The following is a 144,179-nucleotide window of genomic DNA, read 5'->3' on the forward strand; positions in this document are numbered from 1 at the left end:
ATACACCAAATATAGTTGACCTATGGCATATAGTATTAATTTAGATAAAAAGACCAAAACTCAAAAACTTAACTGTGACCATTGAACCATGAAAATGAGGTCAAGGTCACATGACATTTGTCCACTAGACATGTACACCTTACAATCATTCCATACAACAAATATAGTAGACTTGTTGCATTTAGTATGAGAAAAACACACCAAAACACAAAAACTTAACTATAACCACTGAACCATGAAGATGAGGTCAATGTCAGATGACACCTGCCAGTTGGACATGTACACCTTACCGTGAGTCCTTCCATACACCGAATATACAAGCCCTATTGCTTATAGTATCTGAGATATGGACTTGACCACCAAAACTTAACCTTGTTCACTGGTCCAATCCTCGACCTCATTTCATGGTCCATGAAATGAGGTCGAGGTCAAGTGAAAACTGTCTGACAGACATGAGGACCTTGCAAGGTACGCACATATCAAATATAGTTTTCCTATTACTCATAATAAGAGAGAATTCAACATTACAAAACATCTGAACTTTTTTTTCAAGTGGTCACTGAACCATGAAAATGAGGTCAAGGACATTGGTCATGTGACTGACGGAAACTTGTCTTCGTAACATGAAGCATCTATATACAAAGTATGAAGCATCCAAGTCTTCCACCTTCTAAAATATAAAGCTTTTAAGAAGTGAGCTAACGCCGTCGCCGCCGCCGGATCACTGTCCCTATGTCAAGCTTTATGCAACAAAAGTTGCATGCAGGCTCGACAAAAACGATAATTTTAAAAACAGAAGTTCCAACTAATGATGTCAACCTCTTATTAAAAGGTTAAGACAGTTTTTGCCATCAATTTGTTTTTAAGAATCATACAGTTTCTTCGTATATTTGTAAAGCAAAGTTCGGTCCTACGAGAAATCGTTCAAATGTATAATACATTATCAACTGATTTACCATAGATAGAATGTGTAAAGTGATATTCAAAAAGCGGTAGCAATCTTAAAACTAATCCGAAAGGTTCCAAGTTTAATGTGTGTTGTTTTCATATCTAAAGCATTGATTTGAGACGAAAATAAAAACAATTTTTTTTTTGCATTTTTTGAGATTTCAAAAAACACATATCTTCCCAATAATTTGAAAAATCATTATTTCAACCAATTAGCTACATCATAAACATACCTTGATTATCATATTGAATATTTTAAAACAAATTTGAAATTTAATTTAGTGTTTAGAAAATTATGTGTCGATTTTTTTTCAACTTTCCGCAAAACTAATTTGCACCCTTTGATCATTTACACGGAATTTAGATACTTTCCGACAAGTTTTGATTTTCATTATCACATGTGCATGCATTGCAAATGAAACCTTTTTAAAATAGTGTATCTCATTTTGTTTTATATCAAATACTTTTTGATAAATTTTATTTCAAAGTCGTGTATCGTTTCTTTTGTTGACTAGTACATATTATTGGCTTTACAAATATTTTATTACTATTGACAGTGCTTGAATTTTAGTGTTAAAAATTTCATTTTTGAAAAAACATATAAAAATAGTGGTAGGTATAGGCTATATATTCATATTTTTATACCAGTATTTAAAAAAATAAATATTTATCACTAAAAATAGACAGACCGTGTTCAATGACTTTCAGGTTCATACACTGATAAAGTCATTTGAGACCCTCATTTGAGATAGTCACATATGTATGGAAGGTTATCTCTGAAAAACGTAACAATGTGAAGACATTTATTTACAATAAATACTAATAGCAATAACATTGGTGGATTTTTTACTTGAAAATATACATTGCCAAAAGTTTCATTGAAAGTCAATATGAAAATGGCGGACATTCGTCGATGTATCTGGAAACACATTTTGCTTCTTCAAGTATTTCAACATTGCATTCATTAGTTATTCTCAAAATAATCAACATTTAAGTAGCATCATTTATTGGCTAATTCATACCATCCATACCCTTTTAAACCAGAGTTCTTCCACGTTTGAGTGTCTCTTTGTCTTAGCAAACATTTTAGAAACTAACATTATGAAGTTTAACGTATGCTTACACGGCGACAAGATATTTTAATGAGCGTTTTTTATTGTGCAATTTGAAGATTAGATGTTACAAATTATTTCTACATTAATAATTTCCTATTTCACACACTTACTTGTAAATTTTCTGCAATTGGAATGAAGTGGGAAACACAAATTTAACTATCCGCCATTTTACTTTGTTTTCAGATAAAATTTCTATGGGTGTTCTCTATCACGTCCGCGTTATTGAGATAAATGAAGCACCTGCAGCTATCGTTGTCATTATTCAATTTTGACGTAGTAGTAGCAAGTAACCAAGATGCCAAGCCCAAGTAGAAGAAGTTCCCGATCTAGGTCCAGGAGCAGGAGCAAATCTCCAAAGAGAAGTCCAGCAAAGAAGGCCAGAAAGACACCAAAGAAACCAAGAGCAGCGGGAGGAGCCAAGAAGCCAACTACTTTATCTATGATTGTTGCTGCCATTACAGCAATGAAGAACAGGAAAGGGTCCTCAGTCCAAGCCATTAGGAAGTACATCCTGGCTAACAACAAAGGTATCAACACATCACACCTTGGATCTGCAATGAAGTTGGCTTTTGCAAAGGGATTGAAATCTGGTGTTTTAGTCAGACCCAAAACATCCGCTGGTGCTTCTGGAGCAACTGGTAGCTTCCGAGTTGGAAAAGCACCTGCTTCTCCCAAAAAGGCAAAGAAAGCAAAGTCTCCAAAGAAGAAGAGTTCCAAGAAATCAAAGAATAAATCTAACAATGCTAAGGCCAAGAAGTCACCAAAAAAGAAAGCTGCAGTTAAAAAGTCAACAAAATCAAAGGCCAAGAAGCCAAAGTCTCCAAAGAAAAAGAAGGCTGCAAAGAAACCAGCAAGAAAGTCTCCAAAGAAGAAGGCTAGAAAATCACCAAAGAAGAAGGCCGCCAAGAAGACAAAGAAATAGACCCGATTAGCAGAAGTAACTGCATAATCCAAAGGCCCTTTTCAGGGCCACCCACATATTTCAAAAAGAATCTTAGATTTTTGTATCGGTTCAAACGTAATAATCCAACCCCCTTGTTACTTTTATATTAAAGTAACTGATAATCTTTACTAAATTTCCTTTACAATAAAAAGTTTTTACTTCTAGGTTTACTATAAACAGGTGAAGGTTTCTACTTGCTGGGTTGTCTATCCAGTTTTATGAGTACCCATGGATATAAAAGCCAGCGACCCCCTGTGGTTTACCTAAAATCTCTAGATGTCTTGGAGTGGCGTAGCAAGGTTTGAATCGATGTGGATGCGAAATTGTCGCCTAGTGGGGCGAGAAAACACAAAAATTTATGCAAAAAACTTTTCGGACATTTTCCGGGAATCCCTGTATATGTATAGTCTTAGTACTCCCCTAGAATCCGATACTGGCTAGATTTTTGTTGAATTTCAAAATACCCACCAATATATTTATTTCTAACAATGTTATTGTTTTCTCGAAACTACCATCATTCAAAAATATTTCGCACCCAATCTTTTATATGTTGACATCACAAAAACAACGACACTGTATTAGGAAATTCGAAATAAATAGCAAATAATATTTTTACCAGTGGCTATTTTGCTAGAACCGGAAAATTCAGAAATATGCTATTTTGACATATCAGCCGTCAAAATAGCCGTGACATTGTTCTAGAAATTGCTATTTTATATCGGCTTTGTCAATATAGTGCCAATCATTTGTAGTTTACTGTCAGATCTTGCCTTTTTTGTCTTTTTTAATTCATGTGTGGGCCGTCATGTGTGAAGTGGTATCAAAGACATATTCATTTGCCTCTGGTGATACTAAATTTCAATGCTTATGGAGAGTGTTTCAACTGGAAACATTTTCTGCCACTTTTACCAACACTATAAAAACTTTGTGGTGCTATGTTTATGAGCTCATATATGTATATGTGTGTTATACAAAGAAATACTATGTGTAACTAAACACCAAAAATAAGTTGGAAGCTTTTGTCTTCTTTTCATGAAGCCCAAGTAACTAAAAGTTACCTTTTTTATAATTTGGACATGCACACCTCGCATGTGCTTGGGGAAATGATCCTTCTTCCACCCCTTGAAGGCTTCTTAATATTCGTGCGAGTTTGTTTTGTAGTACTGAAATATTTTTTATCTGATTTTAATTTGTCCTTCTCTTAACAACTTGATGATACGATATTAAACAACCAGGATTTAATCCACCATTTTCTACATAAGAAAATGCCTGTAACTAGTCAGGAATATGACAGTAGTTATCCATTCATAATGTGTTTGAGCTTTGGGTTTCGGCACTTGATTACGAACTTTCCGTTTGCATTTTCCTAGCAGTTCGGTATTTTTGTTATTTTACTTTTTTTAGTTTATAAAATTATTCTTTACCCGTATGAATTGTTGAAATAGATATATATTTCACCTTAATGTATCATAAGGTCCCCACTATGGTTACCTAAACTACACAAAACAAGAGGCTCTCAAGAGCCTGAATCGCTCACCTTAATTTTTTTGGTTAAATCTCTCATCAATGATTATTTTGGCTTTTCAATTTATTTAAATGTTCTTTGAATCGTCCTATTTTCTTCAAAAGCAAAAAAAAATCATTTTCTCCTATGTTCTATTTTAGCCATAGGAGCTATGTTTCTTGACATACAAGGAAATAAAATATAAAATTTATACTAGATACTCTGAAACTCATTTAGCCTAATTTTGGCTGAAATTGATACAGCAGTTTCAGAGGAGAAGATATTTTTAAGTAAGTCAACATGATGAACAAATTGTGAAAAAAGTCTTTAAAGGGCAATAACTCATTAAGGGGTCAATTGACAATTTTGGTCAAATTGACTTATTTGTAGATCTTACTTTGCTTAACATTTTTGCTATTAACAGTTTATCTGTATCTATAATAATATTCAAGATAATAACCAAAAACTGCAAAATTTCCTTAAAATCATCAATTCAGGGGCATTATAAGGGGGGGGGGGGGGGGGGATAGGACCTTTATCGGGACTCCGGGATCGGGTGTGTTTAAGCTCGGGATTTCGGGATTGACCCTTTCGGGATCCGGGAATTCTTGTTTCGAATTTCGGGACGTCGGGATTTGCTGTATTTAAATTCGGGACCTCGGGATTTCGGTTTTTTAAACCCGGGATTTCGGGATCAGGACCCCTCCTATCCCCCCTCATTATACCTGCAAAACCAGTTACCCGATTCGGCTGAAAATTTCAGGACAGGTAGACCTTGACCTAATTAATACTTTAACTTCAGTCTTATGTTCTCTAAATGCTGGAGTTTTTGAGATATAAGCCAAAAACTGCATTTTAACCTGTGTTCTATTTTTAGCCATGACGGCCATGTAATGACGAAATAGAAAATGAAACACAAACTTTATTTTATACACCCTACTAATCATTCAGTTGAAGTTTGGTTGAATTTGGTTGAGTAGTTTTAGAGGAGAAGATTTTTTAAAGTTGGCAAATATGATGGACAAATTGTGAAAAAATTGTCATTAAAGGACAATAACCCCTTTAGGGGTCAATTGACAATTTTGGTCATGTTAACTTATTTGTAGATCTTACTTTGCTGATCATTTTTGCTGTTTACAGTTTATCTTTATCTATAATAATATTCAAGATAATGACCAAAAACTGCAAAATTTCCTTAAAATTACCAATTAAGTGGCAGCAACCCAACAATGGGTTGTTTGATTCATCTGAAAATTTCACGACTGATAGATCTTGACCTTATGAACATTTTTACCAAATATAAGATTTGCTCTAAATGCTTTCGTTTTTGAGATATAAGCCAAAAACTGCATTTGACCTCTATGTTCTATTTTTAGCAATGGCGACCATGTTTGTTGATAGATCAAAACTTCGGATGCTTTTAACAAGTTCCTAAGTGAAATATACCACCAAAGAGCTTATAATAATCTTTTGTAATAAAATATATGAAAATTGAAATTAACTATAAACGGAGTGTAAAAATTTCTTTGGATGTTTTAGAGAAATTACGTGCTTTTGGTGGTCCTTCTGATTCTGTTGACAGTTTCGACTTTTCTACTCTTTACATACACTTCCACACATTCTTGTCAAACAAACGTTTTCCTATTTAATTAGATGGTCGTTTGGTTAATCTGAATGCAAATATATTTGCTGCAACTCATTTAAAGCCTTCTTCCCTGATGAGAAATGTAAATATGATAGATATATGTACTGTCGGTGTGATGAGATGATTAAAGCTGTTAATTTTCTCCTTGGTAATATTTATGTTCGTTTCCTAGGGGCACTAATTGTGCCCTTCTAATAGCAGAATTGTGTTTGTACTGTTATGAAACACAGTTTGTGACCAATTATACGGATTAAAGAAAAGAGGGACGAAAGATACCAAAGGGACAGTCAAACTCATAAATCTAAAATAAACTGACAACGCCATGGCTAAAAATGAAAGACAGACAAACAATAGTGCACATGACACAACATAGAAAACTTAGAAATTAAGCTGCTAGTTTTCTCATTTGAATTATTTCACATTTTCATTGCGGGGTCTTCTATAGCTGACCATGTGGTATGGGTTTTGCTCATTGTTGAAGGCCATGTGGTGACCAAGTTATCTAATTGGCATTCATTCTACATCTTCTTTTATTATATTTACTTCTAATTGTAATAAGTGTAACATAATGGATTTCCCTAGTCAGGGACTTTCTTTACTATAGTTTAGAATGTCATTGCCCTAGTAAAGCAGGAAGTATTGATACTTCCAAAGCACCTTATTTCCCTCTGATCTGGTTATGTTTTGCTGTATCTTTAGTTTTTACATGTGCAGTGTTACAGGTTGCATTTCTGTGAATATTGACAATGCATTTTCCCATAGGAACTCCCTTTAAAACTAAAACTGTACAACTTTTACTATAAAGTTTTGATATCCTAGAATGGAATGTTCATATGCACTATTTTTTTCAAAGGTCAAAATATAGGGCTGTGCAGCATATTTTTAACATTAATATGTCGCGAACTTTTAAGAGTTTAAACTTGCACTAAATTTCTTAACTACCCCTACCTCGACTGTAGGGTTACCACAGATTTCAATATTAACAATATTCACATTGATATTTACTGATGACATTCCAAAGTTATGTATTTATGATACGCAACCTACAGATAAGAACTGGGGACCAGTATGCAAACAAAATTGATTGTCTTTGAATATTCTTTCTCTCCAAAAGAGGTGTGGTTTAAGAAACAGCTGTACAGTCTTTTCATTGCTCCCTTGGTATCTTCTGCCTCATGTTTCTTCATTTTTATTACTGTTCTATAAGATATTAAATGATGACTTGCATTTTTACCCCCTATGTTCTTTTTAGCAATGACAGCCACACTGGTTGATTCTGCAATTTATAATATTATCAACAGGCACAATTTTACCACAAATCTTTGGATTAGATACATTAAGGATTGTTCGGACCAAGTTAAGTTGAAGTATTATTTTTGAAGTTTATGTCCCCAAGTGATGGAAACAGCTCAAATGGCCTATAAAACCCGATGATAGTGGCAAACAAAATATGACTGTATAAATGGCCTATAAAACCAGATGAGAGTGGCAAACAAAATATGACTGTATAAATGGCCTATAAAACCAGATGAGAGTGGCAAACAAAATATGACTGTATAAATGGCCTATAAAACAAGATGAGAGTGGCAAACAAAATATGACTGTATAAATGGCCTATAAAACCAGATGAGAGTGGCAAACAAAATATGACTGTATAAATGGCCTATAAAACTAGATGCGAGTGGCAAACAAAATATGACTGTATAAATGGCCTACAAGAGTGCACACACTGAAATGTCTCGCCTTCTTTTTACTTATCATTGATATTATGTTGAAAGTCCTAAATATAAAGCTTTATTACAACTGTCACATAAACCATGCAAGGCAGACATGTACAGCTAACAATTCTTCCCAACAACAAATATAGTTGACCTATTGCTTATAGTTTAACAAAAACAGACGAAAACACAAAAAACTTTACACAGAGCAATGAACCGTGAAAATGAGGTCAAGGTCTGATGAGGTCAAATAAAACCTGCGCGACTGACATATAGATCATAAAATATTTCCATACACCAAATAAAGTTGACATATTGCATATAGTAAAAGAAAAAAAGACCAAAACTCAAAAACTTAACTTTGACCATTCAACCATGAAAATGAGGTCAAGGTCAGATGACACCTGCCAGCTAAACATGTACACCTTACAATCATTTCATACACCAAATATAGTAGACCTATTGCATACAGAATAAGAAAAACAGACCAATACACAAAAACTTAACTATAACCACTGAACCATGAAAATGAGGTCAAGGTCAGATGACACCTGCAAGTTGGACATGTACACCTTACAATGCTTCCATACACCGAATATACTAGACCTACTGCTTATAGTATCTGAGATATGGACTTGACCACCAAAACTTAACCTTTGTTCACTGATCCATGAAATGAGGTCGAGGTCAAGTGAAAACTGTCTGATGGGTATGAGGACCTTGCAAGGTGTGCACATATTAAATATACTTATCCTATTACTGATAATAAGAGAGAATTTAACATTACAAAAAATCTTAACTTTTTTTTCAAGGAGTCACTGAACCATGACAATGGGGTCAAGGATGTGTCAAGTCAAGTCATGTGACTGACGGAAACTTCGTAACATGAGGCATCCACATACAAAGTATGAAGCATCCAGGTCTTCTACCTTCTAAAATATTAAGCTTTTAAGAAGTGAGCTAACACTGACGCCCCCCGCCGGATCACTATCCCTAAGTCGAGCTTTCGGACAATAAAACCAGATGAGAGTGGCGAACAAAATGAACAGATAAATATGCAAATGGACAAGATTGTTTTATACCTCTTCATAATGGGGTAACAAAAATAAATAAGAAACAGCTTCAACAATTTATTGTCAACTTAAAATAAATATTGATCAACTCTGGCTTCTTGCGATCACATTAAAATAACAATATGAAGAATCACAATACTGTAATTGTATAGAACTGTACATAGAAATGAGATATTGTAAATTCACAAAATACTGCCAGATTTTTATCGAATAGTGCAACTGAATAAGTATCACAAAAATAAAAACTCGCATTCTTTTATCTCATACTAAAACTGTATGCAGATTTTCCTTTACATATTGCAATAATAAATCTGGCATTTAAGTCCACTCTAAAATTTGCAGGAAAAAAAATGCAAGCAATATTTTCTGAATCTACAGTAGATGTGAAGCAATGAAATCAAATTATAACATATACTACACAATTCCTCAGAGCAGTTATGATAGCAAAATTTGAAGAAAATTATTTGAACAGAGCTAGGATTTTTCATTTTCTTCAATATAGCACTAACAAATTTAAGGTTATTTTTCTTCAGCTTAATCTAATTGCTGAAGACAATATTTCCCTTTCTAAAAACAATTTCTCCTAAAATGTTTTTTTTTTAAATACGTCTGAAAAGTTTTTCTTACAATTCATGATGCCAGACTTTTGTGCATGTAATTTCTGATTGGTAAATTAATTGTAAATTTAGCATAAAATCTTGGAAACCAAGCTTTTCACGATGTGTTTTTTTAAAGAGAAGTTTCCATGAATCAAAGACCTGTTTGCTTACAACATTGTTAGATTAATAATAATCTTCATTACATAAAAATAAACAATCAAAAAAAAAAAATTACATAATTATAGACATACAATGACTAATTCAAAAATATAGTTATCCTAATCATTCTTGTAATGCTTTTTTTCTACATTCATTTCAAAATAAATTTTGAAATTTCTGAGATTCATCATTTATAATTTCATTATTGTATAATTTCACCGTCAATATTGCAGAAATGACACATAATAAATTTGAAAATGTTTTATTCCAACACTCATACACACTCACACGTGATATATCAACAGAGATTTCAGAATCTACATTATGATTTTCAATTCCATGAATAAATTTTGAAAATATTTTATTCAAACACATATACACACTCAAACATCAGTAGAGATTTCAGAATCCAGATTATGAAATATTTCATTTAAACGAAGAAATAAACCCAATCATAATAATAATAGTCAAGGGGAGATAACTTTTTGAATTTTTCTTGCAAAAGTGATGAGGATCTGGTTGGAGTTTACAGAAAAGAGAAAAAGTGCAGAAAGAAATAAAAAAAATCTAGAGAAAAATAGACAAAAAAATAAAATAAAGAATAATCACCAAAATAAATATAGAATAGAGAAAAATGGTCTAAAGGGTTATAACACCCCCCCCCCACCCCCCCCCCCCCTCAGACCCACTGTCATCCCATAACAAACAAATGATGCATTAGTTGAAGATACAAAGCAAGAACCAATAGACCTCTTTGAACTGGTCAGTAAAGGATTACTTGCAGTTTAACCAGGAATGTGGTAATTTCCTGCTAAAACTGTTTTATGAGACTTGGTCCAATTGAACCCCACCCCACCCCACCCCCCAAAAAACAACCCAAAAAACATAAATAAACAAGAAACTTTTACATCACTGGATAAATTAAAGATAAGTCGACTTATTAAAGAACCAGATGCTCCGCAGGGCGCAGCTTTATACGACCGCAGAGGTTGAACCCTGAACGGTTGGGGCAAGTATGGACACAACATTCAAGCTGGATTCCGCTCTAAATTTGGATTGTGATTAAATAGTTGACACAGCATAGGTTTTTGACACAGAATGAATGTATTCTAATGAACTTAAAATTTTAGTTTTCTCTTAGAGCAATTCACTATGCTGTTGATTATTAATCTTCTCAAAAAAATGTTTGAAGAAATTTTCTTTTTATTTATGAAATTTCAAATGAGAAAAATTGAACCCAATTTTTTTAATCACATCCCCCTTTCCCTTATTCCAAAACTAATCTCAATTAAAATTTCTAATGGAGTTTGCAACAATAACTACTCATTTAAATACATCATAATATATTAAGATGTAAAAAAAACTGCTTGTTATCACTGAATGGTAAAGATTATTTTAATTTATCAGTTGGTAGTAAAAAGTGAATATACATTGTATATTGTATATAACAAAGATTTAAGTTGATTCTGGACAAAGAAAGATAACTCCAATTAAAAAATATTCTTGCTATTGCACAATATTGTGAAATTAGATATTTCTTGTTGATTCTGGACAAAGAAAGATAACTCCAATTAAAAAAAATCTTGCTATTGCACAATATTGTGAAATTAAATATTTCTTGCAAACTATTCTGGACAAAGAAAGATAACTCTAATTAAAAAAAAATTTGCTATTTCACAATATTGTGCAATTAAATATTTCTTGCCATTGGGCAATACTGTGCAATTGAAAAGACTTGCTATTGCACAATACTTAATATAATAATTTTAGATCCTGATTTGGACCAACTTGAAAACTGGGCCCATAATCAAAAATCTAAGAACAGGTTTGGATTCAGCATATCAAAGAACCCCAAGATTTCAATTTTTGTTAAAATCAAACTAAGTTTCATTTTGGACCCTTTGGACTTTAATGTAGACCAATTTGAAAACAGGACCAAAAATGAAGAATCTACATACACAGTTAGATTTGGCATATCAAAGAACCCCATATATTCAATTTTTGATGAAATCAAACAAAGTTTAATTTTGGACCCCGATTTGGACCAACTTGAAAACGGGGCCAATAATCAAGAATCTAAGTACATTTTTAGATTCAGCATATCAAAGAACCCAACCGATTCATTTTTTGTCAAAATCAAACTAAGTTTAATTTTGGACCCTTTGGACCTAAATGTAAACCAATTTGAAAACGGGACCAAAAGTTAAGAATTTAAATAGACAGTTAGATTCAGCATATCAAAGAACCCCAATTATTCAATTTTGATGAAATCAAACAAAGTTTAATTTTGGACCCTTTGGGCCCCTTATTTCTAAACTGTTGGGACCAAATCTCCCAAAATCAATACCAACCTTCCTTTTATGGTCATAAACCTTGTATTAAAATTTCATAGATTTCTATTTACTTATACTAACGTTATGGTGCAAAAACCAAGAAAAATGCTTATTTGGGCCCTTTTTTGGCCCCTAATTCCTAAACTGTTGAAACCAAAACTCCCAAAATCAATCCCAACCTTTCTTTTGTGGTCATAAACCTTGTGTCAAAATTTCATAGATTTCTATTAGCTTAAACTAAAGTTATAGTGCGAAAACCAAGAAAATGCTTATTTGGGCCCTTTTTGGCCCCTTATTCCTAAAATGTTGGGACCAAAACTCCCAAAATCAATACCAACCTTCCTTTTGTGGTCATAAACCTTGTGTTAAAATTTCATAGATTTCTATTCACTTTTACTAAAGTTAGAGTGCGAAAACTAAAAGTATTCGGACGACGACGACGACGACGACGACGACGACGACGCCAGTATGATAGCAATATACGACGAAAATTTTTTCAAAATTTGCGGTCGTATAAAAATATAATAAGAACATTTAACTTTTCATGAAGTTTGGCATTGATTTTTTTAAAGCCAAAATAACCAAGACAAGGAAGAACAACAGAAACAAATATATATTTAAATAAAAAACATTGAGGGTGAATGTACAAGAGACAACAAAAATCAAAATTAGAAGATTTATCTAACTTTAACAGGCCTAAACTCATGTACAATGTAATGCAGAGAAATATTTAGGATATTCATTCCCATTGCATGTATGCATCATTGTCAATTCCCCGCATTTAACAATAACCCTTGGATACAACCATCATACATATTCATTAACTGATGTGGATAAAATTAATTGTATGCCCATTTGTTTATATTGATATACACTGTAGTGTTAAAGGGGCACTAGCTGTCAAATTCATGGTCACAGATTTGACTCAAATTCTCATATTTGATTTATAACAATGTAAAACATTTATCCTAACTACCAAAAGTCCAAAAGAAACAGTTTACAGAGTATGGGGTAGAGAATATGTAGGTTCGTTTCGTGTGAATTTTAGTCCAGACGCCATCTAATTAACTATTGATTTGACCTCAAATGACCATATAAGCGATGTAAACATAATAAAGATATGAATAGATTAAACCAACACGTGCAATAAGATTTTTATAGGTCTGTTTGATTTTATTTTCTAGATTAAACATATATGTTTCTCATTGTTTTTAACCGTATAAGAATGGTTTTATATGGATCGAATAAGTAATCAAATTATTTACCGTAGTTTCACTTTCATTGTTGACATTCTTTTTTTCTTTTAAATAACCAGTACACGTACAATGCATGGGCTGTCAATCTCTAGCTAGGGGTTAAACTGAAGTTCACATGAATACGGATTTAATGAGGTCGACTGATTCACTTGCAAGTGAATTAGCAAATATCAATGTTTCTTCGCTTAATTTGATAACATTGAACTATTTTGGCTGCTAAAAGCGAATTATTATTTCACTATTTCACTTTCATTATTGATTTAACAAAAAAAATCTTACTTTAGATTTTTTATATATCTCGTAGCTAGTACCCCTTTAACAATTCAATAAATAAATGCATATTGATAGCACATTAAAGTTTATAATATATAATTAATGACCCAAGATTGTGTTATTACTTTAAATTTACCAGTAGGCATAATTTTGTTTGTTAAAATATATTATCAGTTATCAAAATTTAATTTAATGCCTATAGTCCACCTTATACAATCATTTGTAGACTTTTAACAGTTATTTTGATATAAACAAATGAAACAGGACTTTATTTACAAACAGGGCTTTATTTAAAGCAGACATAAATAAATAAAATAAATTATATTTCAAGCTTGATACATACATATAATACATGTTAAGAAATAAATGATCATAATAACAAAAGGAAACTTAAACACAGTACATTTCTGAACAGGCAACTGAGAAGTTTTTTGTAGAATAACTTACTGTTGCATTTCTGTACAGGCTAAAAAGTCTGTAGCATAACAGATAATTGCATTTTTGAACAATCAATTAGCAAGTCTTTGTAGCAATAGAGATTGTAGACGAAATAAAATTGAAATGAATGTATCTTAAGAACACTATAATCTTTTGGCAGAATCAAGAATCTATTGTCTTATATTGCACATTTATACTAGGCTATCCAGATTCACAAACACCTTTGATTGAATACAGACTAGGTACTGTTCAAACATAATAGAAAAAAAGTCATTAACTCAGTTTTCACGCCTAGTGGCAGCCCTGGCAGCCTAGGCTGGTAAAATTGCTCTTGGGCTTGTAAAAATCAGACCTACAGGCCAACAAAATCTAACTTAAATTTTTCAAAAATTGAGCTGTGGGCCTGTAGATTTAGCAGTTCAGCGTGAAGACATTATTAACACAAGAAGAACTACTACTAACACATTATTGTTCATGAGATACCAATTCTTTGTGGATTTAATTGTTAAGGCGAAACATTGATTTGAATGTTCCACATAGTAAAGCTTCTATAAGCTCTTGCGAGACTTAAGCCAAGCCAAAAATACATATTTTATAAAAAGATTAGCACTTGACGTGTACATGTTCTTCAATTATACAGTTGTAAGTAGGTTTAGAGTCAAACATAGAACTCAAACTTTACAACAACACTAGTGTCGACATTGAACCCTTTAACATTCATTGATAACTGTCAAATACATGAGGGTCTGGATGGCGGTTCTTCAATTCTGTATTCCTTAGTTTTTTAAAACTAATTTTTCTCTATTCTTTACAATTTTTGTCCATCATTCTCTATTGTTTACATTTAAGGACCCCATTATTCGCTTGTCTTTATTTTTTTAGCACCTTTTTCTCTATTCTTTCTATCTTTTGCCCTTTATGTTGCAATAGTTGGCCCCTGATTCTGTTTTCTATCCCACCCAGCCCCTCACACATGCAGTTGTGATCACTGCAATATGTTTATGATTAGGCACCACCCAGACCCTCACACTTGCAGTTGTGATCACTGCAATCATGTTTATGATTAAGCATTTGATAATATAACTCAGAATACTATAGATCCTCAAATTGCTAAATGCTCCCACAAAAAAGTCCACATTCAACATTTTCAAACAATAAACACAAAATAATATTACAAAACCAGTAAATTCTTAATTAAATTTCACCGGTTTACCAATATATTTTTCACATCGAAAATACAAAAATATGGAAAAATACAGTCAACCCGCATTAAAAGGACATTAATTTAAATACAATCGAAACAAATTTGTCAAAGACACACAGTATTTGGGACATCATGTGACTAATAATGCACTTAGTAGACATGTATTCAGTAAAGAGCAATGGATTGTAAACATCTCCATGGTGTGTATAATATATGGGTATTTAGGAAATAATCCTTATTGAAATGTTTCTGTAATTTTGTAGAGAAAATATGGCTACTAGGAAAAGAAAAATTAAATATGTAGAGTAAGCTGAAAACTATTGGGATTCAGTATAAAACAGGCATTTATTTTCAGTTGAAAGTGGGACCTAGACTCTACTGAATGCTAGAAAATTTTATGAACCTACCCTATTGAGTGAATGGATGGATATGCTTTTATGTTTTAATGAGTTGATCAATTAACATGTAAACATAATTTTCAAACCAATTAAGAAAAAAGAATCTTTCCTTGATTTCACTTTAAAAAAATTGTCTTTAAATATAATTTTACACACAAAGTAAAATTAACCTTTGAAAAAAAATATACAAACAATGAAAAGGGTATTGCAAATTTCAGAGAATCCAAGAAGTCGCAATTCAATATGTTACATTTAAAAATTCCTAATATGATAGCTAAAAAAAAAGTAACCAAAAAAAAAAGTAATGGCAAAAGAAACAGGTATCAAATGAAAATGTTTTCTCTATCTCAGATACTCAGAATCATACTGTCATATGAGAAAAAAAATCCCACTAGCCAGTTTTAATAATGATAAAAGATAAATATAACTATGTTTTTGTGGTAGGGGGGGGACTGTTCACAATATTTGTGGTCAAACATCAGATTTCTTAATGAAAAGATAAAAAGCTTTTATAAAAGACTTTGTTTCACTTGATGTAAGATGTGACATACTTAGTCATTATAAAGTGGGTTGACTGTATTCAATCTATAATCTCACACATACAATTAAGATATTATTACAAAAATAAGTCTAAGCACCAGAAATAAAAGTAAAACAGGAGAATACATAAACCGATAATGCAAATAAAAATCAGATGCATCACTCCTCAATTAGACATCTAGAAAGCTAGATGATTCATTTAATGTGGTACCTAACAACACTACTAACTCTGTAAAATCAGTTTAACGTTTTAATTATGTTGTGTTGTTAAGGGAATATTAAGCTTCTCAATGATCAAAATTAGATTTGTCAAACTGCTATATAACCAGTGTAATTTTTCTGACAAAACAGTTGGTTCAAAATTTTTGAAACTTTTATATTTTTGTTAAAGGGTCAAAGTAAATACTTAGTCAAAATTTATGAAAAATAAACGAGCCAAATTAATTTTAGTGAAAGTGTTGGGTACCACCTTAATAGAATTCAACCTGTAAATTTTACTTCTTTTAATAGCATTCCTTTGCACATGCTGACAATAAAAAATCAGTATTATCATTATATATACCTATGCAATTCCTCACAAACATATTCTACACTTAAAACATGTTCAATCAGGTGTGTGATGTTACAGTTAAAAGTGTACATAATTTGGATTTATAGAGGCAGAATTTTATTTTTTAATTCTTTTTTATTTCTGATCATGAACCTGTTGATATTTTTTAATTTAAATTTGCTGTAATAAAACTTAAGAAATCATTTGAAATTAAGGACAACATATATCTATTAGCTGTGTAACTGTAGCTTTCATGTCCTTATGATATTTTTTACAATTTGCTGACCATTCATTGATTCTCCTTTAGGCACCATAGTAAACACTAAGGACCTAAGAGGTACTATTCCTAAGCTACATATCTATTTGCATTGTTCCGATTCCTTGTCTGAGTTTGGTCGTTCTTTAGGTCTGCAAGTTAAAATCAGCTTGACAAAATTTGATACTGTAAATTCAGAAATTATTGCGTGCATTTATTATTGCGATTTTGTCAATTTAGACTTAAATGCGAATTTAATTTTTACGATTTTGAGAAAAATCATGTTAAATTCATATAAAATATTTCAAAATGCGAGTTTAAATTATTGCGTTTACAAGTCAGTCGAATTTTTCGCAATAATAAAAACCTGGCCACAGACCACAATTAATTTCTCTATTAGTTCTTTATAACTTTTTGTCTCATTGAAAAAATGGCACTTGATATTTTTGTCAAATGTTTTGTGTATGTAATGTATAGTACTAGTCCAAAAACATATCCAAAATTCAGAAAGATTGCTCTGATGTAACTTACAAATTTAGCCAGTACACATCCATACCCCTATGGACAAGTCAAGAGATGTTCCGAAAAATGTAAATATTACATTTTTGCACTTGACCTAATCACTCTTTCCATATTAAAATCAGTTAAAATACCTTCAACAAAAAGTTATTTTACCTCTCTTCTTTCATTTCCACCCCATAAAAACTAACAAATGAATAAAAAAGGCAAAGAAAAAAAATTAAGAAAAAATACACTAAATTAAGGGGAACTATATTCGTGAACAATGAAAAGCGGGGTCATTAATTGTGGTCTTGGGCCACCTCGCATTAATTTCTGAATTTACAGTATTTGATTTTCATTTTATTGGCCTCAACCATTACTGAAGAGATATTGATTCTCAAGATGCACAAAATTGAGACTTAAATATTATTTCACATGTACAAATTTTCAGTTTTATTCCCAAATCATAACTAAAGTTGTTTTTCTTTCAAAATTGAGAGAGATAAACAAAGTTTGAACAGAAACTGACAATATAAAAGAGATAAAACATATTATTTTCTTGCATCAATAGCACTTGCACATACAGAACTATTTATCAAAGAAATAGCTATGTAAATTACACTTTGAAATTCTATCACAGACACATTAAACAAGTTTGATTGACACATGCTACATACAACAAATCTTATTGCACAAAAATTAAAAAATACATCCTAACCCAGTTGGACTACCAAGTTTCAATAACTTTTAAAACATTTCAATGGTGTTCAATTTTTCTTGCTATTTTATTAAAAAAATTATCCATTATTTAAATTAAATAAGCGACTTGTTTTCAACTTTTAATTGCAAAACAATTCTGGCATGCAATCCCAAGAATGGTCACTCTTAAAATCTTTAAAACAGATAAGAGGAAACATTAATTGTATACAATGCAAAGAAATAAAAGCTAATTATGTCCATTCACTTCCTTGAAAGACACTGATCTGTATGTCAGGTCAGTACTACCTGTACGAGTGTGAGAACTTCTTCCTTGTTTCCCTGTCTTTAACATTGAATCTTTATGGGAGTTTGGTGCTGATCCTTTGGGAAAGGTAAACTTCTTTTTAAAGGGAGAAACAATGAATATGTCACCTCTGTTAACACTTTCCTCAGAGAGTGATATAAAATCGTCATAATGCGTGTCTGAACCATTAAACGACCCCGATCTGAGTCCACGTGCACAAACATTGGATGTTTTGGTAGGATTACATATAGTTCCTGTCTTGATTGTCTTCTTTGGGATACAACCGTTTGTTTTGGCGTGACCGTTGTACAAATCTTTTTTATCATGGCCTGTATGAGAACTTAAAGACACTTTTTGGTCAGGTCCTTTTGGTTTTAGCTGTTCTTGCTTGTCACTGGCAAAATAGCTCCATAGTCCAGCACTACTTGAAGATCGATTCAGGGATTTCGTTTTTGTTTGTTCACCTTCTTCTGGGGAAGATTCTCTTGAACTGGTACCAAAGAGAAGACCAGCACTATTGATACCAGTTTTGTTATGAGAGACTTTCATTTCACCTGTCAAAGATGTTGATGAACCATTTATCTTTTGTTTCTTTCTCTTTCTTTTCTTTGCCTAAATTAAAAAAAACCTTTTAACTCAATAATAATGCAGATATACAATGAAATAACAATTTATTGTTTAAATATTCAAGGAATTAAAATATTGAAAATATATAGTTGCTTACTTCTGCCTCATTTGGCCGTTACTCTTGAAGAGTTGTCTCATTGGCAATCATACCACATCATCTAATTTTTATATGAAAATATTTTTGAAATTTCATGTTGTTTTAATTCAAACATGTGAAAGAAGTGGTGATGCCCCTAACACATGAATGATGTTTACATAAACCAAAGTGTTTGATGGAAATGCAACAAACACGTAAGTTTTTTACTGTATAGTGCATGTGAATTGACACATATGACAGACATTAGATTTTAATATGTTGAATACTATAAAAATAAAAGGAATTGAATGCAAGTTTGTGTAGTGCAATGTTGTTATCCAATTTTCAAAGAGCCCTGGATTGAAATATTTCATTGAGAAAAATAATTTCTTTAGTAAAGTTCGTTATAAATGTATTTTTTTTTATCATATAGTATACTGAATTATGAAACCTATAACCTCTTGGATAAATACCTGTACCCCTTCTAGTTTACTACTGATGGGTACAATCTTATCCTAGGTGTTAGTCTTGACATGTCAGTAAAATTTTAAATGTCATAGTACATGTAACTTTAAATAAGGAATTCATATGAATAATAATTATTGAAGGGTTGCTCATTCTGTACCACAACAAACAGTAGCTCAGAAGTAATCTTATTATTCATTTCACAGGAAACAAATTGTAATGTCCTATTTTTTCACAGAAAAATACAAACAATAATGATCAGATTATGGAACTGAATGACAATGGATTGTATGGTACTATCATGGTTACTACGAAAATAAGATGTTTGTGTAAAAAATGATTGAAAGGTAAAACTACCAGGGATTTTGCTTCTGCATGTGTAACTAGAGGCTCTAAAGAGTCTGTGTCACTCACCTTAACTTCAACAATGACCACTATTACATATAAATCACCATTAAAGAAGGATAACTCTATTAAGAATTTTAAAATTACTATTTCAGTCATGTTGACATATTTTTAGAAATTTTCCTGCTAATGATTTTTCTATAAAAGTTCCAATTCATCTATAAATAATAAGCAAAATTGCAAAAAATAAAGTGAAAATAATCATCATGATCATTAAAGGACAATAACTTTAATTACCAATTGACTGAAAATTTCAGCAGTGATGGCTTATTTGTAGATCTTGTAATGCTGATCATTTCTGCTTTTTAAAGTTTCTATCTACATGATCTATCTATCACAGATTTTAAGATAAATGGCAACAATGCAAACAATTGTCATCTTCGATAAGGTGTTGACTGATGATTTAGGTCATGTTTACTTAAGGGGGCTCGCGGGTCTAAATCAAATTTTTTATTTAATATAGGATTTCTCTATATTTTTCTATAAATTAACTTTATCTTATACCTAATGGAAAAATGAAATAAAAAAATGGGGTCACCGTGCATTTACGCTCACAATCTGCTTTCGGAAAAAGCATACATTTTTGTAAATGTCCTTTTTTTCTGTTGAACTAATAGGAGAAATATTGGTAATATCGAAACAAAAAAAGAACTAAATTACAGAAATTGGTTAAATTTCACAATAATTCAGTTTATGAACAGCCTATTCGAAAACAACAATAAAAAATATAGGTCACGGATGAGTTGAAAAAGACATTTCATTTTTAGAGCAAAAAAATTGCATTTTTGCACCAAAGGGAGATAATTTGGTGCCTTTTCAATGATATCTAAATGTTAAAAGTCACCTGGGGCCAACATGTATTGATTTTTTTGAAAAATTCTTGTACCATAAGATAAAGTAACAACTACTAAAGGTAAATAATAAAATTTGTAAAGAAAAATGAATGTTTGATTTTTTTCTTAAAATCATATACCCGCGAGCCTCCTTAACTATTTGTAGACCTTGTCTTTATGGTCTTGTTGAACTTTTTTGCAATGTAAACTTTCTATTATATATTTTTTTAGATAACTGGAAAAAAATACAAAAAATGATGTAACTGTCTGTAAAGGGCAATAAATCTTCTAGGAAGTCCTCCCACAATTCTAATGTCAACGTTTCTATCTACAGAGATTTTCAAGATAACAGACAAAAATTACATTCTGTCCCTATGTTCTTTTATATTTAACCTTGTTGTATGATCTTTGTAAAAGTTAATGGACGACAACAACAGACAATGAACATCAAGTGATGGCAAAAGCTGAAAAATGCCAGGATAAACATACATACCATCCCAACTTTCACACTGACGGGATGTTATTATATCCTAGAGTATATAGTCTTGAAATGTCAGTGAAATTTATAATGTTGAAGTTTATATGTAAGAAATAAATATTCTGTTTTAATTCTAATAAGTTATAATTTTATTTTCAATCCCATATTAGAAAGAATCTTTAAGTAAAAAAGAGCTTTGCAGAACATTTGGGAGCTTGTTCAATCAAAAAATATGTGTGGATAATTGATTATGAATTAAAAATATTTAAAAAATATTTCTAATTCATTTTTTCGAGACGCTAATGTTTAAGAGTATTGGCAGGTCCTGAATAACCTGGTAAATAGAATAAAACCACTAATTCATAGCACCATTGCTTCTATATTAAACTCTGTAATTTCCAGCATTATTGGCTACTAAGTTTAAATATTGTGACATTCGTTTCATGACAAAACTATACCTTATCCTGACATGTGCTGAAAAATCAACATACTTTAAGTTGCATATTAGTGTGTATGGGTTCTAGTAGTTTGGTAGTACAAAATAGGGTCTTTTAATCTGAGCAAATGTGCACTCCTACTATAACTACCTATATTTCTTTTTTTAATTTTAAAGAAACTTTTAACAAAGGTTCTACATGGATTCTTTGTCCTTAAGCTTTCATTTGGGACCAAAACTACCCAAATATTTTACTTATTGAGAAAGTGATAGCTATGAATATGTACATAGCAACTATTTTGTTTGAATTGTGTTCTTCTTTCTCAACAGGCCCAAATTAGTGGTTTTATGACAAAATATTATTTCTTGGATATGCTTTGGTTTTTTTTTTTGTTTTTTTTTTTTTGGGGGGGGGGGGTCTTAATTATTAATTAAGATAATAGCTCTATCAACTATGACTAATATACTTCATATTAATCATGATATCCCAGTTATCTGTAGATGAGTATAACACAGGAAAATCTCTGCTAAATTTATATTGCTGTGACATAATTTTCTAGATGTATTATCCTGCAAAAATATTCTATATTTCCTACTATAAGTCTGTTCATTTGATGTTTACCAATGAAATATAGGACTTAAAAAAATATGTACTGGACTTTATTGTATGTATCTTATATTCAATTTTACTTACATGCAGATGGTGCACTGAGGTCCCACCGGGATCTATATCTGATGAATAATTCCCAGAATTCACTGGAAAATAACATAATGTTACATCAAAAATACTGACAAGAAAATTGAAGGGAGCTCACATCAATAGATATAAACAATTTACAAAAAAAACATGCAAATTGGTAAAAGCAGTTTTGAGTTAATGTCCAACGGGCAGACGGACAAAGGTATATCATCATACAACCAGTAAACAGGTGTATAAAAGCATGATAAAGGGATATCAAAATAATTCTATAACATAATTAACATGAATTCTACCTCCTACTGTCTCCAATTCATAATGTTTATTTACAGTCAGTGGTACAACTTGTACAAGTTATTTTTAATTACTTGAAGAAGTAATATTAATATACTTATATAAGTAAATTTATAGGATACTTATACAAGTTAATTTTATTTACTTGTAGAGGTAAAAAAAAAATTGCTAAGCTATGTCCCTTAGACATTCAGATTTTTTTTCTTGTAGAAGTAAAAAGTCATCCTATCTTCTTTTATTGAATTCTTATGATTTCTTTGCTCTTATAGAATTTTAAATTATCTGCCCTTTACAGATGTCTTTACTAATAATTTAAGTAAAATTTCATGGACAATGAAAATCCCATTTGTCTGTTATCTTCAGAACACTACTTATTAACATGCCCCCAAGGAGCAATTTTTGAAGGCCTTGCGCAAAAACTTAAGATCTTTGCACAATCAGTTTCTTTGTTGAATTAATGAGATGAAACATTGAACTCTAATAAAAAAATCAAAATACAATCAACAAACAAAAAACTATATCTTCACTTTTTATGGTCCTCTTACATAATGTAGATTCACTGTTGTATTTTTGTATGGCAGGTCCTATAGAATCCACTTTATCATGGTCACATCCAGAGAAAGAGTTTCTTCTACGGATATGTTTAAGATTAGACGTGGTTCCCATCTCTTGGATTTCCCGTGGAACTTTAGTGGATTTCTTCTTCATCAGAATCAAAACGATGACACACAATACGATCACCGTCACAATGTATCTAAATTCTCTGTCCTGTACCTACAGAAAAAATAATTCAATTATATCAGATTGTTTACAGGTGAATGTCTAGATATTTTTATAACAATATAGATGGAATATTTGATTTAACTTCTAATATAAAAAAGAAGATGTGGTATGATTGCCAATGAGACAACTATCCACAAAAGACCAAAATGACACAAACATTAACAACTATAGGTCACTGTACGGCCTTCAACAATGAGCAAAGCCCATACCACATAGTCAGCTTTTAAAGGCCCTGATAAGACAATGTAAAACAATTCAAAAGAGAAAACTATTGGCCTTATTTATGTAAAAAAATTAACGAAAAACATATATCTCTGTTACTGTATTTAGAAAATATAGCATGCACATTTCAAAGCAAATTATTTTCAGTAGGGATAAAAATGTGAGATTAATCATTGTGATTTCAGATAAATCTTACTACTTATATATATGTATCAGATATCAGAGCACATGGTTTTTCACTGAGTTGCAATAATAACCTGTAATAATTTCTGAATTCATTTTTAAACAGCAAAATTTTTGTAAGGGAAGTTTACAAGTTGTTAAAGATGATGCTGGTCATTAGGCAAGCATTTAAAAAAAATCAAGTAATACTGGTTCATATTTGGCTAGAATACAATATTTTAAAGGTGAAATCAGGGTTGAGTTCAATACTGTAGCTGCTTTCAATATTTTTAAAGTAGCAACTAGGCTATAGCTACACGTTCAATATTTGAAATCTATGAGGCATTATGCAGCCGCTAAAATATTGAAAGCAGCCCAGAAAACTTATGTATCAAATATGGAAGTTATTTTTATACTTAAGCATTTTTGTTGTTGTATGTTATAAGAATTGAAAGTATATTGTAGTGTAAAATAATTTCCATAACACTTATTCAAACTTTTGTAATCCATAAAGTATTGTTATCTGTTATCTGTTCATTTCTGTTATTTTAACAGCAATTGATTGCAATATAGTTATGAAAGAAAAACATTGTGTTGAGTGTAATATATAAAATTTACTAGAAATTTTTCAGGAAAAATCTAACCTGTTGATTAAGGTTCTCTATATTTTCTGTAAAACGAATGACAAGCTCTGTTAAATTCTGTACTGTTGTTTCTAAAACATCAATTTTCTGCTTCTGAATAAGACTCTGTAATAAAAAAAATATAATAAAAGTAATGTTCTTATCTTTTTAAACAGTTCAACGTGTAACTCTTCAGTAATAGCATAAAAAAACAGCAACAAGAATATTTCAATATTTCAGTTTATTTTTCAGTAGAAAATAGTTTGTCACAAGTTTTCAACACCCATTGCATCTTCCCAAGCTTCTCTATATTCATCATGTACATGTAATGTATATACAAATCAAAAAAGTTTTTTTACACCAAAATATGCAAATTTATTTCTTAAGTGAATGACAACAATTTGCATGTTTTTTTTATGTAATAGCATCCAAAATCTACTGTTAACTGGAAATTTAATTTATTGAAATATATATTCTTAATATAAATTTGTTAACGTAACTATGAAATTTTGAGATTATATTTGGTTGAGAATTTTAATTACATTTTCAGGATTTATCTCCAATGGATAAAATTATAATCAATGTTTACATTGCAGAAAATATTTTTTTTGATAAAAAGTAATAAAAGGTTTTAATTTTCTTTATTTCCTTAAAATTCATAATAATTTTACCCCTAAAATCTACTATTTTTCCTTATGAGAAAGTGATAAAATGTTGCATTTCTATAAAGTTCATTAATTATTTTAAGCAGTCAAATACTTATAAAAACACCTATTGTTATTTATATATAAACATCTATTGAAATATTTTTGTTTGCGTTCAAGGAAAAGGTAAAATATAAAATGTTGGCATTCGAGGAAGACACCATATAATTTACAGCTAATCTTGGAAATGTAGAAAATAATTTAAAAAATTCTATGTAAAACAAAGTTTATCAATTTATAAAACAATGACAGGAATAAATAAAACAGGAATAGGAAAGACTAGTTATTCTACAAGGATTTTCCAGATAAAAAAATCTATATTCCCTCATTCTCTTCTCATATGTACCCAATGTTTTACCTGTGGGCTATAGATCACAATTTTAGTCCGACATTTGTTACACTTCTGAAAAAAATTATCCAAAATTTCATGTTGAAGGTTTTCTTGACAAATAGTTCATAGAAAACAAGGGCTTATTAGAGATTTTTCTATGGTTAGCTACAATTTAATTCATATTTTCCCCTTATGCAGGTAAGGCAAAGTGAAAAATTTACCAATATATATATACTCATTCATAATGATTCATTGGATACCAATTTAAATGGATTTTTTGGTTCAGGCCTAGAGAACCATGAATTTAAAATTTTGAACGAATTCCACTTTTCTTTAAGGTTTTAGGCAGTCTTTAAAACAAGTTATTTAAAGAAACCCACGAAAATAAATGAATCCACAGTAAGCCTACAAACAAATCAGAAACATGATAGATGTTTTGATAAAAAATACCTTGTGTTGTCATCAATTTTTGTCTGATGGTTACTTGACTCTTTATTGAAAGGATACATTTTCCACAAAGTGTACAAAGGGTGTAATATTATAATTAATACACAAACTCTTGATCAAAGAGAAGTACAATTATGCTAATTAGTTGTTTATAAAAAACAAGTATGTGTCCCAAATACACGGATGCCCCACTTGCACTATCATTTTCTATGTTCAGTGGACCGTCAAATTCGGGTAAAAACTGTAATTTAGCATTAAAATTAGAAAGATCATATCATAGGGAACACGTGTACTAAGTTTCACGTTGATTGATATTTAACTTCATCAAAAACTTCCTTGACCAAAAACTTTTACCTGAAGTGGGACAAACAGACGTTTGTTTACCTGTATTTCAATGGCTTTTGTAACATTTTTTATCCCTCCCACTGTTTTGTTAAACACATGTTTGTTTACCTGTATTTCAATGGCTTTTGTAACATTTGTTATTTCTCCCACTGTTTTGTTAAACACATGTTGTTTGATCATGTCTTCTGTCTGCTTTTTAAACTTCTGACTCATTTCTTCCAAAAATCTGCATCAGAAATAATTTGTTTATCAACATACAATAAATCTACATAAGAAATAATTTGATTGTCAATATCCAATATACATGATATGTGTGACAAAATGCTAAAAAATTGAATGATGTGGAAAAACCTTTTTTTAGAGAATTACTCAGTACTTTTTACCTATAAATTTTAAATTAAATGTAATTTCATCAAGGAATGACTTAATATTTTTTGGTCTATTTGAAATAACATCAAAGATGTGGTGCACACTGAACAAAAGAGGGACGAAAGACACCAAAGGGACAGTCAAACTCGTAAATCTAAAACAAACTGACAACGCCATGGCTAAAAATTAAAAAGACAAACAGAAAAACAATAGTACACATGACACAACATAGAAAACTAAAGAATAAACAACACGAACCCCACCAAAAACTAGGGGTGATCTCAGGTGCTCCGGAAGGGTAAGCAGATCCTGCTCCACATGCGGCACCCGTCGTGTTGCTTATGTGATTACAAATCCCGTAAATAGGCTTATTCAGTAGGTCAAATTCAATCTGCATGCAAAATAGTTATTTCGAATAGACAGAAATTTTTTACAGTAGCGGGTTGTTTAGTGTGCACCACATTTTTTATGTTATTTGGAATAGACAGAAAAAATATTACAGTCATTTCTTAGAATTTAATTCTAAATTTCAGAGAGAATTTAATTCTAAATTCAGTTGTAAACCATGAAAAAAACCTTAAATTATGTCAATGAGCTGATTAACAAAACAATGTCAGCCAATCAGAAGACGCGTTACATTCAAAATTAAATTATCGATAGATAAATATATTTCACTTTAAGTAACAATTATTTATTTAAAAGGTATATTAAAGTCAATCCTCTTCAGTGTACATAATTAAATGTTTTTGTCTGTGAAGATACATTTTTTCTGTTTTCCTTTTTTCGTTGGTTACTGGAACTTTATTTCTTGAAGATTCAAGAACAATTTTTTAGGTGCCAAATACCAATTAGGCCACACCAATTTGATTCCTTGTTCGACGGACCCGCCCGCACCTATTTTTTTCAAAACGGATTTTTTTTATTTTTATTATATTCCCGCTTCCCGCATCCGGAAATGAAATCATGTCCATTTCCCGCACCGTTTTTTTTGTAAATATTATATTTAGATCTCAACATTTGTTTTTTAAAATCACAGTCTAGCCTTTATATAACGATTTTAAACCTATCAGCACCCAAAAACACTGTAAATATCTGCGAGAATATTTGTTTCAGCATGAAACCAATTTATTCCACGCGGGAGTGCTCCATTATAAATAGAAATACCAATACAGAACAAAACGTTGGTTTCTTTCCCCCTAACTTATATTCCCTATAAAAAAAATGTTCGTTGTTAAAATAATGTACAAATAACTTCTGAAGGATTTGCCTTCAACTGCAATTATAATGTATGGTGACGGTCATACCCACTGCAGGTTTGTGCACCTGTCCTGCTGTCGTTCAGCAGTTATCGTTTGTTGATGTCGTTCATTGGTATTTTCCCGTTTGGAAATATAATTTAGATCGTTGATTTTCCTGTTCGAATTGTGTACAATACTAAGTTGTGGTCCCTTATAGCTTGCTGGTTGGTCTTGATCAAAGCACTGTGTAAAAGGCCGTAATTTGACCTATGTTTGTTATTATCAGGTTGGGACCAACCCTCCCTCAGACAAGGGCCTTGAAGGGGTCATTTTACCATGTTTACTGTGCAGTCTGTTATAGAAAAGAAAATAGAAATACTTAGGATCCGTACAGTGCTACTATACAAAACCTTTGACAACTTAGAATTTTTTACTCAAAAAGAGGAGAAATACATTATATTTTAAACAACTTTTCTAAAAGAGGGATGGGTCCACTTATTTTGAATAATATTAAACTGTTAAAGTAAATGTGTTAACATGGTTAAAGTCCAGGAATATTACATAATTCTTGGACATGTTTTGACCATTTAATACCAAATATTATAGTTCTTTGGGAAAATATAAGCCCTTTTGTACTTTAAGTCAAATTAAGTGTTTTTACAAAAAGAATATATTATAACTTTAATATTTTGACCCCTCATAATAGGGATATTCATAACATTAAGGGGTTGTTCTGAACCTGATTATGACTTGGATGGAGCATTGTCTCATTGTCAGTCACACATACATAGACCAGATTTAATTATTCAATTATTTCTTGTTGAACAGGGAAAAAATGCTTCATAAATTAAAGAAATGTCAAGGTACAAGTGATAAATCAAGTTTTAATATAGTCAAAACCTACTATTTTATGTTTACAAAAAAAAATTATAATCGCTCGCCTTTACTTTTTAAGCTTCGCCTCAAAAATTTGCAAATTAAATATTTTTTTATTAAAATTTTCAAATCGCTCGCTCGCCCCAATTTATGGAGTCCAAAAATCCGTAGAACAAGAAATTAAATTGGTGTGGCCTTAGTATAATGTTTATCATACCTACTTTTTTTACAGATTGAAAAATGGGTTCAAAAGAATCCTTAAACTCCTATATAATTGTCTGACACCTATAAGATTCCATCAAAATGATAATAAAGTAAATACCGTGGATTCATAATAATTCGTTGGATACCAATTTTCGTGGACTTCGTCGGTACAGGGAAACCACAAATTTAAATGTTTAACGAATTGCAAATTTGCTGTATATTTAAATGTAGACTTTTGGAAAACCTGGAAATCAAATATCCATGACAATGCAAGTTTTCCTCAATCCACGAAAATTGGTAACCATGAAAATTAATGAATCCACAGTAAATGATTTATCTCTGACATTACAGTGTAACTCATCATTGTACTTACCTGCTACTGAGAGAAACATTCATCTCCAAAGCCTTGATTCTATTATTCAATCTCATAATAGCAGTTTCTCGTTTCTGATAGGGCAGGACAGGAACATGGATAAGTCTTAAATCTTTGGCATTTTGGTAAGCTGGAACATTATCCCCTACAACAACAGGTTCAATAGTATCTGTACTTGGTCCTTCAGTTTCACTGGCATTGGCCTTGACGATTGAGGTCTGTTGGATTTCTACTGAGATAGAGGGATCAATTTTTGAAGATTCTTCTGCAGAGGGTACCTCTGGTTGTAGTACCTTTGTTTCAGAAGTCTAAAAGAAAGAAGCAAACAGTCATGTCTTAATAATTTTGATCATCACTACATTGACCTTTCAGTTACTGTCAATTCAGAAATTATTGCGATGTTTTTATTATTGCGAAAAATGTGACATAGTTGCAATCACAATAATTGAAACTCTCATTTTTAATGATTTGTTTGAATTAAACAGGATTTTCAAATTGTAAAAATTAATAATAAATGCAGGTAATAATATCTGAATTTAAAGTATACAAATTTCAAACTACTTTTTTAGCATTTTTGCAAATGTTACAATATCTGATGTTTCAACAGTTTAATCAACTTTCACCTGTAGCGATGTACTCACAGAAGTAAATGTTATATACTGTTAATCCAATAATTTTCAAGCTAGTAAAAACATCAAGTTCTTGGGAATATATTCCAACTTTTTCTTAATCAAAATCTATGCTTTTAACTCGTAAAATTATCAAACTTGTAGGAAAAATTGAAAAAAAAATGTTGATTAAAAAAATGCTAACTTGGTATGTAAGTAATCTCAAATAATTCTTTATCATTTTTTTAAAACCATTCCTATATTTAAATGTTTTAATCGCTTAAAAACATGTGTTTAACTTTGACTGGTAAGTCAAGAAAGGCAAAACTCCCAAAAATATGAAATTCCAATACAGACTATCAATACTTAATTTGAAGTAGACCCTACCTGTTCAATTGGTATACTACTTGAATGAGACGAGGCAGTGTCTACCAGAACAAAATCTACAGTTTTCTTTGGTTCCTCCTCAGATAAAGATGGAGTTGTATCTGAAACTTTCACTTCAATTGATTCTGTTGAAGAACTTGACTGAATTGTCTGACTCACATCAGGGCTTGATACTTCTAAAGATTTCAACACCTCGGTTTCTTCTGAAGATTTTTCTGTAACTATTTTTGTTGGCTCTACATTGGTTAAAGATGTTGTTGGATCAATTGAAGCCGAAGACTGTATTGTTTGATCCATTGACTCTATACTAGTAGTTGATTCTGTTAATTTCTCCGTCGACAGTTTCACATCTGTTGACGTAACATTTGATGTTTCCTTTGGTGGCAGCTCCCCATTTTGTTGATTTGATTCAGGACTTTGTTCAGAGGCTGATGGCTTAATTTCTGTCTGACTGACATCTTGTGTTTCAGGTGTCATTTCTTTTATTATAAAATCATTTTTGTTCAGTAAAGTTTTTCTATTTTCTACTTCTTCCTGTTCTTTAGCAAGGGATTCATTCAGTGAACAAACGGGCAATTTTTGAGAATACTTCATAATATCATAGTATTTACAGATAGGTTTTCTGTAATAAGAAGCAGCTGATAATTTATCAGTTATATAATCACATGACACAGTTTCTTCCTCCTCATCATTTTGTAGCAAGGTAACCAGATTGTCACTCACACTGGGGACCTGTTCATGGTCCTCGAGCTTTGTAACAAAAGATTCATCATCTTTTTTCTTCACATCTTCTGGTTCTATAAAATAATCAATGGCCAATTACAGAGAAGTCATTTTTAAATGTAAATATTCAATATTTTATCATTATGTAATAAAGTTTGAGAGCAATGGCTCTTTATATATTTTATGAATATTTTTTTTTTTAATAATTTCATGCGTCTGAAGCGTTTTTCTAGATTTATCTTCATCACCATAATATTAAATATCTATGAAATTACATTTTTTTCTAACAATCCTCCGGATGTTGACAGAAGTCTTGTCCTCATAACATTAGGGCTATTCCATTAGAATGTGTGTGGGAGGGTAGGAAAGGACTTTCAAAATATCTCTACAATGAAGGAACAATTTTTTAGATAACTTTGCATAATGATAACAGAGGCATACTGAAAAAAGACCCATGACCCACATTCAATAATTAACCTTCGCTTCCTACCCTCCCACATACATTTTAATGGAATAGCCCTTAGTCAAAGATTATGTTTTTTTTACATTTATTTACCTGATGGAGAAGTAACAAAACCAGTCTGTGGATATGGCGGACTTGGTTGTAAGGCCTCATCATATTTCTTCTTTTCTGTTTCCATTTCTGTCTTACTACAAAAGTTTAAAACATGTTAATGTTTACAGTATGTCACTGGTTAAAATAAATAATAAACAGGTCTAATTTGTGCTAGATAATTTCATCTCAGTTCTTCAATTATAAGACATTTTTACTACAATAGATATCAATTATCTTTTCAGCTTTAATGACAATACAAATGAAAATAATAATTGGAACCGAAAATTAACTTTTAACATGTTTAACACTGCCACATTATATATGTGCCTGTCCCAAGTCAGGAGCCTGTAATTCAGTGGTTGTTGTTTGTTTATGTGTTACATATTTGTTTTTCTTTAATTTTTTAATAAAAATAAGGTCGATAGTTTTCTTGTTTGAATTATTTTACATTGTCTTTGCTTTGCTCATTGTTGAAAACCATATAGTGATCTATAGTTTTAAAATGTCTGTGTCATTTTGGTCTCTTGTGGATAGTTGTCTAATTGGCAATCATACCACAACTTCTTTTTTTCTATATTCTAGTGTAAAACCTACTCTGGTACACAAGGTAACATATATCCATCTGCGGTCATATTATTCTGTGTAGTGTTAGAACCTGGTACATTGAGACTATCATCAGTCACACTTCCAGTTTGGTCTAAAAAAAACAAAAACAAATAATTAATATGTTATTACATGTAGAATATTGTTTGCATTTACTTGTATGGCGTCACTGTCTTTGGAGAAAATTTTGAATTTTTCATCCATTTTTTAATTAACATGAGCAACAAAAATTTTCCAACATCCAATAGGGGAGATCTCAATCAACTTGCCTATGGCCAATGTATTTTTTTTATGGAACAGCCCATAGACCATATTTCAGATGCCTGTATTTTACCTTCTACCTATGTGATATATCCTAAATGAATGGGATTAAGGCCCTAAGCATCTCTCTTTCAAATGGCTGCATAGTCAGATCTCACAGAGGTGTATAACTTGTCAGTAAAGAGATACATGTACTTACTTGTTTTAGAATCCTGTTCTTTGTCTGCAACATTTAAAACTTTCTTAACAAGCTTCATAACACTTTCTGAAATACATAATAAATGCAAATAGTCAAGAAAACATTTGCATAATTTTTTTTTAGGTATGGGTAGTTAAATTTGATTATCTTATGATAGCTTTCCAACATAATATAAATTTCTTTCACATTAAAAAAACATCAAAATATTATTATTGGCTGCAATTAAACTTAATGGTCAATCCTAATAAAATCATTGTGGGGATAAGATATGTAACTGCTAATAACATGTAAACTATACAACAATTCCAAAGTCAAATGAATTATGACTGAAGGTCAGGGCAATTAGATTCCACAACAAAGAGATTTGCCAATACTTATACAACTGCATACCAAAAATCATTGACCATGTCTGTGATTAAATTTATTCCTAAACAAGCATGTGTCCCAAGTACATGGATGCCCCACTCCCACTGTCATTTTCTATGTACAGTGGACCGTGAAATTGAGGTATAAACTTTAATTTTGCATTAAAATTAGAAAGATCATATCATAGGGAACATGTGTACTAAGTTTCAAGCTGATAGGACTTCAACTTCATCAAAAACTACCTTGACCAAAAAACTTTAACCTGGAGCGGGACAAAGGGACAGACGAACAGATCGACAAACGAACAAACGGAGGAATGAACGAACCCACAGACCAGACAACATAATGCCCCTCTACTATCGTAGGTGGGGCATAAAAATCATAAACTTTCACAAGTGAACTATGCAACATACAAATGTATTCAGTCAGTAGGCTTTGAATGAGGGCACAGATTTCAAGTAATCTCTATGGAAATGAGATGTGCAATGATAAAACTACTGAAAACAATATACCAATGATTCATAATTAATGGTTCCCCTTGAAAAGACCTAATCACACAAACTTAAACAAATTTTTGACACTGCCATAGGTAACGGCATGCCTAAGTCTTTTCTAGATCACAAAATAATCAATTCTTTCTTTGCAATTGTATACTAGAAGTTATCTGTTTTATCATGTCGATAACAGAATAGGTGTCTACACGAATGCCACACTCACACTTTAATTTTCTATGTTCAGTGGATTGTGAAATTGGGGTCAAAACTCTAATTTGGCATTAGAATTAGAAATTTCATATCATAGGGATCATGTGTACTAAGTTTCAAATTGATTAGACTCCAACGTCATCTAAAACTACCTTGACAAAAAACTTTAGGCTAAAGCCGGACAGACAAACTGATGGACAGACAAACAAACAGACAAACAGACAGACAAACAGACAGACACACAGAATCAAAAACATAATGCCACTATATATATATATAAGTGGTGCATAAAAATTTCAAAATAAGGTCTTGATATAATGATTTTTTCCTGTATTATTTCTATAAATGCTAAACACTTTCTTACCTGTTGCACTAGCAAACAAGTTCTTGGTTGATTCTGCATCTTCTGTCTGCTCATTTCTCAATAATACTGAAAAAAGAAGAATGTTTAGTTTTTCGGTCAATTTTAAGAAATTTCCATTGCAGTAAATTCAATACGGTTAAGAAACTTTCTTTACTGCCAATTAAGAACTTTTCAATGGCAAGATATATATATAAATATATTGTAAATTCAGATATTATTGCATGCATTTATCATTGTGATTTTGTCATTTTAGACTTTAAATGCGTTTTAAATTTTACAATTTTGAGAAAAATTTTGTTTAATATTCCAAAATGCGAGTTTAAATAATTATCGCGTTTACAACTCTGTCGCATTTTTTTTCGCAATAATAGAAACCATGCATTAATTTCTGAATTTACAGTATTTAAGGTTGTCAGGTCTCTACTGTAAAACAAACCTTCATCCATATCATTTTCATTATCATCATTATCTTCATGAGGTCGATGTCCATACTCATCATACTCCACCGGCATTCCAAACATTCTACAAAGGTTAAAAAATTCCAGTTTTATTAATATATTTCAAAAGAAAGTAGCTACCATTTTCATTAAAAAAAATAAAAAAATCCAAAAAATCATATATTATGCCCAAAAAAGTTTACCACAGTAAACTGATGTTAATGTTTTATTTCATTAATTTTCCAACAAACTAAATACAAAAATAAATATAAATGTTGGTAATTCATTCAAAAAAAATACAATTGTTCAACAATTCATATGTAATTGAAAAAAAACTGTCTTACTAAATTACCCAATGACTTGTCTGCCTTCTGATGTATAATGTGTCATAAGATTTTTTCTCTGATTATCATTTTCTAGAACTTTGTAGCACTTTTTATTTTAAGATATCCATAATGTAGAGTTAAATCACTTAAAACACTTACCTGAACCAAGTCAAAGGACAAAAATGTTCAGTGCCATAATGGTCTAACATCTCTACTTTAACAAACTGAACCACATAACCATCTTTAACAGGAAATGGATGAGATTTTCTCTCTTCTGAAGCAGTAAAATCGCCAATATTTGTCCATTCTTTGCTAGGATATCTGGATCAAAACAAGACAAATATTTTAATTTTCATACATAGTTTAACATTGGTTAAGGATTTCAGAGTTAAGACTTTGTTTTGTTGGTAGGAATAAACATTTAATTTATGTAACCATGTAAATCAATTTTGAATACAAAACAAATATTTTTTTCTAAAATCTTGACTGTTATTTTTATACTTATACCACAAACGCAAAACTTTGTAGTTAAATGACTTTTCTTCTTTAGGTGTGCCTCATAAATAAAATAAAATCTGAAAGATTTATTCTACTCACCTATCACTTAAGGATACACGAAATGTCTTTGGTTGTGAGGAAAACAATTCAAAACTGGCAACCTCAAAATTGTTGACATGGATTGGCTCACATAGTTCTATAACAAACCTGGAAACAAATAGTTATCAAAATCTATCAAAAAATAAAGGAAGAGTGTGTCTGAAGACTTGATTGCCACTGCGCATATTTTGCAATTTTTAAGTTAAAAAGGGAGATAATTTTAACAAAGGGAGAACAGTAAATGACCCAACTCTTTCTGTGAGTTGTGGTTCTTAACACTGTATATGAGTATCAAAAAGTTTGCATGAGGCAAAGTAAATTTACAATGTGGAAATGAAATGGGAAGGACAAAAGGACTAACAGACGGATGTTCAAGGGTAACACTTAATGCCCTCATTGCTTACGGCAGGGCATACTTACAAGAGTAGGAAATCTCTCTAATAGATTCGTAAGGTACTAAATTTAAACACGATCAATATCTGGTAAGGGCTTTGGTTGCTGTGTATAATTGATTGCAACTATTAGCAAACAAGCTACAACTTGATTTATCAATCTGCAGAATGAATAAACAAGAATGTGTCCAAAGTACACAGATGCCCCAATCGCACTTTAATTTTACTTAGATTCCCGGAATTTTTTTGGGGTTCTGCTGTATTACAAGTTTAGAACTACCCCTTGATATCTTCAACTACTCTTTTTAGCTAGCTATGAATGATTAAGTTTAACTTACCATTTTTTTGCCACTTTACATGGATTTATCATATATTCATCCTTGTTATTGGTTAGTACAGCTTTAATATTCTCAGCTTCAGGATTACTGGCTAATACTTTGGCACCACATTCTTTAGAGGCATAATTCACAGATCTTTTCGATTTACTAACACTTGATCCTGTAGCTTCTGTTGAACCTTAAAAAGAGTAACAAAAGTTATCATCAAGAAATCTGAACAACTCAAATATAATTCTAAGTGATTAGGCAAAGTTATAATATAAATTACTGTTATTCACAAATGACTATTTACCGGGTATGTAACAGCATGAGCAACATGACGGATGCCACATGTGAAGCATGATCTGCTTACTCTTCTGGAGCACTGGAGATCACCCCACAGTTTTTGATGGGGTTCGTGTTGCTTAGTCTTTAGTTTTCTATATTGTGTCTTTTGTACTATTTTTTGTCTTTTGTCTTTTTATTTTTTAGCCATAGCATTGTCTGTTTATTTTTAATTTACGAGTTTGACTGTCCCTTAGATATCCTTTGCCTTCATACAACTGAAAGGTTAAGCAAGCTAAAAAAACAGGTTTAAACCACCATTTCCTACACATGTACATAAGAAAATGTCTGTACCAAGTCAGGAATATAACAGTTGTATTTCATTAGCTTGTGTTTCAGATTTTGATTTTTCAATCTAATTAAGAGTTTTTCTGTTTTGAATTTGTTATAAAACTATTTTCCACATTTTTCAAACATGTTTAGGAAATTAAATCAATTAAATATCACACTTTTTTGCTTTTCCTCTTCTAAAACTTTTTGTGTCCACTCTGTAAACGTCTGAATTTCATCCCCCTGCAAAAAAATAAATAAATACATAATTGATTCAACCATGCAGGAATTCAAGCAGAAGTACACCTGTTCCAATATCTGTAATAAGAAAATGAATTTCAATGGTAATTTTAAACTCTCAGTAACATAACTATACCTGCTGTTTATGTTTATCTCCATCAGTTTTTGCTGGTTCAGTAATAGTATCAACTAGTTTATCTGCCCCTGTTAGAACCTTATCTTCCAACTGTTGAGGTACATCTTTTTCTGTGTCTGGTGTCTGTTCTAAAGATTTATTTGTAACTGTGAGAACTCTTTCTGGAATTTGTACATTCTTATCTTCATTGCTGTAAAATAAAATAAAAAATGAACATTTTGTTGAAATCCATCGACCTTAGAAAAGACAAGGTTTATTCTTTTGTCTTATTATTTCCACTGTAATTATACCACACCATACATGCTCTGTCAGACATAGAATTTACTGCAACTGTAATTTTTCACTATTCCAAATAATGAAGAACCTATATTTATTCAAATTTCAACTTCAACCCTTGTAACTATTTTTGTATTATAATTTCCAAATATACATTTATTTCAAACTTCTGAGGCAATAAAGCTTGATTTTAACTTTAAATTTGAACAAAAAAGGATATTTTTAAACCCAAAAAAATTTCATCATGTTCATGCAGTAGAGAAAATTCTCTTACATATAGTTGACTGTTAAATAAATTAGAAAATGCAATGAACTGCACTTTTCCATCATGTTTTCATTTTGATTTGAAGCAACACTTTACAGCACCTTTTGCTGTTAGATGACAGAGAAATGAAATTAAAGAATTTCTGTCTGATTTAATTGACGGTCTTGATTTGACTTCAAAAACATGGTATTTCATAGCAATCAATCTAATCTTGGTTAAGTTTATTAGTTTTATTACATTGACTTTTTAAGAATAAAAGTAATATGAAGTAATACATGTTATAACATTGTTCAAATGAAGATTTTTTTTTTAAATATTAAGAATAAATACCAGAAAAGCATTATATGAAACTTTCTATTGGTCTTTGTAGTAGATTTCTTAACCCATGCACTAAAGAAAACGCAAAAGCTAAAAATGTCAATAAAATCTTACTTTATTGGTTTGACTTGAGGATTTTCAGTTTCTTTTTTCTCTGCAATTGTGTCTGTTGAATCTTGTTTTTCTTGCTTCTCAGTTTGTATTGTGAATGGTTCCACCTGTGGTCTTAGCTGCTCACTGTTAAATGTAAGTATACAATACACACATGATGCACAGTAATATTGAAGGTTTAAGGTGGTGAATTAATGCAGTGAACAATGGTGAATTTGATTTTCCCTATGAAATATCTTTCTGTTTATTTCATATGATATGACAGGCATGACAGGTACTGTATCACTGGAAAAGTAATACTTTACAATCAGCTCACAAACATCATGAACATGTTTAACAATATCACATCCTTTAAGTGCGTCTCAAGTCAGAAGCCTGTTTTGTGAGGTTGGTTCATATCTTTCATATTTGTTTATCATAAAAAAAAATGTTACAAATTAGGTCATTTGTTTTCTCAATTGACTTGTTTCCTATTTTCATGTCAGGGCCTTTTATAGCTGACTACACTATTCGGCTTTTCTCATTGTTGAAGGATGTACAGTTGCTAATAATTGCTTACCATGCTTACATCCACTTTATTTGAACTTTGACATGTTTGTTAGACATGGTAGATAGATTATTGTCTCAATCACAATCATATACATGATATATATCTCATCTCCTTATATTGATACAAATTACATATAATAATTACAAACAGACATATGTTGTACTGTTATACCACTGTCCCAGGTAAGGGTTAGGGTTGGGATTCTGCTAACATGTTTAACCCCGCCACATTATTTATGTATGTGCCTGTCCCAAGTAAGGGGCCTGTAATTCAGTGGTTGTTGTCTGTTTATGTGTTACATATTTGTTTTTCGTTAATTTTTTTTACATAAATAAGGCCTTTAGTTTTCTCGTTTGAATTGTTTTACATTGTCTTATCAGGGCCTCTTATAGCTGACTGTGCGGTATGGGCTTTGCTCATTGTTGAAGGCCGTACAGTGACCTAAAGTTGTAAATGTTTGTGTCATTTTGGTCTTTTGTGGATAGTTATCTCATTGACAATCATACCACGTCTTTTTTATATAAGTAAAAAAACAATAATGATAATGTTATGATAAGTGTTTAACACTATATTCAGCGCTACTGTCATAACTATCCTATTAGATGGTGGTCAGTTTTTATTGGTGTAGGAAGAAGGAGTGCCCAGAAGAAAACTGACAATCCTAGTCAATTAATATAAATAAGAAGATGTGGTATGATTGTCAATGAGACAACCCTTTATCCATGTCATTATATACATAATAGGTCAACACAGAGATTTCGTTCACAATTAACAGCAAGCTATAACAGGCCTTGATAAAGATTGGGTTAGGTTGCCATTCCAATATAAACTAAATTTTAAAAGAATTCTTTTCAATTGAAAAATCATCACTGAAGAAAACATATACTGGTAAAAAAAACTTAATTGTGAATCACAACTGAAAACTAGCATTAGTTCCAAAATGTGTAATATCATTTATTTATAGAATTGCAAAATAATCATATTAACATAAATCAACATTTAGTTTAATTCATGAATAATTTGTTCATAATTTGTTCATCATAAGATTGTGATATTTGAAAATGTTTAAGATTATCTAGGTGAAATATAGACCTGTCCATTTGGTACTTATATTTCTCATATAATATATCTTCCCATTATTTGTACTTATTTACACATGTCACTATCATAAATAATTTACTTTCTTATTTTCTTGACTATAATGATGATTATATTGATATAATCTTATTAAGAGGTAATCTCATTTTTGTAGTAAATGTCAATTTGTTCTTTCATGCTGTTGACAATTTCTGCCATGTCGAATAATGCAAAGTATTTTATTTATATTACATGTATTATGTATGGTTTCTTTTTTTTCTAAACGAAATAAACATAATTTTTTTTAAATAATCTGCTTGTTAACTATATACATTGATATACAACATAAACAATGAATACAACATGCAAAAATTGATCTTTTTTCAAAAATCCAGATTTTAATCATTAACTCAGAGTAACTTGTCATCTTTGTGAGAAAATAAAGTTGTGTGTGAAATAGTATTTTATCTATTATTAGAAAATTGGGTGTTATTGGAAGATCTGTAATCCCAGTACTGTGCCATCCTGATGTGGTTTTTGTTTGTTTTTTGTTGTTGTTAAGTTGCTGTCTCATTGACATATATACATCTATCAACTTACACATTATCTTGTTTTTCTTTTGTCTGTGTTTCTTGTTTTTCTGTTTGAACATCTGTCTTTTTTTCATCAATCTGAACATAAAAGGAAATAGTTATATTACATGTATTAGGGAAAAACATTGACCTTTGACAGAAATGGAGGAAAAGCAATCAGTTCACCAAAAAACAAAACTGACTTTCAGTCATGACAGTCAATTTGTTTAAATACTTAAGTAGCCACATTATATAATCTGAGTGATTGTATTCAATTTTCAAAAATTAGCCTCTCAGAAAAGGACATTTTGACACCTCATGACTTTTTAATTGCTTTCTGTTGTTTACAGATTTTTTTATCGTATCTATTGCACTCAGTTTGCAACTTGTCTACATTAGAGGTGAAAATGAATCAAACTTGATTTTGGGTATACAATAGTTTATAGTCATTATTTTTGGTTTCGGTCACAAGAAGTTAAAATCTTCAATTTATATGTAAATTTCTTCAAGTCATATAACAGTATACCTACTACATATTTGATTTTAAACATAAAATTTAAACCTCATATAAATATCCATTGTAACAACAAGGATTTTTAAACATTTTAAATATGATTTGATTTGGACTATCCCTAGAATATTTGGACAACAGATTAGAAAAAAAATATCACAAAAGATAGACCATCCCTTTCGTCATGTTTGTACTTTCTAAGCATGTCATACTGAATCTGATAATTTGAACAATTGTATATAAATAAAAGTAATAGATAATTATCTCTGTTATTTGGGACTTTTTTCTCATTAGACAGCTCAGATCATTATACTGTTATCTGTCTAACAAAAACTGGAAAATTAGCCACAAGACCTACATATCACCTTAGAAAAATAATTCAGGTCATTATTTAAAGTACACTTGTATTTATTTTGTTGTCATGTTGACCCATGATAAGCTTTCCATTTAAATTGCTAAATTAAATGACAGATTTTTGCCTTAAGGTCTTGTTAAAGTCTATTCATCATATGACCCATTAGTTCAGGTTTATGTTTAACAAGAACTACCTGTCTAAAATTTGTAAAAAAAAAGTTTTTAACTGAGACATTTATTCAATGGTTATATCAGGACATGTGTAAATATATAGCATGTTACATATATGAATGAACAAATTGCAAAGAGTTTTCTTAGTGAGAATTGTGTGGGAACAAAAAATAGCTTTTTAAAAAGCCTGTTAAGCTCTTGAGACTTATAGCAGAGATGATGTTTATTTCATTATTTTCTTAACAGTATGAATAAAAAATATGCTAAATCTGATTCCATAAATTTATCATTATTTTATAGGATAATATATTTTCAATTTATTTATATTATAATTGACGTATTCTTTAAATTCTAATCGATGCATAAACGTGAATGAATTGCGCAACAGCTTGGAATAGATTGACCTATACATTACACCTTTATTATTTGCAGTATTGATAAAAACTTATCAGATCAAATTTCACTGTCATACATTTATTTATCATTTATTGTTGATTTTATTGAATATGCAAATACACGTACATGCAGTCATGGCAGTGTTATTCAAATCTTGCTTTTGTAACCAATAAACTAACCATGACTCAATGCCTCAACAAAAATTAACATGTGATGTAAACAACCTCAATATAAAACTTTTAACCTGATATAAGATATGTAAGATGTGTGAAGGGACAAACCAGTGGCCATAATGACCTCCACAATCTTAGACAGGGAATAACAAAGTATAACTCTTATGAGATGTGCTTACACTTTATATCGTTTTACAAATGTTTTAGAAGCAGTCCAATGAATGAATGAATGTAAAATGATGTAAAAAAAGAGCCCCCCCCCCCCCCCCAAGAGAAAAAGACACATTATTAAAGGGAAACTTCGCAAAAAAATCAAAAATTTATATTATGTCCATTCTGTATAAAAATGCTCAAATTTATAAATATTAAAGTTTTATTCCGCTAGATAAGAGATCACCATCGATTTTAAATTTTGAGTATCAGTTCTCGGCCTTCCGCCATTTTGTTATCTTGGCCAAATAAAAATCACGATATGTCTATAAACCACAAAGAAGCATAACTACAGTAACCGATGTAGTCTTAATTACGTGTCGATATCGGGTCAATCGTACGGTTGTTTTATCTGACTAACTTACTTGATACGGACAATGTTCTTATTTTTTTAATAACCATATAGTCTGTTATTTTTAAACTGTTAATATTGGAATCGGTTAAAAAGTCAAAGTTCAAATCATAAATAAGTGTTCCGTGAAAATTGTTTTCGAAAATCTAATGCGTTCATAATTCTTTAAAGTAATAAACTTTATTCAAATAAATTAGGATCTTCGCTCCACTGATCACCCGCATGGCTTAAGGTATTACTCCCAAAGGTATTGTGAGGGGTGTAAGGTGACACGTCCAGGTATTCAAGCGATTTTCTGTCGGGCTTGCAAGTTCATGCATCGTTTCACTTCTGTAGGTATTGATCAGTGTACACGGCCGATAACTTATAACTGAACTATCAGGTGCATGTGTAATATACATCTCTGTCTTGCGTGTCCGAAAGTGATATAATATACTAGTCATTACTTAACTCATACGCTTGTTTATAAATAAAATTTCTGGTGTAAAGAATATTATTTATAAAAAAAAAAATGATACAAAAAAAAATTTAAAAAAATTGAAGATATATACAAATATACGTATTTTTTCCAAGGGTAAATTTGGGAAAATCAGAGACAAATATTGTATCATATGTCTCTGGGAAAATGTAATATTTACTCGTTGTCAATAGTAAAGGACATAGTTGGATCGGTAAACGGACAGAAAGTCACAGGACAAAAAGTCACAGGACATAAAGTTACAAATTTGATAGGACGAAAAGTCACAGGACAAAAAGTCACAATTATTTTTTTGACAATTGTTTGAATATATAAGAGAAAGATCTTGAAATATTTTCTTTTTATTACATCTATTTATTTTTCAGTGTAGGACATTGTTCATAAGCTTTGTTAAATGAAAAGTTATCAAATTTTAATCATGCAAAGGGGACATTTCTTGGCACCATGAAGCCATTTAAGTACAAAGTCACTTTGACATTTTGTTTTCAGAACAATTATTTGTTCATCATTGATGTTTATTGAATAAATTTTAATTACAAAGTTGCTTTATATATAAGAGTTCAAGAAAAAAACAAAAACTTTGTTTTTAAAACTATTTTTTCTTGAGAAAAATACTCTAAAAACTGAATTGTGACTTTTTGTCCTGTGACTTTTTGTCCGTGACTTTTTGTCGGTGACTTTTTGTCCTGTGACTTTCTGTCCTACATTCGTTGGATCATTCCAGAAATGTTGATTAAAAAATGTGCGCACTTGTCGACGTATCATTTATACGCCCGGATAGAAAGTTACGGAACTACAGCGCAATTTAAAATATATACATGTATACATTGAACATAAGAAAGAAACATACATTTTGTGCAAATTGGGGTAAAAGTTTTGTAAATAGACTAGTCCACGTATACTAACTATACAAATCCTTGCGTATACTAACAGTATGTAATCATCCAATTCGATAGACTATTGTATACCAAAAGAAGAAGAAGAGGACCAATTTGATTTAAATACAGGTCGATCTATAACTTGCTTTGGTTCATCGAAGTTATGAACATAGTAAAATCACAGATTTATATATCAATTAGATTGTTCTCGAATAAAGAAAGAAATTCGTCATCACCACAATTGTTCCGACATATGCAACTGGACGTACACTAATAATCCCCGAGGGATGTGAATATTTTCTAGGAAAGCTATTGAGTATTAAAGTTTCAAATCATTTTCGGGATTTATTTTCTTTCTTGATATTCAATGACAGCAAATTTAAAGAATAAACTGCTTTTCAGATATTTGTCCGCTTTAGGGGTTGAACAGACTTATAATTACATTCAAAAATAGGGAAAGATGACATTAAATTCGTTGTCTTTTGTTTTTAAACATCTTTGGTCAAATAGTCCCCGATTATGATTAAATTTGGTTGACGTTTTTCACACTTGATAAAGAATATCTATTCGTAATTTTTCGATTCCATTCCAAGAAGACCTTAAATTTGCTGTCAATTTTTAAAAAATTCTTAAGTAGAAAAATATTTTTTCTTTATTCGTTCATATTATATTCCGCTTCGGTAGAGTTATCTTCAGTGAGTTCCAGTTATTAATTTATACGTGGCTTTTAAAAAGTCTAAATCTAAGTGTTCTCATTCATTTGCCTAATAAAGACAAATAAAAATACTTTGGTGAAGCTATTTATAATTTCTAAGTTCTCCTTTTTATTAGACACCAATCATGGACAAAAGGTGTAAATTATTTCAATCGGACATATGATTTAAGTTTCCCGTCTTTAAACGAAAATTGTGTATTTCTTAGTAAATTAACTTATTTGAATTAAAATAAATAATAGCATCAAACATAATTAAATAATAATATTCCACGGCGATCAATTTTTATTTGTCACCAACTTGAATATATATTTTAGATATGTATATTGAATGCTCCCTTGTCTTATAATTCACTGATCCGAATAGACAGTCACACCTGGCAAGATGTGCCCGAGAGGCGTGGTTAAATACCGAAGTGCAAATAACAATTTACCTTTCAACAAGCCATCTACGAGTATTGCCACAGAACCGTGAATACACACATCGTATCAACCAAGTCATAGCAGAGATAGTAAAAGGTCAATAAGAGTACACCAACATATTGTCTTTACAGATTATTGTACTTTACTTTGTTCACCTTATCAGTCCGAAAATATATTAATTAAAAATAAATTTATAACTTTTTGTGTTGTCTACAAAAATAATTCGAATATATACGTTTAACATAGAAAATTTATCTCATGAATATGTACAATTGAACGTCTGTGCGTTTTATCTTCTTATTATCGGATGGTTATTTAGATAAAGCGTAAGTCATCGGCGCGCTTACGATTACGTTAAAATATGATTAAAAACCAAGACTTTTAATGATTGTATTTTAAATCCCGGCATGCAAAAACCAGGAGAAAACGTCACGACCTACAGGAAGTAGTTAATATTTTTTCATTAAATATTGAATTTCTCCTTTATTACTGCACATCTAGCAATAAAACTTTGTGAATATATATATTATGTCATAATGAACAAATTTAAACCATAAGTGAAAAATCGTGAATTTTCCCTTTAACATAAATAATCTACCAACAAACATCATTTTTAAAGGTAACATTATATTAAATGTTGTCCCTCCTCATGCTTATATCTGCAGATCTAGAATGCATGGCAAGTTTTTTTTTTTTTTTTTTTAAGGGAAAACAGCTACAGATGTATGCTTCAGAAGATAATTTACAGAAGAGTGGCGTTGAAGTTATGTGGAAACTATAGTTGACTCATATTGGCAATCATACCACATCTTCTTATTTTCATATTGAAAAAAGGATAGTTTTTGTTGCATAAGGTTTTTTATGTATCTTTTCTAATTCACTTATCAAGAAAGATACAGTGGATCTGACATGTCTGATGAACATGATGGATATATGGTGACATGATTAAATAACAAGTATTGATTATTTTTATCATAAGACTGCTTAAGTAATGCACACTGGTTGACAGGTTTTGTACACAATCTTAATGCTCTTATTGATTCTGTGTGGAATAGAATATGTATCTATCAATACCATTAATTACTAACAGCTTGTATAATGAAATACACAACTAAACTGCTCATGTAACTAATTTTACCTGTTCAACTTTTATTTCAGGTGGTAATTTTTCATGACTTTGTTCCCCTGGGTCAACATGGTCAACAGGAACCTACAAAAAAGTTAAAATTCAATAAATTATCAATTAAACAAATGCAAGAATGTGTCCCATCCACACTACCATTGTCTATGTTCAGTGGACCGTGAAAATGGGGTAGAACACTAATTTGGCATTAAAATTAGAAAGATCACATCATAGGGAACATGTGTACTAAGTTTCAAGTTGATTGGAGTTTATCAAAAACTACCTTGACCAAACAAATTAACCTGAAACGGGATGAACGGAGTCGAACAGACGAATGGAACCAACAGACGAACAAGGGAACCCACAGATCAGAAAACACAATGCCCCTCTACTATGGTAGGTGAGCTGTCAGATGTTTAGAGAAATCTCAGATAAAATCAAAGGCAGATCCAGGGAGGGGCTGGGAGAGCTTGGGCCCCCCTTTTGTTGGAAAAATTTGGTTGATTATATAGGGAATCATTGAAGCATGACTGGAACGGCCCCCCCTTTAGGTCAGTCAGCGACCCCCCTTAGGAAAAGTTCTGGATCCACCACTGAAAATATACTAGTATAAATGATATTACTAGACCATAAACTTAAATTACAGGTTAACAAGGTCAATGGATTTTAATCAAATTCACTAATGACATGAACATGATGAATGATATCTATGTAAATATTTTGAAAGTACACAAAAGGACAAATGTCCACACATGTGAACTGTTGCGTCATTTCAGGACCCTATGGAGAAACAAGATTTAAACTGTTACATCAATAAGAGGGTTGAGAATATTTAATTTTATTTTCAAAGTTCTAAAACTTTATTTCACTTAGAAATGCATATGTTTACAATAATAAATGTTGTCAATACAGAGAGGGAATTTTTCTTTCATGATTTTCAGATGTCCGTTTAAAAAATATGTTTGTCCTGCATCATAGTCACTTTAAAAGACATGGAAATTTCTTGATGATAGTGTCAAAATGTTTCATTTGGATGTCTATATTCATGGTATTGAATTTTGCATGCTTTTTGGTATGTAAACATGTAGAACTTGTGTTACAAGATGTATATTTGAAGAATGATATATGTAAGAATAAAAGGAGATGTGGCCATGGGGGAATACAGTTTTTAACATCAGTCGTCAATAAGACAGCAAGGCAACATACATGCTATATACTATAAACATGTGTCCATACAAAAATTTAAAGCTCTTAATCATCCCAAGTCTATAAAAGTTGTGAATAAATAAACAAAAACAATATTTTTTCTCCAAATAAATGAAATATGGATTATGTGTTATGCACTGTAAACAATGTAAAACAGTGTTATATGATACATGTTATACATGTAAGTCGTAGACTGAACATATGTATATGTAATATATATACCATGTTTATGATGTATAAAGCCATTATTATCAACATAAAATATTTCCACATTTTAACTCTTGAAGAATTCATTTCAACAGCTTGTGTATGTTTATATCTTTTTCCTGTCATGTTTTTCAGGGAAGTTCCTCTGTTATACAACTGAGAAAATGCCTAATCCTTCAAAAATGTTTATATGTATTTCCCAAATAATAAACAATGAAAAGAATAAAGTAGAATGCATATGCATGTTATCCTTTTAAATTTTAACACATCAGGCACATTATCCAGACAAACATAGTAAATCTGGAATTTTCTTCAGAATTGATAGCTTCACATCAATCATTTTTTGTCAATTGTAGCAATTGAATTCATAGTTTTCACAAATAAATCTTACAAACATGACAAATACAATGTATATCATACAACATGTACAAATAATGAAATTTTTTCTTTAACAATTACAATGAAGGTCATCTGACATCCTGGACCTGCTATACACGCCAACGTACCTGTTTTGAAGATTCATCCTGAATTGTACCAATTGTCAATTTCTCATTTCCATTGCCATATGTTCTGAAAATGATTAAAACACATGTTCAAAATGTAAACAATGTCATTAATTACAATATTAAAAAAAACGTAACATATTTAACAACATATATATATTGTTACTAGGATATCTAAATGTAGATAGAACCAGGACCTAATTTTCAATTACTTGTACATTTACCTGTCATCCTGATTCAAAACTTTTAATCTATATAAAAATATAGAGGAACCAAATGAATCATTCAATAAATAAAAGAACAGAGTTCCTACATGTCTGCATGTATGTCTCTGGCAGTGCACATATCCTATCTATCCAACATTTTCCAAGGGTAATAACAAACAAAAACCTTTTTTTTGCGCCAGATGTATCTACTATCTGTTTAAGTGAAAAGTTTGTGTGTGAGACAAAAACTAAATTTTAAAAGCCAATTTTTCATAAATTTAATATCTTTTCAAGGGGAATAAGTCTTTTTAAAGAAGTCGATTGGCCACCATCATACATGTTATAAAATTGGTCAGAAATATTGCTATTTATCTAACCTATATATAGCATAAGTTTTATAAAATTCTGGCAAGAGTTTTAACTGTGAGAGATCTTACAAGACAGGAAGGACAGACACCTGGTTTACATGTCCCCCACAACGCATTACACAGGAGATTTAAAAAAAAAATTGACAATAGTTTAAAAACTTTTCAAAACTTCTTATTTATACATGTAATAATATGTATTCACCAAATTCCAGTGATGTATATAAAATATAACATTCAATGTTAAGCATGCACGACATGTAACAATTCCCCCTTATTTAGCTAGATCAATTACATATTTAGCTGCAGTGATCATGTACATTGACCATGTGACCAAGCTACATGTTTATTAGCATTACTTAAAATCAAGTGTTAATTTCTGCTCAAGTCATGTAAATTAAGTGTGATAAATAATGTAGTAATTTCTGCTCAAGTCATGTAAATTAAGTGTTGATAAATAATGTACATTTTATTTCAGTTATCACACAGGAAACAAAGCTGACCAGTAAATTGCTTCATGTCAACAACAAAGTTTACTATCTGATCCTAATGGTCATTATAACATGTATGACGCAGTTCATATGATATACTTCTTATGCTACAAATGTATATATACTTTGTATACTTGGGATTAGTTTAAATCACACATTTAATTCACTAGCTTAACATTCTTACTTCATTGTACTTATTGACTGTCCATAATATGTGATGTACATGCATGCCTCATCAGAGTTTTAGATCCCTTTTAAATCTATTTTTACAGATTTTGGCTTGCACCAAATGACCATGCATATGACCATTACAGTGGCTGATCCAGAAATTTTCATAAGTGGGTGCCCACTGACTGACCTAAGAGGAGGCCTGCTTCGGTCACGCTTCAGAGATTCCCTATACAAGCAATCAAATTTTTTCCCAAAAAGTGAGGGGGGCTCGGGCACCCTGTCCCCCCTAAATCCGCCTCTGCATTAAAAAACAATTGTGAAAATTAAGGAAAAAATATCAATTGTGAATACAGTGCTTCAACTGCAATGACATGAATTAAGGAACTCAATTAAGATAAAAACACATGAAAATTGTAAGGATGAACATCACAAGATGAACATGACAAACATGACGTAGCAGTGATGTTATACATTTTGTACATGTAGATTATATCATGCATATAGGATTTAAACAAACTTGACATCTTCCCAAAAAAAATTTTGTATGTATTCAAATATGTACATGTACAGGGGGCAATTCAGATAACAAAGAGTAAAATGGTTAAATAGAAATATTCCTCGGACTCCTCATTAATTTGAATTATTTCTCTATCAAGCCACTCTGACCCATTCAATTTTTTGTACATCTACATATGTTACCATGTACACAAAAATGTATCAGATTTTCATCCAGAACAAAATACACACCATTTCATGTGAAACATGACAATGTGATTTATAGACGGGCAATCTTTAAATTGCTCATTTAAGAGCACATTATAATTATTCTTATTGTAATAGAAAAGCAAACTTTAGCATGAACTCCACGAAGGTATTAATCAATACAGCTAACATGTTGTATATACAAATGTATCAGTCTTGACTGTGCTAAGGTCATGTTAGTATACATGTACATGTAGATAAAGGCAACAATTCATTAAGAACAAGGACTAACAATCAATCATTTCAAAAAATCAATATCCATTATCAAAACCTTAAGAAAATATACTTGACATATATATAGACCTTATATTTAAAATAATACATAAAACATGTAAAAGGAAAACATATTCAAATAATCTATAGGAATTCATTCATTTAAACTTAAAGAAAATAAAAAGTTGACATACATTCATGACATTTGTAAATGATATTCAATAAACAGCTGATGTAAACTCATTTTTGAATTGAACTATTTCTTCTAGTTACATGTACATTGTATTGTACCGGGTACATGTATGTAGTACATGACTATTTTTCTCCATTTCATTCAGTGATAAACAATCAAAATATGAATTATAATTATTAGAGACACATGTTCAATCAAAAATCCAAAGTAAGCTATAAATGAATTATTTCATTTAAGTTACATGTACATTCATGGCCATGCTTGGTAAAAGACTCAAACATTGTCATTTATATAAATCATAAAATGGTTTAAAAAACAAATACACCATATCAATTATTTCACGAAATTCTAGATATTTAAATATATGTGAATGATGTACATTTTGTAACTTATTATCACATACTAACAGACAAGGAAGGAATCCCTTATCTAAAACTGTAAAATAAGTATGTTATAAGTACATGTAACATCATGTATTGGGGACACAAATGGGAAAAAGTTCTGAAAATTCAAACATGTACAGTCTATGCCAAACCAGTTTTAGAATGTTAAGGGTTTGTCTGCCCGAAAAAGAAATCTGAATTTTTCTACTACGGTATATATTCAACCAAAAAATCCTATAATGTCTGTCTGACCGCATGATTTTTTGTCTGACATTTTGTCTGTCAGACAGAGCTTAGAATACTCAGCATGTAACTATAACTGTATAGTCAAAGAGAGACATAGCTCATATTTATAGACAAATTTCTCTTTATGCTTGTGTTACCCCAGATTGATTAGCCAGTAAGAGTCTAGTCGATACCTGAATGCCATCATTTAAGCTAAATCAAATAATGACAACATTGAAGAACAATGCTTTGTCTTCTTTTAAAGAAAAATATGAAGGAGAGTCTAAAAAATTGGAGATAATGTTAATTAACCTTACAATGCAACCCCCTGGAACCACACTTAATGAGGTAAGACATCTGTATTTTATAGGGATGTTCAATTAGATAACTAAATATAGATAGCTCAAGTCCTTGTGAACTCTCAGACAGGTTTTTGCTGTCATAGATGGTGTACATTATACTTTGGCCACCAAGTAAAATTAAGTTTTTTCATCAACATAAACAGACCTAAACAAGTCTGTCATTTTCTGACATACATTTGTAGATAAGTCTAAAATTGAAAACACATTTTTATAATAAATACATGTTTTGACTTCTTTAAGTCAAAAACAGAAATCGAATTGTTTACATGTATGTCTGAGCTCTGACTGTACACATCTGCACCCAAAATTAAGAGTTATTCAACACAAAATAAAACATTGACAGAATCCCACTGTATTTAGAAAGGATTTTTTTTTTAACAATACAGTTCTGTCAAGAACTAATAAATTGTCATTATTCCTTACGTTGAAAATACTATTCCAGATTGCATGATAGGGGTCTCATTGGGGGGTTCAGATCCCGGATCCCACTTACTGTTTTGTCAGATTCCCGTATCCCGCTTACACTATGTACGTAAGCAATTCTCATTTTTTGTCATTTCCCGGGTCCTGCAAGACCTCATTTCCCGTTTTCACGACACAAAAATTTGACTTTCCTGTGTCATGCTTACCAAAAATCGGCAATCCCGCGTCACGCTTAGACCCCAATGAGACCCACCATGATGATGTATATAAATATTTCACAATTAAGAAACAAATTCAAATATTTGTAATCATAAGGGAAATTCTATTCCATAACATTCTTACTATCCTAGCATGATAATTATGACATGCTGCTTTAATGTACATTTACATGTCATGTAGATTCAGAGGTACAAATATAAGAGTTCTTTCATGTTTGGTAGATAAAAAAAATAAGGATCCCAAAAACTATACTGAAACAGTCTGTTGTCATGGTTGTTGGGTTTATTTTGACCACAGGAATCGGAAGTTCTATCAATAAAATTCTGTAAATAATATAGTCGACTTTAGTATCAAATTCTGTAAATGATAATGTCTACTATCAATAGAGCTTCTCTTAGAGCTCTACGAACGAGAAGCTCTATTGATAGTCAACCTTATTATTTACAGAATTTTATTGTCAGATAGAACTTCCTATTCCTGTGTTTTGACATTCATATAATCCATAGTTAGCCACTACAGTTCAGTGTTTAACCATTCATTGATTCACAATCCTACCAAGTACCAGCACAGGCTTGCAAACTCACAATTGGGTTTGATGATGTTAAGTACATGGACCATTACTGAAGTTTTTTTAAATACCAATTCAGGTGTCTAGTTTCAAATTTTAATTTTATGAATGAACTGACCTGTTTGACTGGGGGGTCAATCGTGTAAAAGCACATCATGCTTCTCGTGAAGACTGACAGTGGTCAGTAGTAACTATAAGATTAAACTGAAATATTAATAAAACTATAGACAAAATGAAATTTTGATAAATTCAGTGAAATTGCAGATTTTATTGGTGAAATTGTTTTGACCCTAAAAAGAAAATAGGGAGTGCATTTTAAGATTGTCACCCTGAAGAAAATATCGTCATGGAATAAAATAGAGAGTACTTACATGCTCAGGAAAGTAGTTGTTAACATGAAAGCTATAAATAAAGCAATCTTAATCATTCTTAATTCAAAAATGTGTATAATTTCCACAAAAACATATAAAACATCTCTTGACCGAATTTTTGCATTCTGTCAAACTTCACTTCCGGCGACGTGTATTTTCTAATGCGCATGTCAACAGGGGAATACCTTTTGTGTTGGTTTCACTATTGACCTATTGACCGATTTTCTGATGAAATTCGAGATTGTGTCTGGGTCCAATAGTCAAATGTATATTATCTGATTATATAATGTATAAGCCATAGATTATGCTGAACATGATGAAGTAACTTTCCGATAATTGATTAATTAAAGAAAGAGTAATATTCTAGACCTTTACTTGAGAATTCATAGGCGGATCCAGGGGAGGCCCTGGGGACCCCCCCCCCCCTTTTCGTGGGAAAAATTGGTTGATTAATTTATATACGGAATCATTGAAGCATGACTGTAGCCCCCCCCCTCCTTTTAGGTCAGTAAGCGCCCCCTTTAGTTCTGGATCCGCCACTGGAATTGTGCATTTCTTTTTATAATCTTTATGAAGTATACATTTTTTAAAAAGCATTGACCGAAAATTTCAAGTACTTATAAGTAGTGTCATTTTTTTCATTTTGATTTATAGTGATGCATGTAATTTATGAGTGATATGTAATTATTTAGTCCTCATGATGCATGATAACATAATTATTGTCTTTAATAAAGGTCCTCATGATAACATAATTATTGTCTTTAATAAAGGTCCTCATGATAACATAATTATTGTCTTTTAAAATAAAGGTCCTCATGATAACATAATTATTGTCTTTAATAAAGGTCCTCATGATAACATAATTATTGTCTTTTAAAATAAAGGTCCTCATGATTCAATACTGATCAATAGGCTTAACGTTTTTCTACTGATTTTTTCGCCAATTTATATATTGTTTTCTATAAATGGGAATTGACATTGGTACGTTGTAAAAAAAAAAGGAAAAAAAAGAACAATAGCAAAATAAGTTAAATAAAAATATTAGAAATAAATAGAAATAGAAAATAATGCCCCGAGACAAGGATTTGTATACTAGTAGTGAGACTCTATACAAATCCTTGCCCGAGATAATATTTCATAGGGCATCATATTGTGCTATTAAAGACTATGTTGCCAGTATAACAATATTCGTAATATCTCCTTTTCGATCTACATATAGATCTATGATTGATACTATTAAGGCGCAAACGAAATGAGCATGGTTTCACAGGGACTCGGTTAGCAGATTAAAATTTTGTTAATCGATGTTTTTTTATTGTTTTTTTGTTGTTGTAATTCCTGTCTATATGTAATTGCTTTATTCACGTATTTGACGTTTACTACAATTTTACTTTGTTTTCTAGCCGTGTGCAGTTTACTATCCATATCCGTATACTGAAAAATCCTTTGTTTTCTAGCAATGTGCAGTTTACTATCCATATCCGTATACTGAAAAATCTTTTGTTTTCTAGCAATGTGCAGTTTACCATCCATATCCGTATACTGAAAAATCCTTTGTTTTCTAGCAAAGTGCAGTTTACTATCCATATCCGTATACTGAAAAATCCTCTGTTTTCTAGCAATGTGCAGTTTACTATCCATATCCGTATACTGAAAAATCATATTCAGTATACGGACATAGATAGTAAACTGCACATTGCTAGAAAACAAAGAAATAGTGTTGTGAACGTCAAATACGCGAATAAAGCAATACAAATAGAAGGAAATACTAAAAAACCAAAAAAAAACATCGATTAACAAAATTTTAATCTGCTATAAACCGAGTCCAGGTGCTTGGCTTGTGCAAAAATGAATTTTGTTAAGCCTAAAGCAAACCACCACCACGGCTGGCCGTGAGTGAATGTAGCGAGAAAGTTAACTTAAGGCGTTCAATCTTAAGAAAGGAGCCTATAAATTGAGTCGAAAAATATTATTTTCTTTATGCAAACAAACAAAGTGAAGTATAATATTTAAGAAAGAGAAAAGAAAAGAAAAGATACAGCCAGTTTTAATTTGTGACACTTGAACACTATTCCTGGTTATGACAATTTTTTCGTGTTTTTTTTTCTACCGTGACTTTTTCCAATGATTTTAAGACCCAGCAAGCATTCGTAATGCATTGCATTTTCATGTTTGCGGCGGCCTTCACTCCATATGTAGACGAATGGGACAATGTAGTTGGTGCATGGCTCAGAAACATGTGCGGGGTAGGAGTTTCTCGCTGCATTGAAGACCCATAGGTGGCCTTCGGCTGTTGTCTGCTCTATTTTCCCAATTTCCATTCTCAATTTTTTTTACCATACTAGCTGGGACCAAATTTAACCTGATATACCAAATATAAAAAAGAAGATGTGGTATGAGTGCCAATGAGACAACTATCCACAAAAGACCAAAATGACACAAACATTAACAATTATAGGTCACCGTACGGCCTTCAACAATGAGCAACGCCCATACCTCATATAATCAGCTATAAAAGGCCCCGATAAGACAATGTAAAACAATTCAAGCGAGAAAACTAACGGCCTTATTTATGTAAAAAAATGAACGAAACACAAATATGTAACACATAAACAGACGATAACCACTGAATTACAGGCTCCTGACTTGGGACAGACACATACATAAATAATGTGGCGGGGTTAAACATGTTAGCGGGATCCCAACCCTCCCCCTAACCTGGGACAGTGGTAAAACAGTACAACATAAGAACGAACTATAAAAATTAGTTGAAAAAGGCTTAACTCATCAGATAGACAAAAAATAAAAGTGGACGTGGCCGGGCAAACACTTTTAAAAAAAATAGTTCTCTATAATAAAAGCCTTACTTAAACTTATGTCTGTAAACACGTGATTCCAAACCTTAAAGTTAACAAATGTTGCATATATCACAAAACCAATAACGTTATTTATTCAACTGCACCAGATGGATTTAGACAAATAATGTCTCTTCAGCATGTTCAGTGCAAATCCATCAGCTATGCTCGATCGAAGGCTCAGGCCGCCAAATATTTCAAATCAAAAACCGTTGAAGGGCTGATAAATCGAAAGAGGAACCAAATTAAAATTAAACCTAAACAGGCAATCAGAAACTATGCATTAGGGATTTAACCTAAAATGATTTCCTAAAATTACAATAAAAATAACGAACGTGCTTTTTTTCTGGTAAAAGGTAGACAACTCAAATCGAAATGTGAAAAATAGTTTAAATGAAAAGACTGAAATTTCATCTCTATTGCCTTGAATCACAAAGAAGCACATAAATCTATGTGTCGTACTGAATCTGCAATATTTGACATTAGACCAAACTTGCAATAACCAATTAACCAAAACTCCCTAATTTTCGTCATTTCCATGTTAAAAACAAGCATATATTTTGCTGGTTATTTCTATACTTGATCGAGCTGAACATTTTGATAAAACTGACCGTGTCTAACTATCTCAACAATAGCACAATTCTGTAATTATATATGGAATCATCAAAATCGCTTTATACAGTGTCAAAGATGATCATTTTCAAAAGTTGTTCATCACTATTTCTAAAGATCTTTATTTGTTTCTCTTGTGTTTTTTTATGGGGAGGAGGAGGGATGTAATATAAATCGCTATTTTACTAGTATACATTGTTCTCTGTTATATTTAAAGCAAGACCAAACTATTCTGTTTGATTTTCTGTACCAGTTAGTTATCCCATGATGTTTTGGGGACAAGTTCATGTCATCGTGGAATACTTGTTTCATAAATAGGGTGCGACGGATATATGTACTTATTGTGGTTATAAATCCCGTTCTGCTCCTTGAATGTGACCTACCGAATGGTCGACTTATCGACAGCTAGGGTTTTACCAACATGTGCAACACGAAGGGTGTCACAATTAGAGGAAGATCTGCTTACCCTTCGGTAGCATTTGATATCACCTTTGGTATTTATTTGATGTGGTTCGTGTAGCGCAGTCTTTTGGGTTTTGTATATTGTGTTCTGTAGACGGTGGTTTACTTTTTGGTCGTTTCTTGGTTTGTGCCTTGGCAATGCCACTTCTTTTACGACTATTCCTTTGGTATCTTCCGTCCCTCTGTTCCTGTACTATTTGTTACGTTGCTGCATGAAATTAGCTATGAAGCACAACTTCCAATATAAGTCTGTATAGGAATGCAAGATTCATATCAGCAGATTAGACAATTGATAAAATAAAATACCAACGATAACCAATAAATCACCCAACTTGGAACAGACACACAAAACATTTGCGGGGTTTTATCATTTTTTTTAACAAAATTTAAAAATCATTTGGAAATGTCTGAAGTCAACAGATTGGTACGAGACAAACAAATAATTAACATGACAGCAAAAGACATAAAGTGCCTCTCTGAAAATACTCACAGTTTCTGTAAAGCCAATTAAAACAACAAATGTAGTACATAAATCATGTCCTCCTAGACTAAAGTATCAATCAGTTAATCAGTACATATCCAACGTAGTATGTGCCATGAAAGACGCCATCAACAGTTTGATGCATGGGTAAGCACATTAGTAAAAAATTACAAAAAAATTGGCACGAAACAGTAGAAACTACAAGTCATAAAAGCAAAAGACACCAAATAGGAACACTTTCTGTAAAGCATTAATTTAAAAATCCTGATATTCTATCAAATCATTATCGGTTTAACATTTCGATTGTTTTGACACAATGTATTACATACGAGTTGCTGGTGATGTACGGTTTTCAATTCAACAGGAGAGAAGAAACCATGCAAAACGCAATCACTGATTCTACAGGTTGAAAGAAAATCAGACAACTACATGTCTAAAATGGATTAAAAAATACACATGTGCAGCCGCACAAGAGGGGTTTAATGTCAGGTGCCCCGGAGTGAACGCAGTTTCTCTACCACTATCTTATCACTCAAAAAAAAATCCTCTGGGGAAGCGGCAAGAACCCTCTAGGGAACACGTAACTTTGTGTACCTCTGGAGAACACATTTCAAAAGTAACCATAGAAAACAACAGATTTAAGTCATATATTTTAACAAAAATCTATAACCCCCCTATTAATTTAAAAACGACTTCAAAAAGTTATAAATATACGAAAAAGTATTTCATTAAAGATATTGATACAGTCATTTTATTTATAGTCATACTAGTCCTTATGGTGATCCTTGGTGAATAGATTAGTTGATTCATTTGGTAATCGTACAATATTTCAATATTTGTTTTATATTTTTCATAATCCTTGCTCATTATTTGGAAGAATAAACGCGTAAAGAAAACTAAACATGTTTATGTATTGAACTATTCTATGTATTTTCAGATGATTTTGGTAAACACATGTCGATGTTCATACTCGAATCACAAATTTGAATATTCTCCAAATGACATGTTTCAATTTGGTTGCAAGACTCGGCGTTACAGTTACTTCGACAAGTGTTCCATTCGTTATCTTCTTTTCCTATTTCCTTTTCTATGGTGACTTTGCAATCTGTAAGAGAGGACGAATTAAAGTTATTCGGAACACACATTCCCTGCAAGCAGCTGTTTTCAAAATGACAACCTGCAGCTATACAATCTTTGGAAATACATTTGTCTAAGCATTCTCTCCATTTAGCTGCTCTATTCAGTCGTTCTGTGTTTACCAATGATGTGTCTTTACAACTACAACTTCTCTTTTTAATGTTCCATCCTTGTACGCTGTGTGGTAATATAATTGCTGAAATTTAAAGAAACACATTGTAATCTTTGTAAAATGTTATTTTTCTTTTTCTATTTTATACTATATTGTACATGCCAAAGGCTTTTACAATATAATATGGATCCCCTAAAAGTGTTCATCAAAACATGCGTTGCATAAAGTCAGATAATTCTAATTTTGTCAAAAAATAGATATATGAAAGAACAGTTAAATATGTTTAAAAGTGTAGTACGACGTCTATTTTCACTATCAGAACTAGTACGCATTTCTGTATAGCGATAAACTGAAGCACGCCTGCAGATGCGGGATTTTCTTTCTGTATCGAAGACCCATTGTTGACATTGGGCTCTTTAGTCGGATTATTGTCTCTTTGATACGTTCTCTATTTCCATCCTTAATTTTATACTCATAAAGGCAAACATTACTACTCAAATCTGAGACTAGCACAGGTGTTCCGGAAGGACAAAAAGTTTGTGCTCCACAACAGGTCGGGCGCTCATAACTTTACAATATCTTTTATATATATATATATATATATATTGGTATGCTAAGTTATATGTTATACAACTTTACGCAGTACTCGGAGTACAAAATTCTTAACACAAAATCCAGTATTTTGATTGGTTGATTTCTGAGTACGATCATTGTGCTCAAAATATTGATGACGAAAAAGCCATTTTTGGATACATCAAAACTGGGACTTGTTGCGACAAACGGAACATAAAGTAGGTGGTCATGCGTGATTCAATTGTACTGGGTCATGCGTGATTCAATTGTACTGGGTCATGCGTGACTCAATTGTACTAGGTCATGCGTGACTCAATTGTACTTGGTCATGCGTGACTCATTTGTACTGGGTCATGCGTGACTCTATTGTACTGGGTCATGCGTGAATCAATTGTACTGAGTTATGCGTAACTCAATTGTACTGGATCATGCGTGACTCAATTGAACTGTGTCATGCCATCAGCAAAATAAGATTTGTAGTTTGCGTTGAAAATGCATCAGATCATAAAAACATTTTATTAAAATTAAGTATGTCAATAAAGGTTTGGATTTTGTAAATACATGTATTGCAGGTATTCTGTTAAAGACCAAATTCCTGGATATTTTGATAATACTGAACTCCCTCTTATTTTTTATATTTACAAGAAATCTACGCGTAAATATGTGTCTAATTATAGCCAATGGTGTAAAGATGTAAATATCATTGAAAATACACCTATGTCATGTAATTGCAGTAATTCCGAATACACCTATGGCCCCATTTTCCATGTCATAAAAGAAGACCTTAACATCGTTCGCGACCGAGAGTTAAAATCGTCCCCGGTCAATTATAAATTGAAATGAGTGTCATAATATCATCCACGACTCACTCTGTACCTACTGTTTGATTTGAAATGGGTAAAACGGGAAAAAGCTGACAAACCGGCATCTTTGGATTCTTTTTTAATTCAGTAATGAAGATAGTTGATATTCGAATACATCATTTTAAAGAACATTTTACTATAAACAATAACCACAATAAACCTATTTCTCGTATCCAACATAAACTTAAAGAACTAGCTAAGAAATTTGTTTTTGTCCCGGCTGATAAAGCTGCTAATAATATCATTATTGTTTGACGTAAATTTTATATTGAGGTTCTGCAAAAGGAAATCACGAATTCACCAACATTCCAACTGACTTCATTTTCAGAAAACGACATCTGTTACAAACACAAACTTTCAGCTACTTCTTTACAAGCAGAACCAAATACGCTGAAAGTCCCAACTATGTACTGGCTTCCGAAGCTACACAAAAAACCTTACAAATATAGATTTATTTCATCTTCAAGCCATAGTTCCACTACTAAATTGTATATTCTACTTACTAGTACACTTGGTTCAATAAAAAATATTGAAAACAACACGTTATTAATTTCTTGCGTCCGAAGCGCTTTTCTAGATTTACCTTCATCAGGAACGCTCAAAGCCAAACATTTGAAATCCGAAGATGTATAAGTACCGAAACCGTTGAAGAGCTGTATGTCAAAAATACCTAAAATAAGTAGCCAAATTCATCTAAAGCCAACTTTGCCTGAGGGAGTTGAAACCTTAGTTTTTTTTAATAATTTATAAATTTATAAACGGACAAATTTTAGTAAAGTTTGTTAAATCATTGTCAGTACCGAAATACTGACTACTGAGCTGATGATACCCTCGGGGACTGATAGTCCACCAGCAGAGGTATCGACCCAGTGATGTAAAATATTGAAAACAACACGTTATTAATTTCTTGCGTCCGAAGCGCTTTTCTAGATTTACCTTCATCAGGAACGCTCAAAGCCAAACATTTGAAATACCTAAAATAAGTAGCCAAATTCATCTAAAGCCAACTTTGCCTGAGGGAGTTGAAACCTTAGATTAAAATACCTGATAATAAATTGTTCAAACAAGGTCTTTGAAAATAGTGGAATTAATTACTTTTGGAGTGTCAAAAACTCGTTGGAAGTAAGTTGATAAATTGCATGCATATATTGGTGATTTTGAATCTGTTCAAAGTTTTGATTTTTCTACCCTGTACATCACTTTGCCTCATTCTTATTAAGAAAAAAATCACATCCGTAATAAACTGGGCATTTAAAAAGTCAGAATGCGAGTACATATGTTTAAACTCTTTTAGGTCATGTTTAGTAGCAAAAACAAAAGAACTGTCAATTGGAAATGCTTTTTAATATATATGCGCTTGGATTTTTACTTGATAACATCTTTGTCCGCATTGGAGATTCCGTATATCGTCAAGTTATTGGAATTCCAATGTGGACTAACTGTGCACCACTTATTGCGAACCTGTTTTTTTTTTATTGTTATGAGTTACAATTTATGACTAAAATAAGCAAAGACCCATCGAAACAACATTTGATTAAAAATTTAACCATACTTTTAGATATTTGGATGATATATTGGCTTTCAATAATGACGACTTCAATATATATATTAAAGACATTTATTCTGTTGAAGTTACTTTAAATAAAGCTAATACCAACAATGACCACTGTCCTTTCCTCGATCTTGATATATATATCACTAACGGGAAGCTTAATACTTTATGATAAAAGAGATGATTATTTATTTCCTATCGTTAATTATCCATTTTTAGATGGTGACGTTCCCTTGTCACTATTTTATGGTGTGTATATATCTCAACTTGTACGATTCGCTCGTGTGTATGTAACAACGTATTAGATTTTAGCGAGAGAAATTTATGTATTATTGAAAAATTATTACACCAGGGTTTTCGACATCACAAACTAGTCAAAACATTTACTAAGTTTTATCATCGGTATAAGGAAATAATTTGTAAATAAAACTCAACATGCAGACATCTTAAACGTTCAGGTATTTTAAATCCAACCTTTTATGGTAATATTCTTTACAAAGCACAAAAATGTCAGTATTCACATCAAAAGCTTACAAAACCTTTAAACAGACTTATTAAGAAGAGATATACATGTAGTTACGATACTGTTGTCAGGGTCATTAAAGATTGCATATTTTGGTATTAATATATTGATTCACTTATAGGGTCTGTGCATCAGAATTAAACACATTTATTTAAAAAAACAGTTGGTAGCAATGACACGGGTTATGTTATTCTCGTATGTTTTAGGAAAGTATGATACTAAACCCCTAACGGGAGGGATAGTTCCTGGTATTCATATGATGAAGATATGATCTTTCAGTCAGTTTAATTGAGGTCTTGAGCTGGCATGTCAGTTAACTGCTGTTGCTATTTATGTATTATAGTCATTTTATTTATTTTCTTTTGTTACATCTTCTGACATCGGACTCGGACTTCTCTTGAACTGAATTTAAATGTACGTATTGTTATGCGTTTACTTTTCTCCATTGGCTAGAGGTATAGGGGGAGGGTTGGGATCTCATAAACATGTTTAACCCTGGCGCAATTTTGCGCCTGTCCCAAGTCAAGAGTCTAAGACCTTTGGTAGCCTTGTATGATTTTAATTCATTTTCTTGTGTATAATTCGGAGTTTAGTATGACGTCCATTATTCTGTACTAGTATACATATCTTTAAGGAGCCAGCTGAAGATGCCTACGGTTGCGGAAGTTTCTCGCTACATTGAAGACCCATTGATGGTCTTCGGCTGTTGTCTGCTCTATGGTCGGGTTGGTGTAACTTTGACAGATTCCCTATTTCCTTTCTAAATTTTATTAACATTAAGACAAAGAAAAAACATAACCTAGACCTTAAGAGGTCAATATACGGCCTTATTTCATACCGGTTAAGAATAAGCTTCTCTTATCGCCCGTAGGACGATGGTATTGACTGCGACAGCGATAATGACCTCGCCTTTGATTCAGTCATTATCGCTGTCTCAGTCAATATCACTGTCCTGTGGGCAGTCCATATATCACAATAACGACCAGTTTTTCAATAAAATTGAGAATGGAAATGGGAAATGTATCAAAGAGACAACAACCCGACCATGAAATTCGAAAAAACAACAGCAGAAGGTCACCAACAAGTCTTCAATGTAACGAGAAATTTCCGCACCCGGAGGCGTCCTTCAGCTGGCCCCTCAACAAATATATACTAGGTCAGTGATAATGAACGCCATACTAATTTCCAAATTGTACACAAGAAACTAAAATTAAAATAATACAAGACTAACAAAGACCAGAGTCTCCTGACTTGGGACAGGCACAAATAACTGTTTTGTTAATTCAACACAGTAGACAGTATATCAAGATCGTACATTGTACTTGAGATCTCCCTTCTTAATATGAAGATTTTAGCCATTCTTGTTTCCTGAGCAAAGCAGATAAGTGGACAGTGTATATTTTTTCTTATATTTAGAATGTTTAGGTATTGAACTGTCCAAAATTGATAATATTTTTTTCTTTGAAACTCAGTGTAATGTTTGATTGACTTGTTTGCCTTTTTCTTTTGGAAACCATATTGTTAAAATTTTGTCGAATTTTATAAAAAAAAATGTTTTGTTCGTTTGTTTGCGATGCTTTTTTTTCTTAAGTTTGGATGCTTTTTTTTCTTAAGTTTGATTTTCTATGAGTTCTAATCATATTTTTGCTTAACTTGCAATAATTCACGAATGTTACTCACAGAAAAGAACTATGATTATTGTATTTTGCCTCATTCTCGTTTCGTCTTCTATATATATAGATCTAGTTTGGTTACAACCTGAAATCACAACATAAGATAAACGTATTCCTGGCGCCATCTGAATAAGATCAAGCCACTTAAGTCATTACTATTTAATATTTCTAAAAAAATAACAATGTTGGTATCAATAAAAACTATTTTGAAAGAAATTACTACTGTTATTTTGATGACTTTAAAAATCAATTGTATTACTAAGTCTTTAGTTTTCTTTTGTAGCTTATCTGTAACACAGTTGTTCTTTTACCTTTTTAGCCATGGTGTTGTCAGTTTATATTCGACTCATGGGTTTGAAATAATCTTTGATTTACTAGTGCTACGCATATTTTTAATCAAAGTATACATTAGTTAACATGGATCATGTCTAAATGTACGGCCTATATTAACAATATCACCGTAAGAATTAGTATATTGTACCTCGTTTTTAAGTAATCCTACAAGTACAGACAACATTTTTTAACCAAGTCTTTATATTTATGAAAAAAAGTCGGTGAGGATTTTAATCGATTTGCGGTTAAGATATCCCTGATTGCATAAGTCACCAGTTATTCATACAGGTCATTCATTTAAATCTAAAACTCGACGACAGATACTGTCATAGCGAACTAGTATCGAAATAAGCTCACAGTAAGAAGGTCAAAATCCAAAAATGGAAAATTAACAATCAGGAACTTAAAATCTGCTCTTTTATAGTCCTAAATTTTAGTACTTTTCACATGTGAAATTGAAATATTCAAGTCGAGAACTTAATGATGACTGTATGAGATTTATTTAAATAAGTCCTTTGGTTAAATTTCAGCTGTAAAATTAGAATATCCTTAAAGTTTTAGATAAAAAATATCATTAAGATAACAGTAAATGTAAAATGAAAAAAAAACCAATGACTGTGACACTATCCCGTATTTCTGAATACGTCATTTTGATGTTATCTTACACATTTTCAAATTTATATCAGAAAAAAATTCAAAACACTCTTTTAAATTTTTAACTTTATTTATTTATTTAGTTTCGGAGAATAAACTGTGGGTAACTATTTTTAACAGAAAATCATTAAACCATTGCCGAAACGTTCATAGATATTGTCAAGGAGAAATTTACAGCTTTTAAATTTACTGTACCATAAGTCATATTTAGCACATTTCTCTATTTCATTACAGAATAAGGCTGGATATAAGCCATTGTAAAGCTAATGAAAACAAATGAAAGCAAAAGGCATCGCAGTTATGTAGTAATTTTTGAATGTGGTGGGCTGAGCTTTTAGTGAAATAGAAAAAAATTCAACACACTGGGATTGATGTCTCAATTAAATTATATGACAAATTAATGCGAACATATGACCGATTAAATAAAATGTATGTTGAAGTTTATAATTTTTAAATTTGTTACACTGTTAGATGTTGACAAATAAAATTTATCTAAAAGCTGAAGCTGATAAAAAATAATTACAAGCTTTTTTAACTTCTTACCTTCGAATTGCAATAAGACGAAAAGAAATGAAAGTTTTCATAGTTTGTATATATATAAGGATGTATGTTTGACCTCCCACGAAATATCAAAGAAAAATTAGTACGTAAATATAAATACCATGTTCAAATATCGTATTTCATATTGAATAGATATACAATAAAAAACATAACTTTAAATGATAAAATCTTAATATTATAATAATTTATTGGTACTATTTTCGCATCATTTCCTCACTAATTACTGAGGTTTAACGTCCTTGACAGAAACCTTGTTAAACATTTTACTACTACTAAGAAAGGGTATTGCTCCTGTACATTGGGAAATTTACCAGATGTGGTTCAGAATTAGTAAGAAATATCACAATCTAAAAAAAAATCATGAAAGCAGAAGATAAAACATATTTTGGTAACGTGAAAGCATGCGTAGCAAAAAAGTTTTATTTGATGTAGGCAACAAACTACTCGTGAATATTTTTTGTTAACTTTAAACCGAATAGTGATTATCCCATTTTTTTCATATCCACTGCTGTATTTCCATCCCCTTTTTTGTCAACATATATAATAACATCAAAAGTACTACAAATACCATCACAAGTACTAGTAATACAAATAAGACTTGGTTAAATACAAAATCATAACAATTTCACTGAACATAAGATTGCAGACACGTTTAGAATTAATTGGTTTTACTGAATACAATGAAACTAAAATGTGCCCTGAGTTAATCAAAATATTTGGACACGATAATTGTTAACATAGTGGGTTGAAAACAGTAGACAGTTTAAATTTATCTCTCAGATAACTGAATAAACAACACCTTGAAAAGGACCAATACAGGAGAACATAAAAAGTTATTGCCCCCCCCTCTTTCCCTCATAGAAAATCCAACTTATTCTTAAAAAAAACCCGTTTCTCCTAAATGTGTTCTATTTAAATTTGTGCAATGTTTTAGATATTTATCTTTATTGCAAATTACATCCATAAGGGTCAGGCAATACAAACGAACAATTATACATTTTAAAAACAATGCAATACAATACAATGAAATTCAATACAATATAATGGATAAAATTGAGAATGGAAATGGGGAATGTGTCAAACAGACAACAACCCGACCATAGAAAAAACAACAGCAGAAGCTCACCAACAGGACTTTAATGTAGCGAGAAATTCCCGTAATGGAGGCGTCCTTCAGCTGGCCCCATAACAAATATTTACTAGTTCAGTGATAATGAACGCCAAACTAATTTCCAAATTGTACACAAAACTAAAATTAAAATAATACAAGACTAACAAAGATCAGAGGCTCCTTACTTGGGACAGGCGAAAAAAAGCGGCGGGGTTAAACATGTTTATGAGATCTCAACCCGCCCCTATACCTCTAGCCAATGTTGAAAAGTAAACGCATAACAATACGCACATTTAAAATTCAGTTCAAGAGAAGTCCGAGTCTGATGTCAGAAGATGTAACCAAAGAAAATAAACAAAATGACAATTATACATAAATAACAACAAACTACTAGCAATTAACTGACTTGAAAGCTCCAGACTTTAATTAAACTGAGTTGAAGATTATGTCTTCATCATATGAATATCAAGCACAATCCTTCCCGTTAGGGATTTTGTTTCATACCATCATAACATATATGAGAAGAACATAACCCGTGTCATGCCAACAACTGGTTTTTGAATACATGTGTTTAGTTCCGATGCAATGACCCTATAATTGAATCAATATTAACGCCAACATATGCAATCTTTAATAACCTGACAACAGTATCGTAACTATGTCCCTTCTTAATAAGTCTATTGAAAGGTTTTGTTAGTTTCTGAGGTGAATACTGAAATTTTTGTGCTTTATAAAGAGTATTTCCATAAAAAATTGGATGTGAAAAACATGAACGTATAAGAAGTCTGCATGTTGAGCTATATTTACAAATGATGTTCTTGTAGATGATAAAATTTAGTAAATGTTTTGACTAGTTTGTGAAATCGAAAACCCTGGTGTAATAATTTTTCAGTAATACATAAATTTATCTCATTAAAATCTAAAACATCGTTACATACACGAGCGAATCGTACAAGTTGAGATATATAAACACAGTAAGATGGTGATAAGGGGACGTCACCATCTAAAAATGGACAATTAACGATAGGAAATGAAAAATCATCTCTTTTATCATGAATTTTAGTATTAAGCTTTCCGTTTGTGATATAGATATCAAGATCGAGGAAAGGGAAGTGGTCATTGTAAGTATTATTTTTATTTAAAGTATCTTCAACAGGATAAATTTCTTTAGTATACATACTGAAGTCGTCATTATTGAGAGCCAAAATATCATCAAAATATTCTAAAAGTATTATTAGATTTGTTTGTCAGATGTTGTTTCGATGGGTCTTTGCTGATTTTTGTCATAAATTGTAACTCATAGCAATACAAAAACAATCCGCAATAAGTGGTGCACAGTTAATCCCCATTGGAATTCCGATAACCTGACGATATACGGAATCTCCAAAGAGAAAAAAAGTGTTATCTAGTAAAAATTCAAGGGCATATATAGTATCAAAGCATGTCTAATTGACTTTAGTTTTTTTTGTTTATTGCTACTAAAAAATGACCTAAAAGAGTTTGAATATATATTCACATTCTGACTTTTTAAATGCCCATTTAAGTTAGGTGGGGGATTTTTTTTTAATGAACATGTGAGGCAATGTGGTATACAGGGTAGAAAAATCAACTTTCAACAGATTCAAATTCACCAATATAAGCATGCAATTTATCAAGTACTTCCAACGAGTTCTTGACACTCCAAAAGTAATTAATTCCACTATTTTCGAAAGCCTTATTTATTATCAGGTTATTGATTGTACCGGTGTACTGGTAAGAAGAATAGACAATTTAGTAGTGGAACAATGGCTTGAAGACGGAATAAATCTATATTTGAAAGGTGTTTTGTGTAGCTTTGGAAGCCAATACAAAGCTGGGACTTTCATTGTACTTGGTTCTGCTTATAAAGCGGTAGCTAAATGTTTATGTTTGTTACAGATGTGGTTTTCTGAAAATGGAGTCAGTTGGAGTGTTGGTGAATTGGTATTTTTTTTTTCAGAACCTCAATGTAAATTTATACAAACAATAATGGTATTAAACAAATTCCTTGGCTAGTTCTTTTAGTTTGTTTAATACGAGAAATAGGTTTATTATGGTTATTGTTAATAATAAAATGTTCTTTAAAATAATGAATACGTATATCAACTATGTTCATTACTGAATAAAACAAAGATTTTAATTTTTGTCAGCTTTTTTCCGTTTTATCCATTTCAAACAGTAAGTACGGAGTGAGTCGTGAATGATATTACGACACTCATTCCAATTGATAATTGACGGGGGACGATATATGGGTCCTTTACTGAGGAATGATTTTAACTCTCGGTCTTGAACGATGTTCAGATCTCCTGTTATACTTTGGGACCATAAATGTATGCGGAATTACTACAATTACATGAAGTATGTGTATTTTCACTGATATTTACATCATTACACAATTGGTTATAATTAAACACAAATTTCCGGGTAGATTTCTTGTAAATATAAGAATATTTTAAGAGTTCAAATTATCATGGATTGATGTATAAAACACAATCACGAGCTTGTCTGACATGGGGCTGACCCCCTCAGTTCTGAAGACTGCTTAATGAAGACTCCAATATGACAAACAAGTTCAGGGATGTTGTTTATAATGTGTTTTAGTTTATTAAATGCATCAAGATGTTGAAATAAAGGTACATAGTTTTTTGTATAAGCAAAAAAAAAAAATAGATTTAGCAATGATATGTTAATGTTACAATACAACAAGAAATGAAATTCGTCATCTAGGACTGCACATTTATACATAATCTTTGTGCTCCAGGAAAGTTTCTGTAAATCCCAATGCAATGCCTTAGGAATGCTCACTAAGTCTAAATTTTGAGAATAACTGTCTATGTATAAAATTGTTGCAATTTAAATATTCCTTACACTGACAATTAGTTTTTAATTTCCCATAAAGACAAAGTTTGGATGAGGAATCCAATTTTGAAAGTTTATTTAAAGTAGTTTTTTCATATTCCTTTGAAACAAACTTTTTAATATTACATTTTAACATGTTTTTTTTATTTTTTTAAAGTTTCATTAATATTTGAGTATTTCTAGGCTTATTTTCATATCTTTAAAAACTTTATCTGCAAATGAGTACCAAGAATAAATTCTTGTGAAATGTAAATTTATGTTTGTTTGTAGAGATTCTTTAACCAGGGAATTAATATCATTACAGTTTATTCTATAAAAATACATGAGTATTTGAGTCCAAAGTAAATCTACCTTACTCTGATCTAGCATGTACCTATGTTAGTGGCTGTCTTTTTCAATCCTAATACTGCTTTACAAAATTAAGAATCAACCTTCTTAAACAGATATGTTTCTGTTAATGAATGTCACAAAAACTATTATTTACAGCAGCTTTTTAGATGCCATAGAGGTGGAATGGAATTTATCCATAAATCAGATTTCAGAGTTGTATGTCAAAATAGGTCTTATAAGAGTATCAAATAATTTACATGACAAATTAGTGGGGACAAAATTGAAATTTGACATATATTTTCTCAATAAAAATAAAACTTAAATACTTTTTTTATACAGCTTTTCAGTAGCTTTTGTAAAATTTCCCCTATAATTAATAATATGATCCCCAAAAATTTATCATTGAACAAGAAGGGTTGGGATGGTTTATAAATATTCTGAAAAAATAGAATTTTAGTCTTGTTTTGATATAGGAAGATGTGGTTTACATGTTTATGTTGTTCTGAAATCTGGCTTTCAGATGTCTTATTTAAATCATAAGATGCTTCATAATACACAAATAGTAAGTAAACATCGTTATAAATCATTATAATAAAAAAACACTCAATTTAAAAAACTTTGACATATCTCATAGTCAAGGGAACTTTGATTAATGTCAATTTAAATATGGTAGTTTTTCTCATAAAACATATAGGAAGATTATTACATGCAATTATTGTATAATAAACTATATATATAACACAAATTAAGGACAATTTGTAATACAAAAATATATTTTATGATTTGCTGTCATTATAAAAGTTTAACTTTTTCTTTGACGAACTCCCGCAAAGAAATTAAAAACAATCCATGATGGTATAATTTATGAAATCCTAAATCAAGTAAATGCAATAGAAAGGGGTGTGAATGTCTTGCAGAACACCTGGGGTGATATGCATAAAACCATGGCCACTTAAGTTAAAATTTCAAATCGAAGTACTAGTTTATCGTTTGACATGTAAAAAAATCCGTCCGTTCGGAATAAATCTTAACTTAAGTAAATGTATGCATACGGGCCATACTAATATATCGTTGGCCATGTAAAAAAAAATCGGCCGTTCAGAATAAATCTTAACTTAAGTAAATGCATGCATACGGGCCATACTAATATATCGTTGGCCATGTAAAAAAAAATCGGCCGTTCAGAATATATCTTAACTTAAGTAAATGCATGCATACGGGCCATACTAATATATCGTTGGCCATGTAAAAAAAATCGGCCGTTCAGAATAAATCTTAACTTAAGTAAATGCATGCATACGGGCCATACTAATATATCGTTGGCCATGTAAAAAAAAATCGGCCGTTCAGAATAAATCTTAACTTAAGTAAATGCATGCATACGGGCCATACTAATATATCGTTGGCCATGTAAAAAAAAATCGGCCGTTCAGAATAAATCTTAACTTAAGTAAATGCATGCATACGGGCCATACTAATATATCGTTGGCCATGTAAAAAAAATCGGCCGTTCAGAATAAATCTTAACTTAAGTAGATGTATGCATACGGGCCATAATAATTTTTTGTTGAACATGTAAACAAATCCGTACTTTCGGAATAAATCTTAACTTAACATTGGTATTAAAGAGATAATCGTAACTGCAATTACGATTATCCCAATATGGCGACGGCAGATAAAGATCTATACTATTACATCATATTTGAATCTTAACGGTGCACTGGAATTGGCTACGCGCTTTGAAAATTGCCGTTGAAAAATTGAAAAACCTTGCAGCTGAGTAACTATTGACAAAAACATGCTACATTTGAGAAAAATGACTGTAAAGATTTTACCTATATCTGTCGTCGCCATATTGGGATAATCGTAATTGCAGTTACGATTATCTCTTTAATACCAATGACTTGAGTAGATGTTCATACGGGCCATGTACTGTCCATAGTTAACTGGTTTAATCTGGTAAGTACTCGCAGGTGATACAGTTCATAGTTTACTGCATACACTATAAAACAGAGAAACAAGGCAAGGAGTATCTACACAGCCTCCTTGGTAATAATATACATACAATCAAGTGGAATCAAATGATAGTTGATTGATTTTAGTTTGCCTTATTACGTCCATTGGGAAATATTTCATGCATGTTCAAGACAAGAACGACTTCAGGCTATGTAATAGATCAGTACGGTAAAGAGGTCGAGAAAATTGGGACGGCCTCTTAAAAATGAGAATATATTGGATAAGGATATAAACCTCACCTTGTAACAAGCCTCATACGACCCCTCAGAGAGTTGTTGTTATGGTTCTTCACATGTCGAGGCGTCGGATTTAACATCTCCATTCTGACCGCATCCGTGCCTGTGTACTTGTTCATCCAATACAGTTAAATGGACTTCCCACTTTTGTAAGGAGTTTACTGCATGTAAAAAACTTTATAGTTTAAACGAGAAAATAAAAGATAACAAATTAAGGAATATTAAATCTAAAAAGTTTGTATTTGGAGTAGTTTTGGAAAAAGTTTGTATTTAAAGTAGTTTTGGAAAAGGTTTGTATTTGGGGTAATTTTGGAAAAAGTACACATGAACGTTTCGTAGTTGGCTTACCTCGATTTCCAACTAAATCCAAATTGCTATACTCGCCAGAAGTATGCCTTGAAAGATGAAACTTATATAATTAAATCATTTACTAGATTTATAATTGATTGCATACCCATTAAGTACCAATGAAATGATTGATGTGACAGGTTTGAAAAATGAGATTTTAATGATGAAACTAATTTTACTAGTTTCATAAGAAAACGCTGTGTGATATAAATTTGTTTTGCTAATTAATTTACATCATTGATAAAATATACTTTTGATAAGTTTAAGTTATGTTTCATATTTCAGTTTTTAAACAGAATACAATCTTTAAAAAAATCCTAGCTTTCAAGTCATCATACAAATTTAAAATAATTTCATGACTAAAATGCACCGTTACCAAAATAAACATATTTAGAAATAATGATACCATTTTAGTAATTCGGTATTAAAGGGCATGTCAGTGACCGAAAAATGTGTTTGTCCGTTGGTTTTTTAGTAAAAAGAGTTTATTAAATGAATGTGTTTTTGTAAAGATTTTTCCTTTATGGGGCTCTTTTAACATGCCCGTTAGAATATTGGACTGTAAGTTTTGATAAATATAATAAATATATATATACCTGGATTAAAATGTTGTACCCCAGATGCGCGTATCGTTTACAAACGACTCAGCAATGACGATCGTATCAAAAAAGTTATAAAAAGACAAATAAAGTAAGAAGTTGAAGAGCATTTAGGACCCCATAATTTCCTAAAGTCTTCCAAAATATTGCTACGGTAATCTTTTCCTGGGGTAGAAAATCCTTAGAATTTCGAAATATGCAAAGTTTTGTAAACAGTTAATTTAAAGATATGACCATTATTATGCTAATTCATTTCAACACAGAACTACAGACTAATGGGCTGATGTTTGGGAAAGGAAACTCCACGTGCAGTGGAATCGAATCTTTGATTGTCATTAGTGACGTTTAAATCCAAACAGTTATGAAAGGCCAAATATAGTACGAAGTTAAAGAGCAATGAAGACTCAAAATTGCTAAAAGTTTCCCTAATACAACTTAGTAGTCTATCTATTCCTTTGATAGAAAAATCCTTAGTATTTCGAAAAATATTTTGTAAACAATTAAATTATCGTTATGACCATATATATCAATTATAATTCTTTTCAACTCGGTAGTGCTGAAGGTACTTGCAAGGTGATACTCGGTGAGAGGCAAACTCCACCAGCAGTGGAATCAACTCAGTGGTTGAAAATAAACTCATCATAGATACTTAGATTAGAATAAGGAATTGTTTTAAAATGGATTCGGATCCTTTAAATTGACACCTCACTAAAGTGTTTTTTTAAACATCGATTATTAGTTATTATTTAAAAATATATTTGAAATTTCATAGATATTTGATTTAAGCTTGAAGACACACAAAGCATTAAAAAAAAGAACAAAAAGGTATGTATAATTATCATGCCACGATGAGATTAGAAGAAGCCTTGAGCTTTTAGTGCTATTTAAAGAAGTGTTTGCTTATACACGAAATTCTTGTCTGGTATATCCCTATTGGTAGGATATCAGGTCTTATAATTCTATTATTCGTAGGTTGGAATAAAGACAAAACTGACCCAAGCTGCATATCAAAGATTCTCGAGACACTATATTGGTATAATGCCAACTTGTTTCCTCCGGCAGATTATGGAGACTGAATTGGGCTTACCTACAAATGCAGAAAAGATTTCAAACAACAGCAACTTCAACTTTTTGCTCTTATCCCTCCAGTCATTAAATTACTTAAAGCATGAATAATTGCCAAATTTAAGGGTAGCTTCAAAGTACATTGTTGATCTTTGAGCTATTGTTTGTATGGAAGTTGAAAACTCCTTTGTGAAAATGCGGGAAGCTCTTTTTTTGTTTTCAAACGTTTTAGAACATATACTCTGTTCATATGATTTTGTGGAGACATTTAAAACAAACCCAATCCAGTTTAGTGTCTATATATATGGACAGCCTATCACCTTTAGAATTCACAGCCATACTTTTAAGACAGGGCTATGAACCAATCAAATTAAGATCATCACTCGAGCAATTTTACGGTCGCCATCATGAGCTGATTGGCCATTATGACAAAAGTGTGTCAGTATCATATCTGATATTCTTCCTCAGTCATAAGAACCTTCCATCATTACCGAATGAACAAAGAAATAACACGACGGGTGTCGTATACGGTGCAGTAAATTCTAACCCTTTCAGAGCACCTGATTTTACTCCCGGTTTTTAGTGGAGTTCGTGTTGTTTCTTACTTTTTATTGATGTTGATGTAGATGTCCTTTGCTTTTGTGAGTCTTGGTTTACACATTGGTCTGATTGTTATTGTCTTCTATCATGTGACATGAAATACGAGCTAGATGACAACAACTTTGAAGAGTATTGTTTTGTCAAAATTTTGTGTCCAGCATGTATACAACTCATGTAAACTCTTTTATCGATAAATTGCTGGTCATTAACGATTATCGCAAATTGCATTATTTAATGATCCTGTGATACTTTAAGAATGATATGCTTATACTTATGGGTGACCTGAACGCAAAAGTAGGCAAAGACAATAGCCATTTGCAAGAGGTGTTAGGAAAACATAGATGTGGGACAATGAATGAAAATGGTGAATTATTATGTAATTTCTGCCAAATCAACGGCCTCATCATAACGGCTCCATTTTCCCACATAAGGAAATACATAAAGTAACATGGAAATCCCCTGACGGAAAAACAACAAACCAGATAGATCATATAATGGTACGAGGGGACATGAGGACATCAATATTAGATACAAGAGTAATGAGAGGAGCAGATGTGTATACTGACCACTACTTAGTAAGGTCTAAGATCAGACTCAAACTGGCAAGAAATAAAGGTGACAAGATAAAATGCAAAAGAGAGAGATATGACCTAAACAAGCTAAAAAGTATGGATGTAAGGAAAAAGTACAATATTGAAGTGAGAAACAGATTCCAAGTACTAGAAGAAGGTAACATAGAAGATCCAGTGTTGAAATATGAAGGTGCAGTAGAGATATACACTGAGGCAGCTTAACAGGTATTGGGGAGCAGTAAGAAGATCAGTAAACCATGGATAACCAACAATACATGGAAAACGGTTGATGAAAGAAAAGAAATTAAAAATAGATTAGAAGGAACCAGATCGGAAAGATTAAAAGTGAGACTCAATGAAGAATACAAGCAGAAAAATAAAGGGGTTAAGAAAAGTGCCAGAGAGGATAAAATGAAGTGGTACAATATGATGTCTGAAGATGCAGAAAAAGCAGCAGAAAATGGCAGAAGCAAAGAGCTTTATAACATCACTAAAATACTAACAGGTGAAAGAAAGAGGCAACACACAGGAGTAAAAAGTAAAGAAGGAGAACTGAAAAGTGAAAGAAATGATATATTGAATAGATGGGTAGAACATTTTAGTGAAGTTTTAAATAGGCAAGATCCTCTTCATCCAATTTCAGAGGAAGATGTAGATATGGCCGAAATTATAATAGAGGAATTCGATCTAGGAGAATAGACAGTAGCTGAAGTTAAAAGAGCACTGAAGAAGACACAAAATGGGAAATCAGCAGGAATAGATAGTGTAACACCAGAGCTTATAAAGGCAGACATCGACCTTACAGCAGAGAAAATGGCAGAAATATTTAACAGCCTATGGGAAGAAGCAAATTGGCCATCAGACTGGAGAAAGGGGTTGATTTGTAAGATCTTTAAGAAGGGCGATATGACAGATTGTAACAACTGGAGGGGAGTGACTCTTTTACCTGTTTTCAGTAAAGTTTTCTGAAGAATGCTAATAGAAAGAATAAAAGAAGGAATAGACAAGAGATTGATGAATGAGCAGGCAGGATTTAGACCAAAAGAGGAACAACCGAACAGATTTTTATCCTTCGAAACATACTCGAACAAACAAATGAATGGAGGGCAGCTTTAATAATACTTTTTATAGACTTCGAAAAAGCATTTGACTCAGTCCACCGAGAGAGTCTTTGGTATATCATGAAGAGCTATGGAATACCAGACAAGATCATAAGAACCATAAAGGAGATATATAAAGGATTTAAGTGTTCTGTCATCGATCAGGGAGAAACATCAGAATGGTTTGAGATAAAATCAGGAGTGAAACAGGGATGCGTAATGTCAGGTTTTCTTTTCCTTCTAGTCATAGACTGGATCATGCGGAAAACAACTGCAGACAAAGCAAGGGGGATACGATGGAACTTTAATACTGTTCTAGAAGATCATGACTTTGCGGACGACATCGCACTCCTTTCCTCAAAATTTAGCGACCTTGATGAAAAAACACAGAAATTAACAACTGAAGCTGAAAGAGTTGGAATGAAACTTAACCCCAAAAAGTGTAAAACTCTGAGATCCAAGCAAACAAAGAATAAAGAGTTGATAACGTTATACGACCAGAAAATAGAAGATGTAGACAAGTTCACATACCTTGGAGCAGTCATGGACAAAGAGGGAGGTGACAGTTGTGACATCAAAAACAGAATACAGAAAGCAAGAGGGACATTCCATCGCCTAAGAAATATATGGTATGCAAGAGGAATTGGCCGAAAAACAAAAATTCACCTTTATAAATCATTAGTAAGACCTGCATTATTGTATGGATGCGAAACATGGAAATTAACAAACATTGAAGAAAAGAAACTTAATACTGTAGAACACCAATGCCTAAGAAAGATCCTAAAAATACGATGGCAGAGTAAAACATCAAACAAAACAGTAAACGAAATAGCTTACACCAGAAACATCAGTTGTGAAATCAGAAGGAGACGGTGGACATGGATGGGACATACATTAAGACGTGAAAGAGACAACAACAGCTATGTAGCTCTACAATGGGCACCTGAAGGGAAAAGATCTAGAGGAAGGCCAACAGAGAGAGAAAGGAACCAACAAGGATGGACAAGCTGGAACGTAGCCAGAACAGCGGCAAAAGATAGAAAAGGGTGGAAAAGCAGCGTGGAGGCCTTATGCGACTTCTGGCGCGGAGAGAATTAAGGTTAAGGTAAGGATACTTTGAACAGTTCAACTGTCTAAATGTGTTTTGTTCCTAATGTAGCTATGTTTTGACATAATATCTGAATAAGAGGAAATAATAATAATAATAATAATAATAATAATAATAATAATAAATAATAATAATAATAATAATAATAATAATAATAATAATAATAATAATAATAATAAAAAAATAATAATAATAATAATAATAATAATAATGATAATAATAATAATAATAAAATAATAATAATAATAATAATAATAATTAAAATAATAATAATGATAATTATAATAATTAATTGTAAAGTATAAGATCTATATTGTATTCTGAATCTAAATCTTTATTGCAAAAGTATAAACAACATATAACACATAATATAAAACACGGTTAAACAACAGAGAACAATTGTGATAGACTATGACAAATGTAATGTTATTAAACATGTGAGATTCAATGTCGTTTTTATATTACATAAATTGATAACAAGAGACTTCCTAGATATAAACAAGAAGTTTTGCTATGAGTGCCAATGAAATAACTTTCCATCCAAGTCTCAATGTATAAACATTTTACAACAATTAGACCAAGAACAATAAAACTTTGGTAAAAAACGTGTTCGCACAAATTTATAAGCTGAACCCACAAATACAAAATTGTATTAATCGCCAAAAACACATATTTAACAACATATATTAACTGTTTTTTTGCAAAAGTCAATTTCGTGTTTGAATGTAAATGTAGAAGGAATCAACGAAAACAACTATTTGAAAACAAATCATATTTTTGATGATAGTCGTCTATGCCCTTATTACCGATTACCTGGCTTATTTAACAATACCAATATGTAATTCCAACAATTGCTTCTTTTGGCAATCAAATATGAAGAGTCGAAGTTTCAAAACTTCTTTATGTACGCGATTTACCAAACCAACGTGAATTTAAATGTTCCTTGCTACCATCGCCCGGACAATCATTGCATAATGATGTTAATAAATAAATGCAACAGTAGTATTAGTTATCAAAAGTACCAGGATTATAATTTTATACGCCAGACGCGCGTTTCGTCTACATAAGACTCATCAGTGACGCTACCGGTGTTCAAAAGTCATACATGGACGTCTAAAAAGGGTACTGGAGAGTAAGCCATGAAAAGCCCTGTCATAACCAAAACTAAAACAACTCTAACGATAAAACAATGGCCTTCTTAATGCTTGAAAAGAAATATGTCAGACAATAACCAACAACAACCACTTTTTCACTTACACATCGTTCAATTTTAGAAAGGATTATAAAGAATGTTACGTTACTCCGGTGTTATGCATGTTTTTGGAGCAATCCTTTCTCAAGCGTGAGTCATTGTTATAAGTTCAATGTGCAATTTTTTTTAATAAATGTTAAAGAAATGCAGTTGGCAATAGTTTTGTTCATCAACAGTCTATGGAAGAAGCGAATCGATATAAACTTTTCTTATATGAACGAGCGATATTGTCTTATATCAAAGAGTTGCATTGTGGGAAATTTCAGACGAATGTTAGCATTTGTACGAAGAAAAGCAGATTTCTCGGTATAAAGTAATGACTCTTTTCTTAAAACAGGCTGACAATTTAACACGACATACGTTTGCTTTATGATTTCCATGAATTATTGTATGTAGTAACAAGCAAGGTGTATTTAAACGAGAAAATTGAATTGTTGAATAAATGAAAGATAAATGCACTATGTAACATTTGTAGATGTACACATTCAATAAATATCATGTAGCAAATTCATTGGAATGCAATTGAGATGAATTCAATTGTTTGCTAAAAGCCAAAATCACCTATCAGTCAAAGATACTGAGATTTTTAATATATATATTTTATTATATCAATGGCTTTTATGCGATGTTTGTCTTATATCATAGCGATGTTATTTTAATATCACTGAAACTGAATGTATATTTAGACTCAGTTGTTGTTTATATTTGAACAATAAGTTTAAAAGATATTGTTCAAATATATTTTGATGAGACTGTCATACAAATTAGACCGTTTGTTTTCCTGTTTAAATGGTTTAACACTAGTAATTATTTGGTTCCTATATAGCGTGGTGTTCGCTGTGAGCCAAGGCTTCGTGTTTAAGGCCCTACTTTAATCTATAATGGTTTTCTTGAAACAAATTATTACTTTGATGGAAAGTTGCCTCATTCGAACTCATGCACCATCTTCTTATGTCTATCAACCTTTAAAATTTCTCCTTAAAAAATAACTGCTTTCCAGTCCTCCAAAAACGTCATTTGCATGGGTGCTGAATCTTTTGTTAAGTGTAATATGAACTAGCACACTTCTAAAGCTTTAAGGGGATGGTACAAGAACGATTACCAAAATAACGATCTAAATATAGAAAAGATATATACACATTTCTAACGTCAACAGACATTTCATAATTTCAAAACATCTAAAACGTACGCACGATGACAAAATTTTACTCGTATTTGATGACCCAATTGGCGTATATCAAATCCGTAAGTGAGCAACCTCGGGTGAAGAATGATGCTGCCTATGCAAATAATTGAGACGTAGATAAACATGAGAACCCTCAAATTATTTAAAAAATTGGCAAGTTCTCTCTATTGATTTATTTCATATTTTCATGTCAGAGCCTTTTACAGCCGACAATACGGTATTTGTTTTTTTCTCATTGTTGAAAGCCTTGCGATTGCCTATTATTGCTTGCATCTACTACATTTGAACTTTGGCTGATGGCTGTTTCATTGGCAATTATTCCACATCTCATCGTAGTTATTTTGTAAGCTGTGTCAATCAACATCATATGGCTCAATGTAAGGTTTTCTCGTAAAAAGAGAGATAATCAAATTTAAAACGTGTACGATGTATAAGACCCCGTTCACAATAGGACATTTTTATCGTTTTAAACTAGACCGGTTCATTTTAGATCGGTTTAAGGGCCAATATGAACGCTGTGAACTGATCTTCAATCGGTCTAAAGTAAAACACCAAAAGAGGTAGTTTAGTTTAAATCGATCTAAAGTCAACCGATCTTTCTTTAAATGTGAACGCAAAGATCGGTTTAAACTAGTACGATTGAATCGAAAATAACGTATGCGCATGTACAGCGGCAAAACTGTCTCAGAAGTCCGTTGTTTAAACCTTATTTCTCTTTTAACAGGCTTTTAAAACAAACTGAAAACATGTTGTCTTCGCCGAAGCATAGGTTCGAGAAATCTGAGTCTTCATTTTTTATGTTGATTTTTTCTCTTTTCAGGAACCGCAGTATTTCGTCGTGTTGAAGCTTTGTTGCTACAGTTCTTTTTTTCAAAATAAAAAAAAATACAATAAGACCGGTATCAAAAATTTAACTTGTGATTCAAGAGAACAATAACTTTTACTTTCTTTCAAGTATGTATATTGGTGCATTACATGAATTTCACAAATCATTTCTATTTATGCACAATGTTTACAGTTTGACGGGTGAAAAGGTCAGATCAATTGCGTTTTTAATTGTAGTGTGAACGCAGTGGTTCAGATTAGACCGATAGAGATCGTTATGATTAAGGATAATGTGAACTCTAACTGGTTTTATTTAGATCGATTCAAATTAGATCGATTAAATAAAATGCTAGTGTGAACGGGGTCTAAGAGGGACACACAATGCCACAAGTCGAAAATAAACTGACAAGGCAAATGCTGAAAAAGAAAAAGACAAACCCACATACAGACAAACAACAATACACAACATAGAACAGTAAAGACTGAACAACACGAACCCCACCAAAAACTTGAGTTATATCAGGTGGTATTGAAGGTTAAGTAGATTATGCTGCATGTATGCGATAAAAACGTGGTGTATAGGTCTAAAGGTCGATTAGACCACAACCCAGCTATATAGACATGATAGATTTCCAAAACCGGCATCGTAAGTGCAAATAAAGACAGATGTCAAGATAAAATACCATGCTCTGAATCGCCATGTTTATAAAGTTTATAAAGGTTGACTGGATTTAAGTTGTAATTGTTTTTCTTCTTTACGGTGGGTATGTCAGCATTTCGGCGTTTGTATTAGGTTTATTTCCAGGACAATCAAGGACGAGACATTGATTGTGGAATTATGAATCTATCACAAACTCTGCTACCGTACAGTTAACAGAATAATGGTAGATCAGTCGATCCATTGTCAAGAAAAAATAAACAATAGACTTGCATTTTTTGGGGCCCTTTATAGCTTGCTGTTCGGTGTGAACTATAAAAACTCCTTGTTGAAGGCCGTACCTTGACCGATAATGGGTTACTTTTATTAATTGTGACTTGGATGGAGAATTGTCTCATTGGCACATATTTATGTATTGCTAAATAAGTGTATTACTTGTGTACTAGAAGAGACAGATTTATAATAGCAAATGTGTTTGTTTCTGAATCCTAAATTGTATGTGATGATTTATCTGAATTAATATTGCTTTAACTATAAATTGTATGCACTTATAAAGCTCTAAGCTCTATTATTTATAGCAAAAATACATGAAGCTTCCGGAAATCATACAGTATAAATAATAAAAGCAACTTTATAAAGCAAGCTCAACGCTTTTAACCTGTTGATAAGAAATATGTAGGTTTTAACATGTATATTCAAAAACTATACAAAAAAGGTGAAAGAAATCAAATCAATTTCATCTAAAGAAATTACATCGGAAATCCAATGAGATTAAAGGATTATCGTACCGTTACTAAACAGTCGATAACTAATTAAGGTTTTACATGCTCTAACTTGGTTGACAGTTCTTTCAGAATATTAATACTTTTTAATTGCACGTTCACATTACAGTAGTCATTTAAACAGATCAATATTAATATAGGAAAAAGACTTGAAAGGTGAAATTCAGTTTAATCGACGCATGCGCTTTTACTCGTTGCTAGACGCTAAAACTTGACTGCAGACAGTGATAAAAAACCGGCATATCCTGTCATCTCATTTAAAAGGTAAGTTGTTTTAAAGCTACGCTTCAAAGCTCAAAGCTTCTAACATATCCTCCTTTCTTTAACGGGACGATTGCACGTCCCAATTATCCAATAGTTTTCCAATTTTCTGAGCGGACTTTGGAGTTTCCGGATCGCATATTAGCTTCACAATAATTCCATACTAGTCAAATAATTATAGTAATTATTTAAAATGCAGCTTCATGGATGTCCTGGGAGGATGGGTTATGTCATTGGTTCAGTTGCAATTTATCGCTGTGGCACACTACAATAAAGTGAACAATCTTAGTTGATCTTAGTTGTCTCTGATAGTAAAATATCTGCTGCAATAGGACGTAAAATGTTCGTTTTAAACATGTTTTTTTCGATATGAATGTGTTAATTTATAACAAGTATGTAAATTGAATTTTGTATATAATTATAAGTAAACGATTTTACCTTTCCTGTCTTTTATACAGGTGTTTAAATCGATAAGATTTCAACAAATATAAATATTGGTTGACTGGATTTAAATGCTTTTAAATACACATGACACAAGTAGGAAAACAAATTAGAAATGAAATTATTTGCTCATGCTTAAGAAAATCCGTCTCAACATATCTATGTATATTTAAAGTCACTCAATGGTATTTAATATTAGGAAAATCAATGTGACTTGTGTGCGGGTTTATAAAGAAGAGATATGTGTTTAGTAACACAGAAACAAATCAATTACCAAGTGCTTCATATTAGTGTCAGGCCACCAATTCATCCACCAAGTGCTTCATATCAGTGTCAGACCACCAATTCGTCCACTATAAATTTAGAACATATCAAAAATACTCCTTCCCTAACAAAAAAAATAGTGCTGTTCGTGTCATATTATGCTTCAAATTACCACCAAATTGGCCGAAATGAATCTTTTGGTGAAGGAGAAATAATTTTAGACCATTTTGAGCAAAATTTTAAGAGAGGTGTTAGCTGTCACAGCTTCATATAATTTTATGGAGTTCAACGGCAAATCTCGTGGAAAACGCATTAGTTCATAAGATACGGAGTACAAAACTCATTTCTTACTGCCAAAATAAAAAATAAAAAAAACCCCAAAAAAACATACGAGTGAATATTACAATAAAATTGAACCTGAATACTTTAAAGATGTCAAAAAACAAAGGGATGAACTAAAACATGCTAGATGAATAGAAGTGTCGAAAACCTTTTCATTTCATTAAATATACCATGCAATGTTACAACAAATATGCACTTTCTGACATCAGACTCATATTTCTTTGTTTTTTGTTTGAAGTATAGGGGAGGGTTCAGCTCTCAAAAACATGTTTAACCCCGACGCATTATTCCGCCTGTCACAAGTCAGGAGCCCGTGGCCTTTGTCAGCCTTGTATCATTTTTTAATTTTAGTTTATTTATATATTTCGGAGTTTCGGAGTTTAGTATGACGTCCATACTCACTGAACTAATAAACATTTTCGTTTAGGGGGCAGCTGAATCACGCCTCTGGATGTGGGATTTTCTCGCTGTATCGAAATCCCATTAGTGGCCTTCGACTGTTTTGCTCTTTGGCCGTTTTGTTTTCTCTTTTGACACATTCCTCATTTCCGTTCTCAAAATCATTAGGTTAAGATATCCTGAGCCACCGAAAGTGATTTCCTGAACTTTTCGGAATTTCGGGTCTTTCTTTTATTCAGGCGTCACTGATATTTCTTTTGAAGACGAAACGCGCGTTTTTAATCCTAGTAACTATGGTCATATCCAAAGTTACAAAATGTATAATAAACCTACAAACGAGGACAGAAATGTAAAAAAAAAAATAACAGGGAAAAGGCAATCCCCCAAAAAACAAAAACAAAACAAACCATACATACCATAAACAGTCGACAGCTTAAAGTCATTTCAAATTGATGGTATATTACAAGAGCAACGAATTTTGATGTCTTCCCCCGTGAATACCAAAAATTAATCTTATATACTAGTATAATATTCTAGTAATATACAAAACAACTTTTAATGGTGAGAGCATCAACGAAAATGTTTGATAAAAAGCATAATATTTATTTTACAGATGAGCAAGTCAATAACAATTGTCCGTGGAGATACGGATATAGGCTGTGCTGTAGCTTGTAATCTTGCCAAGAATCCTAACTTGAAGGTCAAGGCGATTATTGTGGACACATCAGCCCCGGAGGTCCAATCTATGAAATCTTGCAACGTCGAAGTTGTTCAAAATAGTCTTAAAGATGTTACCGCAATAAAAGACTTACTATCTGGCACAGATGGATGTTTTATTGTTACAAAATCTGACTTTACAAATCCTCAGTTCGTAGAAGACGAAATCGAACAAGGTCAAAATATTGCCGACGCATGCGCTGCAGCAAAAGTTTCCTATGTAGTTTTCAATACACAGTTACATCCCTTTAAAATTACTGGCATTTCAGCTCGGCATCTGGTAGCCAAAGCAGAAATTGAAGGATATATACGACAAATAGGATTGCCAGTAACATTTATACTAGTTCCATGCTTATATGAAGATTATTTAAATATTTTGAAACCTTTTGATATGGGACGAGGATTGCATGAAATCGGTAAGTTTAAACTTTGAAGTCATATTCATAAACACATCATCTTTTACTGTTGTATATGAGGGGGAGGACAGGGGTTACCCTTCTCCCTTCTCCCACCCCTCTTCTCTCTCTCCTACCCCTCTTCTCCTTATTTTTTTTTTAATTTACCGGAAAAAAGAGAGATTTTATTTTTTCATATTTTATTTTTTTCTCCAACTTTTTCTCCTTTCTCCCAGCCTTCCTCTCCTTTCTCCTTTCTCCTACCCCCTTTCTCCCTGTCTCCCTTACCCCTGTCCTCCCCCTCGTATATAGTCTACGTATTCGTAAAAAAATATTTCAGTACTCCATGACTATACCTTACAACAAAATTATTTTTAATTACCTGTTTACATTATTTTTTTGGCATCACTTAGTCCAAGGTTATGACTGTCTTTCTGAAAATTTTAAACATTTCACAGCTTATTTAATCTTAGATCACATTTATTCGTTCAGTGTGTGTTCACTTTTTTTGTTGATACGTCTTTACATTGAATTAAGCCATTTTAATCAATATTTAAACCCGCTGCAACTGCCTAAGTCAGGAAACCGATGTTCAGACAGTGGGTGTTGTTTGTTGATGTTGGTGATTTGTCGTTTATCATTTCTCTTTTTTTATACAGATTAGATCGTTGGGTTTCCTGTTTGATTGATCTTACACTAGTTATTTTGGGGGCCCCTTATAGCTTGCTGTTCGGTGTAAGCCAAAACTCCGTGTTGAAGAACGTACTTTGACCGATAATGGTATACTTTTATAGATTGTGACTTTGATTAAGAGTTGTCTCATTAGCACTCTTATTCTATCTGCAAATATCTTATAATTTGACTACCTTGATTGTTCTGTTTCAAAAAGTATATTAATATGTCAAGCTCATCTGCAAAATAAATCTTTCTATTTTTACCTTTAAACCAAATTTACTAAAATATTCTGTGTTAATGAAATTCTTATATTCATACGATATATAGGCTGGTTAATTTTATAAACACTAGAAATTTTAGACACCTTGTCTCATCACTTATATGGTACTTCTATTGCATAAATCTGAGGAGACCTCTATCATAGTACTTTTTTGCACCGAGTTTCAAGTAAAGTGTCTCCCATTTTGCAATTAAATGCCAACTAATCAATTATCTTTGCGTTATCATAATTAAGTAGTGTAAGTTGCAGTTTTCATTATATGTTCATTAGAAAAAAACCTTTTTTTTTCCATAGAAATATTGCCGGTCTAAGTATGATCTAAGTTACTGAGTTTTACTGTAATGTTTTTGCTCATTGTGGAAGGTCATGGTACATGTTGACATACATTTGAAGTTGTTTGAATCCACGTTATTTTATATATTGTGGATAGTACTCTTAAATATATATAATTGTAAATAATTCCCTCCTAAATTTTAATATCACTTCCATATATTCTTTTCAGTAATTCCAATGGGTGTAACACCTTTCAACATGATGAGTGTAGAAGATGTCGGTGACATTGTGGGTATTATATTTTCAAATAAAACAGCATTCCTGGAGAAAACATTAAGTGTATGTGGCGATAAACTCACCGTCAGAGAAATGGCAGCATATCTTTCAAGACATCTAGCCCCAACACAGTTCAAAGAAAAACAGGTATTTTTTTATGAAGTACTGTGCTAAATGCAAACAACGCGATACTAATCACTAGTAGAGACAAATTGCAAACTTGAGTCTAATTATAAAAGAGAAGATGTGGTTGATATGATTGTCCATGAGAAACTTTTCACAAGAGACCAAATGGGCAAGGCTAGTTTCCACCACCAGTTACATCATATATTTACTTACAAGCCTTTCAATCACCTTTCTTACCGTTACTGATTTATTATTCTACACATGTTACTTTTTCTTATATTTCATGCATTTTTCTTTTCTCTTTTTATACTCACTCCCATTGAAACGTTTCCACATTAAATATAATATGAAAACTGTATATAAAATCCTGCTGAAATTTTGTTTTTTAAATATCGTCTTTTAAAAAAACCTTTTTTGAACATTATAATCATTTATTTGATTTAGTATTTCAAAGTAGTAAAAAGGAGGAAGGTTTCAAAGGAAAGGTCACATAAGTTTAGCAGAAAACGATAACATAGAAAATACTATAAAAATATAAACATAGTAGAAAAGCGGAAAAAAAAGAGAAATAAAAAAATCAGTCTTTGCATTAGTCTAAGAATCGAATAATGACTAGAAAAAACTCATATTACCATATGTTTTAATACATGTCTCTGCTATTATGACCTTTCCGTTGAAATCTTAGCTTGCAGCAATAAAATAAAACAAGAATGTGTCCTCAGTACACGAATGCCCCACTCGCACTATTATTTTCTATGTTCAGTGGACCATGACATTGGAATAAAAACTCTAATTTGGCATTAAAATAAGAAAGATCATATCATAGGGAACATGTGTACTAAGTTTGAAGTTGATTGGACTTCAACTTCATCAAAAACTACCAGACAGCGGAACAGACGGCCGGACGGACGAACGGACGAACAGACGAACGGACGTACAGACCAGAAAACACAATGCCCCTCTACTATCGTAGTTTGGGCATAAAAAAATGGCGCGTGATTAAGAAACATTCATTCAAAGACAACACCATTTCCGTATCCTGTGCGCTTAACTAGAAGACAGTAATATGGAACAACGTGACTTACTAAATACAGCATTGATTTGTTAAGAGTTTAATCTCAGCAAGCAGGGGAGGATAAAATTATTTTTAAAAGGGGTTTCCAATCATATGTCAAAATTCTGGCAAAAAACATTGATTATCATAAAGAGGGTTCTAACCAACTTTTTTAGATCCGCCAATTGCATGTGATGTAATTATCACTTTGGTTCCCTTAAAATAATTTTATAAGTCTAAAATCCAAACAATAGGATTGCTACTAAAATACAAAACAAAAACAAACAGACAGACAGACAGGCATATTAATTACAAAACGATAGACATTAAACACTGCAAACATGTAGCATTGAAAGAAAAACAAAAATATAGATTATTAATATTATACGCTCACTCGCCAAAAAGGTTCACATTGTGGCTCGCGGCTGATATTTTACGATATCAATGTGTAGAAAACCCGATAATCTATACTTATTCTTATTTTAGCATAAGTTTTTGTATTTTTTTTTTATCTATATTCAATAAAGAATATCCAAATAAATAAATAAGCTATCTGTCATGACGGACTCTACTTAACATATAATTGGGCAGGAAACCCCCTGGTCTCGTATATCATCATGCTCCAAGAGTCGACGGGGGACATATTGTAAAGATGGATGTTCGTTTTGTTCATGTTGTTATGCGGGATGTATAAATACACATCCGGTCGGAATGGTATATGTTAAAATTAATAGAAATCCCCTTTCTTTTATATACCACATTCAACTGTTGGTAATACAATTGATTATTCTAGTCCTACTAAATATGCAAGATGTTATACCATTGAATGTCAGGCTATTATTTTACTAAGCAATCAGAATTAGTATATTTTTATGAAACTGCTATATACCATTTCAAAAGTATTTTACTTGGATGATATTGAGTTCAAATATAATTTGTAGTTTCTACAGTCTATGAATATTCTTTATATATATTGTATTTTTTTAAATTTATTTTTAGCTGACGGCTTACCAGTATGCACAATTAGGACAACCTTGGTCCCAAGACTATGCCAACATGTTTGACTTTATATTACGCGTCGACCAGCGGTATAACCTCCAAGAAACAAGAAAAATCTGTCCTAAAACGCAGACATTTGAAGAATGGGTGAAAAAGAATGTAGGAAAATTAAAGCAAATATTCCCTTGATATATTTTACTTCCACTTCACTATAGATTTACTGAAGCAGTATTGTTTAAGTGCATTGTGATATTGTTATTTTGCCTTTTAAGTTTGTGATCGCAATTATTGTTATCTTGTGTTCAAATAAAAATATGCAAGTTAGACAGTAGTATACCACAAAGTAAAGAATTATTATATTTTCAGTGCATCTTCTGAACTTATATAACTATTTCATACTAGTAATACTTTCGCTTTTTGACCAAGTATAAAGGCGTTACAAATTTCCAGTCACTCCTCTACCGGTCATTCCTCTTAAAGTCTTGAAATAAAATTATTCTTTAAAATTTCTATAACAGTAAACTTTATTAAACTACATAAAAAAAAGAAGATGTGGTATGAATTCCAGTGAGAAACCTTCACGAGAGACCACATGACATAACAGTTAACAAATACTGTTCACTGTACGACCTTCAACAATGCCGAATTTAAAGAGGGTGTATATTTAGGTAACTAACTAAACAGGATCAATAAATAAGATACATGCAGATAAATAGAACTCGTTCAGATGCAGCGTCACCCCGAGTCTTCAAAAATAGAAGTCGAGTACAGATGAAAAATAGAGAGTGAATAGAGATTAAATGGGTGGGATATTTCTATTTTGAAGTACATCAAACGGACTTAAAAAGATTTGGAAAAACAAGAATGTGTCCACAGTACACGGATGCCCCACTCGCACTATCATTTTCTATGTTTAGTGGACCGTGAAATTAGAATAAATTCTCTAATTTGGCATTTAAATTAGAATGATCTTATCAAAGGGAACATGTATACTAAGTTTTAAGTTGATTGGACTTCAACTTCATTAAAAACTACCTTGACCAAAAACTTTAACCTGAAGCGGGACAGACGGACGAACGAACAGGAGGTACGACGGACGAACGAATAGACGGACGGACGAACGGACGCACAGAACAGAAAACATAATGCCCCTCTTCTATCGTAGGCGGGACATAAAAAGATTTTTGAAAATGCTAAAAAGGGTTTATGCAACACAATTTTCAACAAAAGACATACATTATATGTTAGTGACTAGTATACTGAACAACTCGGTCTTCCGTCGACTTGAACGAGTAAAACAAAGTTTATTATTATAATACCACAATATCCTTATTGACAAATCATGGATCAGAAAGGATCAACTCGTGAAACTTACAAAATCCTTACACGCACTTGATAAAAAAAAACCCAAAGGAACAGCCCTTTCATCCCGGGCCCACCAAAACGAAAGGGAGGTATTCAGTGTGGAGCAAATACTCAGACCTCCCTGTAAGTTTAATACGATCTCTAGAAATCCTTTTTGATGTAATAATCATACCAATCACATTGCCCGTCCGTTCGCCAAACAAACTATGTTCGTCATTCTTTTTTCAGGAACATCACATCATCTACAGAACAGAATCATACCATATTTAACCTATCACTTGATGATATTGTAACAGATGAGTTCCATTTTTATACGTCCGTCAAAGACGGGACGTATTATGGTATACAAATGTCCGGTGTCCGTCTATCTATCTGTTTGTCGTACCGTCCGTCCGTCTGTCCGTCTGTCTGTCCGGCGTAAACATGTCGCACCGTAACTTGAGAAGGACTTATTTTGTTAAAAACGGTTTATATGAGCTGCAATGTTACCAACGTGCAACTATACATCTTTGAAATCTTCAGAAAATAATCTCATAAGATGGAAAATTTGAGCGCACGCTCCTGATATATATATTTGGTTTTTATACGCCCGTCAAATTTTGACGGGACGTATTATGGTAAACACATGTCCGTCTGTCCGTCCGTCTGTCTGTCCGTCTGTCTGTCCGTCTGTCCGGTGTAAACATGTCGCACCGTAACTTGAGAACGACTTATCCAGATTTCATGAAACTTAATATATAGTTGTTTCTTATGATTGTCAAATGATCTGTATACTTTTTGGTGAAAATTAGATTAAAACTTTTTGAGTTACGGCACATTGTAACTTAAACAGGGGTGTGGTTTTTTCACATGTCGCACCGTATCTCAAAAACAATTCTTGATTATAGCTTAAAACTTTAAACACTTCTTAGTTATATTAATCTTAATATCTTAATCTTAATATCTTTATACTTTTTGGTGATGATTCAAAATTTCATATTTGAGTTATTGAGTATTTTGTAAAAAAGGGGGAGATTTTTTTTACATGTCGCGCAATATCTCAAAAACGATTTATGATTATTGCTTAAAACTTTACACATGTCTTTGTTATATTATTCTAAAGATCTGTATACTTTTTGGTGATGATTCAAAATTTCATTTTTGAGTTGTTGAGTATTTTGTAAAAAAGAGGGAGTTTTTTTTTTTACATGTTGTGCCGTATCTCAAAAACAGTTTATGATTATTGCTTAAAACTTTACACACTTCTTTGTTATATTAATCTTAAGATCTGTATACTTTTTGGTGATGATTTAAAATTTCATTTTTCAGTTATTCAGTATTTTGTAAAAAAAGGGGGAGGGTATTTTTACATGTCACGCCATATCTCAAAATCAATTTATGATTATTGCTTAAAACTTTACACACTTCTTTGTTATATTAATCTTAAGATCTGTATACTTTTTGGTTTTGATTCAAAATTTTATTTTAGTGATATTTAGTTTTTTTGAGAAAAAAAGTTGGAGGGGGGGGTCATATGTCCCTCCGTATCTCAAAAACAATATATGGTTATTGCTTAAAACTTTCTCAGAAATTATTTATGATTATTGCATTAAACTTTCACACAAGACGACGGGCGTATCATGCGCTCATGGCGCAGCTGTTTATTGAATCTGTCAGACACTTACCTGCAGTTTTTCAATACATAACTTTGAAACACGAGAGGGGTCAGACTTAAAACGAACATTATTCCATGTTACTGTAGCAAAGAAACATAACAATTAATGTTATTAATAAGGGGGCAAGGGGGTCCCAATAACAGCAAAACAGCAAATTGATTTGCCTCATAACAGATAACAAGGAATTAAAATGGACAAAAACAGATAACAGTAAATGAAATATTAAAATAATTCGGTCTTTGATAAATCAGTATTTCTCATTACGGATATCCTTTGTACGGCATTCCATCTTCTATGACTATGTTTTAAGTATAAATTTATGTATCTAGAATGTTTTTAAATTTCTGCTCAATATATTATAATATTTTTTATACGCCCGTTTACGGAACGTATTATGGTTTACTGTTGTCCGTCTGTTGTCAACATGTCGTTCATTAACTCAAAAACTTTTTAACCAATTTGCATCAAATTTTGGGAAATTGTTTATATCTATTGACGTAAGCTCCCTTTTGGTTGTTTTTTTTTTTATATAAATTTTAGATTTCAAGTTTCTGGGTAATGGCTTTTTATTCAATAAAATTGGTGTTTTTTTTTCTATTTTCTGATAATATCTCAAACATGCTTTCACATAGCAAGGAATTTTGGTGAATTGTTTATATCTATTAACATGAGGTCACTTTCAATTTTTATAAATTTTAGATTTTACGTTTCCGAGTAAAAAAAGTTTTTTTTCTCCAGTTTTCAGACATTTAAACACAAAAATGTTTTCAGCAGTTTGCTGAAATGTTTATATCTATTGTTGTAAACTCCCTTTCGATTTTTATTAATTTTTGATTTTTTTATCGAGTTAAGGGATTGATTCATTAGGAAAAGGTGGTATTTTCTAGTTTTTAAAAATAACTCAAAAATGCTTTCAGCAGTTCTCGTGCAACGTTGGTGTATTGTTTATATTTATTGACTGAAGCTCCCTTTGTTGCTAATACACTAAATAACCTAAAAGAGTTTGAATATTCTGACTTTTTCTAAGTGACCATTTAATGAGGTGTGTGAATTTTCGTAATAAGACTATGAGGCAAAGTGGTATATAGGGTAGAAAAATCAAAAGCACCAATTATAAGCATGCAATTTATCAAGTACTTCGAACGAATTTTGACACTCTTAAAGCAATTTATTCCACTATTTTCAAAGGCCTTAATTAACAATCCTTATCAGCTGAGGTTTAAGATTGAACCAAGTGTACTAGTAAGTAGAATACATAGTTTGGAAACAATGGCTTGAAACGAAATAAATCTTTCATTGTACAATGCATTTGGTTCTGCTTTGAATCTTAGAGCTGAGTCTATGTACCATATTATTATATAAAAGGTTAAGTGGTTGTTAGGACCTAGTCCTAAATAAACGTATTTCACTTTCGGTATTTAGCTGTATCTTGCCTCCGAATGACCTTAAATCGACTCCGAATCACCTTTTGACGTCAAGTAACAATCACTTTTAAATTGTGACGTCAAATATTTTAAATTATGATGTCAAAGTTTACGGGAACCTGTGTGATGGCTGACAAATTTGCATACAAGTCCTTAATTGAGATCCTTGTCAGATATTCCTGGCCATATGTTTTCCTTTTTGTCATATTCAGAATTGTTTTAATCTAATATGTTCGTACGGAAAACAAGGAACATTATTCTCATACAAAATATTAAGATAATTCTAAATACACATTCATAAAAAAATGGAATTTATTACAAAGGATAATCATAAGATATACTTGAATTGTCCTGGACCTCACTTCTGTGATGGGTATGTGTTAATGGAATCCTTCTCTGAATACGGGACAAACATATTAGTAGTGGTAGACTCCAATGCCCAATGATCTTCAATTTATTCCGAATATTGACTGTCAAAAAAAATGCTAACATTCCAATTTTCAGCTCAATAACAGCTAACAAAGAATAAGACAATAACAGCTAACAGGAAATATGTTTTCAAAATAACAGATAACTAAGAATTAAATTGCCCCATAACAGCATAACAGTTAAACCCCTTGCCCCCTCTTAAAAGCTCGCCAAAACAATACAAACGTTTTAACAACAAAAGGACATACCAAGATATAATACATCTATACAGGAAAGCTGTCACCTGGCACTTCAGGTAATTCTTAAGACATTGGGTATGGTTAAAAAAATGGTCGAAAAATACGCATCCACGTCTGTTCGGAAAATGAACGTTAATTTCGGTGTCTTGAAGTAGGGTGAATGCCACATGCACTGTCTGTGCGATAAGTATAATATATAACCTTTTTACAACTCTAAGCGGTTCTTTGGTTGCGTTTTGCATTGTAAAACTGCTGTAATGCAACATACCTACGTATTTCATGATACATCCTAATATCTGCAAAAGTTTTATTGCCGGACAGCAGAATTGAATTTAAGTATTTTTATTTATGTTTATATTCCTAGTATACAGAATTCGAATTGTGAACCAGTTATTTAAATAAATATATGTATGACGAAAATTTCTTGTCAATATTAAGCAACTGGCTGTGCATGATGTATAAATACGCAGCCACGTTGGACTATAGCGACAGTTAATCATAATGGGTCTATGAGTGACCAAGTCAGACAAATTTCTGCCCCTATTCATCAGTGGAAGATTAAGGGGGTAGACCTTGGTCCAGGGAGATAACTCTTTAATTCAGTGATGCGTTTGTAATAGTCAAGTTTTATTAATGTATTTTAAGCATTTACCTGAAACAGATTGGAAATAATCTATGTAACCTTGAAGCTTAGAATATATTGATGAAAATGGTTGACACAAACGTACTGATGATTTTAAGAGTTATGTCCCTTAACCAAGGTCTACCTCCTTTTAAATGGAACGCCATGCATAAACTCTTGTTTAAGGTAAATATAGAAAAGCATTTCGTACGCAAATTTATAAAGTGTATTTTTCGTTTTTTGTCCAAGCACCGTAAAGCAAACAATAACATGAAGAACACGAATTACTTGTTATTTCATACATGTTTACGAGTGAAACAAATTAAAGTGATTATAATGGTATACACGTATATAATGTACATGTACATCAGATGAAACCATGCAACTACTAAATGATAAAGAGATAATGATAAGTTTATTTATCTACACAGATAGTGATGATCTGTCTACACAGATAATGATGACCTTTATTTCATTATCATAATTGTACACATTACACATAAGGTATGAACTTCATTTATTTATCCAATAGTTTTCACCTCTAGTTTAAAACTCTTTGCTATAGTGTGTTTCGTGTGTTGTATTGTCATTTCATTTTATGCAGGTATACAGTCTTCTAAGTAGTTGTCTATTCTCATATTCCTAATCTTTAAATTTCTCTTTTCCATTCTAAATTTTATTCATGTGCGTACACAGTCTGCTGTGGTTCCAATAAGATAAACGGTAAAAATCAAAATGTTTAATCTTACACCGTCCGAACAAGATATCGGTATATATGCCTTCGATTGCTGCTGTCAAGTGAGTGCACAAGTGTAAAGTTAGCTGCCGAAAACTTAGTCAATTATATCCATCTTATCAATTATATGCAGGGTCATACGGTATGAGGAAGAAAAAGCAGTATTTTACTCTGCATACTGTCTTCGCGTTCTGAAAGCAGGAAATCTGTATCTACTTATCATAATGCTCTCATTAGTTCAGCCATATTGTCTCATTGACACTCATACCATATCTTATTTCTATGTAAAAGGAACATCCTTTTATATTAACATTTTTTCAGGAAGAAAGCAAGTGTTATTAAGAGACCTGATGACCCAATGTACTAACACACTATGACAGAATCAGGTATGGAATGATAAAGATTTACAATAGTTCTTAACTTGGGCAGCCTTTAATGTTTTAACAATCTATTTTTTTTGTCAGACTCGGGGAAGATCATTTGACATTCGGGGCGGGGAACAAAATGAATATCTTGGTCTTATCTAATCAAAACTAACTAGAGGCTCTTAAGAGCCTGTGTCGCTCACCTTGGTCTAAGATAATATTCAACAAAATACACAGATGGATTAATGGCAAAATTGTGTTTTGGTGATGGTGATGTGTTTGTAGATCTTACTTTACTGAACATTCTTGCTACTTACAATTATCTTCATCTAAAATGAACTTGGTCCATTAGTTACAGAGGAAAATATTTTGTTAAAAAACAAAAATTTACAAAATTTATGAAAATTGTTTAAAATTGACTGTAAAGGGCTGTAACTCCTTAAGGGATCAACTTACCATTTTTGTCATGTTGACTTATTTGTAGATCTTACTTTGCTGAACATAGTTGCTGTTTACAGTTTCTATATCTACAATAATATTCAAGATTATAACCAAAAACGACAAAATTCCCTTAAAAATTACCAATTCAGGTACAACAACCCAACAACCGATTGTCTAATTTGTCTGAAAATTTCAGGGTAGCTAGATGTTGATTACATAAACATTTTAACTCCTGTCAGATTTGCTCTAAATGCTTCGGTTTCAGAGTTATAATCCAAAATCTACATTTACCCCCTATGTTCTATTTTTAGCCATTGTGGACATCTTGGTTGGTTGGCCTGGTCACGCCACACATTTTTTAAACTAGATACCCCAATGATGATTGAGTCCAAGTATTGTTAAATTTGGCCCATTAGTTTCAGAGGAGAAGATTTTTGTAAAAGATAACAAACATTTAGTACGAAAAATTGCTAAAAAATTACTATAATGGGTTATAACTCCTTAAGGAATCAACTGACCATTTTGGTCATGTTGACTTATTTGTAGATCTTACTTTGCTTATCTCTAATAATATTCAAGATATCAACCAAAAAATTCCCTTAAATTTCCTTAAAATTGCCAATTCAGGGACAGCAACCCAACAACCTATTGTTCAATTTGTCTGATAAATTGAGGATAGCTAGATGTTGACTTGATAAACAAATTAATTTTTTGTCAGATTTGCTCTAACTGCTTCGGTTTCAGAGTTATAAGCCAAAATCTACATTTTATCCATATGTTCTAATTTTAGCCATGGCGGCCATTTTAGTTTATTGGCCGGGTCACTGGACACATTTTTAAAACTAGAAACCCCAATGATGATTGTGGTCAAGTTTGGTTAAATTTGTTCCAGTAGTTTCAGAGGAGAATATTTTTGTAAAAGTTAACGACGACGGACGACGACGGCGGACGCCAAGTGATAAGAAAAGCTCACTTGGCCTATTAGGCCAGGTGAGCTAAAAATGATTAATCTTGCTACAGACAAGGACCGAAGCACATTAACTTAACAAGACTTCGGGTACATATGATAGCCGAAGACCTTGTAAATGCAACCATTTGCAGGAAATTGCTATAAAAAATAATCATATCAAATATTGTTTAAAGAAATGTAGCTCTATTCCTATCTTTTTGAATTCCTAATAGCCATAAATAAATGTGGTATTATTGCAAATATGACAACCATACATAAAAGGCAAAGGGGGTATTTATTTTTACTATATGACGATAAGAAGTATAATCATACTTTTTTTCGTTTATGGGAAAACAATTATAGATCAAACGATCAACATTTCAATTTTTCCATTAGTTACTTCCCTGAATTTTATATTTACCTAGGTTTACAGTTTTTTTTATAACACAATGGATAGTTTTCTTTTTAAAACTAATGTACATATACTTTTTTCTGAAGAAAATTCTTCAATTGGTTCATATCTTGAAGAAGTTTACTTTATTGTCATTGCTTCCTTTCAAGGAAGCTTTCAAGGAAGCAATGCCCCGACACATTTTCCGTATGCGAAGTAACCTCAGTGTGACCCATTTCGTTAGTATCCAATGATCGCAATACGCATGGGTGTCCTTAAAATAAACTATTATCTGATTGTACGGGCGTATGACATTTGCGCCCGATTTTGAAAATTTTCATTCTTTCATTTGCGCCGATACAATTTTTTCATTTGCGCCGATATTATTTTTTGTCCTAATTAGATTTACCGGTAAATTACATGTAAGTTAATACTTTTACATGAGCTGAGCACAGAGTATATATTAAGACAAATTAACCAAATGAAATCCATGACTGCATCACCTTTGACAATATGTCAGACTCTCCTTCTGATGACAAATGTCTTACATTCTTAGCCTACATGCACAATGTAACGCTATCCACCTCATGTCTGAGCAGCTGCACCCAAACTTATATGTTTTATAGATGTTATCAAGAAATCCAGGCGGTTTCGTATGTTAAAATGCGAACTCTAGAAATGCCTGCATCAGTACGTAAGCCAGACAAAGAAAAGATGGACTTCGTTATCAACACTTATGTCAAATATAGAAGAGAAGAAATCACAAGAAAGGAATATATTAGATGCGTTGCCTATAAACACTCGACAAGATTATGATTTGAATGCTGTAAATAGATTCATAATTCTTCATTTTAGCATTAACAGAGTGCTTTTTAATATCTTAAGTTTTTACTTCTTGAATTTAAAGTATGTAAATATATAGCTTTTGTATCGATTTATCCTGCTCATGGTGAGCAGAGTACAACAGTTATATATATGTTATTATAGACAATTCATAACTTTTACATAACTGGCTAACGGAAGAGGTTGATAAATGAAAAATAACATGACTGGGATAGAGAGTTGTCTCATTGGCACTCAATACCACAATTTCTTATATCTTTTCGCCTGTTATTTACCTGTAAAAAAAATTCGGCGTAAATGAAAGAAAAAATCGGCGCAAATGAAAGAAAAAATCGGCGCAAATGAAATGCAGATCGGCGCAAATGCAAAATGCCGGATTGTACATGTTAAACACGTGCTCAATATCCATGCTTTTTGTTGTTTGTTGACAAACATGTGACAATCGTTAAACTTCAGCTTCAAAACACGAATTTTAATTACCTGCCATATTTTCACATAAAACATTGACCGATTGAAAAAAATGACGATTGTGCGAAATTTATGCAATTTTTTTTATAATATCGTGCACATACGATAGTAATTTGGGGGTCCTTTATAGCTTATTGTTGGGTGCTCGTGTTGAAGGCCGTACATTGACCTGCAATGGTTTACTTTTAAAAATTGTTATTTGGATGGAGAGTTGTCTCATCGGCACTCACACCATAGTCAATAACGTCAATACAATGACTCATTATAAATTATTTCTTTCAGAGTATACCTACACAGATTCTTTCAAGGTTACAGACAATATCAAACAAGCATTTGATGACAATGGCTACATCATGATCAGGTATGAAGTGTATATACATGTATTATGTACATGTATATTAGTCTTTAGTTTTCTATGTTGTTTTTGTATACTGTAAATGTTTTTCTATCACTTGCCATGGAATTGTCACTTTGTTTTCGACTTAATATGAGTTTGAATATCCATTTGATATCTTTCGAATCTCTTTCTCTAAATAAAATAGATATAATGTGGAAGTATGATAGAACTACTTCGCATGCAGATCTCCAAGAAGTTGGTAGGAACGTGTTCACAATGTGCATTTGTTTACAATTGTGGTAGAATATCTTGTGCTCGACTGACTTCTGTTCAACAAAGGAATTGTATTTTTATACGACCGCAAATTTTGAAAAAAAAATCGTCGTATATTGCTATCACGTTGGCGTCGTCGTCGTCGTTGTCGTTGTCGTCGTCGTCGTCGTCGTTGTCGTCGTCGTCGTCGTCCGAATACTTTTAGTTTTCGCACTCTAACTTTAGTAAAAGTGAAAAGAAATCTATGAATTTAACACAAGGTTTATGACCATAAAAGGAAGGTTGGTATTGATTTTGGGAGTTTTGGTCCCAACATTTTAGGAATAAGGGGCCAAAAAGGGCCCAAATAAGCATTTTCTTGGTTTTCGCACTATAACTTTAGTTTAAGTATATAGAAATCAATGAAATTTAAACACAATGTTTATGACCACAAAAGGAAGATTGGTATTGATTTTGGGAGTTAAGGTCCCAACCGTATATAGAAATCAATGAAATTTAAACACAATGTGTATGACCACAAAAGGAAGATTGGTATTGATTTTGGGAGTTAAGGTCCCAACAGTTTAGGAATTAGGGTCCAAAAAGGGACCCAAATAAGCATTTTCTTGGTTTTCGCACCATAACGTTAGTATAAGTAAATAGAAATCTATGAAATTTAAACACAAGGTTTATGACCATAAAAGGAAGGTTGGTATTGATTTTGGGAGTTTTGGTCCCAACAGTTTAGGAAAAAGGGGCCCAAAGGGTCCAAAATTAAACTTTGTTTGATTTCATCAAAATTGAATAATTGGGGTTCTTTGATATGCCGAATCTAAATGTGTATGTAGATTCTTAACTTTTGGTCATGTTTTCAAATTGGTCTACATTAAGGTCCAAAGGATCCAAAATTAAACTTAGTTTGATTTTGACAAAAAATGAATTGGTTGGGTTCTTTGATATGTTGAATCTAAAAATGTACTTAGATTCTTGATTATTGGCCCAGTTTTCAAGTTGGTCCAAATATGGGTCCAAAATTAAACTTTATTTGATTTCATCAAAAATTGAATAAATGGGGTTCTTTGATATGCCAAATCTAACTGTGTATGTAGATTCTTCATTTTTGGTCCCGTTTTCAAATTGGCCTACATTAAGGTCCAAAGGGTCCAAAATTAAACTAAGTTTGATTTTAACAAAAATTAAATTCTTGGGCCTCTTTGATATGCTGAATCTAAACATGTACTTAGATTTTTGATTATGGGCCCAGTTTTCAAGTTGGTCCAAATCAGGATCTAAAATTATTATATTAAGTATTGTGTAATAGCAAGTCTTTTCAATTGCACAGTATTGTGCAATGGCAAGAAATATCTAATTTCACAATATTGTGAAATAGCAAATATTTTTTTAATTAGAGTTATCTTTCTTTGTCCAGAATAGTAAGCAAGAAATATCTTATTGCACATTATTGTGCAATAGCAAGATTTTTTTTTAATTGGAGTTATCTTTCTTTGTCCAGAATCAACCTAAATCTTTGTTATATACAATATACAATGTATATTCACTTTTTACTACCAACTGATAAATTTAAATAATCTTTACCATTCAGTGATAACAAGCAGTTTTTTTACATCTTAATATTTTATGATGTATTTAAATGAGTAGTTATTGTTGCAAACTCCATTAGAATATTTTAATTGAGATTAGTTTTGGAATAAGGGAAAGGGGGATGTGATTAAAAAATTGGGTTCAATTTTTCTAATTTGAAATTTAATAAATAAAAAGAAAATTTCTTCAAACATTTTTTTGAGAGGATTAATATTCAACAGCATAGTGAATTGCTCTAAGAGAAAACAAAAATTTTAAGTTCATTAGAACACATTCATTCTGTGTCAGAAACCTATGCTGTGTCAACTATTTAATCACAATCCAAATTTAGAGCTGAATCCAGCTTGAATGTTGTGTCCATACTTGCCCCAACCGTTCAGGGTTCAACCTCTGCGGTCGTATAAAGCTACGCCCTGCGGAGCATCTGGTTTAATTTACAATTCCTTGGTTCCACGGACTTCTTTTCAACGTTTGTTCTCCCTTTTTCTTCAATACTTTCTAATATCACTGCATTTTAGCTCATTGAGCAATAAGCTATACAGACAAAAATATAAATAAATAAATACAAGGCTTGCCAAAATACAAACTATGACTGTTTTCGACCCTTAAAAAATAACATCTGACCGCACGTCCTTTTGGCTGTCAGCACTTTAATGCAAACTGTTTTTTTTATGAAAAAAATACATCTGATCCATAATAAAATATTTTAATAGTTTAGTTTTAGTTTTAGTATAACTGGGACTATACAACCACAATGGTTCATTTGATGAGGGCGATCATGTACAAGCATTTTTATTAAGGATGTTCGCTCCAGTTCTGTTTTTAATTTTGCAGTAACTAGTAATGTAGTGCTATTAAAACAATTTCACCACTAACGACCCCCCCCCCCCCCCCCCCCCGTGTTAAGTTTTTATGTACTTATGTGGTTTTTTCAACGAACTTGACCGGTAATAAAGCCTTGGCACTGTCGGCTTTAGATTGCGCCTTTAGGGCATTTAAATAATGAGGTGATTTGTACTTGATTATTGTTATTAAATAATTAATTGAAAAGAAAATTTATCAAAACATTAGTAACATAATTTTGAGAAAACTTTTGTAATTTTACTGCTTGATGCTTTTTAACATGTAATGGATGATAAAACCCAACCCCCAAAATAGATCATGATAGAATTAATACATTTTTAGAATTATTTATATATATCTGGGACTATTATGCTGTATACTTAAATTACTTACTTAGAATAATAGTCCCAGTCCCATATATTATATCAAATATTGTTGGATGCCGAATTGACTTTAAATAGGTGCCGATTTGACTAGATGCCGATTTAACCAGGTGCCGATTTGACTTGTACCCACAAATTAGACCCTAACATGAATAAATAGTAAAAAAGAGCAAAAAGTTGAAAGATGAAATAACTTATAGATAAATAACAAAAAAATAAAAGATGAAAATAAAATAGAACCTAAATAAAATATAAAGAATATAAAAAAGATTTTTTTTTATATAGAAAACCAGGGACGTATCTATTTTTAGTCCTTGAGAAAACCAAAAAAACCAAAAAAAAATAAATAGAAATATAAAATAAAAAAGGAGCCACCACAAGTCGGAAAAGTTTTAAGCTCACATTTGACAAATAAATATAAAAAAGATTATAGGAAGCTTCTAGAATTACTGTCGGCATGCTTAATTGAAATGTCGTCAAATAACATTATATTGTAAAATTAAATTGAACACCAGATGCCATGTTAATTGTCAAATCCTGCTGTTTCCTGTAGTCTATATGGTAATTGTAACGATCTCACACTGACACCATTCTCATTTACGGGTATTTTTTCACTTTGAGGTGCATGACAGGTAATAAACAAATATGGCTTCTATGGAGTTGGCGATGGCATTTCCTGTCTACGGGTACACATATCATAAACTATAGATATGTATGCGTATATATACATGTTCACTTATCCGATCTCACAACTAAATCTTCGGACATAAAGCGAACTGAAGACAAAAACAGAACTTGGCGATATATTACCTACAGAGTACCTGGTGTCAAAGAAATTCAAGGTAGAATGTGTTCAGAAGTAATATTTTTCCTTAATTTTCTTAAAATTCTATTATACAGAATATAAACAAGTATAAACAAGTATAAATATAAACAATAAACTTTCAAGCTACATGTATATGTTCCGGATACGCGTATGGTCGGACTATATGAGTATACGCATATGGTCATGACCATACGCGTATGACGGTCAAAATACTCGAAGGTAAGGACAGAAAGTCACAGGACAAAAAGTCACGGACAGAAAGTCACAGGACAAAAAGTCACGGACAGAAAGTCACAGAACAAAAAGTCACGGACAAAAAGTGAATGCATTTTTTCTGATAATTTTCTTTGAATGGAAAAACACTTATTATTACAAAAATATTTTTGTATTTTTCTTGAACTATTGTATATAAACCAACTTTGCAAACAAAATTGATCAATAAAATATTGACGATGATCACATAATTGGTAAAAAAACAAAATGTCAAAGTGGCTTGGCACTTAATAATAAATGGCTTCATGGTGCCTAGAAATATATCTTTTACGTGATTAAAATAAAATAAATCTTCATTTTTGAAATATAATGACACATTTCCTATACTTAAATATGAATAAATGTAAATGAAAAGTAAATTTTAAAGATATTTCTCTTATATATTCAAACAATTGTGAACTGTGCAGATTATTTGTGACTTTTTTTGTCCTACCAAATTTTTGACTTTTTGTCCTGTGACTTTTTGTCCGTTTACCAAATACTCATATGGTCCGGAACATATACATAAAATTGTACAAATTATAATTTGCATTTTGACTTTGTACAATTTTAATACTAGTAGTTCATGTACTACATGTATATGCCCATGATTGTACTAAAAGTACTTGTAGAAATTATAATTGGCTTATAACTTGTACAATAATTAACATATGGATTTTGTAATAAGAAAAGCATTGAAACGTACCATATATATAATGACCACACAAAAAACAAAACAATTGAGCATGTGAGTAAGTAATAGCATCAGGAATTGCACATTTGTGTTGTCTTTTACAATTATAAAATATGATGTATAATTGCCAATGAGACAACTGTCCACAAGAGACCAAATTGACACAGACATGAACAACTATCATTTATATCATCCTGGGACTTTCTGTCCTATACATTTGATTTTTCGGGAATCAGTTAGGGGATAATGCCGTATCATACTGAGAAATTTGTGAAATGACATCACCCCCCTCGGAAATTTCTGATAATTTCTGTTTTTCGTTGTATTTGTTCAGATATCCGGCTTGGATCTTTTGTTCAGTCATGATTCGTTTCCAGACACACATGATTGGTGTTTTTAAACTTTCAGCGTCATTGTCATTCTGATTGTCACTTGGGCCAATTTCTATTATGCTATCGACTTGTAACTTGGGCCATTTTTTAATTATTATAATACTAGTCTTATAGAATTAATTGTCTAGTCACTGGGGTCAATTTCATTATGCTGGCATGCGTGTGTCAATTACATTTCCTCTCTCCATTTTAAAGCCAAATTAGACTTTTGACCCTAATTTAACGGTTCACTGAACATTAAAATGAAAGTGAGAGTTTCAGGTAACTCGAATAATTCAGCGCCCTCTATCCACTACTTTTCTCGAGGTTAATGGAGTGATCGAAGTGATCGTAATATAACTACTGGATTATTCGGGTTAAGTTTCAGGTTAAAGTTTTTGGTCTATGTAGTTTTTGATGAAGTTGAAGTCCAATCAACTTGAAACTTAGTACACATGTTCCCAATGATATGATCTTTCTAATTTTAATGCCAAATTAGATTTTTGAACCAATTTCACGGTCCATTACATATCGAAAATGATAGTGCGAGTGGCGTATCCGTATACTTTTTGTTTTATAGTAAAATTTAAAATTATCTTATCAAACAGGAAGTTATTTCTAAATTACAATTATGTCAATTATGTCAGTAAAAAGAAAGGGGTAGGGGGGTCACAGTTAATGCAACTAATTGATCTTCTGGTTAGAGGGCATATATTAATATCACAATTTTTTTATTTATAAAATGAAAACTGTTTATTGTCAAATATGCCAACAGGGTTCTTATCATCTTTGAAGTTTAATTTTGTCAAATAAATTACATTATTTAATTTATGATCTTTTCACATCGAGATATTTTTTTTTACATGGGGCACACAATAAAAATCTGTGGTATTGCAGTCTCTAAAAAAAATTGATGATATTTCAGCAAACCCAGAAATCTAAACTGTGTAGAATGGTTCAGAAAAGGGAAGTTTTTAATATGTACGTTTTCAATATGTACTTTTTTTTGGGGGGGGGGGGGGGGGCTTTATAGCTTGTTGTTCAGTTTGAGCCAAGGCTCAGTGTTGAAGGCCGTACATTGACCTACAGTGGTTTACTTTTAAAAACTGTTATTTGGATGGAGAGTTGTCTCATTGGCACTCACACCACATCAGGTTTTTATTTTGTTTTGCTGTTTATGTACAACTTTTGTGTTATGGATGGAAGTTCATAAACATTTTTCTTTTATATATCAATATTTTGATACTTTATCTTCATAGCCATATATATGTTATATTACATTTTTCATTTTCAGGGATCAATAACGGTTGGTAAAGCTGAAAGGCTACAAAGAAAAAGAAAGAACTTACAGGTCAAAAGTAAACTTGTCCGAATCAGTGATCAAAATATACGTTCATAGCCAAATATCAGACAATTATTAGTTGGAATTAACAATCAAAAAAAGACTCAGCTATAGGAAACAGAAAAAACAGTTGTTGACATTTGCTTTATATTATTAATTAAGTCGGTAGAGGTTGTTAGCTATACTTTTTGTCATGCAGACTCCAGCCGAACTTGTTATGGAAGTAAACATAAGCGGAGAAGAGAGAAATGTAGCCAAAATGTCCGAAGAAGTTCGTCCTAAAATTGACAAGTTTAAACATAAGCTACATACGGGTTCTCATTATCATGGCATTTCCAAATCATTTGAAGATGATCAACAGTTGTGCATTACACTTGACCTGACCAGTTCATTTGTTAAAGAACTCGAAAAGGCAAAGAGTAATTTTCCCGCCTTTTCTTATGTTGACATTATGAATTCCCAGCTCCATGTCTATCAACTTCTGAACGGTGTTAGGCTAGAAAATCGTATTTACAATATATGCTGCAAAGTAAATACGGATTTGAGAACTGTATATCGCAGTGGCAGGAAGCGTCAACAGTACATGACACGTGTTTTTAAGATGGCTGTTTTACATTCTGAAATTAGTGATCAGGGATGTTAATTTTCAACATTTTGAAAATTTGAAAATCTAGAATTTGAAAACAGATGTGAAGTTTGCTTTAGACAGGAGTCTTTTTTACTGTACATGATCCAAATAAGCAGATATATAGTATCTTCATGTAATTGAAAAAAAACTTAAAATGTTTGTTTGTAAGTAATATAAAGAACCTTGTAGTTTATGTAAAGAAATTAGTCACAGTCAAAATACTGGAATGAATTGTTGAAAAAATACAGATTTTGACTCTATACAAGTTGTAATGGATGTGTTAACTGAATGCATAATAATAAATACCTTGTAAATATATGCAATCATGTATTGTTTTGCTTCTTCTATATACGATGTGGTATTCCAATTAAACGTGACCTCCATTTATTTGTTTTATTATTTTTAATTGTAAAAGAAAAAGTAAAATCACAAAAATATTCGCCGAAACTATGAGGGAATTCAAAACGGAAAGTCCCTTATCTAATGGCAATAAAAGCTCAAACACATATCAAACGAATGGATAACATCTATCATATTCATGACTTGGTGCAGGCATTTTCTTATGTAGATAATGGTGGACTGAACCTGGACAGTGGGTTTATAGCTAGCTAAACCTCTCACTTATATTTACATCGATGCGTGAACAAAACAATTATACTACTAGTAATAGGTAAAAAAAGTCAAATAAACAGCAGTCAACATTGTTTTATAATCTTAATTATTAAAAAAATAAACAAATATGTAAAAGAAGCACAAAATGGAATAAATTTGCCATAGTTCACAATGACTGGATGTATAAGTACAGAGCCACGTCATATATGTAACGAAGAAACATAATATGGCATATAAATAAAGCACAAAGAAAAAAAAGGAAAGAAAAGCAACATACAAGTTTTACAATAGCACAATAACGTAATGTATAAGCACAGAGCCACACCACATGTAAACGAGAATATCACCAAAAAAAAAGACCGGATGTACAAGAACCTCAAGTATCACAACACAAACAAACAAATATTTAACAAAGAAGCACAAAAATGCATATATCAAACATAACGTCATCCATCACTTTCCCATTTTTGAATTTGATAAAACTACGTAGAATCGCGCGTTTGACGTCAGAATGTAAACGCCAATCAGGTAGAGATATAACATAATTAATGATACCCAAATTGATTTAAAAAATGCCAAAAAATCTACAAAAAATGAATACATGTACATTAAATGTACTAGTACGTGTATAGTATGCAACTTTATGAATATCCAAGCTCTATATAATGGTACTTTGAAGTGCCTTTGCAATTTTAATCGTAATTTAACTATTTTTTCATGTAGTAAACTTCCAGTTACTTGTTAATCTTCATATTCTATCAGTTTTTATAAAGTTTTGGCTTTCTTTAATAGTCCCTCATGAAGGTTGACCTAGAAACGCCTTCGAATTCATGAAAATCATAAAGAGTTGTTTACATCTTTTAATGTAACGTTACTGAGTGGATAACTCTGTTGGTGAATAATCATTCCAAGAGGGCATCATCATCAACTAAGTTGTCAGTACATTCGTACTTTGTTACTTGCATGCATAATATCAAATGGTCCTTTATTAAAATTAGAAATCATTAAGAAACTATTATATTAAAGGTTTCAACTCTGTGAGTAGACGTTCATCTTATATTATTGAATTTGACTATCATTTTGTGGCCTTTTGTTCACATAGGTCTTCGACTGTTCTGGTTCTTATACATCTTTGGATTTCATATACAAGGCTTTGAATGTTCCCGATGAAGGTGTAACAATACAAGCGTTTTTCTAATTTAGTGTTGATATCATTTTACAACACATGGATTCGATACAACTCTTGGTGGACTATCGGTCTCCGATAGTATCGTCGCTCAGAATAGTCCATACTTCGGTACTGGCATGCATAATAAATACATTTCATCCTTCGGACGCATGAAAAGCATAAAATGTTGATTTCTTGTATACATAAAGCAACTCTGAATCTAATATCTGAACACCTTATAACTAAGTATGGATGTCTCTTTCGAAGTTTTCAAAGTTAATTACTATTATTATCATTTTGTTTTTAAAGGATGACTTCTTAAAAATCGCCAAGATTTCAATATTTTAATTTTGTTCCAAATGGTTTGTTTTTGGCTCCCAACATTTACACAACAGACACATGATCTCTAGTGGCTCTTTAACAACATATCACTCAGATAGATAAGAAAATAAGAAGATCTAAGAAGTTCCAGTGTAGCCGTCGCTATATGAGGCTATGACATACTAGTATATCTTGGCGTGGGAGCACTAAGCTATAAAATAACGGGAGCCAAGTGAAAATTTACCCTTTCTGTCAAACTTGGAATATAGATTGTTGGGGCAGTTTCACGGAATTGTATATTGTATTTCATTGATAAAAGTGTTCTTCTAACGGACATGCTTCCTACTATGTTCTGCACAGTATATTGCTTTTAACTGGAATAAATTGCTTTTGAACGGCAATAAAAATTCTTATCCCTATCAATTTATTGATTTACCTGATTCTTTTCCAATATACATCGCTCATTACCGCCATATCTTGTGATTTACCGGCATACCTTTCTCTTTACTGGCATTAAACCCGTTAAACGTGTTGCTTGCTTATATCGTAGGACGTATTTTTTACCATTATCATTCCTTTCTTTTGCCTTCATATCACGGTATCTGTTGCTAGCTAAAATATTACCTTAATCTTTAAAGCTAATTTTATGCTATTTTTGCTAAACATAAATATACAAATATTAACAAAGAAAATCCCCTTTATACATGTCTAAAAGCTGCAAACTACTAAATTACTGTCATAAAGGACAATGCATATACATTATTATAATAATTTTAGAAAAATGTTTGATGAGGAAGAAATATGCCAAATGAAGAAAGTTCTTGAAGATAGTGACATGGCACAAAAATATGGATATGGTGTAAGTATTATGTAATCAAAAAACAAAACAAGGGAGATGGTGTACATAATCATGACATAAATCTCATATACATTATATCTCTTAACAAATCCCTAAAGAATGGATTGGCACTTTTATTGCTGTTTTTCATCTCAAAGTCAGCAATAACATTCAACACGCAGCAGAAGCTCTAACCGGGTCGCAAATCAAAGACAGCCAAAATCAAGACCGCCCATAGCGCCTATTATAATTAAGTCATTGCAAGATGTCGCTGTGACAACGCTTCAAAATTGCCATCTCCGAAACAGTGAACGTTTAGTAAAGTTTCGGAGCTTCTATCAATGTATTGAACCAACAGATAGATGTGGATTAATATAAAACTACAGTAAAAGAATTCTGTTCTGAAAACTCGGAGGAGTAAAAGAAACATTTACGTGAAAAAAAACAATTACACCTATCAGAAATTTACGGTGTAATTGGAATCCTGAGGATCAATTTTAAAAAATACAAAATGTGAGTAGGTAAAATCAGAATCTGATTTCCACATAGCATAAGGGACCTCCGTTGGAATCGTTGCCTTATTGTACATTCCATCCGTTTCCGGTCTTGTGTAATTTCTTTTCGAATATCTCACCCTCCACGTAATTCCGTTCGAGATATCCGGTGTGAAAAGTGATTTCCTTAGTGCTTATATTTATATTTTTCTACATCTGTTGCTTTAAATCATAATAGATGCATTGATGCAGAGTTATCAATGATCATTTGAATTCAAACATTTCCCGTCACTTTTTATCCCATGGTAAAAGTTCACACCAATGACCATAGGAAACCGTTAAATTGATAGTGAAGCATTGATACATCAAAAACACAATTTCTATATCTTTAAGTCATATGAAACAGAGTGACCGGTGAAAAATAATGTTAAACCTGTTCTTGAATCAATACATACGCACATAAAAAATTAGTCTTCTGTGCACGATTTTATCTTTTTTTGCATACATTTCGTATTATCGTCAATTTTTTTCCATCGGTCAGTGTTGTTGTGAAAATTATATGGCAAGTAATTGAGGTTCGTGTTTTGAAGCCGAAGTTTAACTATTGTCACCTGTTTGTTAACAATCAACAAAAAAGCATAGATATTGAGAACGACGTGTTTAACATGTACAATCAGATAATAGTTTATTTTAAGGACATCCATGCGTATTGCAATCACTGGATTTTTACGAGGTGGGTCACTTTGCATACGGAAAATATGTGTCTTGCAATTAGAATAAAGTAAACATCTTCTAAATATGACCAAATTAAAGAATTTTCTTCAGAAAAAAGTATATGTACATAAGTTTTAAAATGAAAACTATCCATTGAGTTAAAAAAAAAAAACCCATATGCATTAATTTTTTTTAATTTGAGTTTTTTTATGACTTTAAGGACTGGGTCTGCCAATTACTAAAAAAAATAGTTACAAACGATTTCTAAAGATGCCTGTTTTAGAAAAATATGATTAACGTTTTTTTTCAGTTATTGTTAATTGTTTATTTATTCAACTCTCTGTCATTTTTGTTTTCATTACTATACATACAATTGCGTTAAGGAAGCTGGCTCGTGATTTTTAAAGTAATTAACTTTTTTTCATATATGCATTTTTGCAATACTTTGGGTGTCTACTTTCAATCAAATACAAAAAAAAACATAGGTCACCGTGCTAACTTTTCCGGGAGCAGCCTATTTATGGACATACTGTTTCAACCATGTTGGTTTTGCCCCAAATATCTCTATTTTGCCCATCGTAGATTTTACCCTCCTCAAAAGTGGAAATAACTCTATGATCTGCTTTTATTCTGATAAAATGCTTCAAAACTATTCATTTAGTCAGGAAACTGTTAAAAAATATACATTATGTAAGAAAAAAATTCGACCACTTGTACATATAAAAAAAATGAATACGGACATGTTTTTATACAATGTAGTTACCAGACGGACAGGGAAAACAAGCTGGACTTGTTATATGGAGTCACCCAGGAGACGACGTAACAGGCATCGTGTCAAGGAGTGAAAAGGTTGTGGACACATGTCAAGAGGTTTGTTTGCTTGTTACTAAGTTTTTTTTTAAATATTCTTTTCTGGTCTGTTGTTTAAAAACAATTTTCGAAAAATTCCGAAAGCACTGTCCTGAAAATGATAAAGGAATATAATCTGAAGTAGCAATACACTGTGCCCATGTCAACACAAACCCTTATTGATTGTTTGATGGGTACGTAATAATACTTTCAGTGCTATTGCTATTTCTTGGCGGTCATTGCATGAATCCGAACTGAATACCAAGTAAGAACCACTGACCCTCGACAGGAAAAATAGTAAATTAAGATTGGGATCGAGCACTACTACACACCTGATTTGTCCAGGGTTCGAACTCACAATTTAGTGTCGTCAGGATAGGATACAGTAGTTGGACTTCTTCGGCCACCGAGTCCCGCTCAAACCTTTTTACAAATGTATATAGTATTTTGTAAGCTTGGCGTGTCCTACCTAAGCGACACAGATATAGAAAAAGTACAAATTCAAATAGAATACGTTTTTCATGTAAAAAAAAATAATGCATTAAATAGTGATAAAAAAATATTATTTAAAAACGTTTTGATTTTGTTTATCTCTTTGACGTCGTTATTTAAAATATTCAAAAATATATGTATACCTATTAAAGCTTGAACGAACAAATGAATTTCATACCCCTGATAAACCCAAAAAGTTTTGTTCAATAAGAGCTAGTTTATATTTACAATGCTACAAAATAAAGACTTCACCAGAAACCGTAAACGTAATAGAGACACATTCGTGAAAAAATCAAGAAAATACTGTTAAAAATTGTCATTTTTCTATTCTTATTTTTTACTATAGTGAATTAGAGAGTATAGTGTTCTCATCTTCAAGAACTAAAGATCTAATTGAGCGAAACAAATACTTTTAGAACCTGTTTAGTGATCTGAAATAATGACCCTTTATTTCAGAACAAAGATGATATGTTGATAAAATTAATTATAGTACTGAATGTTTTAATTTTTAGTTACTTGGAGGTGGTGAAATTTACCACTACCATGCAAAATTTGTGAGGAAGGATGCTTATACGGGAGGAAGTTTTCTGTGGCATCAAGATTACGGGTAAAACTCAATAAAGATAAGAGTATTCATATACTCGCTCGGGTATGGGACCCTGGATTCCATCTATGTTTGGCAGTGTAAACTTTCTTTTTATTTCTTCTGCTGAGATAAATTTAAAAATACTAAGGGAGCTACCATTTGATTTTTATGGGGGGGGGGGGGGGGGGGGGGGGCTAGGATGAAAAATTGTGTCCTGCCTTTTTTTTTTATTTGTTATCTCTGTCCTGCCTTTTTATTTTTCAGTCTATTCGGTCCTGCCTTTTTTTTTTCTTAGCTTATCCTGACTTTTTACAACAATTGTCATCCTGCCTCTTTTTTTTTGCCAAGTTACTCATCCTGCCTTTTTTTTTTTTAATTTCATCATAGCCCCCCCCCCCCCCCCCCCCCCCATAACAATCAAATGGTAGCTCCCTTACTGAATAACTTGTTATGACATTGTGTTGCATGTATGACTTTTCTCAAGGTGTTCTCTCTAGACAATTGTCAAGTTGATCAAAGAATCTTATATTATCATAATGATAACACCTTTTTGAAACTTTGGGTATTTAAAAAAGAAGGTCCATACAGTTTTTTTAATCGGTATATAATATATTCATCTGAATAAATAAGCAGTGAAAGTAGCAAAATAAAATGCAAGAAATGTTTGTTTTAAAACAATCTTTTTTGAATAGAATTATTTTATTTCAAAGGTACTGGTACAAAAACGGAAACCTGTTCCCGGATCTCTTAACCATATTCATTCCTGTTGATATAAGCGACCAAACTAATGGATGCCTGCAGGTAATAGAAAAAGTATACACTTGTTAAAACTTTTTACAACCATTTATATTCGATGTTGTAAAGTGAACAAACCTAAAGTTGAATACAACAGAAAGAATTTCAAAACCTAAAATTGTAAGAGACATACTTTGATTAGCGTACATTTATTCGTACAATTACATACAGACCCACATACGTTTTAGTTAGAGTCGAACAAGCTAGAAGCGTAAACAACATGACCTAAACGTATCTGAAACTTATTTGTAGCGTTTTCAACGCGCACGTAACGTATGTATTACGTGCGTGATCACAGCGTATACGCTTGGCAAACGCTGGAGCTGGATGAAAAATTTTATACTGCATAAAAATTTCCTGGAGTTATAGCGTTCGCCAAGCGTATACCTTTGCATTTCGGCGTACTTCAAACTTATGCAAACGTTTAACGATTGTTTTTCGTTCCTCTGGCGTGCACATAACGTATACGGACTTTTTTCTGTACGTCTAGTGCACGCCGATCTATACGCCAATGTGTGACGTTGGCATTACCAACATAAAGGATTAACCCCCTTATACAGATATAAAGCATTTTGTCGTTTTGTTTGTTATATTCTCAAACTTAACATATATTTTGCCTTTCATAATTTTGATCTCGAGCGTTCGCAATCAAAGAGAGAAGAGAGATATCAAAACGATATTCAAACTGAAGTTGGGGGAAAAGCAATAATGCCATAGCAAAAAAATAAACAACACCAAAAACCCTAGATGCTCTAATAAGCCTGTGTCGCTCACCTTGGTCTACGTGCATATTATTTAAACACAGGACCCTCTTCGACATTGAAGACGTGTATATAATTCATGACACAAATCTGTTTTGTTGGATCTTGCATCTTCTTGAGATTTTGTGCAAAACATAAACGAAGGTAACTACAATCCCCATTTTTAAAAGAGCAAAGACTCCTATAAAGAGTGATCGTCTGCTAATAATATTGGCAAACTTTGACATTTAAATAGATCTTGCCTTGTTAATCATTTTTGTGATCTAAAGTGTCTATCAATCATGACTTTATAATTTGTGTCAAAACATAAAAATATAAGGCAAAACATTAAAAAATTGATAAAAAAAAAAATCGTAATTTTTAAGGGCAATAACTCCAATAAGGTGTCGCACGATTTCCCACATCGGTCTTAAATGTAGACCTTGTCTTGTTGATCATTTTTGATAGATTTTAAGATATCAGTTTAAAAGCAAAATATTGGTATACATCGTTATGAAAAGCAAAATATTGGTATACATCGTTATGAAAAGCAAAATATTGGTATACATCGTTATGAAAGGACAATACGTTTAAACTCTAATAAAGAGTTATCGACCATGTACTCTTTTTTTTGTAGAACTTGCTGATCAATTTAGCATTTAAAGTTTCTTTCTATCTATTATAGTTTTCAGGGCAAAATGATAAAAAATGCTATAAAAAGTCGTCTGATTCAGACGGTTTTGGCATATAGAGCTCAACATTCTGAACATTACTGTCCCTATTTAAAACGGTTTTCAAAATAACAGAAAAAAACCTGCATTTCCTTTTATGTGCTAATTTTAGCCATGTCGGAAATCTTGGTTGGTAGGCAGTGTCGCTGAATGGGTCGTTGTCGACCTGGGTACTCCATCAACGTACCCTGGGTACTTTTACTTTCAATGATGGTACCCTGGGTACCGTGTTTTGGATGAATGGTACCAATAGGGTACGTTTCCGTCGATAATCGTACCCAGCTTCGTACCGATTTGGCAGAGTGTCATCGGACACATTTTAAAAACTAAATACCCCAATGATGATTATTGCCAAGTTTGGTTGAATTTAGCCTTGAAGTTATAGATATAAAGGTTTTTGTAAAAGTTAACGGACGACAACGGACGATGACACCAAGTAATGAGAGAAGTTAACTTGGTTGAGTGGAACAGGTAAAATAAAAACGACGAATAGTCAAACAACAGTACACTAACCAAACTTAGAAAGATTAAATCTGAGCGACAAGGACTCTACCTAAAACCGGAGGTGATGTCAGGTGCTCCGGAAATGGTAAGAAACACAAATCATCATGGAACGGAAACCATATATTGAAAAGGTGCGGAAGAAAATACGAACATAATAATTAAAATCATATATCGATACAAAATAGAAAAATGATGAGCGAAAGTCTGTATTGTGACCTATAATACTAAAATCTACTTCATTGGACTCTGTTGGATAGTCGTCTCATTTGCAACCAAATATTTTTTTTTGCAATCATATTGTGCATAATTTTGTTGTAAAATGATGCCCTTTATGATTAGATTAATAAAATTCTCATCTTATCTTATCTTATTCTATTACATCTTCTTATTTAATATTGTGTACATTCTCTTAAAATTTTAGATTTTACCTGGAAGCCACAAATGCGGTAGAATTGATCACTTCCCTGTTGCTGGCCAAAATCAGTGCGATATAGAAAGAGTCAAACAGATCATCGAGAGACATCCAATTAAACACGTGGAAATGGATCCAGGTACCTAATTTTTTAACTCCTTTAGGTTAATTGTAGATTCTGAAATTCATTGTTTGGATGGTTGTTTAACATCCAAATACATATTCAGGATGATATCATGTTATTGTGATATGATTATGAATTTCCACGTTCTAATTCATAAGGTAAAAGTCCGAAGAAAGACATGACACTCTATCCGAACAGATTATTCTGACTCCGAACATACTAGTTTTGCTCTGACTCCTTAATGCTGCGTGCTAAGTGAAGAAGCAACACATGCTAATTTAACAGTCTTAGGTTTAACCAGTCCGGGGTTCGAATCTATGACCTCCCACTCTCGATGCAAAGAAGGTACCACAAAACTACAGATAAATTCATTTTTCTCAATAAATGTATACCTATGTATCTATATACACATTTTTCATACAAAATTATTTAAGTAAAGAAGTGCAATGAAATTATAACAGTTAGTTCCTATTTCAATTTTATAAACATACGTGTACAGGGGTTATAACATGAAGATATATTCGAAAAATAATCGTAATAATCATTTGTTACACAATTACATATGCGCAGTCATGCAACCTTACTATCGTTTCTAGTTTTTGATTTTTAGCGCCATGTTTAACTTTAACTCAATTCAGACTATGATTATCCATAATCATTTACAAATTTAGTATATTCTGTTTAAAGGTGATGCTTTGATTTTCCACAGTAATGTTATACATACCAGTGCTCCGAACAATAGTCCGAACAGGCGCTGGGCGCTATTATACTCATATAACCTGAAGTCTAACGACCCCGTATTTAAACACCATCACCCGAATTATACACCACTAGAAAAGGTAACTTCTGAATTTCTTTATTTCTTTATAAAAGTTATATTACGTTTTGACTTCCGCTGATTCTGTATTCTAGAACACGGAACTATCTGTATCCAATATTATAACCTCGAAAGTAACGTGTATCTTGTTTGTAATTTCCGATATTGCGATTCAGTCACCGGGTTAGGGATATACTGGATCCTGCCAAAACATTGCCATCATAGAAATGAAACATTTTGTTTTTAAATTCCAGTTCATAAAATAAATAATGTTATAGTATTTAGTAAAATAGAGGTGAAAGATACCAAAGGGATATTTTAACTCATAGAATCATATTCGAAACAGTGTGGTCCTGGCCATTGATTGACGACCTTAATTATCCCATTGACTGGGACAGAAAAGGTGAACGTTTGTCGGTAACAATCACTGCTCACTATGTACTTGTTAAAGACACTGAATCTGTGGGGTCACCAAAGGTTCTCAACACCTAAAAAAAGCAATTCGAAAAACGAATCCGGAATAATACGATGTGTTGATTTTTATCAATAATATAAATCAAAACATAAAGGTTATTCCTGAATAATTTTTCGAATTATTTTATTATTAAAGGCGTTAAGAACCTTTGGTGACCCCACAGTTTAAATTCTATAATAAGTTAGAAGTGAGCAATGGTCGTTACAGACAAACGTTCACCTAATCTGTCCCAGTCATTTGGATAATTTAGGTCGTCAATCAATGGCCAGGACCACACTGTTTCGAATATGATTCTAAGACAAAAAAACTAGCTGATAGCTTTGCTAATTATTGAAGACCGTACGGTGACGTATAGACATAGTTGTTAATGTCTGTGTCAATTGGTCTCTTGTGAAGATTTGTATCATTAGCAATCATACCACATTATCTCTTTTACATTGCCAATGCCGTAGGAAAAAAACAGAAAAACGATCGAAAGACAAACAGTGTATTAAACATAAATAGTATACAAAACTAAAGACTCAGCAACAAGAACCCATGAAGAAACCGGGTTGGTCTCATGTGCTGCGGAAAGGATGAACAGAACCTTCCTACATGTCGAGTTTCAACTCACTCATGCAAACATAAGACGAACATGATTATTTTGTTGAAGCCTTTCAAAAAAAGAAAAAGCTTTTAAAAAAAGAAAAAGACAAAACTAAAGACAAAACGTTAACGCAGTATTTTAAACAAAACACAATATTGAAACTAAAGAATCAAAATCTGCGGGTAATCACAGAAGCTCCGATATGGTAAGCAGATCCTGTTTTACATGTGACATTGGTCTCCAAATGATCATTATTTAAATTACACGAATAACATACATTTTTTTCTTCCATATTTGCAGGTGCCAAACTCAGCAATCAAAGAATGTAGAAATTACATAGATTTCACCGGGAAAGATTTTCTTGACCCAAGTGTTGACAAAACAGTCAAAGCTGACAAAGGACAGTAGTGTTGAACACTTTGGTTAAGATACTATGCAACATTTCTATTTTTGTTAAATTACTTATTGAATTATAGTACTTTTAAGGCTCTGATTCAAGCTGACTTTAAAACAAATACAAGTATTGTTTATGAATTATCATGGTTTTTATAAAGCTGATACTTGTTTCCATGCCTTTGTCGCCAACCGTGCAAGGGCTGTCAAAGTCGTTACAAACTTCCATCGTCGTTGCCTCGGTCTGAGAAGCTTTTAATTTGTTACAGTTTGAAAATTTTAAATTTGTATGATTTCTTTGCTTAACGTCCAGTGTAAATATTTCATGTATGATCGGTACACCATTGTAACTTGACAATAAGTTGCAAATACTAAACTCATTTCAGGATGAGAATTACAAAGTGTTCTCAATACTAAATTTAAAAACCTCTAAAATGTGAGTCGAAAAAGACAAAGGATTGAAAATTTTGAATGCCATTCGAAAATAAGGGTATGACAGATATTGGTAGATCTTAATCTTGCAACAGGCTTAAAGGATGGGTCGTTTTTTTTTATCGTTGATTATGTGATAAAGATACAATGGATAAGCGTTGATTCTTGAAAATTAAAGGCCGTACGTACGATGACCTATTGTTGTTAATTTCTGTGTTATTTTGGTCTCATGTACGATGACCTATTGTTGTTAATTTCTGTGTTATTTTGGTCTCATGTGAAGAGTTGTCTCATTGACAATCATACCACATCTTCTTTTTTTTTTAAAGAAAAAGACAACAATTCCCTCAAATGTAAGGTATATAAATTAAATAAATATCATTTTATTTCATATCCTTACCCATTTTTTTTGTGTATTCTATATATGTGAACCATTAGAAAATGTATGAATTTTTGCAAATTTTTATTTTTTTATTTTAATCTTTGCTCTTTCACCTTGAATCAGTCGGCTATTTTCCCAAGGTGAGTATGTTCAAACAATGAGCAAAGCCCATACTGCATAGTCAGCTATAAAAGGCCCCGAAATGACAATGTAAAACAATTCAAACGAGAAAACTAACGGCCTATTTATGTAAAAATTGAACAGGCACATATATACAGAATGTGGCGGGGTAAAAAAAATGTTAGCGGGATTCCAACCGCCCTAACCTGGCCAGGGACAGTGGTATAACAGTACAACATAAGAACGAACTATAAAAATCAGTTGAAAAAGGTTTAACTCATCAGATGGACAGAAATACAAGTGGACGTGGAATAGCCATTTGGCAACATTAATCCGATTATAAACGACCAAACTCGCTTTTATTACACAAAATATCCACAATAACATACAAAACAAGAACAAAAACTGGAAAACCAGAGATTATGGACAATAAAGAGAATTCCGGGATTCGAACCTAAACTGACAAGACCTAAACTTTAACTCATTAATCTTAACCATGATACTTCGTCGCTACCAACTCATATTGTACGTTTGCCTATTATTAATATATATAGGTGCAATCCCTGTGTGAATGAAGAACCGATGTTTATCATATATTCATTTATATATATAAAATAAACATATAAATCGTAACCAATTGGTAGCCCAGAGGTTTCATCGATATGTTGAAGTCAGTAACATTTAACAGAATTCATGGACGGGTTCGATTCCCACTGAAGGCATATAGAAATTACAAAAAATTAAGGTAATTTTATTAGGGAACAGAAATCAGTAAATAAGACAATTCAACCTTAATGAAATTAGAAACAATAGTGACAATAGAATATAATCTGGTGAGTCCATTTCAGCGACGGATTTACGAAGCGTTGATTCTAGAAAAAGAATCCACGGTAAATGAAATGGGACGTGATTGCGTATCAGCTTTTCAGTACTTTTTTTAAATTGTCTAAATTTTTAGCTCACCTGACCTGAAAGGTCAAGTGAGCTTTTCTCATCACTTGGCGTCCGTCGTCCGTCGTCCTGCGTCCGTCGTCCGTAAACTTTTACAAAAATCTTCTCCTCTGAAACTACTGGGCCAAATTTTACCAAACTTGGCCACAATCATCCTTGTGGTATCTAGTTTAAAAAATGTGTCCGGTGACCTGGCCATCCAACCAAGATGGCCGCCATGGCTAAAAATAGAACACAGGGGTAAAATGTATATTTTGGCTTATATCTTTGAAACCAAAACATTTAGAGCAAATCTGACATGGGGTAAAATTGTTAATCAGGTCAAGATCTATCTGCCCTAGAATTTTCAGATGAATCGGACAACCCGTTGTTAGGTTGCTGCCCCTGAATTGGTTATTTTAAGGAAATTTTGCAGTTTTTGGTTATTATCTTGAATACTATTATAGATAGAGATAAACTGTAAACAGCAATAATGTTCAGCAAAGTAAAACCTACAAATAAGTCAACATGACCAAAATTGTCAGTCAACCCCTTAAGGAGTGATGGCCCTTTATAGTCAATTTTTACCAAATTTCGTCAGTTTTTGTAACTTGTACAAAAATCTTCTTCTCTGAAACTACATCGCCAAATTAAACCAAACCTGGCGATAATTATCATTGTGGTATATAGTTTGAAAAATGTGTCCGATGACACCGCCTTCCAAACAAAATGGCCGACATGGCTAAAATTAGAACATAGTGGTAAAATGCAGTTTTTGATTTATATCTTTAAAACTAAGACATCTAGGGCAAATCTTTGAAAATTTAAATGTCCATCAGAATAAGATCTATCCCCTCACAAATTTTCAGATGAATCTGACAACTCGTTATTGGGTTGCTGCCCTAAAATTGGTAATTTTAAGGAAATTTTGCAGTTTTTGGTTATTATCTTGAATACTATTATAGATAGAGATAAACTGTAAACAGCAATTTTGTTCAGCAAAGTAGGATCTACAAATAAGTCACCATGATAAAAATTGTAAGAGTACCCCTTAAGGAGTTATTGCCCTTTATAGTCAATTTTGAACAAATTTTCGTTATTTTTATAACTTGTACAAAAATCTTCTTTTCTAAAACTATGGGCCATATTAAACTAAACGTGGCCACAATCATCACTATGGTATCTATTTAAAAAAAGTGTCTAATGACCCCACCTACCAACCAAGATGACCGACATCAGTAAATACAGTAACAGGTGAGCGACACAGGCTCTTGAGAGCCTCTAGTTCACAATTTTCATAAAATTTGTAAATTTTAACTAACATTTTCTACTAAAACTTTTAGGCCAAGTTCAATATAGATAGAAATAATTGTAAGCAGCAAGAATGTTCAGTAAAGTAAGATGTACAAACACATCACCATCACCTAAACACAATTTTGTCATGAATTCAAATGCATCCTTTGTTTAATATTCACATAGACCAAGGTGAGCGACACAGGCTCTTTGGAGCCTCTAATTAATATATGGTGAAATTTTCAAATTGTCAATAAAAATTTAAATTAGACTTATTAAGAATATCGATATTTAAAAAAATCGACAAAACAATTAAAGAAAACCCTAAAATATGATAACTTTTTAAAACTTTGAATGGGAAAGTGGTACAGGGACCCTTGTACAATGTATCTGAGACACTAATCAAATATATGAGATAGTTTTGCATTTTTACGTGACAGGAGTTATCGGACTTTGAACAAATTATTTTCAGTTTTGTGACAATTCAATATTATGAAAGCATATTGAGACAATTTGACAGGAGTTTTAAGATATGTGTTTACTATTGTACCACAGTAACATATTCTCACACATAATTGTTTCTCATTATACTACATGTGACATTTCGCTACGTTTGGGAGGGGGAAGTTGGGGGGGGGGGGGGGGGGAGGGGGATAAATCCTCACTACATAACTGGGACCAAAACTTATCGCTCTATAAATATATGTTTGCTTACAAATGCAAGAGTTTTCAACTCAACCATAGATTTTCCCCAGGGGTTGTTCCTCAAACCTCATAAAGGTTGCACTTTGTAAATACGGCTCACCACGCCTTTTTTTATGGGAGATAAATAATATTCATAGATCTTTAGCAGGGGCGTAGCTGCCGTTAGGCACTATAGGCACGTGCCTACACTTAATTTTTGCACAAATATTTTTTTTTTTTTAAATAATAAACTACGTTATTCGTAGATGAACGCCATTGAAGTTGCCAAAACTCTTTAATCAACGATGACGAATGTCATTTGTACACTAGTCTCTCGTCCTTAATTTAGTGAATGGAATATTGGATATAATTGAATGTTATATATGATTTTACGTACTTATAAAGAAACTAAACAAGAACTTTGGTTCAGATAGTTTCACTTCTGTCAATAAAAACTTGAATGAACCTCAATTTAGAGACATGATTTTTTTAATTATAGTTGTTGTTAGTTTTCAACTAGCTATCCACTTTGTCTTCATCCGACCTACAATAAAACCCTTGCCAATGTGGGTCGTCTGTTTGGCTGTGTGGGATGTATAAATACACAGTCACGTCTGGTCAAAATGGGGACAGTAAATCCGACGCCTAGCTGCAGAGAGAATGCTACTCTTTGATGAGTTCGTAGTTGGTCTACTGAAAGGCAAAGTTTCTGTTCCTATCCAATAATCCATCATTTTCCAATGTAATGCATGGCATTTTAAAATTTCCAGAACTTCGTCCCCTACGACACATATTACAGGACCTAGCTCCCTGTTGTATGTATTGTAAAAAAAAAGTCCTGAACTGGCATAAATATTTATGAAAATCCTGAACTTGCATAAGTATTTATGAAAATCCTGAACTTGCATAAATATTGATGAAAATCAATCAATCAACTAGTTTTCAGTTATTTGGGGTACTCTCCAATCTGCGTGTAATGACCACAATTATCAAATTCCTAAGCAGGTAGGGATTTTAAAGTAGAGGATATAAAGATATATGAATTTCTTGAAATTTGTTAGAATAGTATGAACAGAACAGAACTTTTGCATAAGCCAGGCATCGACTATGTGTGTATGTGTTTGTGTGGCTTCGGTGAAGGTTTAAGAATCAAAAGATTGATGGTTGATGTCTAGCCAAAAGGATAGTAATATCATTGTTTAGTTTACGTGCCTATTTTTTTTAATGAACGATCGTCAATATGTACTAATAATCAAATTAAACGTATATATCAGAGATATGAAAATACCAAACAGGGTGTAATGCTTAATTAAAGGGATACGCTAATCTCTGTTGGGCAATGCATATTGTAAATATTTTTTTATATATATATTTCCGATTGTACTGCGTTTATATTTAATTCACCAGTCAGATGTTATGGTAAATTATTCATAATTCTTCGAACTTTTCATCATGTATATTATAATTTTCTTGATTAAATAACCAGTAAATTTAATATTTTGTACATAAAATTTTGCAGCTAAAACGCTGAAAACCGTTTTCCGTCGGGGGGCTTCGCCCCCCTGAACCCCCTACCAGGGCTCTGCCCTGGACCTACTGGGGGCCTTAAGCGGCCCCCAGACCCCCTGCCGATTGGTGCCTACAGTTGACCAAGTACCTAGCTACGCCCCTGTTTAGTTTGGTTTGCCTACTGGTTCCAAGATATGTTCTCTATTTTTCGTCTTATAAAGACACAGCTTGGAAACTTTTACCATTGTTAATTCACATGAATAGCGGCCGTTTTAAAATCGGTAGAGGACCAAAAGTGAAAGGATGAATAGTCATTATAGAATTATAGTAGAAGTTAAGCTATGATACTTAGCAGTGTGACACATATATATACTTAGCAGTGTGACACATATATATACTTAGCAGTGTGACACATATACATGTTGGAAATATACCACATAGCCATATGTTTGACCTACAGTCTTTAGAGCTGAGGACAGGGGACTCTTAGTTAGTTTTACTTGTATATATATATATAGATATGTGTGTGTTCAACTCAGTTATTTTATTGTTGTTGTTTCTTTTGTTTATGTCACAAGTATAATGTTACTTATCAAAATAAAGATTATTATTTAAAACAATTAGTAGTGCATATGAACTTTCCATTCAAGGATATACTTTTTTACGCAGCTTCATAATAAACGTGGCACAGTAGCCGTGAAAGGAGTTCCCAATATTTGATTTTGTATTATTTGGTATTGAAAAAAGCCTATAAAATACATTTCTTATTCATCATGTTGGCTTTGACCTTGGGTGGACATATAACTTGACCCTTCCATATCTTTTATTGATAAATATCTTGAAAGATACTCTTACCCTTATACACCATGGCTATACATACTTTAGAACTTTTAGCTGTGATCATGTCCCACCTACGTATACCATCAACTGTTTAATATGTAGGACGCTAAAGTGCGATGGTGTTTGCTAAAGTCCGATGCCTCCATACGCTAAAGTGCGATGGTCCGCGAAAGTATTTAAAAAACGAAACGTGGTTGGATTATGACGTTAACAGTCGTTTATTAATACAAACCAAAAAAAGAACATGCTAGAAGATATATTTTATTTACAACTTATCATCACTCGAACCAAATGTCCTAACCGTGCTTTGTCGGCTGAAGCATAATTATGTGTTGGGTTTTTTTTTTCGGGTGCTCAGTTCCCGTTAAAATATTGTGAATTTTATGGAAAAGTAACGTCTGTAAAATAAAGGTACATGTCTTCATGCGTAAATTATAGATTTTCATCTAAATCACTAGTTTGTATATTGTATGAAAATATAACATGTGTTAGTACTCGCTACGAAAAAGATGAAAACTTGGACATCTCTTTTCTCTCACATTTGAATTAAAGCTTATCCATACTATTAAACGAGAAGACCTCATTTTTGGTGTCGCTTCTCTTCTTTCCACAATAAATTAATCATCATGCCTCTGTGTCCTATGGGTACAGTGCATAATCGCATTTGTCATCCATTCATATGATTATTCAGCTTGAGTTATTTTGGGTGAAAAACGAGAAAAAGGTGTCAGACCACCAATTACTCCGTCCAATTTAGAACGTATTGTAAAAGTAGACCTACTCTGACACAAAATAGTGCTTTTGATGTCCTTGTTTACTTAAACTAACAAACAAATTTGCAGAAATGAAACTTTTGGTGAAAGATAAATATATCTAGATCATTTTGAGCCAAAATTTACTTGTCTATGAGTTTGCATTAAAGATTGAGGATTAATGCGCTCCATAGTATGCTAATTTTAGATTTCCAGAAAACCAGGTTTTTGTTTTGGAGTACTTCTATTTAAAGGTCAGTTATTTTGTTAGAAGGCTTTAAAGGTATGCTGAAAATTGGCATGTAGAAAGCTGAAACATGTACAATTCAGGATATACCTGGTTTCTATGAAGTTAAACTTAAGGTAAAAATTTTAGAAAGCTGTGAAAATTGCAAAATTTGGTTGAACAGATAGGGATTTATAATTGGTGGTCTGACACCAAAAGACGTCCGGATATGTTTCCGTCATTGGGCGAAATTTTAAGTCAGATCAGACTTCCGGTTTGCGTTTCTGTATACTTTGAACATACATAATACTACGAATACAGTGTATTTTCTGTTTTATATCCGTCATTGGACGAAATTTAAGTCAGGTTAGACCTCTGGTTTGCGTTTTTCTTTTTACTTTGAAACAAATACATAGACTACGAATAAAGTGTATTTTCTGTCTGATATCATTTTCAAGTTTACTATCCATGGCAGTCACAAGGTTTTTTAATAGAGAGGGTCTGACTAATATATCAATGACCGCTGTAGATTGATTATTAAACGGAGAATTAACTGTTAAAAGAAAATACACAAACGGGACGTCTGGAACGGGTGTTTTTAAGATCGAAATTTCAGGATTGACCTGCATTTCCTGATCCAAGGATTTCTTTATTCGAATTTCGGGATGTCGAGATATTTAATTTGTATAGTAAATTCAAAACCTCGGGATTTCATGATTTTAAGCCCGGGATATTGGGATCAGGGCCCCTCCGCAGTGGCGGAAATTTTCATACGCAGGGGCCCGTTGACTGCTGAAGAGGGGCCCGCTCCGGTCATTCTTCAGTGATTCCCTATGTAAGCAACCAATTATTTTCCAGAAAAGGGGGGCGGGCCCCCTAAATCCGCCTCTGCCCCGACCCCCTTTAATGAATGTTCATAATATACAGATAAGCGCTAAAATTATTCATGTGTCATTAAAAATAATAGAGAACAAACAAACAAAAAAAGGACATGTATGTGGAAAAAGGAGGAGCCGGGCTAGAAAAACAGTTATCCTGTCCCAAATTACCTATGACTTTTGATACCTTTTCTGAAATTCTCAAGTCACTAAAAGTTTTACAAACAACAGAAGATGTAGTATGAATGCCAATGAGATAGCTCTCCACAAGAGACCAAAATGACACTGAAATTAACATTTAAAGGTCACCTTACGGCCTTCAGCAATAAGCAAAAGCCGATACTGCATAGTCTGATATAAAAGGCCCCGGAATTACAATGTAAACAATTCAAATGAGAAAACTAACAGCCTTATTTATGTACAAAAAAAGAACGAAAAACAAATATCACTGAACCACTGAATTACAGGCTCCTGACTGGAATGTTCATAATACATGTACACTAAATGTATGTTCATAATGAAATTAATACAAAACAAACATTGGGAATTTTGGAAATAAAGGAGGAGGGTTAAAAAAACATTTTCCTGTCCCCAAGTACCTATGACTTTTGATACTTTTCCTGATATTCTCAAGTCATTAAATCTTCTACAAAATTCTTCCTACGACACTTTACATCCTTTCAAATACGCTCTGAATGCCCGCGATTTCACGGGTTTGTTCTAGTACAAATAAATGTTAAACATTCCGACAATGAACGATTTTTTTATTTGTAATTAAGATCAATTAACAATGACGCCTATAAGGGAGGTGTTCAAATAATTGACAGACTGTGTGAACGGTAAGCTACACCAATGATCCAAATATTTGATACGACCGAATAGTTAAAAAATCATCTCCAGGAAATATAGTATTTTGTGACCTAAATTACCTTTTAAAACGTGGCCGGTCTTCAAAATTAAGAAACAACCACTTAAGCCAAACATATTTATAAAGCCTATCACATATTTATACTTTAGCATACCAGGTTTTGCAAAAACGCGATTTTTAAACATCCATGTACTTTCACGTTTTAAGCCCAAAAATCTTAACCCTTTTGTTCTTTGCAATTTAGCCTGATATACCATCGTACTTTAGCAAACAAACAACCATCGCACTTTAGGTAAGACACCATCGTACTTTAGCGTAGACCATCGCACTTTAGCGTGACCATCGTACTTTAGAGTACCATCGCACTTTAGAGTCCTACAAATATAACAAAAACTGATCAGAATTCCAGCCCTAAACATTGTATTGTAATGTACTAAGTATACTGAGAGGAAACGAGCGCTGTACGGAGATTGCTATTTTTCCAGCGGTTATACGTTTAACATGTAAACACCAGACAGCTCTCTTTATATTTCTTCAATTATTTTATAAAACTATCTCAAGATCAAACGAATCAACATTCTTTCTTTTTTTTTTTTTTTTTTTTTAGTTCGTTTTTGCTGTCTGTTACTTAATATTTTAAAAGGGGTTATAATCCTGTAAGGTAGTTCATCTTGAATTGTACAATCACAGTAAATGATCGGTCTAGTTCTTTGCCCAAATCTGCAAATTTGGAGACAGATTTGCAATATATTGGTTACACTGTTTATTTATGCAAAAAAGACTTAGTTATTAATTGCATTATCAAAAATGTTTAAACAAATACCAAATATTTGTGCTTTTAGAATTAATTTTTCAAATCAGCTATTTAAGGGGAGATAAATTTCTAGTACAAAACTTATACTGGACATATAGGGAAATTTTCATTTTCATACTTGTAGCAAGAAAACAAGTTCGATGCCAACATTTTTTCTTTTTATTTTCTTAAAAAAATATATTATAAAATATATCTTTTCATATTTTTATTTCTGTCTCATAGATTTCTTTTTATGCACAAAAATGTGTTTTTTCATGAAAAATCTAAAAATTTTGATGTTTTAGTAATTTTGAACGACTAGTTAGGGAGCTACCATTTGATTTTTAGAGGGGGGGGCAAGATACATGCATGAAAAGTTTATGCAAACAAGTTTGAACTCGTCACGTGCTTCGTTGATCAGGAATTCCTCTATCCGAATCTGCCAATTTTCAGAAAGAAAGCCCAGAGGCGGATTGAGAGATGGACAAGGTACCTAGTTCCCCCTTTCTGGAGCTACGATTATAGTTAAATCCAGCTTTTTTTTTTTATCGATTCCACTCTAAACTTTATCTAGCTTGAAGGGATGGGGGCTTGCAATTATTTGTTTCAGTTTCACAAAAACTTTAATTGTTAGCAAAACGTAAAATATTATGAAAATAACAAGAATTTAACTTTAAAAGATGGGCGAAAGATACCGGAGGAACAGTCAAACTCATAGATCGAAAATAAATGGACAAAAAGTCTTGATTTGTTTGTTTTCCAACGCTGCAGTGGTACCTATATCCGGTGGTGATGCTATATACAGTATGTTCTAAGACTATGAACATATATTCTAAATAAACTGGTTCTCTAAGTTAAGAAAAAAACAATAACTTTTGTAATATGTAACTGCTTATTGGAACCTTTTTTTTTACATAGCCTGTCAGCATCGGAGATGTGAGTTTGAATCCCATATAGGACAGGTACACTCGACTCCAATCTTAATTGACTATCATGATCGTCAGTCCTCCGAAAGTCCGTGGTTCTCTCCGAGCACTATGACCAATAAAAAAATGATCGTCACAAATAGCTCAATAGTGTTGAAAGTGGTGCTTAACACTATATCCAATCAATCATTCAATCAATATACTTTATTATAAAATATTCATAAAATAGTAAAAGGAATTGATAAATATATTACTAGATGTTTTTTTTTGTTGTATATTATGTTTTGTTTCGTTTTTTTAATATATATTTTCTTCGCTTCTATTTTTTCTTTTTTGACATTTAAAAGTCAAGATATAAAATTTCTGTGTCAAATAAAGCCCATTCAATACAAAGGTTTAAAAGATTATCTTAAATAATTGACTCGAACACGCATCCTTTAAAAAACAACCCCCATAACAGATATCCCGTAGTCTGCATTATAATACTTCCTCGGGTAAAGGAACTAAAAGTTTTAAGCTAAATCAGCTTATGTAATTCTTAAGGATATATATTTATATTGAATAAATATCTCAAAGTTATTGAAGCTTTTCTCTCTCGCAGACCGGCCAAAATAAGTAAGTCTTTTTTGTTGTTCGCACAAGTATGTTTTTGACTTTTACACTTAAAGAAAACAATTGTTTATAACTTTTTCTTATTCAATTTAAATTTCAGACCGGCGGAGGCTATTTTGGCGCATTGCTAGGACATTTAAGCGAAAATAATCTGGCGTTTTAACGTAATTCCATTGCAACACCATAATTGTTTTACAGATTTTAGCAAAACATTTATATCATCAATGTCCATTTGAGTGATATGAATTTATACATAACATAGAAAAATAATACATATGATATATATAAAAAAAACCACAGTAAAATATAAAAAAAACTCATAATCATAAAAATACAGCATTAAAAGTCAAAACAAATATTTATAAGTACATGTATTATGGAGGAACAAAGTTATGATACCAAAAAATGCCATAACTGTATGTCATCGGTTGAACTATTTTCAATCAGTACATTAAATTCAAAAGCAATTGAATAATATTGTATACTGTATACATTTCTTACCATTGTGAATGCTGCTTTATACTTTTATATTCTGTAGTTTTGTAAATATTTTGACTGGTGATTTGTGGATGTTTATCCTTTTCTTTTTCTTATTCCAATTTGTCTTTTATTCTTTATGGCACTGACTGACAGATTTAGGTTGATATTTTTAAAATAGAAAATATACATGTTTTAATGAAATCGGCTTTATTTTAGGATAAAGAAATGTTGACGAAGATTTTATTCGTAGTTTCGATTTTCGTAGCAGCAGTTTGTAAGTATTTTTTGTTAAAATTCTCCGGGAAAATAGCTGAAGTTGAGTATTTTTTTAACCAATCAAATAGATAAAGTATTACTATCTATTACCATTACGTTAACTTTCAAGGTTACTTGAATAAAAGATATGGAACGATTAGTCTTATACTAGTATATAAGTATATTTATTAGTGTGGACACAGATCAGTGTGGGAAGTAATTGTTATTTTTTTCCATTATATTTATTGAATGAAAAGAAATATATAACTACTGTAACATAATGGTATTAATATTTTAAAGGAAATGTCGTATCTGTCATAATAGGTATATTATATTGTAGATGGTGCAACGAAAATTGACGGAGTTGAAGGTGATGTGCTTACTCTTGAATGTAGTTCGGGTACTTCAATCGATGTCAAATCTGCGTTTTATGGAAATAACGTTGATCCGGCATGCGGCGACGCAAGCGCATTGACTACTTTACAGACTTTAACAAATGGCAAACAAACTTACGTTGTTACGTTAAATAGCGACACGTTTAGTTCAGATTGTACCGTAGATAGAGAACAAGATTTTACTGTAAAATACAACTGTATAAGCAGTAAGTATGAATAATTTAGATTTCATTAGAAACCATTATTTTTATTGGGTGATAGTAAAACAGCTGTCACGTCATGTGCTTTCGACAATGCTAAAATAATGCATTGAAAAACAAACAAAAAGCTTAATACAACTCTTAATTTCATGGTTGCAGCATGACAATGTTAATATGCTTCCCGCTTCATCCCAAAATTCATTGTGTATCGGTTTGCGTGCTTAAGTTAATTTTTGAATTACATGTACAATTTTCAAAAAGTCTGCAGCAAGTGACTGTTTTAAAGCCCCAAATCAGCTACGCGTTTTCTAGAATTTGATAAAATTTGAAATTAATATTGGTTGTTGGTTTCATTGGCTTTCGATATCTTGGATTAAGTCATTTTCTTATATCATGTAGAAATTACTCACTGCGATTAATTTTCGAAGTGTTTTCTGTTTTAATCGAAATAGAGGTTCTATCAATTTTCTTTTTTACGGGAATTTTTATAAGATTTAAATGCAAATCGTTACTGTTAGGAAGAAAACTTAGGCATAACAACCGTTTCAGTATACGAATGAATATGAAGAATATCATTATTAAACCGTATTCCAAATGTAATTGGCTGAATTTGCAATGTTAAAAACGTTTTGTCTGTCAATCACAACGTTTTACTGTTCGTTGTTACAAAAAAATATTACAAAGAACTTTTTAGATTCTTACATGACATTTTTTGCCACTGGAAGTTGAACAAACAACAACGAACTACTAGATTCCGAAATGGTAAGTTACTCGGAATTAATAAACTGAATAAATCTGAATATATCCAAAGGTCAAAAGTAAAATTTAACTTATAAAATTGAATAATAAAAACTAGTTCTATCAGTAGACTAAAAATGACGTCCTCTGTTACCTAGACCAATTGTTATTGTATGAACAGACTGCATTATGGTATCTAATGACATAAATCCAATGGTTAAGAGACATGATGTGTCCCAAGATGATATTTTTTTAGTTTTATATTGTCTATCACATGTTGAAACTTATACTTATTTATAGATCTATTGACACAAACTACAAGCCAAGGAGATACTGCAACTTTATCTTGCTCGAATGGGGATAAAATCAAAATAATAAATGCGGAATACAAATCTGGAAGTTCATGCCTTGACCTTAATGCACTGTCGATAGTACAAGGATTGTGCGATGACGAAAGCAGCTGTTCGGTTGCAGCTACTGATACAGTGTTTCCTAATAGTGACTGTGCAGCTAACAAAGAAGAAACATTGACTATTGCATATAAATGCACTTCTGGTAAGTAAATTACTTTATGACTTAGGTTGCTGTGAAATACCGTTATTAAATGAAAACCAATAATTTTAAATGTAAAATTAACCCGAAAATTTTACTCCTCTTTATCATCTATAATACTAAAATTACGAGGTCCAATTTGTCAGCCGTCATCACGTAAAAACGACGAATCAAAGAATTCAACTTTATATATAACTAATATAGTACAAAGGTGTAGATTAAAAATTATACCACTCCAGGCTTGATAAGTTCCAGTTCGACGGGTTCAAACAGAAAGATTTGAAAGCAGAGAAAACTGTGTATCTTATAATCGGCATGGCTTTATCAGATGACAATACAATTAGTTAAATAATCATATAAGTTAGTATACCCATATAATTTAATTTTGGATCTTCTGATTGGCTGACGTTATTTTGTTATGAGCCCATAGACATAATTTAATCATGTGACCGTGACGTCATCAACGGTTTTCATGGTTTTCAACGGTTTAAAATGAAATTAAGAATTAAATTATAAGAAATGACTGTCGCCAGGTAAACTAAATTAGCGACAGTAAAACGACTACAAGCTTCAAATATAATACAGTTATCTCTTAATTGTATAAAAATACAGTGTATAGCAGATTGACATTAGTTGAGAAGCAATGTGTTACGTCATAATTACATCGTATGTCAGAGACTTTTTACGTTAGAAAGCAATCTATTACATCATAATTACATTGTATGTCAGAGACGTTTAACGTTTAAAATCAATCTATTACGTCATAATTACATTGTATGTCAGAGACGTTTAACGTTTAAAATCAATCTATTACGTCATAATTACATTGTATGTCAGAGACTTTATCGTATATTAGGGTAGCACTGACTTGTTCTGGATCTGAATATGAAAGCATGTTGTTATTTGCCATTTATGAATCTAACGGCTAAGTAATTTTGTTGTCTGTGTCTCCAAAAAAACATGTCGCATAATTTGTTAAATTTCCTTAGTTTAATATTTTGTTAGCCAATCACAACGTTTTGGTATTTGCTTTTGAAGTAGAACCCCAAACACTTCAGTTTTTTAATCGCGAGCATAGAAATAACTTATCAATTGATGATGTCACTGAAAAGTCAATCTTGGTTAACATATTCATAGACCAATTAACAAATCTCAAAAATGTGTTTGTTTGCTGATGTTGCAAATAAATTAAAATTGTATAATTTATAGTATTGTTTATAGTTTGATATTTTGTTTTCGTTTAATAGTATTTGGTTGTTTTCAATACCCTTTTATTTAGGGAATATTATATTATATTCTACAATTTATCACTCTCCCGTGAAGAGCAATCGTTTAGTTTATTGAGCAAGATCTCAGAGGAATAGCAAATTAAATAACAGATAATGCGTTATACATTTATAGTTAATTATTATTTTGAATTGCAGCAACCGGACCAGTCTACACACGTTATGGAGCCAGTGGTTGTTCGGTCACAGCAGCAGTTGTTTACAAAGGTTAAATTATTGTTTAATTAATTTATGATTTACTTTGGTATCTAAAATTAAATAGATTTTTTATTGATTGATTGGTGTTTGATGATACTTTCAACACTACTTGCTACTTCCTGGCATTGTTTTTTTTAATTGGCGAAGAAAGTCGGACTGCCCAGAGAGAACCACCTACTTCCGGTTGAAAAACTGACACGTGCGGGATTCGAACTAATAAATCTCAGTGTGACTTACCCAAATAATTCAGTCCCTCCCCGTAATCAATTCCTTACATGCGATGATTTCTAATTTGACCCTTGCTAGTTTTCAAAAAGTATTTATCGTTTTATAATCTAAATAACTTTCGGTAGGGTTCGCTGTTGGTGCCCCACCCCTCTAAATGAAAATAACTTAACGTCATTGGACGACTTGCTATTGATTTTGACGTTGACAAACAGTCACAACGTTTCGGTGTACACTTTGGAAATATTTCACAGAATGCAGTATATAATTAGGATTTGAAACGGCCCATTCACAAATTTAAAACAATTTAAATGAGAAAACTATAACGGCCTAATGATGTTGATGAATTACGGGTTCCGAATTAGTTAATCAAGTAATATTTTTTGTTATAGGCATCATGGCTGGGGCTAAACATGATGGCAGCGGATCAGGTAGTAACTATCAATGCTTGACGTCGAGTCCAACGTATGACGCTAAAAATGCTGCTGAAAACTCAGAACGAGGCTATATATACGGCATGGAGCTCAAATTAGACGCCACAGACTCTACCTCAATTATTGATCTTAGCAATGACGCGAGCACAATACCTTGCACAGTTTGTCAAGTTATCTCGAGTAAATCTATATTTATGGTAGCCGGATTACTCACGTGTCCGTCAGGTTATGCTGCCGAGTACACTGGTTATTTAGCTTCCGACTCAACTGACGGTACTACATCCAAATCTTACATTTGTCTAGACAAAGATGCCAGTTATGCAGGGGCAACCTCGAACAACCAAGGGCTGCTTTATTTAACTGAAATTAGATGTGGTTCATTATCATGTTCTACGTTCACAGACAATGCCGAAATTCCATGTGCAGTATGTTCGAGATCTGTCGAGTAGTTATACCATACGTCCATGTTTAGTGTGTTTGATAGAAGTACAATGAACTTTTAATGACGATAGCGCCTTTAACATGAAAGGCTTTAATTACTAACCTTAAAACATTTTATTATTTGTTCAGCATTAGAAAAATACCCTACCTTTTTATTTGACACAAGTTGGAATAACTTATTAAAAGATGAGTAACAATATTGTATTTTATTTTTAAGAAAATGATAAATGAATATTTCCTCTTTTATAGGACATATTCTTGTACATTGAGAGGTTAATTTGTCAGATTATATAAAATTGTGAATTTGACAAAGGATAAAAAAAACCCAACATAATACAGCACGGTTTAACTAATATATAACAGTTTGGTATAAATTAACATTCCGGATCACCATGGATCACTCCCCTCCGGTCTTTGGTGGCGTTTGTGTTGGTCAGACTTTTAGTTTTTAACCGGATTTTTGTGACAAAAATGTCGGTTATTGATTTGGGGATGTACGGCGGTCGGGCGGGCGTCCCTCAAATGTTGTCCGTGCATTTACTCATGAACCGTTCAACCAAACCTTTTAAAATTGTAATATATTGTCATTGACAACAAAATGAAGGTCAAGTTAAATAATGACGATTTTGACTTTTACCGTTTAGGAGTAAAGGTTCTTGAAAGTTTAAAAAATGTCGTGTCCGTGCATTTACTCATGAACCGTTCAACCAAACCTTTTAAAATTTTAATATGTTGTTACTGACAACAAAATGGAGGTCAAGTTCAATAATGACGACTTTGACTTTTACCGTTTAGGAGTTAAGGTTCTTGAAAGTTTAAAAAATGTCGTGTCCGTGCATTTACTCATGAACCGTTCGACCAAACCTTTTAAAATTTTAATATGTTGTTACTGACAACAAAATGAAGGTCAAGTTCAATAATGACGATTTTGATTTTCACCGCTCAGGAGTTATGGTTCTTTGAAGATTGGAAAGTGGCGTTTCCATTCATGTTGTTGCATTTACTCATGAACCATTCAAGCTAAGCATTTCAAATTTTAATATGTTGATACTGATTACAAAATTGAGGTCAAATTTGATATTGACAATTTTCACTTTCACCGTTCATCAGTTATGGTTCTTGTGATATTGGCAGGACACAAATAAATGTAAATAAATCCGGTTTGCTGTCGTTGTGACAGCGTCTTGTCTAAGTGGTGTAATATGTTGGGTACTGTAGGTAGACTTTTTTTTTTTGCCTTGGCGGTGTCAGTTTATTTTCAAACCGACGAAGTATTATAATATAATATATATCCATTTATAATGGAAAAACAAATGATGTTGGGTTTCAAAATCATTTCTTTCCTTTAGTTATTCCTGCATTTTTTTTTATCGTAAATTCCTATTTTGAGTATTTTGTCACCAGAACTGTCCCGGCCACACAATGTAACTCATTAATTTACTATGAATAGATAAATTGATTTTTTAAGAGGAAAGTAATTTGGTTTTGTGCAGTTACTAGGCTTTCAGCTTGATTGTTGCAGAGGTGAATTTAGAGGGGGGACACCCCCACTTTTGAGGAAAAATTTCGGTAGATTATATAGGAATCACTTAAGTGTGACGGAGGCGGCCCCTCTTAGGCAGCCAGTTTCCCCACTCAGTGTTATGACATTTTCAGGATCTGCCACTACGTTGTATCTTGAAATATAAAGATTGAGTGATAATTCAAGTAAAAAGTTAAAACGCAACACGCTAAAAACTAATTCGATGTAGTCCTATAAGTCATTAAAAAAATAAAGTGCTGAAGTTCTGATCATCGAATGACCGCAAGTTCTGGTGGATAGTCTCAGGCACTAGTCTAATAAAATAATTATAATTCTATACATAAAAGTTAGGTTAAGGTAAATAGATATATTTTTGTATTAGACTTCTGTTGACTTTTTAAAAAATTGAGGATATTTGCACTGTGTGTTTCCTTCATGATGGTCTTGATAGGATGATAAACTTTTCTGTTAGGCCATTTACCAATATTCTTGATACTTTTCTTCCATTATTCTCTATTCTTTAAATTTTAGAACCATTTAAAATCTATTCTTTAAATTTTAGAACCATTTTATTCTCTATTGTTTTAATTTTAGAACCATTTCATTCTCTATTCTTTTAAGTTTTAGAACCAATTTATTCTCTATTGTTTTAATTTTATAACCATTTCATTCTCTATTCTTTTAAGTTTTAGAACCATTTTATTCTCTATTGTTTTAATTTTAGAACCATTTCATTCTCTATTCTTTTAATTTGAGAACCATTTTATTCTCTATTCTTTTAATTTGAGAACCATTTTATTCTCTATTCTTAAAATTTTAGAACCCTTTTATTCTCTATTCTTTTAATTTTAGAACCAATTTATTCTCTATTCTTTAAATTTTAGAACCATTGGGTTTTCTCTTCTTTATTTCTTTGGGTCTCTTCTATTACATACATATTTTTGCCTATTATTTATGCGTGTTGCTTATTGATGAAAGCGTGCGGTGACCTATAGCTGTTAACTTCGTCGTCATATTGTCACTGGTAGAGAGTTGTTTCGTTGACAACCATACTACATCTTTTTATTTCCATATATCAATTCAAATTAAATCAATTCATATGGTAATATTAGAAACAGTGCAAATATAAGACAACGGTTTTACATATTTTTGTATTAGGGAATGTAACCATATATGGTTAATAATTCATTTTTTTTTATATAGAATATAATATTAAATATTTTAATATACTTATTTCTAATTCTCTTATGATAAATCAGTTTTCACTTTTTAATCTTAAAGTTTATGTCATGAGGCGGATGACAAATATCCTGATTTAATATGGATTATCACATCGAAGGTCAGTCAAACATACTAAGACATTATAACATACAAAGTCATTATAACTAAGAAGGGAGGTTATGTCTCATAATACCTCCTTGTTATAATTATAACATACAAAGTCATTATAACATACAAAGTCATTATAAAATACAAAGTCATTATAACATACAAAGTCATTATAACCAAGAAGGGAGGTTATGTCTCATAATACCTCCTTGTTATAACATACAAAGTCATTATAACATACAAAGTCATTATAACTAAGAAGGGAGGTTATGTCTCATAATACCTCCTTGTTATAACATACAAAGTCATTATAACATACAAAGTCATTATAACATACAAAGTCATTATAACATACAAAGACATTATAACATACAAAGTCATTATAACCAAGAAGGGAGGTTATGTCTCATAATACCTCCTTGTTATAACATACAAAGTCATTATAACCAAGAAGGGAGTTTATGTCTCATAATACCTCCTTGTTATAACATACAAAGTCATTATAACATACAAAGACATTATAACATACACAGTCATTATAACATACAAAGTCATTAAAACATACAAAGTCATTATAACAAAGGAGTGAGGTTATGTCTCATAATACCTCCTTGTTATAACATACAAAGTCATAACATACAAAGACATTATAACATGCAAAAACATTATAACATACAAAGTCATTATAACATACAAAGTCATTATACCATACAAAGTCATTAAAACATACAAAGACATTATAACATACAAAGTCATTAAAACATACAAAGTCATTATAACAAAGGAGGGAGGTTATGTCTCATAATACCTCCTTGTTATAACATACAAAGTCATTATAACCAAGAAGGGAGGTTATGTCTCATAATACCTCCTTGTTATAACATACAAAGTCATTATAACCAAGAAGGGAGTTTATGTCTCATAATACCTCCTTGTTATAACATACAAAGTCATTATAACCAAGGAGGGAGGTTATATCTCATAATACCTCCTTGTTATAACATACAAAGTCATTATAACATACAAAGACATTATAACATACACAGTCATTATAACATACAAAGTCATTAAAACATACAAAGTCATTATAACAAAGGAGGGAGGTTATGTCTCATAATACCTCCTTGTTATAACATACAAAGTCATAACATACAAAGACATTATATATGCAAAAACATTATAACATACAAAGTCATTATAACATACAAAGTCATTAAAACATACAAAGACATTATAACATACAAAGTCATTATAACATACAAAGTCATTATAAGATACAAAGACATTATAACATACAAAGACATTATAACATACAAAGTCATTATCACTGTGCTTAAACGGCCGTGGGTAACTTAAGTTACCCACAGCCCAAGATGGCGGACTCTAAACTCGTTGAGATGACAGTTGATACGAATTATACTTGTTGCAACGTTTTTCATGATCTATGTAAATATTGATAGGATTTTTGAATAAAGAAATCACCTACCATCACTTCACTTTCGTTAATTTTGACTTCACTTTAGCGCACGGCCAACTTTTAAAAAATGTATAAGATGTCCGTAACTTACAAGTTAAAAATAATCAGACTGTCCGTAACTTTATTTTCGGATGTGGGTAACTTTTTTTCAAATTTGTAAGATTAACAATTTCAACAGTTAAAGGACAATAAACACTATCAAACCCCTTAATTTTTACATAGATTTATACAATAGCGATATGCTTCAAACTAAACAAGAGAAAAAGTAAACCAGAGTGTCACGGATTTTCCGTTAAATTTGAAAAAAATATTCCCGGAATAAAACGGGATCTGACGGTACGGCGAAATTTATCTAACATTCTTCTAGCTTTATAGATTGTTCACTGATGAGTCCTTGGCGGAAAAAATGATATTCTTTCCTTTAAATAATTCTGAATTGTTAGCCAAAAAGGTATGGTCTCTACTATATCTAGTGTGATGTGTTGTTGATTGTGAGAAAAAAATGCCAATATCTAGGAGTAGATGGAATGCTATATTATTGAACATGTGTCAGTTTATTATAGTAATAAAGGTAGATTTAAAATCTTCTTACAGTTTCATTGACCTCAGGGGTTCAATAAGATCGGGAATCAAATCATACATATCTTCTTTAGAGGTTTGGACTGATTCATCTGTATTTCTGCTAAGGATTGACCTCTTTGAAAGTTACGGACATCCCTATTGGTATAAGGAAAAAAGTTACGGACAAGTTGTTTTGAAGTTACGGACATCATAAGTGTTTTGGCAAATCGTGCTGTAATCGTTTATTTTGTAGTTACTAACCACGTTTTACATTGCAGAGTTTCCCTAAAAGATTTATATAACTTTTTAATTACTGAACATTTCTTTTGTATTCATGGTATTGTAATTATATAGGAGCAAACTTCCTAACCGAAGCCAGGCGGCTCCATCTTGGGCTGTGGGTAACTTAAGTTACCCACGGCCGTTTAAGCACAGTGATTATAACATACAAAGACATTATAACATACAAAGTCATTATAACATACACAGTCATTATAACATACAAAGACATTATAACATACAAAGACATTATAACATACAAAGACATTATAACATACAAAGTCATTATAACATACAAAGACATTATAACATACAAAGACATTATAACATACCAAGACATTATAACATACCAAGTCATTATAACATACAAAGTCATTATAACATACAAAGACATTATAACATACAAAGACATTATAACATACAAAGACATTATAAGATACAAAGACATTATAACATACAAAGACATTATAACATGCAAAAACATTATAACATACAAAGTCATTATAACATACAAAGTCATTAAAACATACAAAGACATTATAACATACAAAGACATTATAACATACAAAGACATTATAACATACAAAGACATTATAACATGCAAAAACATTATAACATACAAAATCATTATAACATACAAAGTCATTAAAACATACAAAGACATTATAACATACAAAGACATTATAACATACACAGTCATTATAACATACACAGTCATTATAACATACAAAAACATTATAACATACAAAGTCATTATAACATACAAAGACATTATAACATACAAAGACATTATAACATACAAAGTCATTATAACATACAAAGACATTATAACATACAAAGTCATTATATCATACAAAGTCATTATACCATACAAAGTCATTATAACATACAAAGACATTATAAAATACAAAGACATTATAACATACAAAGTCATTTTAACATACAAAGTCATTATAATAACAAAGGAGGGAGGTTATGTCTCATAATACCTCCTTGTTATAACATACAAAGTCATTATAACCAAGAAGGGAGGTTATGTCTCATAATACCTCCTTGTTATAACATACAAAGTCATTATAACCGAGAAGGGAGTTTATGTCTCATAATACCTCCTTGTTATAACATACAAAGTCATTATAACCAAGGAGGGAGGTTATATCTCATAATACCTCCTTGTTATAACATACAAAGTCATTATAACATACAAAGACATTATAACATACACAGTCATTATAACATACAAAGTCATTAAAACATACAAAGTCATTATAACAAAGGAGGGAGGTTATGTCTCATAATACCTCCTTGTTATAACATACAAAGTCATAACATACAAAGACATTATAACATGCAAAAACATTATAACATACAAAGTCATTATAACATACAAAGTCATTAAAACATACAAAGACATTATAACATACAAAGCCATTATAACATACAAAGACATTATAACATACAAAGACATTATAACATACAAAGACATTATAACATACAAAGTCATTATAACATACAAAGTCATTATAACATACCAAGTCATTAAAACATACAAAGTCATTATAACATACACAGTCATTATAACATACAAAGACATTATAACATACCAAGTCATTATAACATACAAAGTCATTATAACATACACAGTCATTATAACATACAAAGTCATTATAACAAAGGAGGGAGGTTATGTCTCATAATACCTCCTTGTTATAACATACAAAGTCATAACATACAAAGACATTATAACATGCAAAAACATTATAAGATACAAAGACATTATAACATACAAAGACATTATAACATGCAAAAACATTATAACATACAAAGTCATTATAACATACAAAGTCATTAAAACATACAAAGAATTATAACATACAAAGACATTATAACATACAAAGACATTATAACATACAAAGTCATTATAACATACAAAGTCATTATAACATACAAAGACATTATAACATACAAAGTCATTATATCATACAAAGTCATTATACTATACAAAGTCATTATAACATACAAAGTCATTATAACATACAAAGACATTATAACATACAAAGACATTATAACATACCAAGACATTATAACATACCAAGTCATTATAACATACAAAGTCATTATAACATACAAAGACATTATAACATACAAAGACATTATAAGATACAAAGACATTATAACATACAAAGACATTATAACATGCAAAAACATTATAACATACAAAGTCATTATAACATACAAAGTCATTAAAACATACAAAGACATTATAACATATAAAGACATTATAACATACAAAGACATTATAACATACAAAGACATTATAACATGCAAAAACATTATAACATACAAAATCATTATAACATACAAAGTCATTAAAACATACAAAGACATTATAACATACAAAGACATTATAACATACAAAGACATTATAACATACACAGTCATTATAACATACAAAAACATTATAACATACAAAGTCATTATAACATACAAAGACATTATAACATACAAAGACATTATAACATACAAAGTCATTATAACATACAAAGACATTATAACATACAAAGTCATTATATCATACAAAGTCATTATACCATACAAAGTCATTATAACATACAAAGACATTATAAAATACAAAGACATTATAACATACAAAGTCATTTTAACATACAAAGTCATTATAATAACAAAGGAGGGAGGTTATGTCTCATAATACCTCCTTGTTATAACATACAAAGTCATTATAACCAAGAAGGGAGGTTATGTCTCATAATACCTCCTTGTTATAACATTCAAAGTCATTATAACCAAGAAGGGAGTTTATGTCTCATAATACCTCCTTGTTATAACATACAAAGTCATTATAACCAAGGAGGGAGGTTATATCTCATAATACCTCCTTGTTATAACATACAAAGTCATTATAACATACAAAGACATTATAACATACACAGTCATTATAACATACAAAGTCATTAAAACATACAAAGTCATTATAACAAAGGAGGGAGGTTATGTCTCATAATACCTCCTTGTTATAACATACAAAGTCATAACATACAAAGACATTATAACATGCAAAAACATTATAACATACAAAGTCATTATAACATACAAAGTCATTAAAACATACAAAGACATTATAACATACAAAGCCATTATAACATACAAAGACATTATAACATACAAAGACATTATAACATACAAAGACATTATAACATACAAAGTCATTATAACATACAAAGTCATTATAACATACCAAGTCATTAAAACATACAAAGTCATTATAACATACACATTCATTATAACATACAAAGACATTATAACATACCAAGTCATTATAACATACAAAGTCATTATAACATACACAGTCATTATAACATACAAAGTCATTATAACAAAGGAGGGAGGTTATGTCTCATAATACCTCCTTGTTATAACATACAAAGTCATAACATACAAAGACATTATAACATGCAAAAACATTATAAGATACAAAGACATTATAACATACAAAGACATTATAACATGCAAAAACATTATAACATACAAAGTCATTATAACATACAAAGTCATTAAAACATACAAAGAATTATAACATACAAAGACATTATAACATACAAAGACATTATAACATACAAAGTCATTATAACATACAAAGTCATTATAACATACAAAGACATTATAACATACAAAGTCATTATATCATACAAAGTCATTATACTATACAAAGTCATTATAACATACAAAGACATTATAACATACAAAGACATTATAACATACAAAGTCATTAAAACATACAAAGTCATTATAACATACAAAGACATTATAACATACAAAGACATTATAACATACAAAGACATTATAAGATACAAAGACATTATAACATACAAAGACATTATAACACGCAAAAACATTATAACATACAAAGTCATTATAACATACAAAGTCATTAAAACATACAAAGACATTATAACATACAAAGACATTATAACATACAAAGACATTATAACATACAAAGACATTATAACATACAAAGTCATTATATCATACAAAGTCATTATACCATACAAAGTCATTATAACATACAAAGACATTATAACATACAAAGACATTATAACATACAAAATCATTAAAACATACAAAGTCATTATAACATACAAAGACATTATAACATACAAAGTCATTATAACATACAAAGTCATTATAACATACAAAGACATTATAACATACAAAGTCATTATAACATACAAAGTCATTATAAGATACAAAGTCATTATAAGATACAAAGACATTATAACATACAAAGTCATTATAACATACAAAGTCATTATAACATACAAAGACATTATATCATACAAAGTCATTATAACAAACAAAGGAGGGAGGTTATGTCTCATAATACCTCCTTGTTATAACATACAAAGTCATTATAACATACAAAGTCATTAAAACATACAAAGTTATTATACCATACAAAGTCATTATAACATACAAAGACATTATAAGATACAAAGACATTATAACATACCAAGTCATTAAAACATACAAAGTCATTATAACATACACAGTCATTATAACATACAAAGACATTATAACATACCAAGTCATTATAACATACAAAGTCACTATAACATACACAGTCATTATAACATACAAAGTCATTATAACATACAAAGTCATTATAACATACAAAGACATTATAACATACCAAGTCATTAAAACATACAAAGTCATTATAACATACAAAGTCATTATAAGATACAAAGTCATTATAAGATACAAAGACATTATAACATACAAAGT

General features: G+C 31.8%; 6 protein-coding genes across 7 annotated transcripts; 4 read left to right on the plus strand and 2 right to left on the minus strand.

Annotated features, from left to right (window-relative positions):
* Window positions 1-2,358: 2,358 nt before the first annotated feature.
* On the plus strand, window positions 2,359-3,086 carry LOC134705528 (sperm-specific protein PHI-2B/PHI-3-like). Its single transcript, XM_063564246.1, has one exon. It carries the CDS (start codon window positions 2,359-2,361, stop codon window positions 2,983-2,985), a length of 627 nt encoding a protein of 208 aa, XP_063420316.1. The 3' UTR covers window positions 2,986-3,086.
* Window positions 3,087-15,173: 12,087 nt separating this feature from the next.
* LOC134708360 (SUN domain-containing ossification factor-like) lies at window positions 15,174-53,238 on the minus strand. The gene is made up of 22 exons (XM_063568831.1): window positions 53,094-53,238; window positions 48,145-48,208; window positions 46,241-46,312; window positions 40,473-40,543; window positions 38,249-38,371; window positions 37,276-37,465; window positions 37,079-37,142; window positions 36,306-36,483; window positions 35,576-35,683; window positions 35,138-35,299; window positions 34,652-34,737; window positions 34,216-34,281; window positions 32,782-32,847; window positions 32,313-32,415; window positions 31,719-31,813; window positions 30,440-31,236; window positions 29,445-29,752; window positions 26,493-26,610; window positions 24,579-24,683; window positions 23,313-23,541; window positions 22,471-22,532; window positions 15,174-19,068 (listed from the first exon to the last, which is right to left on the minus strand). The coding sequence occupies exons 1-22, from the start codon at window positions 53,147-53,149 to the stop codon at window positions 18,400-18,402; spliced, it is 3,792 nt and encodes a 1,263-aa protein (XP_063424901.1). The 5' UTR covers window positions 53,150-53,238; the 3' UTR covers window positions 15,174-18,399.
* Window positions 53,239-58,408: 5,170 nt separating this feature from the next.
* LOC134705529 (uncharacterized) lies at window positions 58,409-72,467 on the minus strand. Its single transcript, XM_063564247.1, has 3 exons — window positions 72,403-72,467; window positions 63,944-64,021; window positions 58,409-58,836 (listed from the first exon to the last, which is right to left on the minus strand). Exons 2-3 carry the CDS (start codon window positions 63,975-63,977, stop codon window positions 58,427-58,429), a joined length of 444 nt encoding a protein of 147 aa, XP_063420317.1. The 5' UTR covers window positions 63,978-64,021; window positions 72,403-72,467; the 3' UTR covers window positions 58,409-58,426.
* A 9,770-nt stretch (window positions 72,468-82,237) lies between these two features.
* On the plus strand, window positions 82,238-88,975 carry LOC134708361 (nmrA-like family domain-containing protein 1). Its single transcript, XM_063568832.1, has 4 exons — window positions 82,238-82,413; window positions 84,470-84,989; window positions 86,426-86,619; window positions 88,652-88,975. The coding sequence occupies exons 2-4, from the start codon at window positions 84,470-84,472 to the stop codon at window positions 88,838-88,840; spliced, it is 903 nt and encodes a 300-aa protein (XP_063424902.1). The 5' UTR covers window positions 82,238-82,413; the 3' UTR covers window positions 88,841-88,975.
* A 5,826-nt stretch (window positions 88,976-94,801) lies between these two features.
* On the plus strand, window positions 94,802-117,896 carry LOC134708362 (L-proline trans-4-hydroxylase-like). Of its 2 annotated transcripts, none has more exons than XM_063568834.1 (10): window positions 94,802-94,889; window positions 95,443-95,507; window positions 98,861-98,939; window positions 108,987-109,068; window positions 111,015-111,125; window positions 112,109-112,203; window positions 112,893-112,983; window positions 115,374-115,503; window positions 116,176-116,327; window positions 117,667-117,896. In XM_063568834.1, the coding sequence occupies exons 2-10, from the start codon at window positions 95,495-95,497 to the stop codon at window positions 117,772-117,774; spliced, it is 861 nt and encodes a 286-aa protein (XP_063424904.1). In that variant the 5' UTR covers window positions 94,802-94,889; window positions 95,443-95,494; the 3' UTR covers window positions 117,775-117,896. The 2 variants fall into 2 exon arrangements, with proteins under 2 accessions (XP_063424904.1, XP_063424905.1); XM_063568835.1 differs by lacking the exon at window positions 94,802-94,889 and adding an exon at window positions 94,911-94,989.
* An 11,031-nt stretch (window positions 117,897-128,927) lies between these two features.
* Window positions 128,928-134,407, plus strand: LOC134708363 (uncharacterized). The gene is made up of 6 exons (XM_063568836.1): window positions 128,928-129,007; window positions 129,701-129,758; window positions 130,080-130,340; window positions 131,373-131,627; window positions 133,049-133,117; window positions 133,726-134,407. The coding sequence occupies exons 2-6, from the start codon at window positions 129,710-129,712 to the stop codon at window positions 134,214-134,216; spliced, it is 1,125 nt and encodes a 374-aa protein (XP_063424906.1). The 5' UTR covers window positions 128,928-129,007; window positions 129,701-129,709; the 3' UTR covers window positions 134,217-134,407.
* Window positions 134,408-144,179: the final 9,772 nt, after the last annotated feature.

This window comes from Mytilus trossulus, chromosome 2 (assembly GCF_036588685.1).
Source record: "Mytilus trossulus isolate FHL-02 chromosome 2, PNRI_Mtr1.1.1.hap1, whole genome shotgun sequence".
Taxonomy (NCBI): Eukaryota; Metazoa; Mollusca; class Bivalvia; order Mytilida; family Mytilidae; genus Mytilus; species Mytilus trossulus.

Coding starts and splice junctions, on each gene's coding strand:
- LOC134705528 (XM_063564246.1), top strand. CDS start 2,359: ATGCCAAGCCCAAGTAGAAGAAGTTCCCGATCTAGGTCCAGGAGCAGG.
- LOC134708360 (XM_063568831.1), bottom strand. CDS start 53,149: ATGATTAAGATTGCTTTATTTATAGCTTTCATGTTAACAACTACTTTC. Junction 26,611..29,444: donor AATGTTTCTCTCAGTAGCAG/GTAAGTACAATG, acceptor TTTCTGATGCAG/ATTTTTGGAAGAAATGAGTC. Junction 19,069..22,470: donor CCTCAGTGCACCATCTGCAT/GTAAGTAAAATT, acceptor TTTTTAATTTAG/GCAAAGAAAAGAAAGAGAAA.
- LOC134705529 (XM_063564247.1), bottom strand. CDS start 63,977: ATGAGGCAAAATACAATAATCATAGTTCTTTTCT. Junction 58,837..63,943: donor AATAATCATAGTTCTTTTCT/GTGAGTAACATT, acceptor TTTAAATTTCAG/CAATTATATTACCACACAGC.
- LOC134708361 (XM_063568832.1), top strand. CDS start 84,470: ATGAGCAAGTCAATAACAATTGTCCGTGGAGATACGGATATAGGCTGT. Junction 84,990..86,425: donor ACGAGGATTGCATGAAATCG/GTAAGTTTAAAC, acceptor TATTCTTTTCAG/TAATTCCAATGGGTGTAACA. Junction 86,620..88,651: donor CACAGTTCAAAGAAAAACAG/GTATTTTTTTAT, acceptor ATTTATTTTTAG/CTGACGGCTTACCAGTATGC.
- LOC134708362 (XM_063568834.1), top strand. Junction 109,069..111,014: donor CACAAAAATATGGATATGGT/GTAAGTATTATG, acceptor TATACAATGTAG/TTACCAGACGGACAGGGAAA. Junction 111,126..112,108: donor TTGTGGACACATGTCAAGAG/GTTTGTTTGCTT, acceptor TTTAATTTTTAG/TTACTTGGAGGTGGTGAAAT.
- LOC134708363 (XM_063568836.1), top strand. CDS start 129,710: ATGTTGACGAAGATTTTATTCGTAGTTTCGATTTTCGTAGCAGCAGTT. Junction 129,759..130,079: donor GATTTTCGTAGCAGCAGTTT/GTAAGTATTTTT, acceptor ATTATATTGTAG/ATGGTGCAACGAAAATTGAC. Junction 133,118..133,725: donor AGCAGCAGTTGTTTACAAAG/GTTAAATTATTG, acceptor TTTTTGTTATAG/GCATCATGGCTGGGGCTAAA.